The sequence below is a fragment of the Nannobrachium achirus genome (genome assembly GCF_963921795.1).
Source record: "Nannobrachium achirus genome assembly, chromosome: 9".
Lineage (NCBI taxonomy): Eukaryota > Metazoa > Chordata > Actinopteri > Myctophiformes > Myctophidae > Nannobrachium > Nannobrachium achirus.
The window spans coordinates 17,376,863-17,521,041 of NC_137818.1; the positions used below are offsets into that span (position 1 = coordinate 17,376,863).

General features: G+C 42.4%; 9 protein-coding genes across 11 annotated transcripts; 4 read left to right on the top strand and 5 right to left on the bottom strand.

Moving 5' to 3' along the window:
- Positions 1-3,805: 3,805 nt before the first annotated feature.
- On the bottom strand, positions 3,806-5,518 carry LOC308291487 (60 kDa heat shock protein, mitochondrial-like; the record flags this gene model as incomplete). Its single annotated transcript, XM_080733507.1, has 1 exon — positions 3,806-5,518. One exon carries the CDS (start codon positions 5,516-5,518, stop codon positions 3,806-3,808), a length of 1,713 nt encoding a protein of 570 aa, XP_080589633.1.
- Positions 5,519-23,198: 17,680 nt separating this feature from the next.
- Positions 23,199-24,512, top strand: LOC308290680 (equilibrative nucleoside transporter 1-like; the record flags this gene model as incomplete). The annotated part of the gene is made up of 1 exon (XM_080732591.1): positions 23,199-24,512. The coding sequence occupies one exon, from the start codon at positions 23,199-23,201 to the stop codon at positions 24,510-24,512; it is 1,314 nt and encodes a 437-aa protein (XP_080588717.1).
- A 419-nt stretch (positions 24,513-24,931) lies between these two features.
- LOC308291193 (solute carrier family 52, riboflavin transporter, member 3-A-like) lies at positions 24,932-33,718 on the bottom strand. 2 transcript variants are annotated; one of them, XM_080733151.1, is made up of 8 exons: positions 33,639-33,718; positions 32,091-32,188; positions 30,261-30,504; positions 29,340-29,655; positions 28,548-28,743; positions 27,559-27,847; positions 26,793-26,916; positions 24,932-25,801 (listed from the first exon to the last, which is right to left on the bottom strand). In XM_080733151.1, the coding sequence occupies exons 3-8, from the start codon at positions 30,488-30,490 to the stop codon at positions 25,589-25,591; spliced, it is 1,368 nt and encodes a 455-aa protein (XP_080589277.1). In that variant the 5' UTR covers positions 30,491-30,504; positions 32,091-32,188; positions 33,639-33,718; the 3' UTR covers positions 24,932-25,588. The 2 variants fall into 2 exon arrangements, with proteins under 2 accessions (XP_080589277.1, XP_080589278.1); XM_080733152.1 differs by lacking the exon at positions 32,091-32,188 and having other exon boundaries at positions 33,639-33,717.
- A 26,805-nt stretch (positions 33,719-60,523) lies between these two features.
- Positions 60,524-63,665, top strand: LOC308291566 (uncharacterized protein). The gene is made up of 5 exons (XM_080733598.1): positions 60,524-60,649; positions 61,187-61,468; positions 61,922-62,022; positions 63,219-63,285; positions 63,498-63,665. Exons 2-5 carry the CDS (start codon positions 61,285-61,287, stop codon positions 63,569-63,571), a joined length of 426 nt encoding a protein of 141 aa, XP_080589724.1. The 5' UTR covers positions 60,524-60,649; positions 61,187-61,284; the 3' UTR covers positions 63,572-63,665.
- A 4,502-nt stretch (positions 63,666-68,167) lies between these two features.
- On the bottom strand, positions 68,168-69,475 carry LOC308291139 (equilibrative nucleoside transporter 1-like; the record flags this gene model as incomplete). Its single annotated transcript, XM_080733080.1, has 1 exon — positions 68,168-69,475. The coding sequence occupies one exon, from the start codon at positions 69,473-69,475 to the stop codon at positions 68,168-68,170; it is 1,308 nt and encodes a 435-aa protein (XP_080589206.1).
- Positions 69,476-70,198: 723 nt separating this feature from the next.
- On the bottom strand, positions 70,199-71,506 carry LOC308291138 (equilibrative nucleoside transporter 1-like; the record flags this gene model as incomplete). The annotated part of the gene is made up of 1 exon (XM_080733079.1): positions 70,199-71,506. The coding sequence occupies one exon, from the start codon at positions 71,504-71,506 to the stop codon at positions 70,199-70,201; it is 1,308 nt and encodes a 435-aa protein (XP_080589205.1).
- A 3,489-nt stretch (positions 71,507-74,995) lies between these two features.
- Positions 74,996-108,035, bottom strand: peds1 (plasmanylethanolamine desaturase 1). 2 transcript variants are annotated; one of them, XM_080734213.1, is made up of 8 exons: positions 107,860-108,035; positions 105,293-105,412; positions 104,405-104,496; positions 99,426-99,570; positions 93,258-93,470; positions 79,039-79,187; positions 77,767-77,892; positions 74,996-76,180 (listed from the first exon to the last, which is right to left on the bottom strand). In XM_080734213.1, the coding sequence occupies exons 2-8, from the start codon at positions 105,363-105,365 to the stop codon at positions 76,034-76,036; spliced, it is 945 nt and encodes a 314-aa protein (XP_080590339.1). In that variant the 5' UTR covers positions 105,366-105,412; positions 107,860-108,035; the 3' UTR covers positions 74,996-76,033. The 2 variants fall into 2 exon arrangements, with proteins under 2 accessions (XP_080590339.1, XP_080590340.1); XM_080734214.1 differs by lacking the exons at positions 93,258-93,470; positions 99,426-99,570; positions 104,405-104,496; positions 105,293-105,412; positions 107,860-108,035 and adding an exon at positions 83,324-83,389.
- Positions 94,151-96,291, top strand: LOC308291749 (uncharacterized protein; the record flags this gene model as incomplete). Its single annotated transcript, XM_080733877.1, has 2 exons — positions 94,151-94,669; positions 95,248-96,291. 2 exons carry the CDS (start codon positions 94,151-94,153, stop codon positions 95,755-95,757), a joined length of 1,029 nt encoding a protein of 342 aa, XP_080590003.1. The 3' UTR covers positions 95,758-96,291.
- Positions 108,036-109,596: 1,561 nt separating the features above from the next.
- LOC308291373 (uncharacterized protein) lies at positions 109,597-119,403 on the top strand. Its single transcript, XM_080733369.1, has 6 exons — positions 109,597-109,708; positions 114,519-114,740; positions 115,027-115,163; positions 116,200-116,460; positions 117,339-117,427; positions 118,609-119,403. The coding sequence occupies exons 1-6, from the start codon at positions 109,643-109,645 to the stop codon at positions 119,046-119,048; spliced, it is 1,215 nt and encodes a 404-aa protein (XP_080589495.1). The 5' UTR covers positions 109,597-109,642; the 3' UTR covers positions 119,049-119,403.
- Positions 119,404-144,179: the final 24,776 nt, after the last annotated feature.

Sequence of the window (144,179 nt, forward strand, 5' to 3'; positions counted from 1 at the left end):
CGTATTGAAAAAAAGAAGGAAAAAGTAACTAAAATAGTTAATTTTTGGAACCATGAACTTTTAGTTTAAAAAGCTGAATTATGACGAATGACGATGCATTGAACTAGTTCATTTTAAAAATGAACTGAACTTTTAACTAGTTAATTGCGACTGAAGGTCGCAGTATACCATGAGAAATGTCGCAGCTTGTCTCCGTCTGTGTCAGTCAGTACACATTTTTACAGTCTATGGTTCAATGGGTTTGTGTATGGTTCTATGGGTTTGTCGCTCTGACATCATGCTCTGATGTCACTGTTCAGGGGAACCACTCATAACAGAATGGGTTTGCCGCTCTGACATCACGCTCTGGCTTTATGTCCCTTTTATGCCCATACTGTATATTTTATGCCCATATATAGTCGACAATGTGATGTCAGAACATGCCCATATATGGGCATTCCCAGATCACACTTGCAAATTAATTACGTCCTTGTCCGTTTTATGCCCATATATGGAGATCCCTGTCCCGATGTCATCAATATCAAGGTCATATCTGGGAATGCCCATATTTGGTAATGCCCATACTGTATATGGGCATGTTCTGACATCACACTGTTGACTATCATGCAAGAATCTCCATATATGGGTAACTGGTCCGATATACGTACAGTATATCACTGGCCAGATGGTCAAGAATTGGCGCCCTGAGGTGTCTTATTGAAAGTGAACTTTCCCAACACTGCATAGGCCTATTGTCAGTGGTCTCTATCGGGTGGGAACCTCATATGTCCAAAACAGTTTCGCTCGAAAGCATCAAAAGTAGCCTGATCCACACTCGTATCTCCAAGTTTCAAATTTGTAAAATGTTTCGCAAAGTAAAGCCCTGCTTCACCATACAAGGCCGTCACACAAAAGTAGTGAAAACAGCAGATCTACAAGCACACAGTTGTGTAGTTGTAGATCGGCTGTTTTCACTAGTTTAAATCCTTTTTAAAATGATGAATACAAAACGAACGGTTTTGGAGATACAAGATTTCCACCCGACAACGACAATATGATCAAGTAGGGGCGTTAATTTACAAAACACCAACAGTTAAAACAGGGATATCATATAAGATGTTTCAACACCTCCATGCTCCATCCGAGCCCCATCCGGACCGGGCGGCCCCGCTTCAGAATGGCCCCCCCAGGGCCCCCCTCCCCCATCCCCGGGCCAGGAAGATGTCACTGAGGCACAGGAAGAGAAAACATGCATGCATTCTGCTGACCTCGGGGAGGTGGTCTCAGAGCGCAGGGAGGGGGGGGGGTCTCTTCTGGGGTCAGCGGCGCTCCTGACATCATCCCGGAACCAGACACGAGATGAACGGCTCTCTGGTGGTCGTCTGATGGAAGAAGCACTACCATGTTTTCACTTACCCATTTAGTAGGGGTGTAACGATACATTTAATAACGATACGCATCACGATACTTGGTTGACGATACGATACATGGACTATATTGGTTCAATCATGGTGATATGATTCGATTTAAAATTGATTTGATATAGTAACTATTTAGCAAAGAAATTAAATCTGTGTGAAACGTGTCAATAGTACAGTTTTTAAGGGAAAGATACTGTATATTATTATGGCTATCAATAAGTAAACACTGTGATTCTCTAGCAAAATACATGGACATTATATCTCAACACACATGGACAAACCCGCACCTTGACATGAACTCAGAGGTTATACGCATTATCATTAGACCAAGAGTAGCTATATGGAAAGGAAAAGTAATTAGACCCCTCTTTTTCGTTTTCCCTCTTAAAATTGCTAAATACAAGGCACAAATATAGTTTCCATACAATCGATTGTTTGCATTGCAAAACGATTCAATACAGATTATCTGCACTGTAAAATGATACGATACAATACAAAGCCAAACGGTACAATATGTTGCTTTTGCATATCGACACAAATTAAAATCGATTTTTCAATTCAGTTACTATATTGTATTACTATATTGTTTCCTATTTAGTTTAATGATTATACAATTATTACTGTATATATAAAATATATTTTCAAAGATCGGCTATGTTCACTAGTTTGGGTCTTTTGGGTCTTGAGCTAAAAAAGTTTGGAAACCACTGCACTACAGTGTCACACAAAAGCGTCAATAGTTGCAGATCCACAAGCTTTTTTGAGCTTGTAGATCTGCTACTTTTTGGACATAAAAGCGAAAAGAATTTCAGACATGTCAGACAGACATCCAGGGAGGAATGGAGCAGGGGAGAGACACTAAAGATCTGTTCAATGTGCCTGCATGTTCAGGCAAGGACGTGTATGTGTGTGTGTGCGTGCGTGCTTGCTTGCTTGCGTGTGTGCGTGTGTTTGCTACATCTTACGTTTCTCTCTGTCATGTTTATGTCATCTTTTTTCCCCCTTACTTTTGGTTGGATGATGAAGCTGCCTGGAAAATATCTTTAGTGGAAACATTTCCTTTAGTCTGCCAATCATTTACTCCACTGGTTCTCCACCTGCACGTTTCTAAGGTGACAATTTAAGGACTTTTTAATACCTATAAAATAACAAATTAAACATTGGTCAAATTGTCAAATATTATAGGCAGAAATTGTGAAAATAGCAGATCTACATGCTCACAACGCCACGCAACGTGAGGCGTTGTGAGCATGTAGATTGGCTATTTTCATAATAGAACCGTGTAATACAAAATGTAATGCCTCAACTCTTAGTGCTCGTCAGGTTAAAATATGATTATTTTGGGGTTCGCAGCCTGAAAAGGTTGAGGACCACTGCTCTTTATGTAGCCTATCTATATATAAATATATAACAATAAATAAACATGAGGCCCACTATATAAAGACTGATTTATACTTTCTACAACCACAACAAGCTCACAACAACACACTGTGAAATTAATGAATTTGTGAAATGAATGATATATGTCGCGAATCAACGCATTGTGAGCTTGTAGATCTGCTAGATTCAAAAGATTTTTATATATTAGAAAAAGTGTGAAATGGGGACATTTTGCACGATGTGTATTTCTACTTATGGTATTTTAAGTACATTTTGATACCAATACTTTTGTACTTTTACTCAAGTATATTTTGAATTCCAGACTTCTACTTGCAGTGGATTATTTCTATTATCATCAGTCACATGTTTTAGTAAGTAAAACATGTGAATACTTTTTCCCCACCTCTGCCCCCATGTGCCTAATTAGTCTACAGTGCTTCAGGATGCAGAATAAAATTCCATTTAGTTGTAGTCCTATTTTAGTCATCTGAATTGTTTTAGTTTTAGTCTAGTTTTGGTCGACTAACCACTAAATCTACAGTTCATTTTGTTGACAAAAAAAACATTTTGTCAGGCCTTGATGGCATCGTAATGGCTGATTTTACACTTGGTTGCATGCTGAAGATATTCGATCTACAAGCTCACAGCGCTTCGTGCTGCAACTCGCCTTGATGGCATCGTAATGGCTGATTTTACACTTGGTTGCATGCTGAAGATATTCGATCTACAAGCTCACAGCGCTTCGTGCTGCAACTCGTTGTGAGCTTGAAGATCAGCTATTTTCAGAGCGCAACACCCGAGTGCAACCAAACATACAGTAAAACGACTTGTCTATAGCTGCTCTCTTCTCCACTAGTCCCTCCCTAACATTTTAGTCTAGTCTTGTTGACGAAATTGTCAACATATTTAGTCTTAGTTTTAGTCATCATAGTTTTTATGTAGTTCTTATATCGTTTTTGTCAGTGAAAGAAGGTAGTCGACTGAAACTGTTTCTGTCCCAGCTTCAGTCGACGAAATCAACAATATCAGAAACCCATGCCCCCCATGTTGCCCATGCCGCCATTAACTGCAACGTCCTTCTCCTCCTTGGGCATCTCTGTGACCACAGCTTCGGCCGTGGACAGCAGCGAGGCCACTCCCGCAGCGTCCACCAGCGCCGTCCTCACCACCTTGGTGGGATCCACGATGCCCTTCTCCACCATGTTGACGTACTCTCCCAGCATGGCGTCGTAGCCCAGCTCGGCGTCCCCCCGCAGGATCCTGTCCACCACCAGAGAGCCCTCCTCGCCCGCGTTCTCCGCGATGGTCATGGCGGGGACTCGCAGTGCCCGCCTGATGATGTCCACGCCGATTCTCTGGTCGGAGTTGGCCGTCTTGACGCCGTCAAGGGCGGGGATGCAGCGGAGCAGCGCGCAGCCGCCGCCGGGCACGATGCCCTCCTCCACCGCCGCCCGCGTGGCGTTCAGGGCATCCGTCACGCGGTCCTTCTTCTCGTTCACCTCCACATCGCTCGTGCCGCCGATCTTGAGCACGGCCACGCCGTCCGACAGCTTGGCCAGCCTCTCTCTGAGCTTCTCCTTCTCGTACTCGCTGGCGGAGCTCTCCAGCAGCTCGGCGATCTCCGCTGCCCGCTTCTCGATGGCGGCGGCGTTGCCCGCTCCCTTCAGCAGCATGGTGTCGTCTTTGGTCACTTGCACCTCGCCCACCTTGCCGAAGTCGTTAGCCTGGATGTCCTCCAAGGCGAGGCCCAGTGCCTCGTCGCCGAACACGGTGCCCCCGGTGGCGATGGCCATGTCCTTCAGCTGGTTCCTCCTGTTGTCTCCAAAGCCTGGGGCCTTGACCGCCACCACCTGGAGCCCGATCTTCAGCCTGTTGAGAACCAGGGTGGTGAGGGCCTCTCCGTCCACGTCCTCGGCCACTATGACCAAAGGCTTGCGGTTCTGGTTGGCGATCTCCAGGGCAGGCACAATGCTCTGAATGCTGGAGATCCTCTTCTCGCTCAACAGCAGGTACGCGTCCTGGAACTCACACTTCTGACCTTTGGCCGTGTTGATGAAGTACGGGGAGATGTAACCACGGTCAAACTTAAGACCTTCGATGATCTCCAGCTCGTCATGAAGGGTCTTGCCATCCTTGACGGTGATCACTCCCTTGCGGCCCACTTTCTTCATGGCGCGAGAGATGATGTCGCCGATCTCGACGTCGCCGTTGGCCGAGATCGTGGCGACTTGTGCGATCTCCTCGGGGGTCGTGACCGGCTTGGACATCCTCTTCAGCTCGCCGATGACGGCGTCCACGGCCATCATGACGCCGCGGCGGATCTCCACCGGGTTGGACCCTCTGCTGATGCTTTCGAAGCCATCCTTGGCAATGGCACGTGCTAGGACCGTGGCGGCGGTGGTGCCATCGCCGGCCTCCTCGTTGGTGTTGTTGGCCACGTCCTGCACCAGCCTGGCGCCGATGTTATGGTACTTGTCCTTCAGCTCGATGGCCTTGGCCACCGTCACGCCGTCCTTGGTCACCTTGGGGCTGCCCCAGGTCTGCTCGATGATCACCATGCGACCCTTGGGCCCCATGGTGACAGCGACGGCGTCAGCCAGCAGATTCACTCCCTGCAGCATCCGGTCACGGGCATCGGCGCCAAACTTAACATCCTTGGCGTAGCCTCGTGTGAGGTGGGGGGCCAGAGCTCTGCACACCGGCCTGACTTGCCTCATGATTGTTGGCAAACGAAACATTTTATGTGAACCAAGGGGTGTTTTTGAGGGACTATGAGTATGAACATGTACAGTATGTGTCGAGAGATTACTCTGGAATACCTAGAAATGAAGAGTCTGTGTTTTTATTTGCTCATGGCATCATGTTCAGGTCACAATGAGTCATAAATGTCCAAATACAGAGTTCCATGTCGATTTTGCCCAAATATGGAGTCCATGATGTCAGACTTAAGTCTCAGAGTATTCTGACTAGCAACATTCATACCCACATATGGAGTCTTGCTCAAGAATGGAGATGCCCAAATATGGAGTTCCCTGGTTATGTCATCATTGTACCATATCATCACTATGATGTCAGCTATGCCCAAATATGGAGTTCCATGTCAATCTTGCCCAAGTATGAAGGTGTCCAAATATAGAAATCAATATTTACATGCACGTTACGTTATGCCACATAATCATTTCCACTGTGCCAGCCTAATTTAATCTACCGCTATACTCTTGGCTCTAAAACAAAGCCAAGAGCTCTAGAGAAAACCGGTTCACGAATGGGAAAGTGGGCACAGTAAATGGGCAGTTTTGGGCCCGGAAAGCCGGAAGCATTAATCTTAATCATTTTAATTAAGCATCCTTAAAGTGCAATGACATGGGCAAACAAATCAGATTCTTCCAACATACAGGTGCAAGAGGTTTAGGCCGCTACCCGTCTGTCTACATATGTCCCTTTTGTGCCCATATCTTGATATCTTGTATCCATTTTATGCCCTTACATGGAGATATATTTGCCCTGTCCCTTTTATGCCCATATATGGAGATCCCTGATACCATATAGGCTATATGCCCATATATTGGCATGCCCTTAAATGGGTACATCGCTTGGATAGATCACCAATCAGAGTCACATGATATACGGTAGGACTTTAGGGTTTAGGCCCACATATGGAGATCTCTGTATCTGTCAGTCCTTGTCCATTGTCACCAGTATATGCCCATATTTGGCAAGACTGCATATATGGGCATATCTCTTGGATCAGGACAACTCGATATCCATATGCCTATATATGGACATATTGGTCGGATCGTCCGTAAAAACAGTTGGCTCAGGACAACGCTCCACACGTCCTCCCTTCCCTAAGACACCCTGGACAACACTCTACGTGTCTGGACAACCTCTTGACTCTGCTAAATCCCCCCTGTCAGACAGAGGATCCAGAAGAAGGAAGGAAGTAGTATGTTTTTCCACCATCATGTGGGATTACTTCCTCTCCTCGCGGTTGGGTGCTTCTCATCCAGACGTCCCATGAGCCCTGCTGCGGTTCTGCTTGGATTTCAACCAGCATCCTCTCTCCTGGCTCGACCCAAACACACTATTTCACCACATTTCAAACGCTCGGGGGGTCGGGGAGTGTGTGCGTGTGTGTGTGTGTGTGTGGGGAGGGGGGGGGGGGGTCTTGCTGTCAGGCAGAAACCTTGTATCTCCATCTCCAAATGAGTGCCCTATATCTCTGTATGAGAGTGCCACACAAATAATATTGAAAATTGCAGATCTATCAAGTTGACAGCAAAGTTTGATAAATATAAATGTAAATATTGAATCAATCAATGCCTCACCCATGAAGCCTTGAATACATGATCCAATAATTCAATATTTCATCAACTGAAGTTAATAGGAGACCAATCTTAACAAGAGCAAAATCATGATTTAACCCTCTAAGGCCCAAATATAGAAATACTTGAAATAAAAAATTGAAAAAAATCAGATGGTGTTGTAGGAGTCCTAACATTCCCTTTGAACCTGGATCATCAGTGATTAACACTGTGACAGTTGTTATGGAGTCAAATAATGTTTTCAGGAATCAAATAAAAAAAGTAGCAAAAGAAGCAGATCTACAACCTTGTGGATCTGCTACTTTTGAAGTCTTGAGTGACGCTGTATGAGCAAGTAGGGAGTTATTTAATGGAAATACACAAAAAGTTAAATATGGAGATAAGAGGTTTCTGCCCGACAACAACAATATAGTGTTGTTGTGTTCCAATTCGCCCGTTTAATGGAAAAAAAAATACAGTTTTTTGGACACATACGTGGTTTCTCCCTGACAGCGGGCATACATCACGTTAACGACGGCGCTGGGACACGGCCCGGCCCGGCCCGGCCCGGCCCGTCTCGCAGAGCTTTTGCTTCCCGATCTTCCATGACATCTTTTCCAGAGACGGAAGCCAGCCGTCTGGTGCTGGTGGTCATCAGCTGAACAGGTTGCGTGCATGTGTGTGCGTGCGTGTGTGCGTGCGTGCGTGCGTGCGTGCGTGCGTGTCATACCGGATCCATTATGCTCCGGGACAGAGGCCTGCAGACAACAGAACATGATGGAGGGCTGTTGAACAGACGGTGTGTGTGTGTGTGTGTGTGTGTGTGTGTGTGTGTGTGTGTGCGTGTGCGTGTGCGTGTGTGTGTGTGTGTGTGTGTGCGACCGTGCGTGCGTGCGTGCGTGCGTGTGTGTGTGTGTGTGTGTGTGTGGGGGGGGGGGGGGGGGGGTCAGAGAATAGAGGAAGTCCCAGAGAAGGAACTATGGATCAACACACGTACACACACACACACACACACACACACACACACACACACACACACACACACACACACACACACACACACACACACACACACACACACACCGTCTGTTCAGCAGCACTCCATCATGTTCTGCTGTCTGCAGGCCACACTAATCATTCGGTATTGAACCGGTAACCTTTCTGATTGGCCGCTCATCCTATCCTGACTATCCTGACCGGCACTTGTAGATCGGCTATACAAGTGTTAGTAATTAGTATATGCAGTGGAGTTTTATGTCAGTGTACCGGTATGTGTGGGATTGTGCATGCGTGTTCACTTCCAGGTGCTCTCGTTCAGAACAACAATTGATGTACTCTTGATCTTAATTATGCAGTATTACTTTATTTTGTTTATTTGTTTTTGTGTCAGCTTGTTGGCACTGGGAAAAGGAAAAAAAAAAAAAAAAAAAAAAAAAAAAAAAAAGGTATGTGAAAAAGAAAATGTTATGTAATTGTGTCTGAATAATCCCGTAAGGGATGGGCTGCGAAAGGCAGCCAGACACGGAAATAAAATTATTCATTCATTCATTCATTCATTCATTCATTCATTCCAGGTGCTGAACATCATCTGATTGCTTGCTGCCAATCACCGGCAGCGAGGTTCCCGGTTCGATCCCTGGCTCCCCCAGAGGTAGTGACGAAGAGTGCTTGACCAAGACTCTGAACCCTTAATTGCTCCTGGCGAGCAGGTTGGTGCATGGTTTCCTCCACCATCGATGGGTGAATGTATTCACAATCCATGTAAAGTGCTTTGGAATAGTGCACTATATAAATGCACCCTTTATCACCATTGCTTCATGGTGATTGGATGGAAAAGACTATTTAAGACCTTGAGCACCTGTGGTCTCTGGCAGCATTTGCAGTAATGATGTTATTTTGTGTTTGTCAGGTTAGTGGTTAAACTCAAGGTTAGTCTTAATATAGACTACTGGTATATTTATTCCTTGCTCCGTGTGTCATTATGATTTTGTTAAAGGGAAACTATAGGTAACTTTAAGACTATTTTAAATATAGATGTATATACATTTGTTAGTCATTTCCCTAAATCAGTCACTATATTATTGTGCTGGGGTGTTTCCTTGCTGAAAGACACATCCCCCTGGCTGTATTTTGTTTCTGTTATACTGTTTATGTTGACATTCATCCATTGGAGGGACGTTTGTGTCTGTGAGGGGAGGGGCAGCTCAGCCGGAGCTCTTAATAAACCCTTTTGCAAATCCCGCCCCATTCTGCCCTGTTACTATGATGGGACATTAACCCTGGGCAGATTGTTTTTATAGTGGAAGTGGATGGGATTTTTTTTCCCTTCATAGCCTCATTACAGCTATATAAAGTACCAAAGGAAAAACACCTAGGTGATATTAATAAAAAGGGAAGACAAAGGTACAGTAGTTACATTGCAAAACAGGGGGTTTACCCGAAAATATATGTTTTAATTTGTTTAATCCCAGTGGGACAGAATCCTCTTTGCAGATTCTTTTATAGTGGTAGTGGATGGGATTTTTTTTCCCTTCATAGCCTCATTACAGCTATATAAAGTACCACAAAAAACACATCTACGTGATATTAATAAAAAGGGAAGAAAAAGGTACAGTAATTACATAGCAAAACAGTAGTTTTCCCCCGAAAAATAAATGTTTTAATTAGTTTAATCCTCTGGATCAGAGATAGAAAGAGAAGCGCATTGCATCTTGGGTACTAGGAAGAGGACAGAGAGAATGTTTCTCCTCACATAATAGGCTGGCTTTTCGTAATTCTGCCCATTTAAATTATATGTACCCAATCGTGACTCTTAGACCATTGATAAGGTACATGTGAACTAGTTTGTTGAAGCTTATTCGTTATGATGAGCGAGATCGCTTGACGCTTGCCGTCGCTATCACCGTACCGGCCGATCTCCGTGTCGCGCACTGCGGACAGTTGTTGAAAGCCACATTCAATATTCTCCACTGCACAAACTCCACCCCCGATAGCAAAAAGTTAATGTTTTTTTCTGGTTGGCCAGTCAGGGAGTCTCAGGGACCAATCAGAAGGCTGACAAACGGTCTATTGCTGCCTTTGAACTTCAAAGCGGTTGTGCACTGAGGTAATTGATTGGGCCCTAAAAGTGTCAAGTGCTCATAAGTGATCTCTCTGATCAATGAAAGCATCCAAGACAGCTGTTTGATGCTGTTTAAATTTCCATTAATGTAAATATTTTAAGTAATGCAGGTTTCACTCCCAATTTATGTTGCATCCCCCTTTGTCCCCTAGACGGGGAGGTAACAAGTACAGAAAATTACGAGGCTATAGAAAAATGGGTCTTAACACGTGACTTTGCTTCCTGGAAACCAAAACAATTGAACAATGCGATACTGGGCCGACCACATGCACGACCATGTGCACGTTCAAAGGCAGAAATTATTGTGGGCAAGTTATGCAGTAACAATATGTGGTTAAAAACTCAAAATCAATTAAGTCTATATTATCAAGTGAATAGGTTGGACAAATATCAAAATGAAACATTATTGTCTAAAAACAGACCTGAACTCTGTGTGTGCGTGTGCGCGTGTGTGCGTGTGTGTGTGTGTGTGTGTGTGTTTCATGGGAAAGTCTCCGCACACAGGGCCTAAGGGAGACATTGAGGAACTATTGGGCTGTGTCATTGGACTAGCAGAGCGAGCACACACACACACACACACACACACACACACACACACAGTGGGAGGATATCCTCAATCACAATGAACAAGCTAGCTGACAGACACACGCACACACAGCTTGGACGCACTAACAACCTGTGGGATTACTGTAGTGTTTAACACCCCGTAACCACACACACACACACACACACACACACACACACACACACACACACACCTTTGCACAAGTGGCGGGCGATGCATTTTATACCCAGGCCTTCAATAGATATCAATCATTCCTCCCACAAGCTCAGCGGTTAGAATTGCGCACAAATTCACGTGATTATAGTGTCATTCGACAACCAGGCAACAACAGACAACACCGATATCCAAACCAAGCTGATGAGATCAGAGACTGACTGAGTTACACTGCACGAGCGCACGCTGCACATACGCACGCTCACGCTCACAGCCACACACACACACACACACACACACACACACACACACACACACACACACTTGCAGCTTAGCGCATAGTCAGACAGAGCCAACTTGCAACACAGGCACCAACAACAATATAGCCTATAAAACGATCAATCATCATCGCAAGTACAAAATAATAGCATATAAAGATCGATTAAACTCACCATGGCTGGTAATGTGTCCATCAATGCCAAGCTTTTCTTTAAAGCCATACTGTGTAAGATGCCCAACTAGTGGTCATTAGCCCTATAGCAAACCGCGGTCGCGTCCGCGTCTTTCGGACGTTTTTCGTACCTTCAGACCCCCGCGTCTGCCTCCACCTCGCTGAGATCTATCTTTTAAGGGGTCCCTTGTTCCTGTGCGTTCAGTAATTCCAGAGATACGGACTCCTTCACCCTGCCTGGTAGGCGAAATTACCTAGAGAAGGGATGGTACAAACGGGCGACAACAAATATGGCTGCCATAGCGACCCCACTTCAAGATGCGCTGTGATTGGCCGGCAGTTGTATAACCCTCGCTGTGATTGGCCGGTAGTGTGATGGCGCAATTTTGGCGCGAGATCCGGTCCACGGCAAGGATCTCAGTTTACATACAGAGAAGGCTTTACAGGCTGAAATTCACGGCGCGGATCTTCTAAAACTTTTGTGATTTAATAGTTAGGAGAATTTTAAGATTTGTTTTATAAAAAAAGTTACATAGTACAACTTTAAGTCCTACTCGAAAAAGGTTTCCCAAATTGTCCAGTAAATCCACACCAAATCAGTTTATTCTCCTCCTTCAGCCATGTTTTGTTATTTGTGCATTTGTTTGTGAGTTAATTTAGCGAACTGAACTCATCATCATCAGCTCAGAGTAAAGAGAAGAACATGAAGGAGGAAGTGGTTCCCGTTTCTCATTGGACAGTTCTTTGAAAGAACTGTCCAATGAGAAATGGGAACCACTTCCAGGGGTGGGATCTATAGACTGTAGGGCTATGGGAAGCTAGCAACGCCAAAATAAAAGCCTTAGGTTTCTGAGGCAAGCAAGCAACCTCATCAGGGCCAGCTAGAAGGCCCTAGCCTGATTTCAGACTCTACGCTGCAGCTTGAGTCTGGAACTTCATTCTATTTGATTGAAAAGGGGAGGGGATTTACAATTTGAAATTCCCAATCACAAGAGATCTGGTGGGAGGGGTTGTGTTTGACTTTTGCACACAAAACATTCCCTCCTCCCCCTCCCCTCTGTGACATGCACCAAACAGGTCATTGTCTTTGATGTTTCATTGATTAGAGAGAATCACTAACGAGCTATCGACACTTGTAGCTGTAGCTCTTTTGAAGTTCAAAGGAGGCAATCAAGAACTCTGGTGAGCCACCCCTCCCTCCACTGTTTCTGTTGATTTTCAAAGGTTAGACGCACCCCTCCTCCGTATTGCATTGATTTCATTGGTCGGTAGGCCAAGATACCGTATCAAGAGACGCGTCATATGACACATCCAGACCAAGAGAAGTAGTTCACTCAGAGAGTGGGCGGGTCTATTGGCTGGAGCCAGGCTAAGAAGGCCCTGCTATCTGAAAGAATATGCCCAGCAAGGCAAACTCGAGATCTGATTGGTTGGAAGAAGCTGACAATCTAAATGTCTGCCCCATTCTCTGCGGCTGGATTCAATGGACATGTTCATTTTGAAGGCTCAGGGTGGAGATTTCTACCCTGAGACAACACAACAAAAATTCTGATTGGTTAAAAAAATAACAGGCTGTGTTTTTAGACCTGCAGGGAGTGGAAGCAGAGACCAGCCCAACTGAGTGAATGAGAGACAATGATGGCAGTGAAATAAATACAATATGTTTGTGGGAAAATAATTATTTATTATGAAATATAAATTTCGTTATCAGGTAAGTGCAGGGCCAGCAGAGACGGTCCACCACTGCTTATGCCAAAAAAAAAAAAACACACACGCACACAACAAAATAAAACATGGACTCATACACAGCAACCATGAATCGTCCGTCTGTTCCGTCCATCCGTCCGTCTGTCCGTCCGTCAAGGGGTCAGGTGGGTCCACATGTCAATGATGACATCACCATTTTGGTCATCATCATCATCATCATCATCATCATCATCAGTTAAAGCTCTCATTGTTTTATCACCCAGCTGCCTGAAGACCCAGACACCTATTAATAACCTACAGTTGGGATCCGCTATGAATAACATACAATAACCTGCAATGTATCTGGACCTCCTGTCCACACAAACAGACCATGGTTCCCTCGCATTAAAATAACAGGATGAGAGACAAAACGGCTCAACCCGTTTGATGTCAGGGTGGCACCCTTACGGTACTATACTCTGACACTCAATCTGTTTTGGCACAGGTCTCCCCTGTAAATAAGCACCTTGCGTTTCATGTCCTATTACGGTACTAAAATGTGGAACGCCCTACCAAAGGCCTTAAAGGAGTGTACTGTAAATCACTACCTTCCTTTAAAAACGGAACTGAAAAGCCACTTAGAGGCGGTAAATGAAAACAAAGCCTATCCTTACCTGCCCCTGACCATTCTATTGTAAATACAATTTATTTTGCATTGTGTTTTAATTTTTTTAATTTTTTTTCTGATCATATCTTCTGCATAGTACTGTGTTCTACAGTATCTGTCTGTCATTCAATGTTATGAGTTTAAAAAAAAGGATCTCAATTGAACAAAGCAATAGGCTTCTTTTTTGTCCGTATCCTTTTAGTTTACCTCGTACCAGTGAACTGTACCGTCATGAAACCTTTTCCTATGAAAACTCGAATAAAGTCTTCAATCAATTGATCTCGATCGATCAATCAATCAATCAATCAATCAATCAATCAATAAATCAATCAATCAACAGGACAGAATATCTGTTTCCATTTTAATCAGATTGAAAATAACTTGACATTTAAAGACAGGGTGAAATCAAAAACATGTTTTTCACACTTTTAGAGCATATCTGTAGTGATAATATGGCCATACCTAACAACACTATAGATGCCAAAAACAATTTTTGTGTTTATTTATATCAAAGGTCCCTAAATAGGCCATTCTTAATTACTTCCTGTGAACAGAAATTCAAAAAGTGATGACATAGATAGACTTTTTGAATATAAATGAACCTTTGATTACATTCACCTGTTTGTTTCCCATTGCTGGCTCCCATTACTCCCATTACTCAGATTTTAAATCCCATCGCCTGAAGGGCTGGTCCCCTCGGATTGGTTTAGAAACACACAGGCTTCCTTTTCAAACTGAAACTTCAAAATAAAATACCCAAAATAGTCATTTCATTGGGTCTTTAACACCTTTAACCCGGTCATCCCTATTCCGGGGGGAGCATTCACCAAAAATAGCAGATCTACACGAGGTGAGCTTGTAGATCGGCTATTTTTGGTGAAGTTAGTAGTAGATTGAAAAAGAACGCACCAAGGAAAGTGCAACTCAAGTCCGTTTTACTCAGTATAGAGGACGTAGTTAAACCGAAGTGATAGCCGATCATCATTTTTGGGAGCTGATCTACAAGCTCACATCGCATTGTGACGTATGAACTTGTACAGTAGCCTATATCGGCTATTGTCGGCAAAGATGTTTGGTGTACTAAATGATGGAGAGTTGGTAACCAAATGGACCCTTATAGAGCTTTAACTCTTGAGAGTGTAAAATGAAACCAAGAAGAAGAAGAAGAAGAAGAAGAAGAAGAAGAAGAAGAGTAAAAGTAATAATAACAATAATAAACTTTGTTTGCATAGCACCTTTCATGACATGAAATGCAGTGCATAGTGCTTTACAGAGCAATAATAAAGCATGGGTGCTTTATGGAAAATGCTAAAATAATTTAACAAGAAAGAAAAAAGAAAAGCAAAAGCATAAAACAATACTAAAATGATAGCAAAAAAAGGCAGTGAATCAGGAAAAAACAGTGAAGCTATATTAATAACAACACACCACATTTGAATAACAACTAGCTGGGCTACTAGGGTAGCCCAGCCCTACCCTCCCCTGCCCCTTATACGGTACTTTCTGTTTGTTTAGACTTACTGTTTTCTTTTTTTTTGTTCTTTTATTTTATTTTATTTACATACTGCATATTACTGTGTTCTATTTGTCTGTCATTCAATGTTATATGAGATACTTTAATGGTTTCCAGTGGAAATAAGCTTAGTCTTTTCATGGATCTCCTTTTAGTAGACCTTGTACCAGTGAACTGTACCGTCATGAAACTGTACCTTTTCCTATGCAAACTTCTAATAAAGTCTTCAATCAATCAATCAATCAACACACCACATGGGGGCGGTATGCCTCAACACTGGTGCACAGATACTGTATGTAGGCCTACTGTATGTAGGCCACATATACTGTAGACGGTGTTGACAGGAAATCCTCTCTGATTTATAGCGGTGAAAGGTAAAGCTGACACTTAGTCCAGCAACAGAGGATGCGAAAAAAGATGCTTCTGCTCTTGATACTTCTCGAGGTGAGTAATAGACTTCATAATAGAGCCATTAGGATGTACTTAAATAACTATGTTTTATCTGGATTATTTTTTTTAGCAGAACATGAAAAGGGTTCATGAAGTAATCATAATATAGGGAGAACGGGGTAAGATGAACCACTTTTCGTTTAAGTAAAAAAGAAGAAAGAAAAAAGTGAGATGGCAGTAATATCTATTTCAGGTAGTCTTCTATCATTTCAAATTAAGAGTAAGCATCTATGACAAAGGGCCATACAAATATGACTTAGTATGGCCGATAAATGAAATGTGAAAAAAGTGGTCATGTGGCTCAACTTGCCCGAGGTTAGGGGTAAGTTGATCCAAGTCAATGTGTAAGTTGACAACCACATGATATTCTAAACTTTAACTTGAATAATGTATTTATTTACTTACAAAAGTAACATAATAATTTCTGCAAATAGTTGTATTTATTTTCTTACGGTTATTTAAACAATATAAAACCAATTAAAGTTTTTATTCAGAACCTTTTAATATTTGCAATTATTAATACAATATTAAAAGCTTCTCTTAAATGAGTGTATTCATACAAAATGAAAGATAATTTCCGCTCAAGTGAAACTCTTCTGTGGTTGTGTTCAGTTGCTGGTGTGTTCGGGTGCAGTAGATGTCTCACAGATCCAAGCTGAGTGCAAAGAGGATGTCGCTCTGCAGTGTGAAGGAAACCCATACCCCACACCACGCTCTGTCACATGGTACAAGGTTAGAAACCTGCTCATTTCGAAAGAAACACATACTGTATTCTAGCCAATGTGTTCTCTTTTTTCATTAAAGCAGTGGTTTTCCACCAGTGGTCTAGGGTCCACCAGTTGTCCTTGAGGGGATACCACGTGGTCCCCCCTTATACAACAGTACTGTATATAGGCCTATATGCACAAAAAGAAAGGAAACTTGACTTCGGTCCATTATATCTTCCCTTTAATAATACCAATTTGTATTGTGTTTTATATCACATTTATCGTTGATTTGTCACCTTTACAACAAGGTACAGTTTGAAGGCATCAGGAATTTGTGGAATGAGCACCACAGCCAAACGTGTGGGTAGCGCTGACCCAAAATTTGCCAACATTCGGTCCATTATATCCCCCCTTTAATTATGCCAAATGGTATTGTGTTTGATATCATTGTCATCGTTGATTTGTCACCTTTACAACGAGGTACAGCTTGTAAGGAATCTGGCATTCGTGGAATGGGCAACACAGCCAAAAGTGTGGGTAGCACTAGCGCCCCTCCAAAAATGGTCAAAATGGCCTGGCAGGCCTGCAATACTGTTCTTTTGGTGTTCACCTTTGTTGCTTGAAGCATTGAATGATTGCACTCTCCCACAGTAAGGAAAAGAAAAAAACAATATTATACTATATACAATATATATATATATATATATATATATATACAGTTTATATAGTAGCCCAATCAGGGACCAGCATTCCTGGTGATGCCAGTGGTGATGTCACTGGCATCGCCAGTGGTGAGCGCACCTCATGGCGCGCTCTGCTGGCACCCAAGTAGGGCATACATGGTCTACTTGTGCACAGGACGCAAGTTGGCACCTCGACAGAGAGCAGTTCTAGTTTGAAATTGCGTGGCAGGGGAGACAGCATATATCCTCCAGTTGTGGGGAAACCCCCGTTATTCTGAAGCATAGGATTCAGGTATAGGCTATAGATGTACAGTATATGTAAATGTCAAACCATGTAAACGACTCTGTGGTGACTCAGAATGTCCCCCACTGGGCGTATAGCGTAGGACGTGGTTTTTCAGGGTTTTTCTTTAATAAAAAGTATATAAAAATATGTGCCAGGGAACTCCAGAAGCTATGATTTTAGTTTTAAGAAGTCTTACCTAAAAAAAAATATCCAGTTTGACATGCATTAAGCTATGGACCCTCCTTTAATTGCATTTCTGTCTCTGAGACCCCGATTTATATTGCAAAATCAATGTTAATTGATTGGGTTCCATTCGTACACTCTCAGAGTTATAGACCCATAAGGGACCTAACTATCATTTAGCCTGGGACCCCCTGGAACTCCCTCAATTAATTTACTTTATTAATTTATTTTACACGTAATTTCCCTTATCACCCACTGGAACAGGTGATGATCTACAGTGGTTCACAACCTACAGGGTTTTAGGGGGGGTCCCCAGATAACAGTGAAGTGTCAATCTAAGCTTCTAATCTAAATGAATCAACAAACTGTACTATAAAAACTGGTCAAACATTGGCCAAATTGTCAAATAAAATAATATGAGAAAGACGCAAACCTTTTGAAAATAGCCAATCTACAAGCTCACAACGCCTCGCCTTAATCTCACAACGTCTCACGAGGCAGTGTGAGCTTGTAGTTCTGCTGCTATTTTCGCAATAATTTAGTCAAAACTAAATGTTATGCCTTATTTTGGGGGGTCATGGCCTGAAAAGGTTGAGAACCAGTGATCTACATCAGTGGTTCTCAAACCTTTTCAGGTCAAGACTGAAAAGAGAGATTAGACGTTTGCCCGGGACCCAAACTAGTGAAAATAGTAGATCTACAAGCATGCAACACACTGCATTACGAGTTTGTAGATCAGCTATTTTCACTACTTCTTAATAAATAAAAATCACTGTTTGGGCAACAGAGATCTAACTGTTTTGTTTTTTTCCATGGTAGTGTGAGGACTTATCCAACTGTCACAATGGCATAGTAAGGAAAACCGGCGTTGACGTCCAGCTGTTTGCGAACTCTTCGCGGGCGCTGATGCACATCGGAGACGACGGCCGTCTGCACCTACCAGCTGTGACCCTGCAGGACTCAGGATTCTATAAGTGCAAAGTTGGTGCAACGATAGGACAACAGAACCACGAGAGCTACACCAACCTGACTGTTCTAAGTACACAACTCGTTTTCCCTTTGTAAAACAAGAATGTTGTATACATATATTATTTTATACATGATTAGAACATGCTTGAACATTTGACAAATAAGGTCTAATATTTCTACAATTGCTACAAATTGCTATATAAAACCTGTACATCCAGTCATTTTGGGACACAAAAAAGAAGTAGATAAGAAGAAGAATAAAATTAAATCTGAAAATGATGTATCGTGCATGTTCGCATCATGTATACATAAGACCATTTTTCTAATATTTAATTTGTTTTAGCATTTTCGACAAAATAGAGTTGCCCAGATGTCCCTAGTGCCCACCTATCCTGTATCCTTCAATTGCACATTTCATTTGTCTGTTTCTGTCCTGTGAATGAATGCATTGCAGTGTGTGCGAGCCCTCCTCCGGTGACATCACAGGTGACAGAGGTGACCGGGGTGACAGAGGTGACAGGCGTCATCAACGTCACCACGGTGCACCCCGCAGCGTCCAGGCGAGACGAGTTGATGATGAGGAGCGACGAAGACGAGGGGGTTCCCGTCACGTGGTGCGTGGTGGGCTTCATAGCACTGCCGATCATCAAGATCATCTTATCTGTCGCCACCGTTGCGGTAAATCATGAACTTTTCATCTGTTTGCATCAGGGGGCTTCGCCGCTTTTCAGGCAACCCCTTATAGTGGTTCTCAGCCTTTTTAGGCTGTGACCCACCAAAAGAATCATATTGAACAAGGGACACGCAAAATCATCATATTTAAACCAACTGGGGACCCCCAAAAACATCAGATTAGACCCCCCAACCTGACAAGCGCTAGGAGTTATAATATCTCAGATTTATATAACGCTTTTCTAAGTAGTTTAAACAAGAGAATACCAGCACTCACGGAATTGTCATTTAAGGCACTTTTATTATAGTCTATATAAGTTGGCGTGGCACGCCGCAGAGTAAACAACGTGCGCGTTTCGGCGTTAAGCCTTCCTCAGCGTTGTATAAAAGTTACAGGAAAGTGTCACATTTTATAGAGTCCGCAGTAAAGACACTTCCCGTGTCTGTGTAGACACTCCCAACCTCAGACCAACTTATACCCAAGTGCAGTCATAAAGCAAATTCAAACAGCTCAAAATTCATTCATTATACATAGAGTATCAGAGTCAATCCATGAATATCAATTACATTAATTGTCGTAAAGCAAATTCATACAGCTCAAAATTCATTCATTATACATAGAGTATCAGAGTAAATCCATAGAATATCAATTACATGAATTATGCATCGAGTATCATAGTAATTCCATAGAAAATCTTTGTGAAAATCCAAAGGTAGGCAACACTTCATGAAACCAGTACTAAAGTTCTAAACAAACTACACTAAGGCCCATCTGGTCGAGTCCTTAAAAAGGAAAGGTACGTTTCGGGACTTAATTTGACAAGTAATTTTCCTAAAAAGAAAAAAGAAAAAAGATTTCTAACGTCGTGTGCTGCCTCTGCTGGGGGAAAGTTTTCTAAGTAGGCCTACCCAAAGACGCTTAAAGGAGTTGAGGTGTTACATTTAGTTGATTGGTTCCACAGAAAAATATTGTCACACAGTTTACTGTTGAATGAGAAAACAAGGTTTGGATATTTTGGGCAAATGTTTCCCCCTAAATATGGACACTGAGGTTCAAGGTTAATGTAAATGATAATATTTTAAAATATGGACACTAGGGTTCAAGTGGTTATTGGTAAATGATAATATTTTCGTTAACGTTTATGAAAGAATCACGGTTACAGTTTTTGAGACATTTAGATTATGTCAAAGGTCATGTCTCACCTATAGACACAGGATCTTAATTTAAACCTGATGGAAAAAAGACACTAAAACAAAATGCAACACTTGCACAGGAAACCGGGTTCAAATCTGGGGTATAAAATAGTGCAACTATGAAAACCAGTCAACAGTGTGTGTGTGTGTGTGTGTGTGTGTGTGTGTGTGTGTGTGTGTGTGTATGTATGTGCGTGTGTGCGTGTGTGTGTGTGTGTGTGTGTGTGTGTGTGTGTGTGTGTGTGTGTGTGTGTGTGTGTGCTTGTGTGTGTGTGTGTGTGTGTGTGTGCTTGTGCGTGTGGGTGTTGCATAAATGAGGTTGTGGGTTTTCACATCTTGCATGTCAGGTGTGAGGCACGTGTGTGTGTGTGTGTGTGTGTGTGTGTGTGTGTGTGTGTGTGTGTGTGTGTGTGTGTGTGTGTGTGTGTGCGTGCGTGCGTGCGTGCGTGCGTGCGTGGTAGGAGGGGATACCGCATTGTATGGGCGTGCTCGGTAACTGTGACTCATGTGTCATTTCCTCTCTAAGTATGGTGCCAAGGTATAGGGATGGGCGGGGGTTCTTTTTCCAAGTAAACAACATATTGTTTTATTTTTATTCCTGCATTTTTTGCATCCCTCCAGATTGTTGGAGCCATTTCTGAGTGGTCCTGGAGGAGAGCATCAGAGGACAGCCTGTCACGTTAATGAGCTGGAGCAGGGTTTCCCAAATTGGGTGCCGTGGCACCCTAGGGTGCCGTGTTTGCCAGTCCAGGGGTAGCCTGAGATCGCTTCCAATTTCGGGATTTTGATTCGGTCGGGAGCGGATGGCATCCTACGTCATTTTTGGCCAGAAAATACTAAAACCGGAATCGGTTTTAACCCAAAACAAACCCCCGTGCTCAATGACATCATTTTAGTACATACCCAATGAAACCCTTGATGCTGCGTAGTTTTGCTTATTTTTTGAAAAGTTTGTTTGGTGTATCCATCTTTTAGTCCAACTCGCAGGGACTGGCAAGACTACACTCATCTAGCATTTAAATAGGGATTGGGGAAACAAACAGGGAACCAAATCAAAGCAACTAGGATGCCATCCGGTCTAGACCGGATCAATCTGGGAAACCATCATCAAAGAAAGGGCGACGCCCACTCGGTCTATCTAGCATCATTGACTCTGTCTCGAGAGATTGAGAACGGATCAAACAACCTGTTTAGCAAACAAATACCAGGCTTTCCCCCGAGACAGCTTGGTGACGCGAGGTTGCCTCAGAATACTTTGATATTTGGAATTCATCAATATCACTTCATCAATATCACTTCCGTAAAACGGACCTGATTTGTTATTTTTCCATATACCCCAACTCTCTTCACCAAAAATAGCAGATCTACAAGCTCACAACGCGTTGTGAGCCTGCAGATCGGCTATTTTTGGTGAACCTTCCCCCAGAATAGGGATGCTGGGGTTCAAGTGGTTAAATGTAGTACAAAGTTATTTTCAGTCAGTTCTGTTGGAAACTGATATTTCTCCGTGGCATAGCCTACCGTATCTCAGGTGGAAAGATGTACATATTTACGTTGTGTAAACGTAAGATTCTAAAAATGTACCGTGTAATTCAGGGGTGCCATGGATGAAAAGGTTATTTACCGGGGTGCCCTGAGTCAAAAAGGTTTGAAAACCCTTGAGCTGGAGAGACATGGAGACACCCTGTCATTGTACCAGTTCTTCTTAAATACCTTTCATCACATTTTTATTTTATTTTCACCAAAAAACTTTTATTGTTTTACCTTTAATGTTTGATTTGATAAAGTGTACATAGGATGATGAGAACCTATCCAAAGCAAGTTGTCAGAGTGTATAGCATAATTCCCTAGAAGCGCTTTTTGTGATATAATATATGTGATATAATATACATTAAAACAAATTTTAATAGTCAATATGTGTCATGTGTTGTAAGGATCTGTAATGGATGCCTTGAGAGTGGGGGTAAAAATCTAATCATACAGAAGCATTCTTGCACCATCTAGTGGTAACATACATGTATAGCAAATAGATGACACTGACACATTGCAACATAATCAATATTATAACTCTCTCTCTCTCTCTCTCTCTCTCTCTCTCTCTCACACACACACACACACACACACACACACACACACACACACACACACACACACACACACAGACACAGACACACACACACACACACACACACACAAGTGAAGTGAGCGTTGGTCGTGCTTGCATAACGTCTTCAGACTAGGATTTGAGCCTAGGATGTACAGGATATGCTACACACACACATTTTACTATGGCAAAACGCTGAGGAAAAAGGCTACAGACACACACACAGCCACTCTATATGGAGCGCTATGCTACACACACACATTTTACTATGGCAAAACGCTGAGGAGAAAGGCTACAGACACACGCACAGCCACTCTATGGAGCGGTTTACCACCGCTCAAAAAGAGTGAGGGAAGCCATGTGAGCTTCATGTAAATATTATGAATCCTAGTGAACAATGACAGGATAAATGGACACATAAATAGACCTGGGGCATGGGGCAGGACTTAGCTGGTAAGAACAGAAGCTCTGTCTTGTCTGGGTTCAGCTTGAGGTGGTGGGCTGACATCCACTATGAGATGTCGGCTAGACAGAATTAGTAATATAAATAACTGATGTCACGGACAAAACAGCCCATACAAGGAGATATAGAAGATGACGTCAGAGGTATTACTTTCTGAATTAGATATTAATACGGTACAAACCTTTATTTAATAACACTGCTGCTCATTGGTATTGAAGCTCTTACAGACCTTTCATCAGACTTTGTGATGGCTACCCACACACCAAGGGATAATTATCATGCAGTGTGGTTCATTTTCTTCATCTTGGGGATAGGAAGTCTGCTGCCATGGAATTTCTTCATGACAGCAACGATGTACTTCACCAGTAGGTTGAAAGACCCGCTCATCGATGGCGTCAACGTGGTCAATGGGACTACGGTTGGCGGGGACACACGGAGCGCTCTGGAATCAATCTTCAGCAACGCGATGACGCTGTCTTCCATGGTGCCCCTGCTCATCTTCAGCTGCCTCAACTCCTTCATCCACCAGAGGATTCCTCAGAAGCTGCGTATCTCAGGCAGTCTGACGGCCATCCTGGTGGTCTTCCTGTTGACGGCCGTGCTGGTGAAGGTGGAGATGGCACCAACAACCTTCTTCTGTCTCACCATCATCAAAATCATCTGCATCAACTCCTTTGGTGCCATCTTCCAGGGCAGCCTGTTTGGACTGGCAGGGTTGCTGCCAGTGTCTTACACCACACCCATCGTGATTGGGCAAGGGCTGGCCGGTATCGTGGCTACCGTCTCCATGATCTGTGCTCTGGCCACTGGCTCAGCTCTGCAGGACAGTGCCTTTGGCTACTTCATGACAGCCTGCGTTGCCATCCTAGTGGCCATCCTCTCCTACCTCGCGCTGCCCAGCATAGAGTTTTTCCGTTTCTATATGGAGAACAACAGACTCAGGAAATCCACTGACCAGGAGAACAAGCAGGACAAGCCAGATGTTGTGGTCAGTATGACCGAAGAGGGGGACAAGCCGGTTGTTTCAGTTTTTGCCATCTTCAAACAGATCTGGGTGATTGCCATGTCCGTGTGTTTCATATTCACCATCACCATTGGTGTGTTCCCAGCAGTCACAGTGGACGTCCAGTCGACTATAGCTGACGGAGGAGCCTGGGACACCTACTTCATCCCCGTCTCATGTTTCCTGCTCTTCAACGTGATGGACACCGTTGGGAAGAGCCTGACGGGCGTCTGTAAGTGGCCGGGTGCAGACAGTATCTGGCTGCCCATCCTGGTGGGTGTGCGGCTGGTCTTCGTACCGCTGTTCATGCTGTGTAACGTGCAGCCTCGTCACTACCTACCTGTGTGGTTTAGCCACGACTCCTGGTACATCCTCTTCATGATCCTGTTTGCTTTCTCCAACGGATACCTGGCCAGTCTGTGCATGTGCTTTGCACCAAAGATGGTTGCACAGCATGAAGCAGAGACAACAGGAGCCATCATGGTCTTCTTCCTCTCCCTGGGACTGGCGCTGGGTGCAGCATTCTCGTTCGCCTTTAGAGCCATGATTGGGCATTAATCAATGAATTAAACTTTAAAAATCCGGGGCACCCGCTGGCCTGGTGGTCAAGGCGCATACCACATACTAGGCTATGATGCCTGCTGGCGTCGCCGGTTCGATTCCCGATCTGGATGACCTTTGCCACATGTCGTTCCCCATCTCTCCCCCCATTTCCTGTCAGTCTACTATCCTATCAAATAAAGGCATAAAAAGCCCCAAAAAAAAAAAAAAAATCTTAAAAAAAAAAAAAAAAAAAGACTTGTGGCTTGTGGCACCCAAGCCGTGACCGACCACAAGGTCACGGCTTGGGTGCCACAAGTCATGCGGCAAGTACTGGGAGCTAATGGTTGGTGTGGCGCTCCACCTCAGCAATCAATCTCCCAGGGGTCTAGCAGCACATTGTAACATGTGATACCGACAATAAGCCACTCCAGACCTACTTTAAGACATTTTAATACCTCTAAAAGAAAAGTAATCAACACAAACATATATACAATAACAACATGACAAACTGGCATACAACATTTTCAGATGGGGGCCTGCCTCCAAGTCAATTTGGGGGTCCTTGGCATGAACATATTTGAGAACTACTGTCATAAGGCAGGGTTTCCCAAAGTGGGTGCCGTGGCACCCTAGGGTGCTGTGATGCCAGTCCAGGGGTGCCGCAGAACACTTTGATAATATTTGGTATTCATCAATATCACTTCACTATGCTTAGTAAAACAGAGCTGATTTGCACTGTACTTGAGTTCCTTTTCCATCTATGGCCAACTATCTTCATCAAAAATAGGTGATCTACAAGCTCACAACGTGTCACAGCTTGTAGATCGCCTATTTCTGGTGAACCTTCCTCCCAGAATAGCGATGATGGGCTTCAAGTGGTTAAATGTCAAGTATAAAGTTATTTTCAGTCAGTTCTGATGGTAACGGATATTCCATTGTGACATACTGTATCTAAGGGAGAAAGATTTTCATATTTACATAGCGTAATATGATATAAGATTCTAAAACAATAACAGTGTAATTCAGGGGTGCCGTGGATGAAAAGGTTATATACAGGGGTGCCCTGAGTCAAATAAGTTTGACAACCCCTGTCATAGGGGACATGCGTTGTTGCAGAGGTCTCCTGATGTGAACAGATCAAATACGTTGACCAGTGGGAACATGGAGACCGAGCCCACCAGCGAGCCCATCTGCGCCGCCGCGCCGCACCACACGAGGGCACTGTGGCTCCTGTCTCTCAGGATGACTCCAACCATCACCTTCACGAAAGACAGACTTCCGGTGAAGGAGACCCACGACACCACCTGGAGACGACACCGCAGTTAGTCAGTCGGTCATTTTTTTTTTTTTTTGCTTTGAACCCTTTTGAACAGCGATGTTGGATAGAAGTTGGGTCTCTTAATTCTCACTTCCTTCACAGGTGTTACCAAAAGGGCTCTGTTCCATTCTGGTCAAACAGAGTCAGGGTGCTGATATTGTGCATGTTGGCTCACTGGAAACACTCTGCTACACTTCTGTTTGAACTTGAAGCACCCGGAAGACTGCCGGAATACCTCGATTGGCACAGAAAATGAGGCCAATTTTGCGTAGCACCGAGCAGGCGTACTGGGGTTCAATGCTCTACCGTGGTTGTCGGAACCACTCCCCACTGTCCTCCTCTGTCAACAGATTTTGTTTGCATGTGTAGTGATGCGCGGAAGCGGGATTGGACCCGGGACTCCCACTCGCCAGACCAACGCACAACCAGTTGTGCTAATAGGGCTGAGCCCGATTAGCAGGGCTGTTATCGTTGGTTCATAACTGTGGGGGCTACAATCACCCCCCCCCCCCCCGATCTTTGGAGCGCATCCTCGCACTTCACACTTCACGCGGCGGTCCGCTGCACACGACGTGGACCTGTCCCTCACGCGAGGATATCACGCTCCTCATCCTGCCGACAACGCCAGATTATAGTGATGCGCGAAGCGGGGATTGAACCCGGGATTCCCACTCGCAAGACCAACGCACAACCAGTCGTGCTAATAGTGCTGAGCCCGATTAGCAGGGCTGTTGTCGCTGGTTCATGGCTGGTACTAACTGTGGGGGCTACACATACATGCGTGTGATTTCAAACGTGGCTCATTCAGGTCATTTGGCAGTTTAAAATATAAATATATACAGCGTGGTAAAGATAGTTAAATGAATATCTGGATATTGGGACTGTGACACACTGTGGCTGCCTGATGACTACAAAATGACAAAAAGACTCAGCTCCTGACCAGATCAGAAACCCCAAAATGGTATTGATTGACTTACAATGAGAGCCTCTCCTATGGTAGAGCTGTGAAGCAGGGGACATGGACTCATGGCTGCCATGGCCATGTTGTAGCCTCCGAACCCAGAGCCCAACGCACTGAGCACACCTAGGAAGACCAGGGACCTGCAAAAACATCACATCACATCACAGCAGAGCACAGCACAGCACAGCACATCACATCACAGCACAGCACAGCACATCACAGCACAGCACAGCACAGCACAGCACAGCACAGCACAGCACAGCAGAGCAAGTTTAGGTGGAAAAAGTACTTAAATGTTTTCCTTAAGTAAACGTATCAACACCGGAATGTAGAAACACTCTGTTATAAGTAAAAGTCTGGCAATCAAAATGTACTTGAGTAAAATTACAAAAGTAATACAATATAAAACATAAAATGTAAATTACAAAATATACTTAAAGTAGACAATAAGAAATATAAAATGTATACAAATCATTTTAACATAGCCGATCTATCTACTTGTACATCTGCTATTTTCAAATAAAGAAAAAGAAAAATCAAGTTGTTTTAGAATATTTTTGAAACATTTTAACAACACTAATCTTGCATGGGAGAGGGTGTCCCTGGCACAAAATATTTTCAGATGGGAGTCTGCGGACAAATCATTTTCATAAACCTGGTTGCTTATTTCAGTGGTTCCCAAACGTTTAAGACCACAAATGGGTCCCCACCCACTGTTTGGGAAACAGTGGCTTAAATGTTCTCTCACAAAAAACACCGGTGACGACCGGCCCCGTATTTACCTGTTGGGAAAGAACATGGCGAGGACGCAGGCCAGCGGGTTGGCCACGGAGGCCAGGGCGGCAGAGAGGTGGTAGGCCAGGTGGCCGTAGGGCATGCAGGAGTAGGTCTGCACCGACGGCAGCAGCCCGTTGGTGGCAGCGTTGATCCACACCACCAGGAAGTAGAGGAAGGCCAGCTGGGGGACGGAGTGCTTGGGCCGGGCCAGAAGAGGTCTAGACTGACCGCTGTCTTCATTCTGTTGTTGCTGCTGCTTCTGCTGCTGCTGCTGTGGGGCCTTCCCGTCCTGGGCTGTTGACGTTGGACAGTGGAGGGAGAAGTAAAAATGACAGCTGTCCATTTCTGATGAAATATTTTAGACACTATTAGCGTTATATTCCGAATATGGCATGTGGTCATATACAGTATCTGGGATGAAATTAACTCCATATTCTAGCAAGAATAAAAGTGGTCCCATGGCTGGAGTTTGACAGCCAATTACTGTTCGGAGAGTATCCCATCCGGATATCATCCTATTTGAATCATATCTGGTATAATATTCAGGCAACGATATCTATGGATTCGTTTTCTTCTTTTTTTTTTGGGCGTAGCTGCTCATATATCGTACATTATTAAGCACAATAGACAGAAGAGAAACATAATTTCCATATATCATTTTGGGTCCACCACACACACACACACACACACACACACACACACACACACACACACACACACACACACAAACACACATATCCCCCCTCCCCTCATTAGGCCTACTGGTTAATGTAAAGGTAGACAAAGTAGCCTAATCCTTTAATTGAAAGGGAGACTTTTCAAGGGTCGCATATAATTTGTCGCAAATCATTTATTCAAATAATTTATTGTAGACTCGTTATCAAATTACTGGCTTAGGAATACGACAAAAACTAAAAAAGTCATTTCGGAGGTGAACTATCCCTTACAGTGGTTAAATGAATACAGTACAATAGTAGTAAGTATACTTAGTTACTTTCCACCACTGCCGCTGGGTTGTCCAGGCCAGAGGGGAGGGAAGCCGCGGCAGCGGGCACCAGGTTGGCAGTGGACAGGTGGTAGGTGCCAGGGAGTCTGTCCAGCGCGCAGAACGCTGCCAGGCTAATGCACATCATAGCCGCCAGGAAGAGGAAGAACACCTCCGTGGAGAAGTGAGGAGGAAGGTACTGCGTCTGCGGGATCAGAGTCAGGTTTATTGTCACTATAGGTTTTTACAGGGGGAAAGAAAAAGTGGTTGAAATTAGTTTATTTGTATTTTTTTGGTGCAAGCTAGATCGTTTGTAGTTTTCAGGGGGGAAAGGAGGGGAGGAGCAAGGAATAGAAGACAGGTATGTGCATGAGGTTAGAGAAGAAGAAGAAAGAGAACCCGCAGAATAATTTGCTTCAACGCAATTTATTGACAACATTTCGAGCCAAGGCTCTATTTTTGTATTTTTCTTCGTGTTACTCTCCCAACCCAGCACTTCAACCAAGTGATATGCGTATTGTATTCTGTTAGTTTTCTACAATAGGTTAGACATATAAGAAGGCCTACTAAAAGTAGCATGTATACTGTATGTAAACGAGGAAAGACATAAGATGCAAAAAGTAGCAGGTATGTTAGACAAAAGGAGAAAAAAGTAGCATGTGGTTACATGAGGTTAGGCATAAGATACAAAAGGTAGAAGGTACAGTATATAACATGAGGTTAGACATTAGATACAAAACGTAGCAGCAGGTATGTACATGAGGTTAGACATACGGTGCAGTTGTGTACTGTACATGATACCTGCAACGAGCTGGAGTTCACGGTGGCGTTGGCAGAAGTGACGTTGACACACTTGGCCATGCCGACGCCCTGGGCCAGCGCCACCAGGCCGGGCAGCAGGCCGCTCAGGCCCTCCCCGATGAAGTAGCTGGTGACGTAGTGGGCCGGAAGTTGCATCATGAACGGCAGGAAGGTGACGGAGGAGGTGCAGTCCACCAGCGCCAGGAAGAAGGTGATGACGAAGAAGGCGGTGCTGCGCTCGGCTCCGCCCACCACCGTGGTTTCATGCCAGAAGAAGGCGAGCAGGAAGCAGGACACCACGCCAATGGACAGGATGCTGTAGATGGATAACCCTGTCACAATTATTACATGAACACCTTATGGGAATTATCTTTGAGATAATCGCAATTATCTTAGCCTCACAATCTTTTCCCCTTTGGGCCGGTTCGATTTTCAACGAAGAAAACCCTGCCTTTCTTATTTAAAAAAGGATTTAAAAAAAAGATTTTTTATCGTGTTTACTGTGCTAAAATGTGGGGCATGCGTACCCATGGGGACATGCGTACAAGTGGCTAAATATGTATTTGGGACACAATAAGCCAGCAGTTTCTTCATTGCTATTTACAGTAACACTTCTAGCCCCCATAAGTCACATCCAACCATGAAAGGTTACGTTGTATCTTGGGAATAGGCTTATTCTATGTAAAATTACATATTAGCCACTTGTACGCATGCCCCCAACCACTGAAATAAGAATCTCTAAAACGATAGAAAGAAGTAAATTAAATACTTTTAACACTCATCTTTTATATTCTTTAATTACAATCTAAAATATGAACCCTTGTTGTAAAAAAACAAAGTTGTCCTTTAAAAACAGCAGGTTCACTTGCGCGACCCATAAAAACGTGGGCCCAAAGATGCGGTCCCGAAACAGTGACGTGCCTGTAGATGACGGCGTTCTCTCTTAGCAGGCCCGGTCGCACCTTGTGCATGACGGTGACCAGCAGGGGGCCCAGGTTGGCCATCTGTATGATGACCGTCAGGTAGGAGGGAAGGTCCCAGCCCTCCGGGAGGGTGTTGACCATGAGCGGGAGCTCCACCCACAGGCCGTTGACCGCCACCCAGGAGCCCAGGCCCAACCCACAGGCTAGGAGGTGGACTAGCAGAGCCATGCTGATGCTGAGGTCTGCAGGGGAAAAAAATATTTTGGGGGTCCGCAGATGATTAACTTAATATGCTACATTGTTTTCTCACTCAACAGTGAACAAACCAACATAAAGTTTAAGTGTATAGAGGGTATATGCACATTTCTAAAGTGACAATTTAGGGAGTTTCTGTATAGTTCCCGTCTTTATATAGCATTCAGGAGGTGTAGTTCCAGACTATATTCAGGAGCTGTAGTTCCAGACTCTATAGCATTCAGGAGGTGTAGTTCCAGACTTTATATAGCATTCAGGAGGTGTAGTTCCAGACTATATTCAGGAGGTGTAGTTCCAGACTCTATAGCATTCAGGAGGTGTAGTTCCAGACTCTACAGCATTCAGGAGGTGTAGTTCCAGACTCAATAAAGCATTCAGGAGGTGTAGTTCCAGACTCAATATAGCATTCAGGAGTTGTAGTTCCAGACTCTATATACTACGTACATACGGCATTCGGAGATTGTGGAATAGTTGTCTGGCTACACACACAAGACTAGCAATACTCCAGCTGTGGCTGAATGACCTAGAGAATAAATTCAGACATTACGTTGCTAAACAGGTTCCAGTTTAAACACCCATCGGCAACACATAAAGTCTTTGCAAAGGAGAGCGTAGCCTATACAAAGTTTTTTTTACTGATCAGTGGAGTTGTAGGTAATAACACAAATTGGCCTGTTGTAGCACCACCATGAGGCTGATTTGAAAAATGTCTTCCTCTGCCATTTCTTCCTCGGCTCATTGGGAAAGTGCATGCACAATTTCACCCAAATTGCACGCTGCGTTCATGATTTGGGCATTTCTTTTTCAAAACGGACCAATTCTGCAAACTTCGGAAGCCAATCTTAGCCTATCAGGATGGAATATGGTCAATCGTACAGATCCATGTTGATCACATGACTGTAGAGTCAGATACTGTCAGAAACTGATTTGCGTGATTTTTGGACAAAATCTGTACTGTCAAAAAATTTGCTTAGCAAAAATCGGCCTCATGGTGGCGCTACAACAGGCCCATGTGAAAAATGGGGCAGAGGTTCTGAATTGTCATCCAGGGAGTGTGTGTGTGCACAGTTTGGCTGCGACCGGGCCAACGGCGCCGGAGATTAGCTGGTAACAGATGGACGGACAGACCGACTGACAGGGGGCAAACCATACTCTCGGCCATGCCTTGGCGGAGACAATAAGTGACCTTTTGGGTGAACTATCCCTTTATAGAAGCACGCGCTCTGAAAGGAACACAGTATGACATGAATTGAAAGTTTGTCCCAGAATGTCCTCATTACAAAGTAGGTCAGTTGCTTAATGTGGATTAATTACAGATTAACATTCCCATTCCTATACCTTTTGCTTTATATATTTGCTACCAGCTAGTACCTATGTCCTTTATTTTAGCATAAGAGAAGTGAGTTACCATGTCGCATACTTTATGTATGTACATTTAATATTTCATAATTGTACTTTAACTTTAACTGTTGATTGCAGTAATAGGCTACTTATGCGATGCCCCACAAGAGTCTGGTTAATTGTTTACACAATTTAGCTATAAAATCATAGGCATCGACCACTTTTTTCATACCTTTGTTGTATGGCGGTGTTGCGAAAACAGCAGACCTACAGTACAAGCTGACAACGTGAAAAACGTCTCCTTTTAATGACGTGCCCACGATAGGGAAACTAAAGCATGAGGGAAGCAGAAAACAGGACAGAAATAGAAACAGCACAAGTCATTGAGTCATTGCTCGTCCATATTGTCGAGTAACTGTTAAACAACATAGGCCTACGTTTTTCAGAAAACACTAGTGATTTAGAACAGTGGTTTTCAACTTTTTTTTAAATGTATTCTGCATTTGAGCCATTGACCACCGTTTGACGAGATTCATCCTCTCAGAGTCAGACCCAAAACGTAGAATATTTCGTTATGGTTGGATAGGATTTTGTCCACAATTCCATGCTGTATAGAAGTGGTACCATACGACTGATAACAGGTCAATCAAAAATAACAATTATTCTACACTTGGGTAGAATTTAGTTGTAAATTAAGTAATTCAGGTGTTTAACAATAATAATAATAAAGTAAAATGTAACGCTCTCAAGAGTTAAAGATCTATAAGGGTCCATTTGGTTACCAACTCTCAATCATTTAGCATGGGGACCACCTGGAACCCCCTCAAGGATTTAAAAGAGTGGTTCTCAAAAATAGCAGATATACGCTCTCAGATATATGTGCTCTGCGAGCTTGTACAAAATCTTGAAAGTGTGTGAGAAAAAATAATTAATACACATTTTGACAAATCTTCTCATTTTCAGATGATCGGTGGCCAGATACATTTTGGGGGGTCCTTGGTGCAAAAAGGTTAGATTTATTTATATGTTTATTTGGACGGACCAGCTCTTATTAAAGAACACAATTTAGGCATTTAGGCATTAAGCAGACGCTCTTAATCCAGGGCAATTTACAGTAAGCAAGGACCGGATTTAGCAAGAATGTTCATTTCCATCCATAGTCCTCATACAGAAAAGAAGCGACAAATTAAGCATTACAAAAAAATTACAAAAAAAGCACATATAAGCCTTACTAAAAGGGAAACAACAATAAAAAAGGCCTAGTTTGACCTAAAATACAAGACACTCAAGACAACTAAAAAAAAACTACATTTTAGCCCATTTAAACATGTTCACTTGTTTGTGAACAGAAAAGTTTGAGAACTCCTGATTTTAAAGGCATTTAGTATAAATCAGTTCTTATTGGGTTAAAGCTGTGCAGCATATGGAGCCATGAGTGTGTCTATGAACAGAACATGTGCGCTAGTGGGACGAAGGTCTCGTGACAAGGAGGACCAAAATATAAACATGTCTCACGTGACGAGCCTAACTCGGTTGGCAAAATCTGGCATAACAGCAGTTTTACAGAGAAACCGTAACAAATTTGTCCTCATTCTTACTCGATATTATTCAGTGTCCTGAATTATTTCACATGTGTAGCCTATTTTTTAGAAGAATAAATACAGTACATAATGTTGTACAATAACTTAATGTAGCATAATGAACACATTGTAAAAAGTTACAAAGGACAGTGTTGAGCAGTACATTCTAACTTCATTCATACTACAGGATGAATACTCACAGGTGTGTTGTTGTAGTTGATATGATGTGCAAGGTTATCTGTCATCTTACGTAGCTGCAGCAGAGTCATTCACAAACACACACACCGGCGAAGCACCGATGCCTTGTGGGTAGTACAGGTCAGAGTCCAGCCTGCTAGTTAACACTACATAATGTGGCCTAATGTGGCTGCAAGGGAACTGTGTGTGTGTGAGTGAGTGCAGGCAGGCAGCCACGCATGTATACATGCCTATAGGCTGCCTGCCTGCCTGCCTGCCAGGGGCATGCTGGGCCTCTGATTCAGCCCGGGAAAAAGAGTTGTAGAGGCCCTAATTGCGCGCTATAGAGAGAGATCTCTCTCTTTAGTGCTGCTGCTACTCAAAGATTTGCCATGTCAGATCATGACAAGTGACAAGCCAGTGGGCCAATTACATGAGTTATATTTTGTCATTGTCGGGTGGAAACCTTGTATCCAAAACCATTTTAAAAATGATTTAAACTAGTGAAAACAGCCGATCTACAAGCATGCGTTGCGAGGCGTTGTGTGCTTGTAGATCTGCTGTTTTCACTACTTTTGTGCGGCGGAGATACGAGTTTTCTGCCCGACAGTGACGATTTACTTTGTTGGCCGCCCAGCCCCCAAAATGGAACGAAGGCCGTCATTTTATTTATATTTTTTCCTAATGGCCGGCCTGGAATGAACCGGCCGTTCGGGAGTTGTTCTGCTTTTCCCAATGGCCTGCACGTCCCTCCTGCCTGGCTGCCTGCCTTCCTGTCTGTTTGTCCATTATGTCATTATGTATGTTCCTACAGCATCCTACTGCATTAGGAACCATTATGCATGTGCTGCACATGTAAATGTTGTACACTGAATGCCAACAATGCACCGCATTGTCCATGAGTGGTGGGGCAGTTTTAAAATGTATAGAACGGGTAATTCATGGACTTCATGGAGTTCGGCCCTAAAGTGCCCCGTTCTCTCGCACAACAGGCCTCTTTCTCTCCGTTCTCCAGTTAGCGACTGGACTGGCTATAGTGTCTTAAGACCATAGACGGACTATGAAAAAATGGGCCCCTGGGCCCCAAAATGCAAAGGGCCCCCCTTCTTACGACTGCACAGCGACATAGCGATGGTGTGTGTTCTGTGTGCGCGAAAAAAAGAGCCCTTGAAATGTATAGAATAGTTATACCGTAACTATAACACACAATATTGTGTAGATAACATAGTAGCTATTCTTGAAAACATTTTGGATGGGTTTATTTTTCCTCTCCTCTGCCCTAAAAACAGTGGTGCCAGGTTCAAAGTTATTCTATGCTGTGTGATAACATTCTTCATCATGCTTATGTTAGCTGCTAAAGCAACTTAAAAGAAAGAAAATAAGAAAATCTAACAATATATATAAAATTGGGTGCTGACTTATTTATTTTAGATATATAATTATCTATATAATACATTATTCATTATACTTCTTGCAAGAGTTTGGCCCCTATACATTTGATAGGGCTTTTTATGTTTATGCAAAGAATCTGACTTGTCCCAGGCAGCCAGGTAAGGCTGGTGGTAAGTGTTACAATATATGATGCTATGGTATGAATGAGGGGGCCCATTTAGATTAATCGGGGTAGATAACATAACAGTTATGTTATCTACCCCTGTTTATCTACTACCACTACATTGTTGTAATGCGTGGACATTAGAAAATGTAATGTTGTTGTTGTTTTGAAGTCTTATAGATAAACTGAGGAGCTAAACACTTACAGTATAATATGTATCATGGTATTTTAGGAATATTTGGGGTTATTTTTTACATGAACTAATAAAATAGTGTCTGGCAAATAGCGCAACGTTAATAACAGGGACGCGGTCACACGGTGGCTCAAGCTGAGGGGCCCCCCTAGCTCAGGGGCCCCTGGGCCTGGGCCCATTGTGCCCGTTGGGTAATCCATCCCTGCTTAAGACTGCGACACCTTCATCAATCTCAGGGGTGTGTAGCGTTGTTCCGACATGCATTACTCCGACGTTGCGTTCGTCCGACTCTCCCCATTACTAAGCCTATCTCTAACCCTAACCCTAACTGCATGCGTAGCCACGTAGTCGGAGTAATGAGGCGTCGGACTGACGTGTTCCTCACTTCCTCCCCAATCTCAACGAACAGCAAGGCTTATTGCTGGTCATAATTAGGGATGGAGCTCGAAACAAGGGTCCGCTACAAACCTGATAACACATTTATTGAGTAGGCCTACCCGGTGCGTACGGTACCAATAAGCTTTGGGCTTATCAAGCTTGTTATCGAGCATAGCGGCCCATGACATGACATGTTTAAACAATCAAAGACGCGATCAAGAAATTATTACAGTAGGCCTACTATTCATAGTATAAAGTAATTTAACAAGTATTGAGTACTACTACAACTGGAATAGGACTTACTTTAAAATCATTTTTGTTCTTCCTGGCTGTGTTGGCTTTGGATGGAATGTGTGAGATCAGAGGGTGGGTGTCCAGTCATCGGTGGTCAGGAAGATAAGGCTGAAACGCAACACATACAACCAATTACAGTAAACACAAATTAAACACAAACAGGAGTCACAGTGCAACACACGCGCCATTTAAAGAAACACACACACACACACACACGCACACACACACACACACACACACACACACACACACACACACACACAGGCGCGGCGGGAACTAATAAATCTCAGGGTGGGCTGGGCTGGGCCGCGCGCGAAAATTTTGCGTTTTTTTTGTCGGATTTGGGTGATTTCTATAGCGGTTTTGGGGGACTTTTATTACGGTTTCGGTCGGTGATTTCCCCCCACGCAATGCAAGGAGCCACAGACAGACAGGCAACACACACACACTGACACTGACACACACACACACACACACACACACACACACACACACACACACAAAATATAAAACCCCCAGCCGCCCATGCAGAATAATAATCAACAGCGCAAAACGCACAATAGCCTGAAAAAAACAACAACTGCACACTTAAGCTTAACAACAATAATTTTTTTTTTTATTACAGGCCAGCCACTACAGACTGAACTGCACAGCGGTATAAGCCGATCAGAAAACAAACTGTACTGGATCTACATCCACACAATCCACTGGTCTATTTTTACAATAGAACTTTACTGAAACAAACACATATTACTGGAAACAAGGCTCGAAATGTATACAGCAATTTTTAACAGCCTAGTGTGACGTTAACCAATCAAGAGAAATCTAAAGTATACAGGCTTTTCTTTTTTTTTTTTTTCTGTGACATAGGCAGCTCAGACAGTAACAGAGAGAGGGAGAGGGAAAAGAGAGGGAGGGGGAGAGAGAGAAAGAGAATGGGAGAGAGAGACACTCCGACTGTCCCAGGCAGCATCTGTGTAGGAGAGAGATAGGGGGAAAGGAAAGATGCTGTCGGTCTGATGTACTAACTGGACAAACAAATAAATGATACAAAGATGAAACAAATATAAAACAGCACAGCATAAAATAAAGTTCTCTTACCTTTACCAAATGGCACCAAACGTAGCCTTGCGTTCCGGTGTGTTTCTAATGAAACTCCTAACAAGGCTCGGTATGTCCAACGTGTCCAACTTCTCCTGGTGCGCATGCATCACAGCTAGATGTGTCAGCCTCTCCTGGCTCATGGTGCTTCTAAGCCAGGTTTTAAGTCGTCGTAGACTGGAGAATGATCTTTCTGATGAGGCTGACACAGGAAGGCACAAACAAAGTTCCACAAGCATCTCAGTCTCTTTAAACAGTGTCCTCGTCTGTGGTTTAAGTGCAGCTATAAATCCGGCAACGTCCAGGGTAGATTCAATTTTTTTCCCCACGGTCAGGTCGCCCATCATGTACAGCTGTCACTCCAGGCGTACTCGATCAATCTCTTTTGGGATTTGAACTTCAACTTGATCCAGTCCTGAAAAGGTTTGTTTGGCTGCAGCAATGAGGATTTCTTCTCTCTGGGCAGCGAGTGTCATCCCCTCTTGGTCGAATCGTCGCTCCACCTGATTGATTGTTTGATTGAATACTTTATTAGCAGTTCGCATAGGAAAAGCACAGCACAATACAGTACAGTACAGTTCAGATACAAGGTCTACTAATATAGGCTTTAAACCCAAGAAAGCAATATGGCTTGTTTACATAGAGGGTATTCAATTAATATATTCATATCTAATATTAATATATTAATACCCCCTATGTAAACAAGCCCTATTGCTTACCGTATATGGTGTACTGCGTATAATTATGTACATTATTAGTCTTGTATCGTATATTTACAATATATATTACTATATATTACTGTAAAACATATTTACAATTAACATTAATACCTCGGCATTGATCAGGTCCAGGGCTTCATAAAACTGACGTTGCTGAATCCCACTGCTCTCTGTTCCACTGTTCCACTTGTTCCACTGTGGCTGGGAGGGCCTGCCGGTTGCAGAGGCGTCCCATTGGCCCATTCCACTTGGATGGGAGGGCTCTGTTCCACTTAACTGCTTATGCGCATGGTCCTAATCCATCCTCTGGCGACGTAGACACAGCTTCAAGTTCAGAGGTGTCACGAAAACGGGAAGGGGTTATGTTTGCCCTGGTTGGTGTGGGCATCTTAAGCGTGTTGCTCTGGGCGAAGGTCTCGACTTTGGTCATGAGATCATTTACTGAAGCATCTTCCCTCAGTCTTTGCATCTTTTGCTTAAGGACCTTAATGCATTCCAGGGCTGCACCAGCAGTGATCTTTGGGCACTGGAGGCCTCTGGCCACTGCCTCAGATGGCTCGAAAAGAGCTTCACTGATCACCAATCCGAAATATGTTTTTGCTTTCTTTGCTTGTTTGTACAGTCCAGCCACTTTAGCGCGAGTCTCACCCCTCATTGACTTATCTTGCTCAAATGTTTTTAGAGTCTCGAGAAGTACTGGATAGGCAGTGATAACTCGTGAGATGGCATTGGCCCGAATGCACCACCGAGTGGGACATAGTCCCAAAATATTACACACCACCTCTTCTGTTCCAAAAAGGGATTGAAACCACCTGAAACAGGGTTTTGCGTTTGGATGATTCTCGGATAATAACAGAAACAGCTTGAACGAAGTTTAATGAGTCAGCGACCAGTGTCACTTCCCTCGAGACCTCCTGCAGAGCCAGGTCCAATGCATGATTATTGCAATGAACATATAAGGATCCTGGGCAATGTGGGCATGCTATTTTCAGTTTTGCCTGGACACCATTGAATCGCCCAGGCATGTTAGCTGCCCCGTCAAAACAGTATCTTTGTAAACGTTCAAGAGGCAAATTGAAACGTAGAAAGATGTCTTTGATGCATAAAAACAGTGTTTCTGCTGTTGAGTCACGAGCATTGTAGAATCCGAGAAACATGTTGTGTGCTGTTAACGTTGAATCCACAAACTGTAAACAACATGAGAATTACTCACTTGTGCTGATGTCTGTCGTTCCATCCGCTGTAAGTCCAAAGAAATGACACTTCTCAGCTTCCGCTGCAATATCACGTTGTATTGCATGTGCAAACAATTTAATCACCTCATTTTGTATCGTGTCTGACATCCAATTATCTCTACGTAAAAGCCATGCTCTTTCTTTAGGTAAATCATGTGTTCTCTCTATCATAAGCTGCCACAGTGCACCATCGCGGTGTTCGTGTCCTCGGAGTGGCATCCCCATACGCCCCAGGTATTTAATGGATCTGAATAAAAGTTGCAACACTGCCCTGGCAGTCTGTTGATCTCTGGCTGCAGCATTCGAAATCAATGCATTGATTGGGGTTTGTTTGAGCAAAGCTATTGCACGGCTAGAATCCGAATGCAAATCTGACAACTCGTGATGATGGAACTTTTCTGTGGCCCTTTTCCAGTTTGTAAAGCCTCCTTTGGCGAATGTACTGTCAGTGTCATCACGCAATAAACGTTTTTTTCACAGCTGTAGTACAAATAAAGCAAAGCACCGAATCGGTTTCTTTAACATAATGGAGCCACGGCCATTTCTCAAATCAGCTTTGTTGAAATGATCGCTCAAATGTCTCCTTTCCACACTTTCTCCCAGGAAACTTCATATGTGGCTGAAAGGGCTCGTCTGCCTCCATACAGTCCGAAGTAGTAGGCCTAGTTAGTGGTTGTTTATGCCCAATAGATGCCTCTAGCTCTGCTGAACTTTCTGGCTGTGGCTCAGGTTCATTTTCCGTTGTGTCGTTGTTGCTAGCTGTTGATATGTTGTTGTTTTCATCCTCCTCCTCCTCCACGTCAATTATGTTATCGGTTGTGTTGTTTGGTTTAGTTTTCTTTTGAGCCGGTGAAAAGAAATCTGCTATGGTTTTTCTGCGTTTCTGCTGCTGGTTATTCTCCATGTTAATTGTTAAAACAAAGGTTGTGAGATGCTGATGCTGCTATCCTATCCGTCACTGTCTTGTCTTGTGATTCATTAACCTTGCCTGCGTGCAGCCTGTGTTTACCGGCATTATGCGTCGCGCCTTCCTTGTTCCGGGAGCAGGTGACCACCCATGTGATTGTGATCATAACACCTTTTTCGACTTATATTTTATTTCCAAAAGTTAAATACATTGTTTTATATTTATATAGGCCTATACTGTATAAAAATTATAATATTAATAATAATATAAAAAAAAAAAAAAAAAAATCCCCCCCCCCCCCCCGGCCCAGGGGGGGCTGGGCTGCTACCAGGGGGGGCGCCAGCCCCCATAGCCCCCCCCTTCCCGCGCTATAGCACACACACACACCGGCCCTACACAGTCAGCATACTCATCAAATGAATTGTCTCAATTCCAGCGCACACACGTCACATAATGTAGTGCCACCTGAATACTAGCACACACTCATCACTCATTAGACTTTGTGGTTAGAGTGTCCGCCCTGAGACAGGGAGGTCAGGGTCCGATCCCTGGCCGGGTCACACCAAAGACACTGAAAATGGCCTGTGACATGATACTAGCATCATGTCCAGGGAGTGTCCTTGTACATCAAGCTGCCTCATGCTACAGAAACATAGGGGCTGTTAAGTATGACATCATTTTGTAGGCAGAGGAGAATTTCTGCCCCCAGTTTCCGTGAATCTTTTTACTATTTTTAATATTTACACATTTTTCTTCTCTTTGTTGTTGAGAGGAAAGTGTTAGAATTATACTTTAGTCGTTATTTTTGTCTCGGATCTGTTGAAATAGCGAGGGACAGAAAATGCTCTGGGGGCAGAGTTCTCCTCTGCCTACAAAATGATGTCACGGCTTAAAAGCCCCGGCACTATACTTTATTGTAAATGGGTGGGTGACGTGACGTAACGTTTTCGCTGTCCTCGGTGTCAAACATGTATAAATAAAAAATATATTTGTCAAAAACCTTCTGAATATTGTGCAGGACATTAAGCTTTATGTGAACTTACTCAAGATTAAAACATTTCATTCCTCATTTCTTCAGAATCTTCAACCAAACATGGCAAAACTCATATGGTGTGACTGTCCTGACCTTGTTTCTCAAAGTGGGAACTTGAATAAAACTAAGAAAAAGAATTGCTAAAAATCATTTGAAAATGAATTTAGGCTAAAAAAAATGTCTATTTTGAGCCTATATCTTTTCAAAGTCAAAGCATAATGTTTTCAGTCATTTCTGATCAAAAACATTTTGTCCCCCAACCCAAAATCATTTGGTGTGACACTAGTTTGGAAAAATTAAACAGGCAATTATTTGGACACCTATTGGCTAGAGAGGTCCTTCTTCTGTAAGGCTATTCAGCACTCCCAGCACAACTGCAAGACAGGTGTCTGAGGTGAGTTATGATTTTAACATTTTCATGAAATGCCATCTTGTTGAAACGTTGACAAACTCACCATTCTGGATGTCTTTTGGTGTGACACCTTTTCTTTAAAAAAAGCTTAAGTTATTTGAAGTTTTGGTCATATTTCCATGTAGATCTAGGCTGCTTTGTTATAGCTAGCATGCTGTTAGCATGCTAATGTGTACATAGTAGCCTCAAGGTAAACCTAAATGGAGAAAACAGTAATATGGTGTGACACTTAATCATATGGTGTGACATGTCTGCTTGTCACACCATATGACTTGACTGTCACACCATATGATTTATACTGTATTTAACTACAGATATAACAACAAATAACAAAGTTCCATGTTTCTTTTGTACATTTAAACATTTGTTTTAAACATTTTTACATAAAATGTAATTTAGCTTCATTCAGTGATACTTCAAATTCATCAGACAGAGCAGAAACCCCTTCACAGAAACCTTAACATATTGTTTCAATCTAAACAATATTTTCTCTTTGTCTTAAACTATACATTCCATTTTCTTTTGTCAGCTGGAAAATGACAAGTGCTGAGAGAACGAGAAAGTACAGGGAGAAACTAAACAATGACCCAGCAAGGAGAGAGGAGCCAAAGGGGCGAGACTGCATTTTCTACGAAGAGCAGGAGGTTGTCTGTGGCATAGCAGAACCGCAACAAGGCAGCCGGTTTGCTACCCTCACCAAATACGACTGGCTGATGTACAATACAGTCTAAATGTATAATCTAATCTGATCTAATACTTTTGTACTTTGACTCACTGGACTGGACAGTGGACAGTGTTAAGGTAGGACCCGAGACAAAACTAGCGAAAATAGCTGATCTACAAGCTCTCAACACGTTGTGCTGCGAGAGCTTGTAGATCAGCTATTTTCAGAGTTGCGCAACCCAGCACTCTTTAGCTAGTGGAGATGTGGTGTAATGTCATGATTCCTAATTACATTTGTTCAACACAAAATGCTGTGTTCAAGTTCAGGAGACTTCGGAAAAAAGCAATTTACCTGAATGCTGAGTTCTGTTTCCACTAATTGGTGTTAATAAAATGTTGCCTTCAATGCCTTGGCTCCAAGTGTGGCTATGCGCCTTATTGTCCCTTTAGGATCCTTCTGCCGTGGGCCGGCAGAAGACTTAGGTGTGCGTAGCATTCCTGTGCACATCCTCATCATCCATCTACTACTACAATTCTTTCTTATCCCATGTTAAAGCCCTACAATAATATCCTGTTCAGAAATATTAAGGCCATGTTATCCTGGGTAATTGTTTAATCAATCAGTAAAGTTCAGTACTCACTAATAGGTAGGTTAAAACACAGTTTGCTTTGACACATGAAGATATGATCATACGGTGTGACACTAAATCATTTGGTGTGACATTCCAAATAGTGAGAAATCATACCTTTATTAATGATTAAACCAAAAAAATGTTTATGGATTACATAGAGAATATTATCAGGAAGAGTCACAAATATTTGTGTAATTTTAGAGAAAGTTTTGACAGAATACATTTAAAATATGTTGTAAGATCATGAACATGGGCCTCACACAGAGTGTTGATTATGAAAAAAATATACAGATATAATTAATTTTCAAAAAACTATAGTGGATCACTGGTTAGTTATGATAAAGGACTTTGATAAAGTGAGTAACTTAAGAAAGATGTACTCCATTTTCATTTTATGAACAATTATTTTCATGTCACACCATATGACGATTTTAGGCACAAGTACAACAAACTGCTGAATAAAGTCTGATTCCAATAAAATATCTAAAAACAAAATGTATTTCCATAAGGTTGAGAGTGAGTAGAACAAAAGTAAATAACTTTTATGCCTGCAATTTAAAGTTTTTTTAAAAACACATTTTTTGGGGCGTCACGTCACTGACCCATATGCAATTACCTCACTCCACCAGCAGAGGGAGACAACAGACATGGAAGGTATGGATTCCTGATGGCTTCATGTCAAATAGGCCTAAATACTATATTCACCCTGGCCTGTATTTCTTTATGGATGGTCTCCAAAACACAATTTTATTTCCTCGAATTATTATAAGTAGACAACCATTCATGTTCACATGCAAATGTGAAGGTATCAAGGCCTATAGCTCCTTCTTGAAAGATGTTTCGGTAACACTTTACCTAAAGGTCACCTCTATTCTACATTATAATCACATTTGTAATGCAATGTAATTGTGATGTGCTTATAGGACAAGCGTTGTTATAAATGTTTATAATCATGTATGACAACTTATAACAATGTTTATAATGTATTATAAGTGCTGGTCATAATGCATTATAAACAGCATGTTACATTACGAATGCCCTCATAATGCATTAAAAATGTGGGCTTCAAAGAAAGTGTTACCTAACTACCTTAACTTAGCTAGTTATAAAGTGTCTTTATTATACGTTGTTATGTACAATTATAAACATTTAGGTGTTATAATGCCCATGTAGTCAAATGCAGTAATGTAGTACTAGTTACAGTAGGCTATTCAATATAAGAATAATATAATAATATAAACAAATAACTGTTCTCACACTCACAGATTCACTCAAAACCCACTCACTCACTCTTTTCTTTTTAGATCAATTTATTAGTCAGAATACAGTGATTGGTTAACAAACCTTTGCTTAAAACACATTTTGCTTGAAATATGCAAATTTGGAAATGGCTATGAAACTAATTCCGATCGGCTCACATGGCAATAACTATGAGGCCTCTTATTATTAGTAGGCCCGCTGTTGTGTTTTTGAGATCTTGGGTTTGATGGTATCCAGAATGGTGATGCGTTTGGGGTCCCAGACGCAATTCTCTTCCAAACCGCTTTTCACCATGGCACAATCGGGGGGAACCCAGGCTGAGTTATAACCATTGTAGTGCCACACCTTCTGCAGCGGATGGCCTTGGCAATTGATGACAGCCACTTTGCCCACGTTGACTTTCACCTTAAAGACAACACCAGGCTGGGACTCTTTGGGATCACAGGCGTAGTGGCTGGCTTTCTCCAGGTCCCGGCTGAGGTACACTCCAGGGCCCAGCATCCCCTCCGTAGACGGGCGGAAGCCCTGGGCCTGGATGGACTTGGCACTTTTTGCAGAGGTTCCATGGTACATGACGTAGGTTCTATCAGATGTTGGAGCTGCCAAGTCAAGGTGGCGTTCTACTCCATAAGGGAGAGGGAAGTCATCTTCGGCCCATGTTAACGTACTGTATAAGTGTCAAAACAGAAATACAATTAGTATAGGTGTATAAAATGAGCTGAAGTGAAATATATACAAAATGAGAATCTCGTTGTATGGACACACACAAACAAATTCCGAACGGCTCACATGGTAATAAGTATTGTTGTGTTGAGATCTGTCAAACCCTGAGGGCTTGTGGCGCTGTGTATTCAATTCTTAGAGACATTTAAAGACATACGATAATAATAATAATAATAATATACCATTGATAACAGACATCATCAACACTAGTAACAATAAAACATAGGTATTCCTATAGTAAACGGTTTCGGGTCGGGGGTGGGGGCATTTTTGGTGATAAGCTGAGACATTAATAGGACCAGTTACCAGGGTGAGATGGTATCCAGAATGGTGATTCGATTGGGGTCCCAGACACAATTCTCTTCCAGACCGCTAGGAACTATGCCACATTTGGGCGGCACCCAGGCTGTGTCATAACCATGGGCGTGCCAATCGTACTGCCTCGGATGGTGTTGGGAATTGATGGCGATCACTTTGCCCACGTTGACTTTCACCTTTAAGACAACACGCTGAGACTCCTCGAGATCGAGATCGAGGGGATAGCGGCTGGCTTTCTGCAGGTCCCGAGTGAGGTACACCCCAGGGCCCAGCATCCCGCCCGTAGACGGGCGGAAGCCATGGGCCCGGATGGACCTGGCACTTTCAATTGAGGTTCCATGGTACATGACGTAGGTTCTACCAGATGTTGGAGCTGCCAAGTCAAGGCGGCGTTCTACTCCATAAGGGAGAGGGAAGTCATCTTCGGCCCATGTTAACGTACTGTATAAGTGTCAAAACAGAAATACAATTAGTATAGGTGTATAAAATGAGCTGAAGTGAAATGTATACAAAATAAGAATCTCTTTGCATGGCCACACAGAAACAAATTCTCAACGGCTCACATGGTAATAAGTACTGTGTTAAGATCTGTCTAGTTTTTTTGTTTTTGTTTGATTGAACAAACCCTGAGGGCTTGTGGTGCTGTGTATTCAATTCATAGAGACATAGACATACAATACTACACAATAATATACCAGACATCATCAACACTGGTAACAATAAAACATGTAGTCATACAGTAAACAGTTTTGGTCCGGAATTTCTGGTGTTAAGCTTAGATTTTAATAGGACCAGTTACCAGGGTGAGATGGTATCCAGAATGGTGATGCGTTTGGGGTCCCAGACACAATTCTCTTCCAATCCACTTGGCACCATGCCACATTTGGGCGGCACCCAGGCTGTGTCATAACCATGGGCGTGCCAGGTCTTCTGCTTTGGATGGGGTTGGTAATTGATGGCGATCACTTCGCCCACGTTGACTTTCACCTTAATGACAACCCGCTGGGACTCATCGAGATCGAGGGGGTAGCGGCTGGCTTTCTGCAGGTCCCGAGTGAGGTACACCCCAGGGCCCAGCATCCCATCCTTAGACGGACGGAAGCCCTGGGCCTGGATGGACCTGGCACTTTCGATTGAGGTTCCATGGTACATGACATAGGTTTTACCACGTGTTGGAGATGACAAGTCATGTTGATGGCGGCGTTCTACTCCATAAGGGAGAGAGTCATCTTCGGCCCATGTGAACTTACTCATGTTGGTGTCACTGTCAAAACAGAGATACAATTAGCAGGTGCATAAAATGAGAGTGAAATGAAGTGAAATGCATACAAAATAAGAATCTCTTTGCATAGAATATACATATATACATAATGGATTTAAATCTCTGCACAATCACATTATAATCGTCCGATGTCTTATAGATGTGAAAATTACATTTGTGTGGCTTTCAAATTTTTCCAATTCTCGTTCCAGTTAAAGAATATACCAGAGATAACTTTAAATTAGCACTATGCAACTTGTATTACTATTTAACTATATAGCATGTCCCAAAAATTATTAATTTACATATTTAAGCAATAACAATCATCCTTCCATAAATAGACTATGGGGTCCCTGCTATGGGCTTGACTGTTACTGCAGTTACTATTTACAGGGGAGACAATGAAAATGATCACCAAGGCAGAACTGCCAGTCAAAGGGAAGACAGGCCAATTAAACTAGATACAACAAAACAGTTCCAACAAAAGAATCATTAACGTACCTCCTGAAGTTGGACTATGTCTGTGTATGCAGGGCTTGCAGGCTGACAATAGAGGCTTTCCAGACTTGCCTGCAGCTTTATACAAGTAGTGTCTCTGAGCTGGGCAAGGTTTATTCCTTTATGTTTCGTTTCACCTGCTTTCTTACCTTTTTCAATCATAGGAAGTCAGTGCGGGCAGAGTCGACTGTTTTGTCAGAAGCTGTAATGTGTAGACTTTGGTCCCCAACAGACACCTGGACCATTAGTCATCATGAATCACTAGAATCTGAATTATTGAACTAAAGTGTTGTGATTGCAATCCTAAAATATCTCTATTAACCCATTAAGATCTGAGGCAGATTCAAAAAAATAAAAAATAAAAGTCTTCTAAATCCTAAAAGTTTGTTTTGCTCAACAAGCGAAAAACCTGTCAAGTGATGTCAGTTACACAGTTCTGTCATACTGGTTGACGCCTGCCGGTCAAAGTTCAACAAATTTTATTTTGTATTAATTATACACCTACAGCTCAAGAATTGTAGGCCAAAACGTTAAGCGACCTGCATAGTTTTTAGATCTGATTTGAAATATTTGGAGTGACTTCCTTGGCCTATACTTGGAGCGTGCATGCAATGTTTGCCTTTGGTGGTCTGTAAGATTAGTAGTGCACAGACACACAGACAGACTGACAAACACGGGCAAAAACAGAATCTCCACCTGTCGGTCTGATGGAGATAGTTAGTCAGTCCGTCCGTCCGTCCGTCCGTCCGTCCGTCCGTCCTTCCTTCTGTCAGTAACGCCTCAATGTCTATAGCTGCTGACCTGTTGTGACATCATATTGTGACATCACATTCCGTACTTGTCCCTTGAATGCCCATTGTATGCCCTTATATGGAGATCCTCGATCTCCATATATGTCTACAGCTGACCTATGACATCACATTGTTGTGACATCACATTCCGTCCTTGTCCCTTGTCTGCCCATATATGGAGATCCCTGATGTCATCAATGTTAAGCCCATGGCTTGGAATGCCCATATATGGACATATTGTGTGAGTCTCATGTGGTCTATAACATAAGACACCTATGATGTCAGACATCAGTCATATCCATATTTGGGAAAATATTTTGTCCACATTTTGTCCAACTTAAACAACCCCAACTTGAATCACATTTGCTAATTAATTCCGTCCTGTGCGAATTCCGTCCTGCGTGACCTCACCTCACCCTTTAGGGCAAGGTCGCTTTTCGCCCTTAGGCGTCTTACTGGTAATAATAATAATAACACATTTTATTTAAATATGCATAGATGCATATACCATTTAAAAGAGTAGTTCCAGAACACAAAAACATACTGATGTCTTCGGTTTCGTTTCACCTCTTTTCTTACCTTTTCAATCACAGGAGGTCAGTGTTTTCTCAGAAGCTGTAATGTGTAGACTTTCAGGACCATTAGTCACGAGTCAGGACAAGATAACACGTGTTCCCCGAGATCACTAGAATCTGAATTATTATAGAGGCCGATCGATGCCATATTTTTTGACCGATGCCGATGTTTGCCGATGGAGAGTGCTAGACCACCGATTGCCAATGTTTTACCGATGTTTTGTAATGATATAAAATAATAATAAATAAATAGCCTAAATTTCAAAAACTTACCTTCAAAACTTTTTTTCCTTTTTTTACCAATGGTTCGGGGACCACCAGTGGTCACTGAGGGGTTTCCAGGTGGTCCCCAGCAAAATGATGGAGATTTGGTAACCAAATTGACCCTTTATAAGATCTTTAACTCATGAGTGTAAAACCCAATGGATCCTTACGGGCAACGACAATATATTCTAATTTTTGGGTCTTGAGTGGCTAAATGTCATCAAACGGTGGTCTAATATTACTTATAAAAACGACCGATACATCGGAGAGATAATGACTGATGTCCGATACAGACATCGGGTTCCAAAAACGACCAATATATAGGTCGGGCTCTAAATTATTATTGAACTAAAGTGTTGTAATTTTGAATGTTGCAATGCTAAAATCTCTCTATTAACCCATACAGTTTCGGGTCTCGCAACATCATACTGTACCCCGCCCTCACTCAGGTGACCCAGCCGGGGTGATCAAGTCCCGACTTTACGTCCCAGTAGCTACCCGAGATCAGTCCCATTAGGGAAAGACATGCAGGGCCACACTCCGCTGCTCCGGAATTACTCTGCCGAGACTGGGAGAGGCAATCATGTTGCGTGGAAGGACCAGGCTCTGTGGGTTGACTCCTGGCTGGGCTCCCCTTACGTCTCACCAGGTCCACATTGATTTCAGGAGCAGTGGATTCCTGACTGGCCCTCCTAAAGGCCTCACCGTGGGTTTGTTGGGCCTCTTCCTCACGGAAGACACAGGCTGAGGAGTATGGAGAGTAATTATAATTAGAAGGGCAGATGTGAGGGGCTAGAGTGGACGTGCATATGTAATTTGGTCTTCCAAAGTCAGTTGGAGTGGATAGATTGTGGATAAATCACCAGATCTTTTGCTTTTAGTTCTCCAAACTATTATAGCACTTCTATTAGAGAGAGAAAAGATCTGATTAGTTGATAAGGAGTTAAAAAAATGCTGCCACTCTGATTTCCTCCAAAATGCTTTTTTTATTATTATACTATCTTTGTTTTATTTCTTTACTTTTCTGTCTACCCTTGACCAACATGAATTGCGTATTCAATTGGAACCTGCCATACTAAATTACCTTCAATAAAAGTATGACAAAAACTTTAATACAGATTGTGTCACTAATTTCAATGCCATCAATGACACGAGGCGTTGTGTGCTTGTAGATCTGCTGTTTTCACTACTTTTGTGCGGTGGAGATACGAGTTTTCTGCCCGACAGTGACGATTTACTTTGTTGGCCGCCCAGCCCCCAAAATGGAACGAAGGCCGTCATTTTATTTTTATTTTTTCCTAATGGCCGGCCTGGACCAACCGGGAATGAACCGGCCGTTCGGGAGTTGTCCCGCTTTTCCCAATGGCCAGCACGTCCCTGCTGCCTGGCTGCCTGCCTGCCTGTCTGTTTGTCCATTATGTCATTATGTATGTTCCTACAGCATCCTACTGCATTAGGAACCATTATGCATGTGCTGCACATGTAAATGTTGTACACTGAATGCCAACAATGCACCGCATTGTCCATGACTGGTGGGGCAGTTTTATCATGGACTCAGTCAGTTCGGCCCTAAAGTGCCCCGTTCTCTCGCACAACAGGCCTCTTTCTCTCCGTTCTCCAGTTAGCGACTGGACTGGCTATAGTGTCTTAAGACTGTGACACCTTCATCAATCTCAGGGGTGTGTAGCGTTGTTCCGACATGCATTACTCCGACGTTGCGTTCGTCCGACTCTCCCCATTACTAAGCCTATCTCTAACCCTAAGCCTAACTGCATGCGTAGCCACGGAGTCGGAGTAATGAGTCGTCGGACTGACGTGTTCCTCCCCAATCTCAGCACACAGCAAGGCTTATTAAATGCCTGCTGACATGTCCCGAAATTATAATAGTATGATACAGTAGGTCACATGGTCTCTCTGAAAACAGTCTGAAATAGTCTGAAACTCATGTCACGGTGTAATCTGCCTCTCGCCCCCCAACAACAGCTGACCAGTACAGTAAGTAGGCTAAGTACAGTCAATTAATTTGATTGGCTTATAATTGCGCATTCTCACAATGACATCATAAACATATTAACTAATATTTTAAGATAACTTTTTAAAGTGACAGTACCCCTTCAGATGACAGTCCTACTTTAAGTATTACAAGTGCTGGTCATAAATAGGGATGGAGCTCGAAACAAGGGTCCTCTACAAACCTGATAAGACATTTATTGAGTACCCGGTATCAATACACTTTGGGCTTATCAAGCTTGTTATAGAGCATAGCGGCCCATGACATCATGTTTAAACAATCAAGACAAGAGGCGATAAAGAAATTATTACAGTACTATTCATAATATAAAGTCATTTAACAATTATTGCACACTAATGAATGATTGTTTTAATGATATTTAATGATAATAATTGTGATAATAATAACGGTCAGCTCGAATGAATAGTCTCAATTCCAGCGCACATACATCACATAGAGTAGTAGCGCCTGAATACCAGTGCCAACACATCAAATAGAGTAGTACTGCCTATATAACAGCCCCAACACATCAAAGTACACACCAGTAGGCTACACCCTCAAACAGAAACGTACCACCTGAATACCAGCACACACTCATCACTCATTAGAGACTCTAAGCACAAGACCAGCTCAGCGGCTTTGTGGTTAGAGTGTCCGCCCTGAGACAAGGAGGTCGGTGTTCGATCCCTGGCCGGGTCATACCAAAGATTCAGAAAAAATGGTACCTGCATGTGCCTCCCTGCGCTTGGCACTCAACATCAAGGGCAAGGCCTGCGACATGTCCAGGGGACCAGGGGGTGACGTGTACTTGTGCGTCAAGCTGCCTCACACAGGCGATGGGCCCCTCTGGCACTAGGTGTGATTTTCCCCCTCCTTTTCACTAATACTTTATTGTAAATGCAATTACCTCTTTCCACCAGCAGAGGGAGACAACAGACATGGAAGGTATGGATTTCATGTCAAATAGGCCTAGTGCCTGAATACTATATTCACCCCTGCATTTCTTCATGGATGGTCTCCAAAACTATTTCATTTCATTTAATTTGTCTATCAGGATTCAGGAGTAGACAACCATCATATTCACATGCAAATGGGAAGGTATCAAGGCCTATAGCTCCTTCTTGAAAGATTTTTTCGGTAACACTTTACTTAAAGGTCACTTCTATAATGCATTATAATCACATTTATAATGCATGCCTTATAGGGCCCTTATGGTGGAACATTCTATGATATATAAACAGGAGTTCCAGTAGGCTATTCAATGAAAATAACAGTTTTTACATTCACAGATTCACTCAAAGCTCACTCTTTTCTTTTTAGATCAATTTATTAGCCAGAATAGTGATCCAGTAACAAAACGGAACAATTTCTTGATCAAAATATGCAAATAAAAAATCGGCTCACATGGTAATAATAATAACTGTGAGGTCTCTTAGTATTGATAGCCCCACTGTTGTGTTGAGATCTTGGGTGAGATGGTATCCAGAATGGTGATGCGTTTGGGGTCCCAGACACAATTCTCTTCCAAACCGCTTGGCACCATGCCAGAACCAGGGGCGGCGGGGGGCACCCAGGCTGAGTTATAACCATTGTAGTGCCACACCTTCTGCAGCGGATGGCCTTGGTAAGTGATGACGGCGACTTTGCCCACGTTGACTTTCACCTTGAAGACAACCCGCTGGGACTCATCGCGAAGGAGGGGGTAGCGGCTGGCTTTCTCCAGGTCCCGGCTCAGGTACACCCCAGGGCCCAGCATCCCGTCCTTAGACGGGCGGAAGCCCTGGGCCCGGATGGAGTTGACATTTTCCACGGAGGTTCCATGGTACATGACGTAGGTTCTATCAGTTGTTGGAGCTGACGAGTCAATGCGACGTTCTACTCCATATGGGAGAGAGAGGTCTTCTTCACTCCATGTGATCTTACTCATGTTGGTGTCACTGTCAAAACAGAGATATAAAATGAGCTGAAGTGAAATGCATACAAAATAAGAATCTCTTTGTGTGTGTGTGTGTATATATATATATATATATATATATATATATATATATATATATATATATATATATATATATTATACATACATACATATACATAAATACATACATACATACATACATACATACATACATACATAGGGTTGGGAAGTAACAGATTACATGTAACGATGTTACGTATGCAGATTACAAAAAACTGGTAACTTTTTAATTTTAACTAGTTACTTTTTAAATTGTAGTATAAATTGTAGTAATCGGATTACGTTACTGACTACATTTTTTTTCCAATTCTCGTTTCAGTTAAGAATAGGCTATACATATAGATCAGAGCTAACTTTAAAGTAGCACTATGTAACTTTTGTCCCACAAAAGTGACATGTTCAAGCAATAATCATCCTTCCATAAATCGACTCCGGGGTCCCTGCTATGGGCTTGACTCTTACTACAGTTACTATGTACAGGGGAGACAATGAAATTGATCAACAAGGCAGAACTGCCAGTCAAAGAGAATATAGGCCAATCACAGCACATCCTCGCTGGATATGCTTTGCAGAGACCTTTGGGAAATGAAGTCAAATACGTGGGCTGCCATGTTATTTGTGTCCAAAGTGGCCACTGATACCCTAAACTATTGTTACAATATACATTGACTGATGCAAACAACAGAAAATACTATTTATTCTTATTTGTTTAAAAATCTTATTGGTTTAAAAATACAGATTATGTTTTAATGTAGATACAACAAATCAGCTCCAACGTAGGATTCATTAACTTACCTCCTGAAGTTGGACTGTGTCGGTATGCAGGACTTGCAGGCTGACAATAGAGGTTGTCCTGACTTGCCAACAGCTTTATACAGTGTCTCTGAGCTGGGCGAGGTTTATGACTTTAAGTTTCGTTTCACCTCTTTTCTTAACTTTTTCAGGAAGTTAATGCAGGCGGAGTCAACTGTTTTTTATCAAAAGCTGTAATGTGGACTTTGGTGCCCAACAAGACACCTGGACCATTCATCATGAATCAGGAAAAATAAATGAATCTGAATTATTTGTGTTGTGATTTTGAATCCCAAGCTGCAATCCTGAAATCTCGCTATTTAACCCACCGACTTAGGCCAATTTTAAAAGAAAAAAAAAAAGAAAAACAAGGAAAAGAAAGAAAAAAGTAATCTAAATCCTAATAGTTTTCATGATGTTGCTCACAAGCAAAAAAACTGTCAAGTGGTGTCAGTTACACAATTCTGTCCTTCTGGTTGATGCCTGCCGGTCAAAGTTCAACACATTTTAATTGTATTATTTGTAAACCTACTGCTCAAGAGTTATAGGCCAAAACATAAAGCGACCTGGTATAGATTTTAGATACAAGTTGAAATATTTGGAGTGGACTGCCTTCCTTGGCTTACTTGGAGCGTGCATACAACATTTGCCTTTGGTAGTTTGTACGATTAGCTACGCAGAAACACAGACAAAAAAACAGGTGCGAAAACAGAATCTCTGGCTGAGATAGGTTAACAATAATTGCGACCATAGGTCCCAGTTAACTATGAAAACCGTCACATCTTGTCTGTACGTCCTTCCTTCCTTCCTTCCTTCCTTCCTTCCTTCCTTCAGTAACGCCTCAATGTCTATAGCTGCTGACCTGTTGTGACATTACATCATTGTTACATCACATTCCGTCCTTGTCCCTTGTATGCCCATGTATGGCGATCCCTGATGTCATCAATATTAAGCCCATTGCTTAGTTGGAATGCCCATATATGGACATATTGTGTGAGCCTCCTGGGGTCTATAACATATACATATTTGGGAAAATATTTTGTCCACCATAATTAAATAACTAACCACAACTCGAATCACACTTGCAAATTAATTCCGTCCTGCGCGACCTCACCCTTTAGGGAGAGGTCGCTTTTCACCCTTAGGTGTCTTACTAGTAATAATAAATAAAATGTATTTAAATATGCATAGATGCACCATTTCAAACAGTTGTTCCAGAAGACAAAAACATACTTGTGACAATACAAGTGGTATGTGGAGAAGCTTGTTGGTTTAGTTAAGGTTGGTGCCTTTCAGTTTCGTTTCACCTCTTTTCTTACCTTTTCAATCATAGGAGGTCAGTGTGGGTGGAGTGTTTTCTCAGAAGCTGTACTGTGTAGACTTTCAGGACCTAGTCACGGGTCAGGACAAGATAACATGTGTACCCAGATCACTAGAATCTGAATTATTATTGAACTAAAGTGTTTATTTTGAATCTTGCAATCCTAAAATATCTCTATTAACCCATACAGTTTCGGGTCTCGCAACATCATACTGTACGCCTCACTCAGGTGACCCAGCCGGGGTGATCAAGTCCCGACTTTACGTCCCAGTAGCTACCCGAGATCAGTCCCATTAGGAAAACACATGCAGGGCCACACTCCGCTGCTCCGGAATTACTCTGCTGAGACTGGGAGAGGCAATCATGGTGCGTGGAAGGACCAGGCTCTGTGGGTTGACTCCTGGCTGGGCTCCCCTTACGTCTCACCAGGTCCACTCCTGCCCTCACCAGGTCCAGGACCTGTGCGTAGCACCAGACTCCCAGTATCAAACATTGAATTCAGGAGTGGCCCTCCTAAAGGGCCTCAGATACAGGTTGCCAACACTGCTCTGGGTGCCGTCTACATTCCGGCTGTCACCCGTCTCTCCGGTGGTCAAAGGTGCTCAAACTTTTACAAGGTGTCAATTTAATTTCTTTTTTTTTCTTTTTTTTTTACTTGTGCTAGGGAATATTTAGTTCTCTCTCAATCACATACTGTATATGGTTGGTTTGCTACAACACTAGGCTCATGAAGCATAAGGGCATGGTCACATTCATGGTGTCAGAAGAGCCAGCTTCCCATGCACTTCCATTCTATGGAAGCTAAGGAGCTTCCTGTGTTGGCGCTTTGTTTTTGTTGTTTTAAGGTTTTGTTTTGTTGCTTTTATTGCGACCGAAGGTCGCATATACTCTGAAGAACCGTGTCGCTTGAGTGTCCTTCCTTCCTTCCGTATCCTCGTGACCGTCCGTATCCTCTGTGATGTCAGTGTGATGTCAGCGAGTTGTGACATCACTTCCTGTACAGGGCGGCTACACGAAATGTGGATAACACTATATATGGAGATAGTCCAGTCCATCATGTCATATGGGACTACCGTCATAGAAAGTAGCCATTGTTAGGCCGGAGTCATTGGCTGTCTAAACATGGAGATGTGGATAACACTATATATGGAGATAGTCTAGTCCAATATGTCATATGGGACTACCGTCATAGACAGTAGCAATTGTTAATCCGGAGTCAATGGCTGACTGTCTGTACAGGAAGTGATGTCACATGACATACTTTTTATGCCCATATATGAGTCCTAACATGGAGATGTGGATAACACTATATATGGAGATAGTCTAGTCCAATATGTCATATGGAACTACCGTCATAGACAGTAGCTATTGTTAGGTCGGAGTCAATGGCTGTCTGTCTGACTGTCTGTACAGGAAGTGATGTCACACATGACATACTTTTTATGCCCATATATGAGTCCTTTTGTACCACATCTCCATGTTTAGGCAAACTCCACACAGAAAGGCCCTATCGCCAACCCAACCTAGGGTGTGAGCGATAGGGCCTTTCTGTGTGGAGTTTGCCTAAACATGGAGATCTGATCCTCTGATCTGATACGGGCGGCTGGACTTAGATCACCTATGAAAGGATGTCCATGAAAGAATGTCCATCCACCTGGAGAAAAGAAAATGTAACAAGGAGGTGGCAACAGGGGGCCAAATAAAGTTATTAGGCCTGGATCAAACTTTAAGTCGACGCACATGATTCCAGAAGTGTAGTGCTTATTCGCTCTTGTATCAAACCGGTACTCGAAACGTACTTAGAATTTAACATATTTTCTAAAGTAAATATGGGGGCTGCTGTGTTAAGAACGTTTCGTTGTCAAGCTCAACGTTGGGCATTTGGACCTATACATGGAGAAATGGAGCGAATCTGTTTGGCCTAAACATGGAGATGTGGATAACACTATATATGGAGATAGTCTAGTACATCATGTCATATGGGACTACCGTCATAGACAGTAGCCATTGTTAGGTCGGAGTCAATGGCTGTCTGTCTGTCTGACTGTCTGTACAGGAAGTGATGTCACATGACATACTTGTTATGCCCATATATGAGTCCTTCTGTACCACATCTCCATGTTTAGGCAAACTCCACACAGAAAGGCCCTATCGCCAACCGAACCTAGGGTGTGAGCGATAGGGCCTTTCTGTGTGGAGTTTGCGTTTTCTCCCCGTGTCTCCTAGGGTTGATACCCTCACAAAAACATGAACAAACTCCCCCCAGAATGACAACAACTAGAATCGTCAGAGAAACGCTGTGGTTGGCCAGATTGTCAAGAATTGGCGCGACCTCGCCCTTTAGGGCGAGGTTGCATGTCACCCTGAGGTCGCATTCCACCCTCGGGTGTCTTACTAGTTGATAGGACAGTAGACTGACAGGAAATGGGGAGAAGGAGGAGGATGGATCGCACACAGTGGCAAGAGTTGTTTTTTCTTTATTGTTGCATTTGCATGGATGAGAAACAAACGTTTCGGCTGTAAGCCTTCTTCAGTGTATCTCAAAATGGGGAGAGACACGCAGCAAAGGTCGTCGGGATCGGGACTTGAACCTGCAAACCCGTCAAGGCATCAGAGCCTATGTGGTACGCACCTGGACCGGTAGGCCAGCGGGCAGCCTGTGTGGTGGCACTTTGCATGGGGCGGCTCCAGGGGGGGCTTGAGGGGCTTTAGCCCCCCCTGGTAAAGGCTTAGCACCCCCACCCCAAACAGCCAATTGTGATGAAACATATTTGAGGAACAAATAAATTAAATATATATGACTATGTGAACGACAATTGACTGACTTCTATGTAAACCATACTATAAAAGTATACTTTTTATGCTGGAAAGCATCTCCATCCTCACAAAAACCCTATCCAATCACCTACAGTACTCAACAGTACTCAGATTTGGAGCTGAAATCTGCCTATGATCTGGTCTGTTCCGTTATCCATACTCTAAGCGAGAGTTTCTCGTTTGTCATATTAGTGCTCTTCATTAATGTTTGTTGCCAAAATTAATTCGCCCCCCGCTATAAAAAAGCCAGCTCCCCCATAGCCCCCCCCCTGTCACAATTCTCTGGAGCCGCCGCTGGCGCTTTGACACATCCCATGGAGTTCAACATTGGTCAACTTTGACCGGATGTCAACCCTATAAGATTTGTGACTGTGAAATAACTTTCTCCCAAGGTTAAGATTAAGACATCATACTTTATAAACCCTATTATATTAAGCCTAAACTGTTCTGCCGCCGTGTAGAACGGGTTTTTTTTTTTTTATTACTTTAAAAATGAATAATTTCCAGTGAAAAAACTTGATGGAGCTGCTCTCTTTACATGATGTCCAAATCACACTAGTTTATTAATAACCACTAGGTGTCAGTAAAGTCCAAGGAACGAAAATTATTAACTAGTTGTTATGATCAGCAGCTTATCAAAAGCCTATAATACAAGGCATAAACCTATTGATTTGGAGTTTTATAATGGTGTTAGAGTGTGTAGGTTATGTTTTCCAACAGTGTCATTCTTGCATACCGGTACATGGAGCAATTGTTACTTGATACAAATGTATCAGTTGCTAACCTAACAATTTCAAGCTTTATTGCCTTAGTTGGCCAGAGTAAACATACGATTATTCATCAGTAATCACGAGTCTCCCCGCCCACACACACGCACACGCACGCACGCGCGCGCGCGCGCACACACACACACACACACACACACACACACACACAGAGTGAAACTATCAAAATCGAAAGTAATAGTAAAAGATAATGAAGCCATGAAGAACGGGAGTAGATGCTTGACGTTTGAGATAATTAATTCGATGTGATTGCATTGCTTTGTTTATAAATTGACTTTTTATTCTTAGTGCATGCGGTTATTATTGTTTGCTGTCTATGAGAACAACGAGGGTCAGAGCGCGGTAGGGTAACAGGAACAGGTTACCCTAGGCTACATTTCCCTCGCTGCGTGGGGGCTGGGTGAATAGGGAGAAAAAGGTAGGCTATAGGCTCACTTCAGTTCAACACGCTTTTATGGATTATGATTTTATGTGTTGAAATATGGCACCAAGTCATATAGCTCTGGTCCATCGCTTTCACCTCCCGCATTGCTCCCGGTGAAGCTCTGACAGACCCGTCGGGAAACGCATGGACTCGAGATTGTTGGCCCCGCCGAGCGCTCAATACTAGTGAAAATAAACAAAACCGTTTCACTACTCACCAAACCAAAGGTCGTTTTGCGCTGTTGAAAGTCTATTCTCCGCGGTGGTGAACCCCTCAGCACCCCACCTACTCTGTAAAATACATTATTTTTGGCATGAAATAAAGTGCATCCAACTCGACCGCCGCTTATTTCCGGGTTGTGAACCATTGTATCTGCGGTGGCCGCTAGGTGGCCTGAGGTGTGTGCGTTTTATTTCATGACAAAAATAATGTATTTTACAGAGTAGGTGGGGTGCTGAGGGGTTCACCACCGCGGAGAATAGACTTTCAACAGCGCAAAACGACCTTTGGTTTGGTGAGTAGTGAAACGGTTTTGTTTATTTTCACTAGTATTGAGCGCTCGGCGGGGCCGACAATCTCGAGTCCATGCGTTTCCCGACGGGTCTGTCAGAGCTTCACCGGGAGCAATGCGGGAGGTGAAAGCGATGGACCAGAGCTACAAGTCATACACCAGATTCATGATTGTTTGGTCATAGTGTTCCCAAAAAATAAATAAACATAAATACATAAATAATATTAATAATAATAATAATATAATAATAATAATAATTCAATTTAAATACAGTTTCAAAGGTTGAAGATGTGGACATTTTGGCTCATCTTTCTTCTCATCCTAGTGTTGTTCTGCTTGACATGTTCAGCAGGTATGTAACATTTTATTTGGGCTTTTAGCTAATGCATTTAAAGGTTCACTATGTAAACATTTTAAATGAATACGGTATTTTATTTGTCCAATCTAGAGTATATTCATACAATATAACTTATACAATCTGTATGGTAGAGTAGGCCTATGTTAATACAATGTCTATAGCTGCTGACTTGTTGTGACATCATTATAATGATGTCAGACATCAGTCATCCATATTTGATATAGTAGTAGAGTATGTTAATACACAACACAATATAACGGTGAGACATGACCTTTGACGAGATCTAAATGTCTCAATAGAAGAAAAAGACAAAATACAACCACCCCAATTGTATAATTGTATATCTAGACACAGGATCTGACACGGCTTTTGACCTGAAGGTCAAAATTCAATTTATCCCCTGAGCAAGCAGGCAGCTCTATTAGCTTGATGGTCAAAATTTCAGCAGTTCAAACCAGGTTCAAATCTGGTTTATAAGACAAGAGGAAAGTTAAATTTTCTCAGAAGTATGGACAGCAAGACATTACCTCCCTCCCCCATTCTAGCCCTAGCTCTACTAATCCTAATCGAGTCATGTGCATAGTTCACAATTTTTCTCACCATACCTTGTTTGCAAAATGTACAGTATCTGCAAAATTATTTTTATTTTGTTTTCAATTTTAATGCGTTTTGAGCTTTTATGAATAGCCCTAAACAGATTAAGATTAAGCCTAACATTTAGAAATAAGGAATCATAATACCACTTAATTCTTGTTCTTATTTGTATTTAATTTTAACATGTTATTATAATATTATTTTGTTTATTATAATTGTAAACTATTTGTTTATTCATGCAGTTCATCAGTATTCTCCTATAACATTTTAGGAAATTCAACGTTGGTTGGCTCATCTGAACCAATTGTTGCGCTGGTGGGCGATGCTGCTGTGTTGCCATGCAAAGTGGATCCTCCTCAACCGATTTGGTTAACAGAGCTAGTGGAGTGGATACGAGTGGATCCACTGCATCATGCCGATGACGAATTTGTCTACGATATCCAAAATGGGAACAAGGTTGTGAACCCAGACTTCAGTGATCGATTTCACTTGTTTCGGAGCCAACTGATAAACGGAAATGTTTCACTGAAGCTGTACAACTTGAAACTATCTGATGTCGGGACGTACGAATGTCACATCCCGACAGTGAGGACGTTGAAAGAAGCTACAGGGTGTAGGGTTGATCTCAAACTCGGTAGGCAGCTGCAGTACAACAAATGTCCACAAATTATCTGAGGGGTGTAACGATACATTTGAACTGCGATATGATACAATTGAGTTGACGATACGATACATGGACGATATTGGTTAATTCATGGCAATACATTACGATTCAATTAAATGATACGGTAATTATTTAGCGTGTGTGTGTGTGTGTGTGTGTGTGTGTGTGTGTGCTGTGTGCGTGCGTGCGTGCGTGCGTGCATGAACACAGATTACATACATTTTTCGTTAGACAATGTGTAGCAATATGGAATGGAAACTCATTAAGCCCCTTTATTTTTTCTTCTTAAATTGGTAAATACAACGCACAAGTACAAGTATCAATGCAATCGATTATTTAAATTGTAAAATGATACGATACAATACAAAGTCAATCGATACGATATTTTTCTACATATCGATACAGATGCTCTATCGTTACACCCCTATGTGATACGATATATATTATGGTTCTTTTGATTATTTAGAAACATTTTACCTTTTATATTTTACATTTTACTCTGTCCAGGCGCTGTGTCTAAACCGAAGTTCAACAACCTCGGGCCGGCCAAAGATGGAGGACTGGACCTGCAATGTGAAGCTGAAGGGTGGTACCCCGAGCCAAAGATGGAGTGGAGGGGGGATGAGGCATACGATGGACGACGCATGGCCCCTCAAGAGGTGAAGTCAAGCCAGGATGGATTCTATTCTGTGACCAGGAACATCACAATTAAGAAGCCTGGATGGATCATCTGTCAAGTTCGACTGCCGGCTCTGAACCTGACACGACAGGAACAATTTCCAGTTCACTGTAAGAATTACCTTCATTTATTGAATTAGAAACATTTTTTCACAGTTTTTGTTTTCTGTAGTTTTTTACCGAGGCCTACTTGTTTTTTTTCTTCTTCTTCTAAAGCACTTGGTAAATTGTCTTTGCATGTATAGCCTATACAGTAATGTAATAGCTATATTAGGGTTTTTTGTGGTCTGCCTTTCTATAAATGGTCTGCGTTTCTTTTGCACATGTATCCAAATGCTTCCTTGTTCGTTCTGTGGTACAGCTCTATCACTGACTGTAAAGAACTGATATGGAACGGTACCTGTTGGTACATGTAGTTGCAATGTGTGTAACTCTGTGAACATATTTATCAATATAACATGTAGGGAAGACCTAAATGCTTTATTTGACATCCACAGCAAAGTGGAGTGAAGTTTACTATATTGTCCTTTAATGTTGACCAAGATTATCTCTCTTGTGTTGCAGCTTTCCTCTTCAATACGCGCACAGATTATGATCTTTGGTGTGTAGGAATCGTTGTGGCAGTTGTGTTCACAGTTGTGTTCGCTGTATCCGAATCTAGAAAAGTAAGTCAACAACTCTTTTATCAGCCCTCTCTGCTGTCTTTATATTGTGAATCATACAGTGTATATTCTAAGTGTGTGTGTGTGTGTGTGTGTGTGTGTGTGTGTGTGTGTGTGTGTGTGTGTGTGTGTGTGTGTGCGCGTGCGTGTGTGTTTCTGACGATGCACATTGCACGCCCTATTATGTTGCCAAATAATTGCAAGATTGTAGTTATGTACAATAGACTCATATACATCAATTAAGCACTGGTTTATAATTTAAATTTGTGTTTTTTTTTTTTGTGTTTTTTTTGAAGAAATTAAAAATGATTTGAATTTTTTGAAAATGTTCGCCTATAATGACATGACCAAAAATTAAAGTGGTTGACACTAAAAAAAAATATTTTAACTGGGGACCCTCCAAAATAATCATATTTGAACTGGGGACCCCCACACTGCACTTGGAATTGTGGAGTTGAGGCATTACATCTCGTTCAAACGCCTGGGTTCCTGAGGCTACATCTAGATTGACAAATAAATATGGTGGAAAAATTGCCCATCCAGCTTACAACGCCTCACTGTGTGATAATGTCTATTTTCTCAATATTTGCTTCTTTCTTAGGTAATATTTGACGTGAAGCGAATAAGCTGGACACTTCCCTAAATAGTATTTGGAGTCCTGTGTTTAAGGATCTCCATGAAGTGGCACATTTTTGGAGATGTGCGGCCCTTAAACATGGAACTACAAACCATGGCAGTCAAACCGGTAGATCAACAAACAAATGAAATGTATGACAGTCTTGATCCAAGGCCAAGTTTCCTTACGCAGAGAAGATTGCCTGTTTACTTTTCTGAATGTTCAAACAAGTTGTGGATTATGTGTGATGCTATGTACAGTATATGCAATTCTGCAATGGCAGGAAAAACACAGCTTGTAAGATCAATGTATTTTGAGAAATTCTGAATTTTATATTTTAGAAACAGAATAGGAGCTATAGACTGGAAGCATACAATTACTCAAATAAAATTCTATACTTTTCCATACGTACTCTCCATACTTTAGTTAGTCTGTCACACACACTGTGTCGTCTGCATTTGTCTGTCTGCATGCACATATGTGTCTGTCTGTCTGTGCACACGCGCGGGTGCGTGCGTGTATATGCGTATGTATCTTTATTCCACTTCCACGTTTAAGATAAATGCTATTTATGTGTACACAGGCAAGAAAAAGATGTGCTAAATGGTGTCCTGTCCTGTTCCATGCAGCAAAGAAGCCTGGGCGGATTAGTAAGTAATACTAAGCAACAGGACTTACAACACAAAGAGTAGCATGATAGTTATGTACCAACTATTAATATTCAGTTATGTCTCAAACAAATACAATAAATAAATATATATATATATATATATATATATATATCCCAGTTTGTTTTAGCTATTCCTTGTTTTAGTTTTTCTATGATAATGTTATATTATATGAGGTATTTATTCCATTCCAGTTCATGTGGACCCGGAGGAGAGGACCAGAGGAGAGGACCCTGGCGGCTGGCATTCTGTTACAATAGACTTATAGAGTTAGCAGAGATGTAAACACAAATTTAATGAATGAATTAATTAATCATTTTCAAATCAGTATGAGGCTGCAGTTCATGGAGTTTATGAATTAATTATGAATGGAGTGTCCTTGCTGTAAGCTTTTATTGCTTTCCCACTGAGCATATTTCGGGCTATTAGATGTCTAAAACGGTTAAGCTAAAACCGTATTATAACTGGTCTAAAAGCGTTTTTTTTTTTTTTTTTTAGACGGTTAAGCTTAGACTATAAGCTGTTTTTTACTAGCCTAGTAAACTGACTCCTCCCATCTTCTGTTCGAATCTTCTCCCTCGCATTCGAATGAAGGCAGGAAGAGAGACTGGTTTACGAGGCTAGTTTTTTACAGCTTCTATATGTAGACTTTCTATACATAGCCATTTTAGACAGACATCCAGGGATGGATTACCCAATGGGCACAATGGGCCCACGCCCTGGGGCCCCTGAGCTTGAACCACCGTTTGACCGCGTGCCTGTTGCACTTTTTGCCAAATACTAATTTATTCGTTCATGTCAATAATATAACCCCAAATATTCCTAATCCACCATGATACATGTTACTGTAAGTGTTTAACTCCTCAGTTTATCTATAAGACTTCAGAGTGAGGAATCCAAAAAGTGCAAAACAACAACAACATTAGATGTTCTAATGTCCACGCATTACATTACAGCAATGAAGGGGCCCATTAACTGGGGTAGATAACATAACTGTTATGTTGTCTACCCCGATTAATCTAAAAGGGCCCCCTCATTTTGTCATTCATAGCATCATATAACTCTTGAATGTATGGTCTTTTAAGTATGTCTTACCACCAGCCTTACCTGGCTGCCTGGGACAAGTGAGATTCTTTGCATAAACATAAAAAGCCCTATCAAATGTATAGGGGCCAAATGTATTATTAAAATATAGATAATAATATATCTAAAATAAATAAGTCAGCACCCAATTTTATATAAAGTATTGTTAGATTTTATTTTTTCTTTAATGTTCAAGAAATATGTATGTCATTGTGGCTTTAACAATAAGTTGAAGTAGCAGGTTCAAATCATGCATACTTTACATTATTTCATACAATTGACTTTTTCTTATTTTGGAAACAATTAAATTGCCAATTTCAAATGGCTAAAAATTATTCTTGGCGCGGCTGCGCCACGCACACGAAACACACACCGTCACTGCATCGCCGTGCGGTCGTAAGAAGGGGGGGGCCCTTTGCATTTTGGTGCCCAGGGGCCCATTTTTTCATAGTCCGTCTATGCAGACATCTAATATCCGATTATGGCTCATTGGGTTGAATTGTATCATTTACCAACTTGTTTGGTGGGATGTATCCTGCATTTGTGATATTGAATTGATATTCAGGGTATGGAAAGCGTTTGATATGCTGTACGTGACTGACAACTGGATGCTCCGTTTTACACTGCAGCTAAATAAGAAGCTGTGTGTTGTCCACATAAAATGTACCTGTGACTTGGGGCAGCAGTGGCTCAGGGGTAGAGTTGCCGTCCTCGAACACGAGGGTTCCCGAAGGGTTCCCAGTTCGATCCTGGGCTCCCCCAGAGTTAGTGTCGAAGTGGCCTTGAGCAAGACTTTGAACCCCTAGTTGCTCCCGGTGAGCAGATTGGTTGGTGCCTTGAATGGTTTCCTCCACCATCAGTGTGTGAATGTGTGTGTGAATGGGTGATTGTAATGCAGTCTCTGTAAAGCACATTGGATAAAGGTGCAATATAAATGCACCATTTACTTGGGAATTGTGTAATCATTAGGCTGGGTGTTAATGAGGGGACCTGAGTTTGAGTGTTGTGGAAAAAAGCCATGAGCAGAAAGTCATGGTGTGAGTCATGCAGGAGTTTTTTTTATTATTTTGTTTTACATTTTTTAAACATAATCTGTATTGACTGTAATTATAATTAGAAGGGCATATGTGAGGGGCTAGAGTGGACGTGCATAATTCGGTCTTCCAAAGTCAGTTGGTGTGGATAAATTGTCCAAAAGCCATAGGAAAAGGAGAAGTATGGGAGGATTCCTCACTTGGATGCTTTTGCTTTCAGTTCTCTCCAAACTATTATAGCACTTCTATTAGAGAGAGAAAACATCTAAATAGGAAATGCTGCCACTCAGATTTTCTCCAAAATGCTTTCTTTTTTTTATTATACCATCTTTGTTTTATTTCTTTACTTTTCTGTCTACCTTTGACCAACATGAATTGCGTATTCAATTGGAACCTGCCATGCTAAATTACCTTCAATAAAAGTATGACAAAAACTTTTAATACAGATTGTGTTACTAATTTCGATGCCATCAATCCTAGGATGACTGTTGATAAAATGTTGGGTTGTGATGTGCTTATGATTCTGAAAGGTTAAATCTATATATTAAAAAAACTAACATTCCCTTAAATGCCTACTTCTAAAAGCAATTCTGACAACCACACCAGCAGAAATCTCATTTAGACAATAGTGAGCCAACGTTAACTGACGTTACTCTAATATGGTACCCATTCTTTAGGTTACAGGGGAGTAAGCAGGGAAGGGATCAAGATGAAGGTTGTTAAATGTCAGGCACCAGCTTAAATATGGCCATATAGCTTTTTGGTAATGTAATAGGTCTACAGTACAGTAGTTCTCAAAAATGTTCAATTCAAGGATGCCCACATTCAAAATATATTTTACTTGGCTGCGGACCCCCATATGAAAAGATTTTGTGCCAAGGACCCCAGGAATTTATGTAAACAATATATAAAATAATCAAAAATATTTTTCAAACATAAACACTGGGGAAGAAGGCCTGAATATTTACTGAGGTATGAGAGATTTTGTGGCTAAATCTGGGGGGGAATTGGGCCAGTGGGTCTGTGAGAGCATAGCTGCAATATAGCAGAGGGATACAGTACAGAGGGTGTGAAGTGTGTGTGGAAATAGCAGGATTGTAATAATAGATAAATAATAATTATTTTTCTATACTACTTGAGAGTCCTGCCTGTTAATCATTAAACATTGAGATCCTGAAATGCCAGGGATCATTAAAGGCTTATATCATTCTGCTGACTCTGATTTTAATTACACAGCATTTTATCTCAAAAGGTCAAAGTTTAACTTGATTTAATAGCCAGTTTACGCATTAACCACCACAAAGGAGCAAGGATGGGGCTTCCGTGGCTGTTTCTGCCAAAGCCACGATCTGAAATTAGGTTTAAATTAAAATGCCTTTCCTTTTTATGAAAAGTACTATATACACTAGCCCAAAGAATATTATAGAAACAACAGGAGACAAGGTTATTAGAAATGTTTATTTGTTTATTTGAAAAGGATCCCCATTAGCTGATGCCGTAGCAATCCGCTAGTCTTCCTGGGGTCCATACAAAGACATATTACAAATACATTTTTAAAAAGCAATAAAATAAAATAAAACACCACAATAAAACTACAACAACATTAAATTGCATTAATTCACATTAGTACATTATGATATAGATTAAATAAATACTAGCAGGAAATAACTTTTACAAATTAATTTATCCTGAAGCTATTCCTAACTGCTTTCCAGTAAATACCTCAGCACTTTTTTTTCTTAAGGGCTGATTTATTTTGAGTTAGACGAATGTTAAGTGGTAATTTGTTCCAATAGTCTATGGCTCTATAAATGACAGTTCTTCTCATTGAATTAGTGTTTGAACTAGGTACATTAATGTGCCCATTAACAGCATATCTAGTATTGCAAGAATGTCTGTTATTACAATAATCTACCTGGTCAAACAGAAACAAGGGAGTCTTTGAATTAATAATACAACAGAGAAATGTAGCCAAGCCCGAAGAAATCCTTTGCTCAATAGTGAGCCATGAGAGGCTGGAGTGCATCTTTTCAATACTAGTTCTCATAGAGATTTGTCTTAGATGCACATCGAAGACAAATCTCGCACAAATGTGAGGTTATTGTAGCAGGAGCACCTACTACAGGTAATGTGTCATTCACGTCTCTGACTGTGCAATCAGTGAATGACTGCTGTTACATGTCAGTTAGCTGATCTACAAGCTGAAAAGCCACTTTATAAACCCTCCCCATGGGGTGCATTGTGCATGAGAGAAAGTGGAATAGGGTTGCATTTTACTGTTGTGTTTAATGATAAAGCACTGGCGACCTTTGTGCGAACCTGCTGGTCTGTACAGTTTAAACTTTAAACCTAATTAAATTGAAACCTGTTTTGAATAGAGAGTAAAACATTTGTAATTATTTGAACACAATTTGGACATAATAATGACTTGGGCTACAAAATATTATGGCCGAAGTTTGGACATAATAATGACTGACTTGAGTAAAATAAATCTGCACCGGAGGCAGAAATGCAACTCTTAAACTCTTTGTTGTACTACACTCTTCAAAAACGGTGGTCATCATTCATTCATAGCATCCTCTAGTTGGGGGTCCCTGCTTCGTTCCCTAAGGAGTCTGTTACGAGTGTGCGTATGTGTATGCAGTTATCCTAAATCACTCCCAATTTATGTTGCATCCCCTTTTTCCCCTAGACGGGGACGTAACAGAGTCCTTGGCCTAAAAACTAAAACACTGAAGATCCCCCTTCTAGATCATGGCTCTGAAGGCGAATGAGAATGCTGAACCCAGTGTCAGTCCCAGGCACAAGAAGAAGACCATGATGGCTCCTGTTGTCTCTGCTTCATGCTGTGCAACCATCTTTGGTGCAAAACAAACGCACAGGCTGACCAGGTATCCGTTGGAGAATGCAAACAGGATCATGAAGAGGATGTACCAGGAGTCGTGGCTAAACCACACAGGTAGGTAGCGACGAGGCTGCACGTTACACAGCATGAACAGCGGTACAAAGACCAGCCGCACACCCACCAGGATGGGCAGCCAGATACTGTCTGCACCCGGCCATTTACAGACGCCCGTCAGGCTCCTCCCAACGGTGTCCATCACGTTGAAGAGCAGGAAACATGAGACTGGGATGAAGTAGGTGTCCCAGGCTCCTCCATCTGCTATAGTGGACTGGACGTCCACTGTGACTGCTGGGAACGTACAAATGGTGATGGTGTAGATGAAACATGCAGACATGGCAATCACCCAGATCTGTTTGAAGATGGCAAAAACAGAAACAACTGGCTTGTCCTCCTCTTCGGCCGTACTGACCACAACATCTGGCGTTTCCTGCTTGTTCTCCTGGTCAGTGGATGTCCTGGGTCTGTTGTTCTCCATGTAGTAATGGAAAAACTCTATGCTGGGCAGTGCGAGGTAGGAGAGGATGGCCAGTAGGATGACAACGCAGGCCGTGATGAAGTAGCCAAAGGCACTGTCCTGCTGAGATGAAGCAGTGGCCAGAGCACAGATCATGGAGACAGCAGCCACGGTGCCGGCCAGACCTTCCCCACTCATGATGGGTGTGGTGTAAGACACAGGCAGCAACCCTCCCAGTCCATACAGGCTGCCCTGGAAGATGGCAGCAAAGGAGTTGATGCAGATGATTTTGATGATGGTGAGACAGAAGAAGGTTGTTGGTGCCATCTCCACCTTCACCAGCACGGCCGACAACAGGAAGACCACCAGGATGGCCGTCAGGCTGCCTAGGATACGCAGCTTCTGAGGAATCCTCTGGTGGATGAAGGAGTTGAGGCAGCTGAAGATGAGCAGGGGCAACATGGAAGACAGAGTCATCGCGTTGCTGAAGATTGATTCCAGAGTGTTCCTTGTGTCTCCACCAACCGTAGTACCATTACCCACGCCACCGCCATCGACGGACGGGTCCTTCAACCTACTGGTGAAGTACGTTGTTGCTGTCACGAAGAAGTTCCATGGCAGCAGACCTCCTAGGCCCAAGATGAAGAGAGCTATCCACACTGCATGATAATTATCCCTAGGTGCGTTGGTGGCCATAACAAAAGGTCTGTGAAAGTTCTTCAATAACACTGAGCAGCAGTGTCATGAAATAAAGGTTTTTACCGCATGGTATCTGACTCTGAAAGTAACGCCTCCAACGCCATATCAGCTGTGATCATAAACAGGTAATATAACCTGAACAAACCTCGTCCAATCACAGATGAGCTCACAGTTTATTACACACACACACACACACACACACACACACACACACACACACACACACACACACAGCATAGCTCAGAGGACGGGAAGGGGTCAGCGAGATCAAGTTCCTTGGAGTACGCATTGAGAAGGAGCGCAAATGGGAGACACACCACACACCACCTTGGAGCTGCATGAAAGAAAGTGGAAGAATGGATTTTGTGTTTAATGATGAAAACATTCCTGATCTGTATACAGTTTAAACCATATTAAAATAAAAATAATAATACAAGCACAAATGTTATTGAAAAGAAAGTAAAGCATTTGCAATTATTTGAACATAATTTGGACATAATAATGAATGGTTTAAGCTACAAAAATATTATGGCCACATTTTAAAATAAATCTGCTCAGGAGGCAGAATTGCAAATCTTAAACTCAATTTCTTTGTAATGTTATATTCTTCAATAAAGGTGGTTATCATTCATTCATATACTGTAGTATCTGCAAGTAGGCTGTCCCTGCATCGTCCCCTTAGGAGTCCTTGGCCTAAAAATAACATTGAAGATCCCTGTTCTAGATCAAGGCTCTGAAGGCGAACGAGAATGCTGAACCCAGCGTCAGTCCCAGGCATAGGAAGAAGACCATGATGGCTCCTGTTGTCTCTGCTTCATGCTGTGCAACCATCTTTGGTGCAAAACAAATGCACAGGCTGACCAGGTATCCGTTGGAGAATGCAAACATGATTATGAAGAGGATGTACCAGGAGTCGTGGCTAAACCACACAGGAAGGTAGTGACGAGGCTGCACATTACACAGCATGAACAGAGGTACGAATACCACCCGCACACCCACCAGGATGGGAAGCCAGATACTGTCTGCACCCGGCCACTTACAGACGCCAGTCAGGCTCTTCCCAACGGTGTCCATCACGTTGAAGAGCAGGAAACATGAGACGGGGATGAAGTAGGTGTCCCAGGCTCCTCCGTCAGCTATCGTGGACTGGACGTCCACTGTGACTGCTGGGAACACACCGATGGTGATGGTGAATATGAAACACACAGAAATGGCTATCACCCAGATCTGTTTGAAGATGGCACAAACAGAAACAACAGGCTTGTTCTCCTCTTCGGTCGTACTGACCACAACATCTGGCTTGTCCTGCTTGTTCTCCTGGTCAGTGGATTTCCTGAGTCTGTTGTTCTCCATGTAGAAACAGAAAAACTCACTGTTGGGCAGCGCGAGGTAGGAGAGGATGGCCAGTAGGATGACAACGCAGGCTGTCATGAAGTAGCCAAAGGCACTGTCCTGCAGAGCTGAGGCAGTGGCCAGAGCACAGATCATGGAGACGGCAGTTATGATGCCGGCCAGACCTTCCCCACTCACAATAGGTGTAGTGTAAGACACAGGCAGCAACCCTGCCAGTCCATACAGGCTGCCGTGGAAAATGGCACCAAAGGAGTTGATGCAGATGATTTTGATGATGGTGAGACAGAAGAAGGTTGTTGGTGCCATCTCCACCTTCACCAGCACGGCCGTCAACAGGAAGACCACCAGGATGGCCGTCAGACTGCCTGAGATACGCAGCTTCTGAGGAATCCTCTGGTGGATGAAGGAGTTGAGGCAGCTGAAGATGAGCTTGGGCACCATGGCAGACAGCGTCATTGCGTTGCTGAAGATTGATTCTAGAGTGTTCTGTGTGTCCCCGCCAACCACAGTACCATTACAACCGCCACCGCCATCGATGGACGGATCCTTCAACCTACTGGTGAAGTACATTGTTGCTGTAATGAAGAAATTCCATGGCAGCAGACCTCCTAGGCCCAAGATGAAGAAAGTTATCCACACTGCATGATAGTTATCCCTCGGTAAGTTGGTGGCCATCACAAAGTCTGATCGAAGGTCTGTGAAAGTTCTTCAATAACACTGAGCAGTAATGAAAGTAATGCCTCCGACGTCATATCAGCTGTGATCATAAACAGATCATATAATCTGGACAAACCTAGTCCAATCACAGATGAGCTCACAGTTTATCACACACACACACACACACACACACACACACACACACACACACACACACACACACACACACACACACACACACACACTATATATTTACATCACTTGTAAGGACATTACATAGACTTCCATTCATTTTTATGCAAGTCCTGTGGCCTTATCCTAACCTCTATCCCTAAACCTAACCGTTGTGGGGACCTACTATTTTGTCCCCACACTGTCAGAGGTCCCCTGCAGGTGACTGTGTGAACATGCATTTAGTCCCCATAAGTATAGCTAGACAAACTCACAACACACACACACACACACACACACACACACACACGCGCGCGCGCACACACACACACACACACACACACACAGCAGGGTTTTTTTTTCTCGCTAATTACTAAGTGCTTCAAATATGATTATTTTGGAGGTCCCATGCAGCCTGAAAATGTCAAGAACCACTGGCCAAAACAATAAGTAGTAACAACATGGAATACTGTCAACTGTCAACATGCTTACCGGTATCCAGTTTACTGGTTCAGACATTAGACTCAATGAGTCACAAGTCTTGCAAATACCAGGACCTGGACAAAATGTGTGCAGGTCCTAATACATCTTCTAATCTTATGTATTAGGGATAGATGCCATTATGTTCCCCTTTTCACCAGCAATTACTTTGCTCCACCAGGAGAGGGAGACAACAGATGCATGGAATATCAACACAACTGCAAAACAAAATGCAGCAGTGCATTTTGCAATTGTCTCTGAGCAGAGCACGCACAACACACATGGTGGTGATTTAAGTGTTTTGTCTTTTGTGTTGAGTTAAGAGCAGTTAAAAGTAACAGACTGGTCAAACTTGACTGGTAACTTTAAAATGTGGCAGAGATCTGAGGACCCTTTCCTGGGCCTCACAAACACTATGTAGCAGAGTGGCTCACAGCCTCAGCCTGATGACCTAAAGTCAAATAGTCGATACAAACAAGCTTTTCTTACTTCTTGTGTTATTGCTCTAGCGAAGTCTTATGTGCCTTGTTTTAACTTCATTGTTTATATTGTTGCCCATTTCATTGTTTATTGTGAGTTTGCGACCAAAGGTCGCAGTTTAGTATGTGAAACGGCACACCATGTCTCCGTCTGAACGTGTACTCTTTCTTACGGTCTATGGGTTTGCCGCTCTGACATCACTGTGATGTTAGGGGAACCACTCTAACAGAATGGGTTTGCCGCTCTGACATCACGCTCTGGCTTCACTGTGATGTCACATTAACAGAATCCCTTATATGCCCATAGGCCTCCCTGATGTCATCAATATTAAGCCCATATCTAACAGGACTTCATATGGGAATGCCCATATATGGAGGCCACTTCGGCCACATACCACACTAACAGAAACCATATATGGCCAAGACAGCCCATTTGTGGCTGGTACTACAGACAGGGATCTTCATGTATGGGCTATGGGCAATTGGGCTTAAAGTTAAAATGGTATGATGTCAGATGTCATAGACACCATAGGACTTTCACATAACCAAATACCGGAGTAAGCATGTTTGGGCCCTCAAAGCATATCTCCATACAGTACATGGAGCTCCATATATGGGTACCAGGGGTCTCCATATATGGGTAACTGGTCCGATATACATCACTGGCCAGATGGCCAAGACATGTCATGATGCGACCTCGAGGTCGCTTAATTGTCACCCTCAGGTGCCTTACTAGTATTGTTGTCCATTGTGCAGCACCGTGTAACATTGTTTAGAAAGGTACTTTATAAATAAAATGTATTTACTTACTATAAGTAGATCTGAAGCAGCTGGTCCTTCTGTCCTTGGCCAGCCAAATAAACCCCAGCACTCATCTGAACTGACAACTCAATGAACAACATGGAACACTTCAACTTGTTCATGCATTTCCAGTTTACAAAGTTCACTGTAAACCAAATATGTTGCAGACTTTTAGACTCAATGAGTCTGGTCTTGCAAATACCAGGACTTGGACAAATATATTATTGCCTATAACCTTTACAATACTTGTTTTCTATGTTGGCCAGGTGGAATCATAGTGATGCCCAACTAAACAATCTCACAAATCAGGGATAGATGCCATTATTATGCCTCAGGTCCGTTTTTCCCCTTTTCACTTCAGAGTAATTGCAATTACCTCGCTACTCCAGGAGAGGGAGACAAAAGATATAAAATGTTCCTGGTGGCTTCATGTCAGATAGACCTACTATACCTACTTTATATTCATTCACCCATACTTAATATTCACTCATGCATTTCTTCATTGATGGTCTCCAAAACACACATAATATATTCCTCATCTAATTATGAGTAGACAACCCACCATCAACACATGCAAATGGCAAAGGTACCAAGCCCTCCTCCTCGCACATGGATGTTTAGGTTTGAATTCAGATCCATTCCCAACTCATTACACTGGACAAAGAGAGATTGCTGGTTTTGCTGGTTTTAGTTCTATTGTCAAGCATCGTTTTCTTTTACATAAATGGGGGTCAACATTTCTACACTAGCCCATTTCTCCATAGATGGTGTATTTGGGGAAAGTAAAGTATCAAAAGAATAAAGGGATCTCAGCCTAGTCCGGTGCATCACAGGAGCAGGGACAGAAGATTGCAGAGGAGACACTGGAGCAGCACGGACAAATGAAGCCTTTTATTTAGGTTTTAGTACAAAAAATATATATACTGACGTTTCGATGCTACTGCATCTTCTTCAGTTATCCCTAATGACCTCATCCTCCAGTCTCTCTCCCCTCTGTAAACCCGAATCATCTAGGGACCAGAAATTTTAAACCCCGAACCAAATAATTCTGTAGCTGGAAATCAGACCCCACACATTTCTTACTTTTTTCTCAATCGAAACCTGCTGTTTGCTTTTGTACAAAAGTATGACATGAGGCTATTACGATTTTATAGTAAATGCAACATATTGCTAGTTTGAATACTACAAATGACAGAAAATATCTACATGTAGACATTGTAGATGGGCTGTTTTTGCTGCGCAACATGCTTCCATAGAAGACATGCTGGCTTCTATAGAATCCAAATGAAAGAAATTACTGAAAAATATCGACAGATACTCTATATTTTCGTGGTGAGCAGCAAACTGAACTACGCAAGAATATCGTCGCTGTCGGGTGGAAAGATTGCACAAGTTATGTTCAAATGGAGCCAATGTAATTATAGCGGTTTGCTTCTTTTGCCCGACAATCTACAACACAGTATGGCATTCATTTACAAGAAAAAATCTGGAGATGCATGGCTTTTGCCCGACGCCCAACGATATAATATTGACATATCGTCAATTTTCAACCAACAAAAAGGCCACACACACGACGTACACTCAATAAGATTATTTATGTTATTGTACAATCTGCATTTATAACAAATAATAAAAAAAGATTAGTTAAGATGTACAGTATTTGAATGATCGCGCCTGGTGTGTGTCTCACACACACACACACACACAACTCCAGTGATGGGAAGGGGTAGAGGGGAGGGGAGTGGGCCTGAGCGCCTGAGAATGAATTCATGGACAGCGTGTGTGTGTGTGTGTGTGTGTGTGTGTGTGTGTGTGTGTGTGTGTGTTAATTTAGGTACATACTTATGTTTGCTTGTGTATATCTGTTCTCTTCATTGTATATATGTGTGTGTGTGTTACTATACTTGTGAGGTACAGAGAAATAGACAATGGGAGGACACCTTTCCTGCCCTCTTTTTTTTTACATTCAGGTTTGATTCATACTCCAAGTTGTGTGCTGCGCTCATGCCCACCCCCCAAAATAGCCGCTCTACAAGCTCACAACACGCAGCGTGAGCTTGTAGATCTGCTGTTCTGAGGTGCATGATACACCGGCCGGCAAATTAAACTCGGGCTTTAGGTTTGGATTTTGAAATGGGCAAAAACGAATGGTAAAGATTAGAATTTAGGGAAACAACCGTCCGAAAATGACGATGTCTTCACAAGTATAGAGTGCAAGTGTGTATGTGTTCGTGTGTGTGTGTGTGTGTGTGACGCCAAGCGTTGGCAGGTGACTGAATGTCACGAGATGAGAAGATGGAGGGATGAAGTCAAACGAAAAAGAGAGGGAGAGCGAGAGAGAAAGGAGGAAAAGGAAGGAGCGGGGAAACAGAAGGAAGTAAATTTGGAAGTTTTCTTTCAGCAGAGAGGAAGAGTGGAAGTGGTGATGGTTTGGATGGTTCTGCTTGCTTCAGATTCGACCCTCTGGTTGGTTCTGATGGGTAAGGTGTTTGGATTCAGTTGGGTGTAGATTCGACCCTCTGGAGGGGGTGGTGGGCGTTCGAATTCAGTTGGTGTAGATTCTTCTGACCCATCTGGTTGGTTTTCTGATGGTGGCTGGATTGGACCGGGGGGTTCAGTTGGTGTAGATTTGACCCTCGGGAGGTTGAGGCAGCTTCATGTTCTCCTTGCACATCATCAGTCGTCTGAGCTCCTGCAGGACCACGCGGATGCTGTACGAGTTCTGCCACTTAGCCAGCGCAGACACCGCCCTGGTATCCACCTGGTGACAAACCAAAGACAGGGCCCGTGAGCAAGCACAGTGTGAGCGCACAAGTCGGGCGTGGTAATTGGGTTGTAATGTAAGATCACTGTTCCGATACCAGAATTGGAAAAGCTGATGATTACAGTGGGGAGATTGTCCCTATTATCTAGTAAGCAAAGTGTTTAGTGACTGACTGTCTTAAAGGGCAGCAGTGTCACGTCACAAGGTTGGACGATATGGCAAATATGTTGGCAATCGGCGATTGGATTCATGTTTTTACGGACGGGTTTTGTCATTTTTATGAGAATTAGGTTTAGCCCAATTAAATGTAAAGCGCAATACAAAGCGTGTGTGAAATGTTAACCAATTTGAGTCATTCTAATAATTATTATAACTAACAATTTTCTTGAAACCCTCTTTGTATTGGGTTTTGTGATTATTTGGCATTATCCATTTCTAAACAATGAAGTAAAGTAAGACTTGTCAAGCCATATGAGCCCATCTCCTGTTTCTTTAGCGTGAGAGTTGATGTATAAGTACCGGTACACCCCCTGGACATGAAGCTAGTATGTCTCAGGGACTTATCCCCCAATCCGACCCTTGATGCTGAGTGCCAATCAGGGAGGCACTTTTTTTTGTCTTTGGTATGACCCAGCCCGGGATCGATCCCCGACATCTCAGGGCAGACACTCTAATGAAGCAATTAAGCGAATGAGCGATACACCCCGCCAATTGGTCTAGTTACATCATGGCAAGGTAAACGCACAACCCAAAACCTCCCACAAAGTGTCATTACACTTTATTTTTGACAAGCAAAATAAAAAAGAACTACTATATAACCCTAGTGTCTTTATTCTGAGGTGAATGCTGGGGGCCAGGCCAACAGTAGATTTACAAGCTCACAACTTGACATGTTGCCATCTTGTAGATCGGCTGTTTTTGGCTTGGATATTTTGTGGAGTGAAAACTGATTGTTATGGAATCATCTGCAAGTTTATACAAAGACACTATAGGGCTGATGCATACTCCACTTTGCTCCACTAATTCCATGGGAACCAAAGCAATCAGTGAAAGAGGTGGAACCCCGTCGCCGACGGCTCTTTGCTTAACAATTTGAACCGCAGCGGCGATTGCGTCATAGCAGCCGTAGTCCCGCCTCACGTTGCGGTGGTAGAAACGGGCTCCTTAAATTCCCCAACGTCTTCCCTGAGATGGGAGGTCGGGGATCGATCCCTGGCCGGGTCATATACCAAAGACTAAAGAGACCCTGCTTGGGAGTCCGCATCAAGGGTTGGATTGGGGGGCAAGTCCCTGCGACATACTAGCTTCATGTCCAGGGGGTGTACACTTATACATCAATGCTCACACTATAGAAACAGGAGAAAGGATCCTGATTCCTGACCTATGGGCCATATGGCTTGACCAGGTTTAACTTTACTTACTGTACCTATTGCTCTATTGATTAGAAATGGATAGTGCCAAATGAAGATAAAGAAGATCTGGGTACTTCTTACACCCCTGTTCTGTAGCAACAAGCTTACATTCTACACGAGCATTGCATTTCATGCATAATTAATATCAAGTTAGACAGGTTTGAAACTCACCACACCATTGGAGTTGTGAACGCCATTCAAGTTTATCTTCGTCACAAATCTGACGAACGGCGGCGTGTCTGGGTATCTGGGCCCGCATTCCACCTTAAGACTGTACATACGATTCTCATAGATTGTCTGTGGATCACTCAAGCACACGCGCACGCACGCACACACACACGCACACACACACACACACACACTATATTAACATTCCACCTTAAGGCACAAATGCGATTCTCATTGATTGTCTGTGGATCACACACAAAACAACCTGCTTTTCATTAAAGGTGCTGTGCATTCTTTTGTGTAAGCAAGTGTTAAAAGATTACTATGTTCCCATAGTAATCTTTGCTATAGAGTTTGTTCAGCAACAGTTAAGTCTGTATCTCTCCAGCTCTTTAGAGAACAGTTCAGGCTGGGATACCAATTTCATTCAATCAGGAGAGCACTCACACAGGACAAACAAGTATAACTGGTGACAAAGAATTGGGCGGAGACCGTTTGAACTGGAACACCATCTGATAAATAATCTTTGTGGGCTTCCCTCTCCTGATTGGTTTAAATTGGCAACCGCCTGAAAATGCGTTTTCTGTTTATATTAAAGAGCTGTGTAGACCCCTGTTACAGAACAATCTGAGTGTACAAATTGAACCAAATGGACCCTTGTGACTGAGTGTAGGCTACAAAAAATTCAACCAAATGGCACCTTACGAATACGATTCTGTAACTCAGTTCTGTAAATGCAACCAAATGAACCGTTACAGGTCTGTAACTCTACAAATGGAACCAAATGAACCATACAAGTCTGTAAGCCTGACCGTGTACAAAACGCAACCAAATGGACCCACTTGTGTATGACATTAAATTACTTTTCACAACCACTGCGATAGCTTATGGCACGGGTCTTCAACAGGGGGTCCGGGACCCCTAGGGGGTCCTTAGAGTATACAGGGGGGCCGCCAAATCCTTGTGTGATAGGATAATTCTTTTAAATTAACAACTTGAACCCTCGCATCCCTATTCCGAGGAGAACTTTAGCCAAAAATAGCAGATCTACAAGCTCTGTGCGAGGCGTTGAGACCTTGTAGATCGGCTATTTTCGGCAAATAGGTTTGGTGTAGAGGTAAAAAAGAGCAGAACAAGTACAGAGTGAAAGGTCAAGTTAACCAAAAACACTAAGAAAATCTGCATCACAAATTTATACAACATGTAGGGGTCCCTGGCCAGAAAACGTTGAAGACCCCTGGCTTATGGTTATGTGGTGGGTGTGGCCTCACTCACCCTCGGGGGTCCTATAATCATGCCTCTCCATCGTGTTAAGGTCATGTCCTCGTCGTCCTCCAGACCCCAGCTGACCGTGCCGTCTCCTACACCTTTCTGACCTTCTTCCAGCTCTTCAAGAAGCCGGAAATTACGAGGAACCTTAACGCCTGTGGAGTAAGAACAAAAAACAAAAAAACAAAAAGCCACACCAAATTAGGGATGCGCCGATATATCGTTGCTGTCGGAGCAGAAAACTCTTATCTCCATATTCTACCTTTTTGTGTTTTTCTTTTGTGAATTAGCGGCCTACTTGATCACACTACTAGGCCTGTCACAATTATTACAAAATCGTCTAATCGCAATTATTTGAGGTAATCGCAATTATTTTTGTCATCATTTCCATGTTGAGAAATGTTCCGATAGTTTCAAACACTTTCAAAAAGTAGTGGAAATAGCCGATCTACAAGCTTGTAGATCGGCCATTTCCACTAAAAATGTAATAAAAAAAGATTAGTTATTAAATATGCCAGTCATTCCTTTGTATATTTAGGTTATTTGTCATATTTGCCTTGTGCAACTTCAAAGCCAAACAGAAATATAGATTTTATTCATAAGCTCCAGTGTTCAGCGACAAAAACAATTAAATTGTTAATCGCAATTATTGACAACATAAAATGTAATCGTGACAGCCCTACATACTACAGCCTCACAAAAACATCAAAATTATAGCAGATCTACAAGCTCGAAACAACGCATTTTTCAGATGGGGTCCGCAGCCTAATATGTATATCAACTTGGGAGTCCTTGTCACAAACATGTTTGAGAACCAGTGTTCTACATGCAGATTATTGTCAACCTAGAACAAAAGGTGTAACAAAATAACAAAACCAAAATAATAAAATCAACCAAATTGTAATTTTTAACCAGCATCTGTCCATAATTTCCATATGGGTGCTGTTCCGATACAGATGCCAGTATCATCATACCGGGAACGTTCTGATTCCCAAGCAGCCGCACTACCACCTGAGCCACTGCCGCCGCTCACAGTTGTTCCAAATGGGAGCGTGTTGATATAGCAACATAACATTTGTTCGACTTCGCATTAGTTTGACGCTGGTGAATGCCAACCTGGTGAAATGTTAACCTGCCGACGCTGGTGAATGCTAACCACCTAGTGAATGTTAACCTGGTAAATGCTACAATGCCTAAACCTAACCGAATCCATGACCTCAGTAAAACGATGCCCTAACCCTTAGTCGAACTAATGGGACGTAGAAATATCGAGATTGTACCCTTCCAAATATATGAAATTATTAAAAGGTGCAGTAAGTGGAATTTTTTTGTTAAAGCAAACCGTTTTACAATTATTTGCTGCAATAGTGTCAAATATCTCTGTTCTGATATTAATTATTGCTATAGTGTTTGTACTGCAACAGTGTTAAATAGCTCAATTGAGTCAATATTGTGATAGTAATCATTGCTAGTGTGTATGTTCTATAACAGTGATAGATCATTTATCAACTTCATTTTTATAATATTCCATGTCCAATTGTGTCTGCTCATTCTTTTCATATAAAATCACTTCCCATTTCACTCGTTTATCCTGTGTGCCTGTAATCTCATGCCTGATTGGATGAAATTGGTGTCCTTCTGAAAATGTGTGTTCCCATGAATATTTGTTCAATCCTCAGAAAATACATGTTCGGGTGGGGTCACACATTTCATCCAATGAGGAGAGTACCTATCTATCTATCAGCTTAAATTGTATGGTGTCACTGTTCCGGTTCCAATTGTGTCTGCTCATTTCTGTGTGTCATCACTTTCAATTTCACATGTATATCCTGCATCACTTCTCTCTCCTAATTGGATCAAATTGGTATCCCAATTCCAACCTGAAAGTGTAGTTTGTTTATAGGAGCTGCAGACAGGGAGACTCTTACTGTTACTGAACAAACTATATATACTATAGCAACTAATCCTATCACAATATAGGGCTATTTAACACTGTTACTAAACAAACACACTATAGCAATGAATCCTATTACAATATAGAGCTATTTAACACTGTTACTGAACAAACACTATAGCAATGATTACTATCACAATATAGAGCCAACACTGTTACTGAACAAACACACTAGAGAAAGTATATACTAAACGCTATAGCAATCCATCACAATATAGAGCTATTTAACACTTAAAATATCACTTCCAGGACCTTTAATTCAACATACTAAGACAGGTGGTCATAAATAACCAACAGCTTTCCCCTCTCCTCATTATTTCCACAAATTGAAGACGGCTCTAGTCAAAGCAAATGTCACTCACAGCTGGCCATGACGAGGCTTTTAGTCAGACATGTTTGTAGACCACTGGTTTTCAATGTGGGGCGCAGGGACCCTTTACGGTCTGTAACTCTGAGAGGGTACAAATGGAACCAAATGGACCCGTGAACATTTGGTTTCATTGTGTACCCTTCTCAGAGTTAAATAAACACTTAACATGGGGATGGAAAAGACTGGTATCAAATAATGCCCAAACTTGGGAGGGTAAAGGTTGAGAAATGTTTAATAATTTTTTTTTTGTTCTAGTTTTAGTTCTAATTAGATAAATGATGCATGGATTCATTCTCGTTGCCACTGCAGTGAAGAACACATTGGGTGTGTGAGATTCATTTAAACCAGTGGTTCGGGGACCACCCGTGGTCCTAGAGGGGGTTCCAGGTGGTCCCCAGCTAAATGATGGAGAGTTGGTGGTGAATGAATGAATGAATTATTTTATTTGAGTGTCATGCCACCTCGTGGCCCATCCCTCATGGGATTATATGACACCTTTTTAAACAAGGTTACAATATTCTTAAGTACATCCCTTTTTTTGGTGGTAACCAAATGGACCCTTTTAGATCTTTAACTCTTGAGTGTGTACAATTAAACCAAATGGACCCTTCCATTTGGTTCCATTTTACACAAAGTTAAATAATTGTTTAACATCTGCATACTTAATTTACAAGAGGTCTACACAATTAGAGATTGTAGACAAATTTGTATTTTGATCAACATTTTGCCTGTCATCTTTACTATATGGTAGGTACCAACATCAATACGGCATGGAAATGTGGAAATCTTATACAACGACAACAAAATATTCAAAGTTTTAGGTCTGAGAGGCTAAATATCATCAAATGGTGGTCCGTGGCTCAAAGGCCCAATAAATAATGGACCCCGATATGAAAAAAGGGTTTAAACCCCCCTAGGGGGTCCTCAGAGTTACTACAGGGGGTCCTCTAAATCCTTGTGTGATAGAAACTGAAACTTTTTTTCTCCTTTTTTATGTGCCTGCACTTGAACCCTAGTGTCCATATCCTGAAAAGAACTTTAACCAAAAATAGCAGATCTACAAGGTCACAACTGTGAGCTTGTATATCGGCTATTTTAGGCAAAGAGGCTTGACAATGAATCCAAAATACACAGAGGATTGTGCTGTCAAACGATGAAACTAACATGGAAATCTATGAAAAGGCTGTGGGGGTCCCTCCCCTGCTTCATCTCTCTCAACTACGGGGTCCGTGGCCTGAAAACGTTGAAGACCCGGGACGTGGTAGACATTATTACAGAATGCGTCACACACATAATTCGGCAAGCGACACCGGCTGGTCTGGACGTTATTGTTACAAACGTCACGGGACAGATGATTTAGTGCTCTATAAAAATACTCCTGCTCCTGGGTTCAAAATGACGCACTTTTTTCAACGCAATAAAAACATAAATGACGCTATAACGCCGAACAACCGCGTGCGTTTTGTGTTTTTTAGACGTGCGATAATGACGTCGTCATTTTGTGTCGTGCGACACTCTTTTTTTTCTGCCGAATAATCGTCGTACGGCGAAGTATAAACGCAACAACGCCTACATGCAGCTAGCAAGCTGAAGGCTAGCTTAAAAAGCTAACCCACACACATACAAGAGACGCCCCTGACGTTAACTAGCGCGATTTACATTAACATAACATATTAGCAATAGTATTAATAATTCATTTAATTGTTATTAAGCGAACTCTGACCCAAAAAAAAACGACACGTTAACGAGTCGGAACGAGAAGCAGCCTTCCTCCTGTGTGTCTCAACAAGAAGCCACATCCAAACTGTTCGGCGTTACCAAAAAATACCTCGTTTTTCATTCTAACGCCGCTAATTATTGTTTTATTAGTATTTTTACTGCGACGGGGCGACGTTACGTGGCGTTATCGGAGCGTTTCGCTGTGAATTTAACGCAATGATAGTGTATTTATCTCGGTGTTGCTTTACCTGATCCGGCGGCGACCGCCATCTTGTCGCTTAATGGCTACGTGCGCGCGCACGCCGGTATTTTTTTACAATAGAACGCTCGTGGTTGGGTGACGCGCCGCGGCCGCGTGAAAAGAGGAAGAACAGCCCTCTGTCAAGTCCTAGTGGCGTGTATCTGTTCTGCATCTAGCTTGAGGCAAGAGCAAGACCCAAATTCAGAGTGAACATCATATTACAGGGGTCTTCAACGTTTTCAGGCCAAGGACCCCTCGTTGAGAGAGAGATGACAACCTTTTCAAAGATTCCATAGTTTAATTGTTTGAAACTTTGAATGACCGCACAATCATCAGTGTATTTTGGATTTATGTCAGTTTGTGTTTTCAGATAGGCCTACCACTTGAAACCTTAATAAACTTGACCTTTCATTATGTACTTAGTCTGCTCTTTTCCCCTCTACACCAAACCTCTTTGCCGAAAATAGACGATCTACAAGCTCACAATATGGACACTAGGGTTCAAGTGGTTAATATAAACAAGAAGAAAAAAGTTTCTATCAGTCAAAGATTTGAAGGACCCCCTGTAGTAACTCTGGGGACCCCCCGGACCCCCTGTTGAAGACTCTTGCCATATTATTTGCTTCTGGGCAGGGACGTGGAGAGAATGTTAGAGAGGCAGGGGCTGAAATTTTTCGAAAAGGGCCTTTTGGTGAAAACATCGAAAATAGCAGACCTCCAAGCTCTGCGAGCTTGGAGGTCTGCTATTTTCGGTGCTTGATACTTGATTGATTGATTGATTGATTGAGGTATTTATTAGAAGTATTGCATAGGAAAAGGTACAGTTACTTTCATGACAGTACCTGACCTCTGGAACCCCCTCCCCCCTGAAATCAGAAATTGTCATTCAGTCAATCCCCACATTTAAAACCCAACTGAAAACTCACCTGTTTAGGCAGGCATTATGCCTGCACCTCATTGAATTATGTTGCTCTGCTGCAAACTGTTCAGCTTCTTCTGCTTTTAATTGTGATTTTGAACTCAAGCGACCTTGAGTGCCTTGAAAGGCGCCTTATAAATAAAATGTATTATTATTATTAGTAGTAGTAGTAGTAGTAGTAGTAGGCTACAGTTCACTGATAAGGTCAACTAAAAGGAAACTCAGGTAAGGCAAAGCTTATTTCCGTCGAGATCCTTCTTTTTAACTCATATAACATTGAATGACAGACGGACAGAACACAGTACTATGCAGTAGATATCTTCAGCAAAAAAGAAAACAGTGCAAAAAAGTATAAAGAAGGGGGAGGGGGCAGTTAGGCTGGTTTATTGGTTTTTCAGCTAGTTTTAAAGGATGTTAGAGATTGGCACTCCTTTAAGGCCTTCGCGTTCCACATTTTGGTGGTATAGCAGGAGAACTTTTTTGACCCTTTGTTTGTTTGAGTTGAATCTGGGTTGAACATGATCTGTGGCGCTGCCTCTGGTGTTGTAATTGTGGACATCCTTGACGTTTTTAAAGTATTTTGTCAGGTACATAGTAGTGTATCTTGTACACCAGGCCCATTGCAAGATGCTGTACTCTGTTATCTACCCTGAGCCACGCCACGCTTGACTGGTGAGTAGTGGCCGGTGAGGTGAGTCTGATTAAGGTTAAACAGGACCCTAATTAGTTTGTTTTGGGCTGTTTGGAGTGTTGCTTTTACCACACTGAACTAAGCATAATCCATTTCTTTCACCATAGTAAAATCTGCATTCATCTGGAAAGGGCACTTTTTACAGACGGATAAAATTGAAGGGGCCGCAGCCAAATACATATCATTTTGGAGGTCCTTTAACCACTGATAGGCTATGGGCCAATTCTACAACTGTCTTCTAAATCCTAACAGTTTTCTGAAAAAAAAAAGAAAAAAAAGAAAAAGAAAGAAAGAAAAGAAACTTGTGCTGCTATAGGCCTATCAGTGGTTCTCAAACTTTGTCATGTCAAGGACCCCAGATATGTATTTGGCAGACCCCCCGTCTCAAATTATGTTGTTCCTGCCTTCCAGGGACCCCCAGAAGCAAAGATTTGAGTTAAAAATGTTCACTCTGAATTTGGGCCTCATGCTAGATGCAGAATAGATACACATGTCCTAGTGTGCTACCTATGTGTCCTTGTCTGCTGCCTCATCTCCTACAAAGTCTCCTACAGTAGCTGGCAGTGATGGAAAAAGTACTCACCTCACATGTTTTACATGTACTTATTTTTTATAAATAAAAAAACAGCAGATCGACAAGCTCACAAGTTAACGTGGCACTGCAACGCGTTGTGAGCTTGTCGATCGGCTATAGGTATATACTGTAGGTATACAAATAGGGCTGAAGTGGTTTATGTAGACATATGTTTTATAATAGGCTATTATAATTTATTTTTTAAGTTTTCAAATACTTGTAGTGGAGTAAAAGTACAATAGAAGTAGAAGAAGTAAAACTAAGTATTGGAAATTGGAAATACTCAAGTAAAGTTCAAATATCTCAAAATTGTTCTTAAGTGTAAATGATCTTAGTTACTTTAGACCACTGCTAACTGGGGTGGTGCTGATGGAGGCGGGGCCACTACATTTCCACACACACACTCCAGGGAGACACATTTGTGTATGGGTAACAGGAAGAGTGGGAACTAAGGAAGAGTGGGCACCAAGGCAGAGTGGGCACCACAATGCAAAACTGGCTCCAATTTGTTCAAAAAAGTAAAAATATGTTCCCCCGTCAATTGAGACTTGAATTCATGTATTGGTTTTTTTGTTTTGTTTTTGTCGCATTCCTAAGCCAATAATTTGATGACGAAAGCAGTCACAAAGGAGACTTTTGTGTCTCCATAGGAAACCACTGCTGGTCACCACATGTTTGCAGAGGAATGCGACAAAACCCCAACAATATCCATGAATACAAGTCTCCATGGGGTCAGTAATCGATAGAAAAAAATACATTTTGGGGGTGAACTATCCCTTTAAGTTATTTAAAGTATAGGCCTACATGAACGCGATCTAATATTTCTGCAATTGCTACAAAACAGGTAGGCCTACATCCAATCATTTTGGACATATGAAGCTGAAGGGTAAATTTAAGTCTGATAATGATGTACTGTGTGCTTTTTCAAATCATGCATAGTACTTTACATTACTTAAGACCATTTTTCAAAACTTTTATATTTGAACCTTTTTGGACAAGATAGTACATTTTACACCAATGTGTCCACTTTTTCTTAGTGCCCAGTTGCCCAACCTTCTTGAATGATGCATTTGAATGATAACTGTTAATAATATTAACAGTCATCATTCAAACATCAAGAGAAAGGGGGGCATGTGGACCCTCGGCCTGCCCTCCAGTTGCTCACGTATTAAGTCAACCAAAGAATACCATTTTTGGACAGGATCTCCTCGCTGGTCATGTAGGAATGCACTCAGGACACTACAGTAGCTGGAGCACTCAAAACAAAATGATCAGGTTACTACTGAACCTCCTCACACCTAGGACTCACCTGACCTATGCTCATTATGGTAGGGTGGGATGGCTCAGAGTAGAGGACACGACAGAGTACAGCAACTGTTCAAAAATACTCAAGGGATCAGTGCTCTCTGACTATACTTCAAAAGGGTGAGTAACACCCACAGGCACAACACCAGATAAGAGGGAGCTCCACTGATCTGATTCCCCACCCATTTGGTACAAGCATATAGGCCGGGAGGGATTCATTCTACCATTATGCTACCAAAGCCATCGAAAAGTGTGACTCCCTACTAATACTTACCCTCCTTCAAAGCCGTCATAAAAGAGTACCTGTCTGCAACTTGAAACCGGAGATAGACAAGACAATATTTATCTGTGGAACCGAACTAAATGTAATGGCTCAATCCTACAATTCTAAGTGCTTGTGAGGGTGTGCTGGTGGGGGTTCCCAAGTATAAATATGATTTTTTTTTTAGAAGAAAAAAAACCCACAATGGATAATTATTGAACCTTTTATTTAGTTTATAAATAGCATCTTATACACATCGTAAGCCTCCTGGATGGAAGACAACATAAAGGCATCAAGGTATTGTTTCATGACATCTAAAAGTCCTTCATAACCACCCACACAAAACCATCACCACCATCATACCAACAACATCCATAACACCTGCCTTTCTAATTAGATGGTTAAGTAATAGGACAATTTAATAAGTCAAATGGTTTCAAAGATTAGCAATAGAATGTAGGAATATGGAGCATATATAAGGCAGTAATAAAAGTTCCAAGGATGACTGCACAGTATGTACAATACACCAACAATTCCGTTTATAATTTGCAGAGTAGGCTCTGTGCATTACTGTAGTCCCAGGCAAAGATGGTTGATTTAGACTAGTAACGATAAGACTAAAGGACAATAGGTTACATGCACAGCAGACATTATGGAGAAATGAAGGCTCTGTTCCATTCTGGTCGAACAGAGTCAAGGTGCTGATATTGTGCATGTTGGCTCACTGGAAAACACTCTGCTACACCAGTGGGTCTCAAAGTGTGGTCTAGGGACCCTCATGGTTCCTTGAGGGGGTTCCAAATAACCCCTTAAAAAGGTCTGTAACTCTGAGTGTACAAATGGAACCAAATGGACCATTTGGTTCCATATGTACGCTCCCAAGAGCTATGGGCTTCCTTGAAATAAAAGGTTTGAGAACCACTGTGCTACATTAAATGGAACAGAGCCTTCATTAGCGCTTCAAATCTGCTGCCAATCAAACACAGCTGGAGGAAAAGCAAAGGAAAGTAACCTTGACTAAGAAACGTTTTGTTTTGCCAGCTGGCAGCGTCAGTTACGCAGTATACGCACAGAGCCTATTATAATGCTGCTGTCGAGGCAGAAACCATTTATCTCCATATTGTGCGTCTAAAGTAGCAGATCTGCTATACTTTCTCCCATTGAATTTGAATCCTGAAAAGTAACAGTTTTGGACATATGAGGTTTCCACCTGACAGAGACTATAAACAAAACACATTTAACTCTTATACATCTAGTTTCATTGGGCAACAAATATCTCTTCTTTATGGAGTGTCAGTTCAATTATACCCTTTAAATTCACTTGTCCCACATTAAAGAAAAAAAAAAAAAACATTGTCTTGAAGCGAGAAAAACTACAACATCCTCTTTCAATAATCAATCTAATAGTTTGTTGCATTACGGCAAAAGTATAGGTCCTATAATTCATTTTAATTAATGGTGTATTGTTAAGATTATCACACAGCCCAACAAAAATCAGGGATGGAGAATGAACAACTTAATCTCTTCTAATCTCTTCAACACAGCAGTAAACAATTCAAAACTCCCTAAAGACGGTAAAAGGAATTATTCTGATAAATATCTACACCAACGTTACTTCTGAAGCTGGTGGTTACCTAGGTATAAAAATGTATTAAATAAACGTGTCAAGTTTTCCAAATTTCCAAGGTATGTCGTATCACAACTTAAACCGTTGTCATGTAAAAAGCGTTATTTAGACCATAAACTGCATCAATCCAACTAACCCAAAGAAAGCATTTTACATAAGCTGGGCATCATAAGGCCATAATAATAAAATAAAATAAAATTAAGTGCTCTCCCCTCCTAAAAGTGCATTTAAGGATTACCAACATTCTTATAACGTAAAACTGGATAAACGGACTGAAAGAAATAGGCAAGCCTCAAATAATCATGTGGGCTGATGACATACATCATCCACTAACCTGCATTAATTTAAACTATAGCACACATTACAAACTAACCATCTTTCACAATACTCTACTTTTCTTAGCAAGCGTGAGGCAAACTTACAAACTAGAATATAAAGTAATTAAAAAATTATATTAATAATAATAAATTCCAACACCAAGTATTTCATCAGTTCAACTCTTAAGAGTTCCTGTCCGTGTAACTTGGATTTAAAACAAAAGTTTGGGCCATTCAAAGCGGAGCGCATTTTGGTCAAATTATGTATATGAGCAATATGACCAAACGTGTGTGAACTTGAGAACTTCACTTCAGTGGCAGTCTCACTCATTTTAAAACGTTATATATACACTCCATCACGCGCCAGTGTCACTTGCCAGCAAGAGAAGTTCTTGTAGGCAAGAGACCCCATTGCAGTGTTGCCAGGTCTGCTTATTATAAGCAACTTTGGGCTTGTTTTCTTCTGTAAAGTTGCTTGTAAATATTGGTGGCTGCAACCACAGATATAAAAAGCTAGATACCTCGTCCACCCACTGCAGTTGATTGGAGCAACCCGTCTCGCCTTGGTGGGCTCAAAAGAGTCAGTGTCGAGGGCAGGCTGCCACTCAAAAACACTACTGGCCAATCACAACGCGTCTTTTCCGGGACTTTTCCATTCAAACCTGCCCACCGACCTTACGCACACAGAAGAATTCCAAGCCTGTCAATCAAAAATGCCCACCAAGGCGAGACGGGTACCAGAGAGCCGGAAGAGGCGTCTACCTTTTTATGTCTGTGGCTGCAACTAGCTATTGGGGGGGGCTCGCTTTCAAAGTGTAGTTGCTTATTCTTTTTTATTTATTTATTTGGATTTAGTTTTTCCAAGATTTCTTTTAGAAAATAGCATAACTATAAGCTCACAGTGAGCTTGTAGATCTGCTATTTACAAAAAGCTGATACTGTGTACTGTACACGTTTAAAGTGCTTTTGGTCTAGGTGGCTTCTCTTGGGCTTGTTGTCACAAACTAGGTTGCTTATTTCTCTTGCAAAATCTGGCAACACTGCCCCATTGCACTACGGAGTATAAATTCTTAAAAATCGCACATGTGCAGGTGAGCGGTGCAAACACAACACACATGCATATCTCCTTGTATGGGCCGTTCTATCCGTGACGCCAGTTACTTTATGTGTATGAGCGCGGATCTCCATACAGTACATGGAGATCCGTACTAATACATTTTGGCTATCCATACATCCGTACTAATAGACACAAAGTGAAAATGTAGGAGCTTGTTTGCACCGCTCAAAAAACATAAGGAAAGCCGGTGAATGTTTTTGCGTAAACAAGCCAACATGCTGTGCGCATGCGTTTTCTAAGCTCATGTTAGTGACATCTTGAGCATTCATAGTTCTGTCATGCGATTGTTTGTCAAGTGATTACGTTTCAAACTGACATTTGCCTCCTTTGCAAATCAAGAGGAAAATACAGAGGAAAAAGGCGCGGCGGCTAATGAGACTTTAACTTTAGATATATAAGACATATTGTTGAGGGCAACTCTTTACATTACATTTACAAATTAATCACTAAAGCGTGAACTAACCTTTAACGTTATGCATCTTTAGCACTCAATAAATCAACTCGTTACTATCAAGCCCTCATTAATAACCAAGTACACTTGTCAAGGCATTAATGTTGCACTCTGGCAACATTACTCAATGTGCTAAAAAAGGTATTCTTAACTTCACAAAAAGCTGTGAATGGCTGTGTAAATGGCACATAACAGATATGATCAATATGTACACAGAGCCTAGCAAGCAACGACTTCCACAAGAACAATACAAAAGTGTGCTGCAGAACAAACGAGCAAACATGAGACGAACGCACAATTACTGCATCTGCGGTACGTAAGGCTGCTGCAAGTCTCCATGGCTACGATAAACACAAACCACCCGTTGACCCAGTAGGAGCAGTGGTTCTCAAGGTGGGGTCGGGGACCCCCAGGGGGTCCTTGAGTGGGTTCCAGGGGGTCCCCAGCTAAATTATTGACAGTTAGGGACCAAATGGATGCCTTACAGGTATGCAACTCCGAAAAAGTGAACCCAATGGACCCGTAAAGGAGTTATTTGGCGGTTCTTGAAATGTTACAGGTTTGAGAAACTTTGCAATAGTGTGAAGGCCAAACCACGTGATAATCTGAGGGCCAGATAATTACATCAGCAAAACATACATACCCATTACATGTAGATATTATTTGGCCAAATCTTTCAAAAATAATAAGCGGTGGCTTCACGTTTTCTGTAGATAAAATGCAAAGAAGCCAGGCACACAAACAATTTGACCTGACTATTATTTTGCCCTTGTAACTAAATTCAAACAGTGAGCAAATGGCACGGGGAAAAAAACCCTGTTATAAACTGCAATTTGCTCATAAATGTATGTAACCTTTATTCTAACCAAGGAGAAATCACATTGAGGTTGGAGACCTCATTTTCAAGTGACTCCTGGCCAAGATGAGGCTTAATTATTCCTCATTCTAAATATAAATATTCTGAATGATAAGCCGAGCCCTACTACTAAATCCACACTTTTTCTTTTGTCCTGTATAAATCCATTAAACCAGTTGCTGGCAAAGAATTATAGGAATGAAAGACAAATTAAGAATGAGAAAGCAGAAGATTATTTGGAACCAAGACGCATTGTCATTGTCTCTGAAAGAAAAAAGTAACTTTGGCTTTGGAGAAAATACAATTAACGCTGCAAAGGAACAGAGTTTTTTTCTTCTCTTTTTCAAGTAAGTTTGTTAAACGGTTTGCGGGTTCTCCAAAAAAAAATCTCTTCTCCAATTAGCAATGGCGTCTGTCTGTCTGTCTGTCCACACATTCTGACAGGATGTCCGCTTTAGGAAGCAGTGAGTTCTTGTTAGGTGTACAACGTTCAAAGTTTCGTAAAACCCGCCGAGGGAATTTAAGAGATACCGCCCATTCAAAACGACGATCCCCCCCCCCCCCCCCCCCCTGTTTGTCACGGAAGATTCCCACCGAAGAACGTGCGATGGCGCTTGCTTGCGAGACGTAAAAAGCTTTGGCAACGTGTCGGTTAAGTTTAGTCTGCCGGTAAGACTAGAAGAGCAGACAGGAGAGAGCCAGTAGTGGTGTGAGGTACTGGGGGGCTGCAGTGCTGAAGGCCTTTGCGGGAGGCTGGACGGTGGAGGGGGGTTACTTGACCTTCTGAGCCCAGTTCAGGTCGTCGGAGCGGGGCTTCTCTCCGCTCACGCTCTGGATCAGGTCCTCCAGGGTCCTCCAGAAGCCCAGCCTCTCCAGGGGGTAGTTCAGCCAACCTGGCAACGCAAAACACACGCACACACACAGTCAATATTATCAGCTCAAGTCACTCCTTTTTTTTATCCCATGATTTTGTAAACATTTTTTCACGCGGAGTCAATTATCTAATGTAATCATGGGTGCTGCTCTCCCTCTGCAAAACCTGGGGAGAGCAACGTACTGACCTCATGCTTCCTTCTATGCATGAGGATTCCAAGCCGCTTCTTTTCACTCAACATGTTATTCCAACCAGTTCCTTTCCCCTCCATCAGGCAGTGCCCCGGCTGGCCAGGGGAGGCATTAGGGAGAACATTCAAACTCCACACAGAAAGGCCCCTTTGCCAACCCCACCTAGGGTATGGGCACTGATGACGTGGAGGAGAGAACACGCCCCCAAAAGGGAATCGAACCCAGGACCTTCTTCTAGCTATGGGGCTGTTAAGTCTGACATCATTTTGTAGGCAGAGGAGAACTTTTGGGGCCAAAAGGCCCCAGCGCCTGTGAATCTTTTTACTAGTTTTACTATTTACAAATTTTTCTTCTCTTTGTTCTTGAAAGGAAAGTGGTAGAATTATACTTTAGTCGTTATTTTTGTCTCGGATCTGTTGAAATAGTGAGGGACAGATATTGATAATAAATCTGCTTGGAGGTCTGACTACAAAATGATGTCACGGCTTAAAAGCCCCATGAGGCGATGATGGCGCAACCGACAGCGGCACCGTGCCCCAAACTCAATCTCCCACGGTCCTTTGGGAGATGACGTCATCAGGAAGTGAATATCCTCTGCTGGCTTCAAGGCAATGCTCGGCAATAAAATAGCTTTATCTCGGAATCTATCTCCAGATCGCGTCGATCGCCGTGAAACGCTTTTTTTCACCGGCCCGTATGTGATGGACAGTCGCGGTAACAATTTTTGAGTGATGCAGGGGAGACGTGGTGGATGTACCTGTAGTGATGCAGAAGTAGGTCTCGTGCGGGGACACGTGGTGCACGCGGTGGTGCTTGCGAGGCAGGATAATGTGGAGGTCCTGGAGCAGGACCACCCAGCGAGGCAGGCCGAAGTAGGTGTGGGACCACTTGTGGATCTGGTTGGTCAGCGTCACGAAGATGGCCAGGGCGAACAGGTAGCAGTACCATGAGTAGTTATGGTAAACCTCCGCTAGAAATGTGCAAAACAGATAAAAGAAAGGTATTTAAACCCAAAAATGAGTCCATGGAGATTTCTGTATTTTTTGTTGCATTCCTGAGCCAATAATTTGATGATCGATCAATAGAAGACTCAGTAGACTCTTTGCGTCTTTGATTCTCCTAGTAGAATCATGAATCTCTCAGTCGAGAGGATTCAGATTTCAGATTTGAGATGCAGCCAGCATCTCATTTTCAAAAGGGACCCATAAAAACATGAAAAACTAAAGAACATGAACAGCAGACATAAACAAATACAAGACAAGAATACAAATACATTCTTACACAGATAGCTTGCTCACCCTCTCCCACCCCATCACCCACCACATTATCAGCTGATGAGCAATAGAAGAGGCACAGGTAAAGTCAATTTAGGCCCTTATTACACGGAGGCGCTGCCGATCTCATTTTGGATTCGTTTTCAAAATGAGATCGCCTTTACACCTCGCATTGGCTCATATTGTCTGCATTTACACGGAACGCACCATGTAATGCAAAATGCTGTAGTTCATATGCCCGGCCTACAGGTGGCACTGGAAAACCAGTAAAAAGAAGAGAATGCGCATGCGCTCAAACCAGTGACTTCCTTCACTTCCTGCCTCTCTCTTCCGTCTCCTCTGATAGCTTTTCATTCACAACGTAAACACCAGAAGAATGGCAGCATCCGCGAGCGCTGGTAAAAAGGCTACATTTGTGTGGACTGACGAGGAGTCAGAGCTACTCCTTCATGTTACACTAGATTATAAAACGAAGAAACTGCAGGAGAATGTCGACTGGGAGTCCTGCCTGACCAAATACAACGACATATTGGTGGACTTTGAGGCGCGGTATTCACAGTTTGTTGACAACAACAAATTTCCCCATGAAGTCGGCGCCATCAACAAGGACAAGTTAACAGCCAAACTAAAGGCCGTCCGAACGAAATTCAGGGGTGCGGTGGACACAGGGAAAAGGAGTGGACATGGGCGTGTGGTGTGCCTATATTTCGAACTGTGTTCCGAGATTTGGGGTGGATCGCCTGCCACGAGCGCTATGGCCGAGGGGTTCGAAACGGAGGACTTGGAATCATCTCCAACGGGACCACCTTCACCACACTCCCAAAACGAACCCAACGAAAGTCAGCCAGCTGATGACACGGCCAACCGCACAAATCATCGCAGGGATATGCTCCAGGTAATAACATGTGTAACCTTAAAGCTAACGTGCTTCCTCTGGGCAACTGACTTTCCCCCTTGGGACAATAATTAGGTATCTATCTATCAACTACAGGCTACAGGCTCAACTCAATGCGACATGCTGTGAGCTTGTAGATCAGCTGTTTTGTACAAAAAGTGTAGCCCACAATATTCCCATAATCGCCTGGTGACATGCTTAAAAGCAGGTTATATAAATGATTAAAAGTAATGGTTTTATGGATTACTATAAGACATAACATGGTTTCATACTTGGCAATAATTCTGTATTGATTTCAAGTTAGATTTTGATTTCTAGTAAGCTGTTCAAATGTATTCTCTATGCAAAACTAGCTGTGTCTGCATGGAATACACATTGCACCCCCCACGCGTGCCTCCCCCACACCCAGGTTAAACAAAAGCAGCCCCTTTCCAGGTGTCATCTGTGATTATAATTTGCATTGTTTCAGAAAGACAGTACAGACAGGAAGGAGACAAGACAGTCATCTTCCTTTTTGTGTGCTAAATCAAAGATCAGGATGACAAAAGTAATAACATTTTTCTGTTTTTATTTTCTAGGCATCGCTGACCGGCCACAGAACCAACAGGTTGAGGAGAAGTCTTCCAGCTGAACATTTCATGGCTGAAGACCTCAAAATGAAGCAGAAGATGTTGGACTTCATGGCGGACTCAGCCAGGCGCAGCGAGGAAGCAGCAGACAGACGCAGTGAGGAAGCATCCAGACGCAGTGCAGCAACCATGGACATTATAGTGGGCAGTATTCAGGAAACTTTAGCCCTGATGAAGCGGTTAATTGACCAACCTCGCACTGTACACCCGCACGGTAACAGCAGTGGATATGGACAGTCCCAGTTCATGCCTGGCCAGTACCCTGGCCAGTACCCTGACCAGTACCCCGACCAGTACGCTACACCCCACAGGCGCTCATTATTCTTTGCCGGCGACCCACATCCCTCCAGATCCCATACACCCTCACCAACATTCATGAGCCCCCATCCACCAGCACCAGCCCAAATCACCCCACAGCGGCGAACCCCCTCCCCATTCGAAGCAATTGAAGATGCTTGAAGCACAGCTTCACCTCACAGCGTTCCCCATTGCTTTTGCACAAGATTGTAGTATAATACACACATTAGCACATTATACCCTTTTTTCCCCTTTTTCTCATGCACAATAACCATGCACAATAACCAATGTCCTTACGCCTGTTGCTATGCTCAGACACTTTATTGTATATTTTACTGTTTTTATTTGATTATTTTTCTTTCTTACGTGCATCTGTCAAAGACAGTTCAGGTGGCAGTGCGTTTATTTTGCACACGTGTTATTTGTGGTGCCTTATTTTTTACATCTAGACCTCAGGACTTTTTGGAGTGTGTAGTATATTGTAACATTTTTATATTGTAACATTTTTTGTATATTTTAACTGACTACATATATTTTAAACTGACTACCTCTTGCTTTTGTTATATTGTTGACGTGCACTGCACTCTGGACATTTTTTTTGTAAGTGATTGATAAATAAAGTTTGATTTGATCAATAACAACTTGTAGATCTGCCCTTTTTCAAGTAATTGTATTTCAACAAATAACAGATGTATATTATTTTGCAAATTTTACTCAAGTTAATCAATGCAGATTTGTATCAATAATTTTACCATTGAGAGTAGTTATAATTGGGGATCTTTGAAATTAAAATGGTTGGGTAATCACTCCTGGAGCCTTAAAAATATATTCTCTTATGGGGGGTCCCTGGCTTATCTTCTCTAATGGGGCTGCATGAGTTTGCGAACCACTGACTTACATGATTTCGATGAACACAATAACTGATCAATAAGAGAACGTTTAGCTGCACTGGTTTGAAGAGCAGCTTATTCCAGCATCAATGCATGCATCAGATGATCTATGGACTATTTTCTTACGATAAACATTAACTAAAGCCTATAACATGATATAATAATAGACCCTTACAAGACTGTAACTGACAGAGTACAAATGGAACCAAATGGACCCGTTTGGGTTCATTCATTTAGTATATTGATGCCAATGCTTGATATGTTTTATTCTTAACATTTCAACAGTGTCAAATTATTTATATTGTGGTTTTGCTACCTATATATATATATATATATATAAAACAAAAACAAAAAATATATATATATATATATATATATATAAAATATATTTTATATATATATATATATATATATATATATATATATATATATATATACTTTTCCCAACACTGCAATCTAGCCATCTGAGTACATTCTATGCACTTTATACACAAATAAAAAAACAAGGTTCAAAGTTCAAGGTGGTACTTTATTTTCACGTTTTGTACAGATACATAAATGGGTTCACTTTTAAGAATGACTTTTTGGCAGCTTTTCCAAAAGTATCAAATCCCTGGACCATTATACTACAGTATCAAAGTATAAAAAATTGAAGATCTACAAGCTTGACATGCAGCGTGAAGTGACACATTTTGAGCAATGAGCATGTAGACATATCAAATCAAAATAAAAAATATTCAGACATTTTCCACACAAAAAAGACGTGAAGGACATAAAGGCTCAGAGCATCTTCAAAGGTACTCGTGCAACAGCGTGGTATATTACAAAAGAAGTTCAGCTTTTCAGTCCTTAAGGGTCAAGGTACTCAGCGAGAACCCTCCTCACTCTCTTGCCCTCGGCCTCATTGGTATCAGTAGTATAACGATTGCACTCTGTGGCAGGCTGTCTGTTCCGTTCTGCTTCCAAGGCTGCCAACGAGACCTCCTCCGTAGCCTCCTTGTTGGCCACACAAAAATTGTGGAGGACAAAGCAGGAGTAAATGACATAGGGCAGGTCATCCATGTTTATGTCCATAGCCCTTCGTAGCGCGCCAAATTTTGCCTTGAGCTGACCAAAAGCGCACTCAATGACCATACGTCCCCGACACAATGATAGTCCAAAGTACTGCTCCCGAGGTGAGCTACCACCTAGTGCATAGTCCTTCATCAGGTAAGGCAGCAGTGGGTAGGCAGGATCACCCAGAAGATAGACTGGTATAGGCAACTCGTCCTCTACAAGCCGTTTTTTCATAGCAGGAATCCTGCCACTCTTCAAGTCTTTGTTTATCTGGGAATTGGCAAAAACACGTGCATCATGCACACTCCCTGGCCACTTTACCACAACATCAATGAATCTGTACTTGTAATCACAGGTGGCTTGTACATTAAGGGAATATCTGCTTTTCCTGTTGATGTAATCCGTCGAGTTGGCTCGAGGCGCCTGCACGTCTATGTGGGTGCCGTCGACAGCTCCCAAACATTGCGGCATGCCATGCGCACGTTCGAAACCAGCAACCAGATCCTCCACCTCGCGCTCAGTACATGGTTTTTTGATGTACTTTGGTCCTAGGTGTGTGGCGATAGCTCTGCAGGTCTCCCGTATAATGACCGATGCAGTCGGTCGGGACACGCCGAAGGAGTTAGCCGTCTTTAGTATCCTTCCCTCATCGTTCAGGTAATACAAAGTCATTGCAACCCTCTTCAGTGGATCAATCGGTGCCCGCATATTTGTAGTTTCCTTTTCGATATGCGGTCGTAGTTCTTCGCACAAGGCGACGAGAGAGGCCCTGGACATGCGGAAATTCACCCTCCATTCACGTTCTCCAACAACACCATTGACAAAATTGTCCCAGAAATCGCTGGTCCTGCCTGGAACCACCCAACACTCCCTTCTCGTTGCTTTTCTCGTTCTTCTCCGGGGTGGGTTTGTCATGTCTAGAAATTTTAGAAATCGTTGGTGACGCAAGTGTCCTTTTCGTCGGTGTTCTTCTTCTTGGAGCAGTCGGTGTCGCTCTTGGAGCAATAATTGTTGGCTTAAAAGTTGTAGCAAAAACTGTAGCTGCTGGCACAAGAACGCTAGCACTCCGACCTCCATTGCTACTGTAGTGTTGCTACTGTAGTGTTGTTGTTGTTGTTGTGGTGTGTGTGAGCAACTAGTGGGCTGGACCCTTCATGGAGCAGGGGAGGAGGAGCAGGGGAGGGGGTGTTATGACATCATCGCACTCTCCCTCGCCGATTTCCTTTATTACACAGCTGCGTATTTGATGCGAAAACGCACTTTTCCACTTTCAGACCCGAATTCAAAAAAGTGTCGGATTAGGTCATAAAAACGCGTCTCCGTGTGTCAAAATGGCCGTTTTACTACTAAAAACTACCTGGTAATAAGAAATTCGTCTCCGTGTAAGAGCCCTCTTAGAAACACATATACAAGTTTATTCAAGATGTGAACATAGGGAAGTCTTGAAGCGACCGAGGGATGAAATGGATCTAAGAGATAGAGGAAGATCATTACAATCAGATGGAGCTTTATAGCAGAATGACCTTCGTCCAACCTCCTTAGTGATTTTTGGTAGATCAAAGTAAGGGTGGATATGATGAGGTAGACTGAACCAAATACTGTTTCAGGTAGGTAGGGCAATTAAAGTGAATGCAGTAAAAATGAAGAGAAGCCAATGTAATTGCCTTCTTGATTTGGGCTGCAGCCAATTGAGCGAGTTGTACTGTACATGAGGCAGTGATGAGTGATTCGACTAAGAAATGGGCAGTCGAATCAGACTCCCTCGAGCGATTAGTCGACTATTCGACTAATCGAGGTCAGGCCTATTACCTTATGCATTTCTATTAACAATGGATACATTGTAAAAGTAATGAAAAATGCAGTGCATTGTGTTTGCGGTCTCACCAGGGGAGAGGACCATGAATTTGAAGGCCATGTGTGCCAGAGGTACGATGGTCAACATGCAGTTGTCGCCGTTGGTCTCGATGAAGTCGTGGCGAGTGATGGCCGTGGGGTCGATGTGATGCTCCCTGAACGGTCTGATGAAGGCCTGGACAGGGGGGACACGTTGCAATGTTTACAACAAGGGTTCATATTTTAGATTGTAATTAGAAAAAAGAAAAGATGAGTGTTTAACTGTTTTCATTTACTGCTTTCTATCGTTTTAGCTATTTTAATTATTTTTATTTCAGTGGGTGGGGGCATGTGTATTGTGTACAATGTTAAATATGTCTTTTTAGACACAATAAGCCCATTCCCAAGATGCAAGTCATTTTTCATGGTCAGATGTGTTAATGTATGAGGCCGCGGAGCCTCATCTGAAAATATGTTCATAGTGCAGCACGAAGTGACATGCTATGAGCTTGTATATCTGCTATTTTTGAATAGCCAAAGTATAAAATAATGGTGGTTAAAATGATTGGGATGCTATATTAACTACTTTTGCTGGAATTACAATGTTTTGGTAGCTGTACAACCAACCAGTTGAAGAAATTGCAGGTTGATAGTAAATTCAGCCATACTCACCTTCACAAAATTACAAATAAAAGGTTAGAGCTTTTATGAATTATCAGAGATCATTAGGATTTTCTAGAAGATTGAACATGCATTCTATTGCTAGTTTGACCACTTCAAATACTCTTTCATCTTAAAAAAATCACACCTGTGTGAAGTGGAGCTGTGTGTGTGTGTGTGTGTGTGTGTGTGTGTGTGTGTGTGTGTGTGTGTGTGTGGATCATGTGTACCGATTTTTGTGACATTTGAAGAAAATATGTAGGAAAAGGAGCAAAAAGTGTGTTTTGGAGAAAATTCAAGATGGCGGAAAATCTATCATGGCGCAAATGGGCGTGGCCTATATGGGGAGATGCGTCATGACCCAAGCAGGGTTCCTGCACCATTTTAAAAGCAAAATTTAAGACTTTTTAAGACCTTTTTAAGACCTCAACAAATGTAATTTAAGACCCAAATCGCCCTCCCGGGCCGTTCGCTCTGCCTTTTTCCGCCGACCTCACACTCACTGCGCTGACGGAGGTGCGCCGTCTCAGGCGACATTGATCCATGTGAGACACAGCCGAGCGAGCTAAAGCGAGCGAGTAGCCGTGTTGAGCGTTTTGAAGGTCGCATGAGACAACTCAGCGCTGTCCGAGTTATGTCACGATAAGACATTAGTCAGGGAATATTAATAAAACCCTGGGAATAAATTCCTTACCAAACAATTTCTTCACCAATGTGTTCGTAAAGGTGTCTAGTAACATCTAACAAAGATTGAAATTCAACATCCCCAGGAAAATCTTTGACAGTTAGGGTAATTCTGGGTCTCATTCACTTACTATACACTATACTATGAGGGGGAAAAATGCTTTAAGTGGGATGTGAGGGGTCTAACTAGGTGTTTTTAATTATTCTGAATCCATTGCAAGCATTTGTTTTGCACGAAAAACATTCATTGGGCTAAAAACAGGTCATAAGAATTATGGTTTAGTGATGAGTCATCACTTTTCAGTGGTATAGGGGTCAGTTTTTAGCCCAAGGAATTTTTAGTGCAAAACAAATGCTTGCAATGGATTCAGAATAATTAAAAACACTTAGTTAGACCCCTCACATCCTACTTAAAGCATATTTTTTGGGAGTTATCTTTTCCTTATACACTTAGTATAGTGTATAGTAAGTGAATGAGACCCAGAATTACCCTAGCTGAAGATTTTCCTAGGGATGTTGAATTTCAATCTTTGTTAGATGTGTTACTAGACACCTTTACCAACACATTGGTGAAGAAATTGTTTGGTAAGGAATTTATTCCCAGATTTGACAGCTATTCTGCAAATTTCCCGGGAAGCGCTCACTATCCCGACTATCCGCTGTTCCGACATGGTCGGCAGGTTAGTTACTTAGCGTCGGCAGGTTAGTTACTTAGCGTAAGGCAGGTTAGTTACTTAGCGTAAGGCAGGTTAGTTACTTAGCGTCGGCAGGTTAGTTACTGAGGTAAGGTTTACTGAGGTTAGGTTTAGGGTTGGGGGTAGAGTTAGGGTTATAGTTTTAGTGTCGGAATACCGGACCGTCGGAACTCTGATGCGGACCCCTTCTAGTCCCTAACTTCGCTATTTGGATCTGTATATCTGTAGGCTGCTTTATATTTTTATTGTAGGCCTATATTTTATTTCTGTAAATACAGCATCTTTTAGTTCACTGCAGAAGCTGGGTTTATGTTTTGTTATTGAAAACTGAATATTCTGTTTCTCACAATAGATGTAGTCAGGGAAATTTGGGTCCAAATAGCGAAGTTAGGGACTAGAAGACGGGCATATCATTATAGTTTAAAATGCCACCCCTCAATGTTAATCTCAGACTCTGATTATATTACTGAGGTTACTGAACGGGACTCCAGTCAGGAGAGGAGGGAAGACGCGGTGTATTGATGAGCGTAGAAAGTAAAAACGCTCGGTAGAACAGCTGTTATAAATCACAGATGATTAGTGGATTCTCCTCTATGAAAACGGACTGACTAATAACTTTATGACTGTCAGCTTCATTCTGTCGCACAGGCAGAAGGAACGGGAGTACGGGACAATAGCCTTAGCATGTAGCTAATTCATCATGGTTGAGAAAAATCAACAACAAACATCGATTATGTCACATCCCCGCATCAATGGAGAATCGCGCACGGCCGCATCGCAAGTGAATTGTTTCATATAAAACTTTTAAGAAGTCCACTCCACAGCCCACGACAACTCCACTACACGCCAAGTATGTTTACTTGTGTTCTCTCGTCTGTGCTCACTCAGTGTTTGTGAGCGCTAAAGTACAGGGAAGGCTGTTGATGTGACGGGAGGCTTGAGAAAAGGAGCGCTTGATTTGTTAAAAAACTAAACTACCCTCTTCCGCATCCACACACATTACCACAGTACTGACAAAACGGGCGGAGCTGAGAACAACAAACAAGCTCCTCTTCTCACTGACTGCTGCTCGCTTCAGCCTGTTCGCAGTTTCTCATCGTCTAATTTTAATAACTCAAATAAACAAATCAAATGAATATGCACAAATGTTTATGGCTTAATTTTCCCATGAGCCTTAAAAACACCATCATCAAATTTAATACCTACGGTCAGATTTGGTCAAATTCAAGGCTTTTTAAGACCTTAAATTCACGATTTTTTATTTAAGACAATTTAAGACTTTTTAAGGACCCGCGGGAACCCTGCCAAGGAATCCAGGGAAAAAATATTTTAAATTTTCCGACCTACGGTTCAAGAGTTACAGGCCAAAACGTAAAGTGGGGTGTTATGGCGCCACCATGCGGCCAAATGACACAATTATTTTTTATTTAATCCTTGAAATCATTATGAACCTCCTCTCCAAGTCTTGAAACTCTAGCCCCTATGGTTTGCGAGAGACAAATAATTGAATGTGAGTTTTTGCAATTCCCATTATAAGTCAATGGGGAAAATTAATTCACTAATAAATTAATATCAATTAAACTATAGAACCTTTCTCTTAGAAAAGTAATAGCCCACGATTCCCGAGTAAGCCGGTCGATTTGACATATGGCGCGAGTGTGTGGTGGCAAAACTGTGGGACTAGTGGCGTGCCGAAGTTTAGGAAGTTCAGGCTACATACACACAGACACACACACAGACAGACAGACAGACAGACACACACACACACACACACACACAGACCCACACGGCCACGTATGGAGCCTGTGTTTCACACAGCTCCAAAAATCAAACCTCAGTTCGAAGTGAAGCGGTGATCTGAAATCTGTGTTCTAGATCTATACATTCTGTGTTCTAGATCTATACTTTCTATGTGCTTTAGTTCTATATTTTTATGAATTCTGAATGAATTAATGTTTTTGTCTGGAGGGCCAAATTGTCATGTGAAGCTTGACCAATCCTCAATTCTGCATGCACGGGACACAGGACAGACAAAGCCACTCCTTGGGAATCTATGGGAATCCTAAAAAAAAACATGTACGGGAACGGGACAGACAAAGCCACTCCTTGGAAGTGGCTTTCACCGCTTCAAATATTACGAATAACTGAAAATAGGCTCTCTAAAAGCTTGTACGTTTTTACAATTTTCAATAGACTATATACACTGTACAAGCTTGTAAGCTTGTAGATAGCCTATTTCCGGTGTAGGTAAAAGATGTGCTCGGGCTACACAATAGGCTTGGGGTCCTGCGCCTTCCAATGACGTCACACAATATACACAATATGATTGACTGTCTGTCTGAACGATGACGTAGCATATTGTGATTGGCTTTTGGCCCCTTTTTCCGTTCAAAACTTCATTGAACACACCGGCTGCACAGAAAATAAACATTGTATAATTGTTATTTTCAATATATGGTTTTTGGGGGGCTTTTATGCCTTTATTGACAGGACAGTAGACTGACAGGAAATGGGGAGAGAGACGGGGAGTGACACGCAGCAAAGGCAGTCAGGATCGGGACTAGAACAAGTGACACACTGTCAGGCTACACTGAACCTATGTGGTATGCGCCTGGACCGGTAGGCCAGCGGGTGCCCCATTTTATAATCTTATTATGTTAGCCAAAAGCCAATCACAGTATACTGTACCTGAGACCTTTTTAATACAAAAGAAATGCATCAAAAGTAATCAACAAACTATACTGTAAAAACTGGTCAAACATTGGCCAAATGATCAAATAAGAAAGAGGTCATTTTTCGGGGAGGGGGGGGGAAATCTACAAATCGCAGCAGCAAATCTACCGCTGCGAGGCATCATGAGCTTGTAGAGCTGCCATTTTCACAATATTTATCTGTGGAACCGAATCAAATTCCAGTGCTTGTCAGGATGGTTCCCAGCCTGAAAGGTTTGAGAACCACTAAAACGGGGTGAGTGGTCTATGTTTGGCGTACCTTTCCAAACACTGGCAGGTCCACGGAACCCCACGAGTCGGCCCCCCAGTGCACCATGCCCGACGCAAAGTCTGCTGTGAGGATTCCTGCCGCTGAAGACGAGAAAGACACAAGAAGAAATGGCATAAACAGCGCCGTCAGGGTCATCATGACATTTAAAAAAGAAATTATTGAAATCAATTGTCTATTGATTGATTGATTGATTGATTGAATACTTTATTAGAAGTTTGCATAGGAAAAGGTACAGTTTCATGATAGTACAGTTCACTGGTACACGGTCAACTAAAAGGAGATCCAAGAAAGCCTTTCGGCTTATTTGCATAGGAAACCTTTATGTATCTCATATAACATTGAATGACAGACGGATAGAACACAACAAAAAGACTATCAAGTATGATATTTAGGTCAGTTTTACCATTTATAGAGGGTTTAAGTGGTACTGGATATGCAGCTCAGAAAAAATAAAAGGTGAATTGATGACGGAGGACAATTTCACGATTTAAATCTCCACAACGATTATCGTGAGTGTTTTTTAATCACGATAATAGCGATTATCGTCCCATCCCTAGTTTGTAGTAGAAGTAGTATACAGTATGAAGGGGTTGACACTAACGGTTGCCTGACTGCCCGTGGCAAGTAAATAAAATGTTTGGGCAAGTGGAGTTTGCTTCCAGGTTGCCCGGCGGGATTTAACAAGCACAAATTTTACCTATTATTTTGTAATGGACGATTTCCTTTCGGGCAAGTAGGCGTTAACCTTTGGGCAAGTAGAAGATTGCCTTTACTTGGCCGAAGGGCAGGTGCCTCTGATACATTAGTGTCAATCCCTGTATATGGATATCAATATGTACAGTATCTGCAGTGTACTGTAGTAGTACTACTACTCACCGATGGCAAGAAGGATGCTGGTCACATGACCCAGGTGGAAGTTGGCGAGGAGGTGGATGAAGTTGAACGCCATGAGAGAGAAACACAGGAGCACACAGATCCACTCCTGACAGCGTTTACCTTCAAATGATAAAGAACACATGAAAAGACACATTAATATACAACTAAGCATAATGTATTGTCACGATCTAATCCGCTAGAGAAGATCGAATCACTGGCGCTCGGGTGGCACTGGCACAGTAGTAAAAGTGCCCGCCCAGTGCCCACCACCGTGGTGGCTGGCGGTTCGAATCTGCCGCGGTGCATCATATATCAGGTGTGTTGAGTGTGTTCAGTGGGAGGTGTGGACAGATTCTCGACATCCTCCTGGTGGGGGCTCCTGAAGATACAACGGCAGTGTCAACACACAAATTGTGTGTGAGGAGGAATGGCATAAAGACTAAACTGGGAGGGTAGGGGTAAGGGAAAAGCAACAAAACAAAAAGAAAAGATTGAATCATAGAATTAAGGGAATTATGTATTAAAGTCACAATTTGCCGTGCTGTTGAATGATCTGGCATCTCAAAGTACGTTGTGTGATGTCGCCATGGCACCGACATGAGAACTGATATAGGGTCGTAGAAGTGTGTCGCACAGTTTTTACTCTAGCCACTTCGATGCATTCTCAAAGTGTTCCGGGGTGCTTGCACTAAGCAATGTCGGACGCACCAAGCGATGTCAGCTCGTTCTGGTTGCATAGGAAAAAAAATATGTATTGTTCTGAGGAATGAGTCTAATCATTTCTATTACCTCACTGGCCAAGGTCTGCCACAGCAGCCTACTACAGCACCTGATCGTGACATAATACCGACCACTCCAAAAGTCAACAATTAAGGCTTTATCAGTTTCTCGCCATGTACAGTTTATCACCCTGCCCGAGTCTATACAAGTCAATCTTTACAGCCGAGACAACGCTACAAGCTACAGTATGATGATAAAGGCCTGATGTAGGATACATTGCCCGTGGGACTGTAGGAAAAACATCGGGACCTGTTAATATAATGCCTGTCTAGTTCTTAAAACTCAAAATAGAGATGTATCGACACTGAATACATATTCTGATACCCACAACCTGCGTATCAATCGATACCGAGTACCGATCCGATATCAGTCCGTAATAATTGTGTTTTTTGTTTTTTAAACAATGATTGCCAGCCAGACAGGTATATAATTGATTAATTAATGCTACCTTTGCTGTATGGCATCTAGAGTTTCAATACCAACCCTTTGACAGCCCATTCATCCAAACTAGTCCTATCTGATTCTATTTACCAAGGTTCAACTCACCAACATTGTAGCTGTACGAAAAGCTTGGATTATCCTCTTTGTATCTGCCAAGTTATTGTTTCGTAAAGAAATCCACCGTAGGCTAGACATGTTATGAGCTACTTTCTGTCAATACATTCCATGCAGGTGATTATTTTTCTAAGTGTTTGATTTTGGAATCGCTCGTTGGAAATCACTCAACGGTCCTGCATACAACAGGACCGTTGGAGGAGGCAGCAGCACGTTGCGTTATTGAAAACGAGCGCTTCCAAACGCCAACATTTAGGGGGGAAAAAATCACCTGCATGGAATTTATTGACAAAAAGTAGCTCACGCATGTCTAGTTGTCTACAGTAGATTTAACAAACACTTTATCGATACAAAGAGGATAATCCAAGCATTTGGTACAGCTGCAATGTTGGTGAGTTTGAGGTTGTTTAACACACTCAAATCAGACTTTTCTGTTTGGATGTATGGGCTGTCAAGGGTTGGTATTGCAACTCTAGAATAGATTTCATCATTAGCTACTACTTATCATGTCCATGAAAAATTAGCACATATGTATGTAATAGCGCACACACACACACACACACACACACACACACACACACACACACACACACACACACACACACACACACACACACACACACACGGCTGGGTGTGCTCTTTCATATTGCTGTCTGCAAAATACCTACATTGAAATGTGTATTGTATACTGTAGTGTAGACTATAGTAATACTAATGTACATTAAAGGGCAGAGTGTGGCAGCTGTTCTCTGTCCAAAATAACTGACATCATAGATCAGTGTGATATAAATACTACTTTACAATTACATAAAGACTAATAACGTTGTAATTAGCCTATATGTATTACACACTACTTTACAATGGCATAAAAGACTAATAACATTGTAATTAGCCGTCTATGCATTACACACTACTTTACAATGACAGACAAGACTAATATAACATTGTAATTACTAATTAGCCTACTATCAATTAGCCTACTATCACTATCACAACAGAATAAGAAACAATTACATTACATCACATTTCCTAAGTGTTACAAAAGAATGTCTAAGCACGAGTTGCACGTCGGTCGTACGGCGGTGCGTGTCGCTCGCTCGTCCCGCCCCCAGGAAAAAAGAAAAAGCTGATCTACAAGCTCACAACGCGTCGCGAGATCGACGCGTTGTGAGCTTGTAGATCTGCTATTTCCTTTCAGGCCGAGCGTTTTATTTGATTTGAGACCCACTCACCTGACGAGTACAGACCGGCCAGCTCCCGGGCCCCGGCGTGCCTCTTGGTCCCCGGCTTCCCCGGGGGTCCCCCGCGCGGACCCCCCTGTTGTGGTGGTGGCTCCGGTGGTCCCTGGGACCCCCGGGGTCCCTGCGGCGGTGGTCCCTGAGGCTCCGAAGGGCCAACAACACCACCACGCCCGTCCGTACTGGCAGCGTCTTCCTCCATTCTTAATTCTTTCCTCTCGCCTGTGTGGTGTGTTGTTTTTTTTTAGTTCCGCTGTCACTGTTTGCTTCTGGGTTCTGGCCCCGCCCCTAGCCCTGAATACATAACGGCCATATACATGACCGTCCGTCATGTTTCCACCTCAATCTGACTTCTCGTGAGGTAGACAAAGAGCAACGAGATGAGCTACAAACGTCAAATTTCAAAAATAAAGTGCTTAACAAAGTCTCACTTTGGTCAAAGATTATGCCGTTCAACCTGAATTACATGCCGCTCCCGGATTGTTTAATAAAAACATTTTTAAGATGTCTGCCTCTGGTAGTGGAGAGTCGCGTCGTGAACGGAGATGACGGTGATGACGCGACTCTCCAAGGGTGAACACCAGGAAATACAGACATCTGTCGGATAAAAATGCTTTTTATTAAACAATCCGTGAGCGGCAAGTAATTCTGGTTAAACGGCATAAATTCTGACAGAAATGGGACTTGGGTAATTACTTTAATTTTGAAATTTGACGTTTGTAGCTCAAACCGTTGCTCTTTGTCCACCTCGCTAGAAGCCAGGTTGAGGTGGAAACATGACGGTCATGTATGGCCGTCATGTGCCTAACGCGTCACGCACCATCCGCTGCCCCCGTGGAAAGGCTGTGCAGTGCAACCTCTCGTCTGTTAATAAAAAATACAGTTTTGCTACTTTGACTTACTTTGACTTACTCCCCAAAGATGGCTTTGGGGAGTTAAAAGCCTACTTTCCTTAGTGGCAATAGTCCAAGCCCCCCACCTCACGTCTAAAATACACTTTTTGGACAGAAAAGAAAATAATTCACCAACACTTGTAGCTACTCCACAGCGCTCTCTGCAGATCTTGTCCATTGACCAGATTTTGCCTTCCAGTGGAATATTTTCTTTTCTGTCTAAAAAAGTGTATTTTAGACGTGGGGTGGGGGGACTCGGAGTAAGGCCACTAAGGAAAGCAGGCATTCAACTCCCAAAAGCCGTTTTTTTTTGGTGAGTAGCGAAAATGTATTTGTTATTTTGGGACCAGACAAGAGTCTGCAGGCTTTCTGCGGGCGCAGCGGATGATTCCTGACATAGCGTTAACGAGAAGAGCTAGGCCCCGCCCCCACCCTAACATTTCTGACAGCAGCCAACCAGCGGATCGGCCCACGGAACGCGTCACGGCGCTTTGACCAATCACGTTCCACGCCCCGACAGCCAAAGGGGCTCTTCTGCTGCTCTGGGAGCTTCCATTCACTTTGGCACATAGGCTTTGGCAGTTTTGCATATCCGGTCTAGAAGAGAAATTAGCGGATCCGGAAACAGTCTGTGCTTCCATATACATTTTGCGTGTGGACAATACCGGATACAGTTTTTTGAGTAGGCGAGATCTCGAGAAAGGACGGACGTTGGACGGCAGTCACGTGACTTTAAAACGCGATCTTTTGTACAGTGAACGGCGGAGGACAAACTTCACTGAACCACAACATTGGATTTGGAGGCGACTTCTTTGAAAAAGTCCACCAACAAAGATAAATATTTAAGACTTTAGAGCAGTTATGTTTGATTAAAGACAAAAAACATGGTGGTCTTAAAGTGTGAGTTCTGCCAAGAAGCGCTGAAAACAGAGGAATTGGACACGTTAAAGGTGAATATTTGTTTGAACGATGATGGCCATTATGATGGAGAAAGCCTTGTTACGTGTAAACTACATTGAAATGAATGGGCTCTATTTGTCATTACGGTAACTCGAAACAGGTAACAATAAACCTAGCCTAACCACCTTCTTAGTAAATACCTTTTATTTGGCTTTGTTTGGTTTACAACTGTTTTTCTGATATCTACTGCATAGTACTGTGTTCAATCTGTCTGCCATTCAATGTTATATCATATAACATTGAATAGAAACCTTTTAGACAGTATCTCATATATAGTAGAGGAGCCTATCAATTTTTGTAATTTTGGAATGATAATTTTTGGAGACATGTATATCTTCATTCTTGGGGTTCTCACAATGCCAAAAAAACATGTCTTCAATTTTTCTTTTTGTGTTTAGCATGTGTAATTTGCATAATTAGCCAATTAATTGCCAAAAACAGTAAATGGCAATAACTTTGCTTCTGGGTAACTTATAAAGGTGATCTAAGAGTCTAAGTCCATGTTTGTGAGGTCCAGAAACTCATCTGTTACCATTGTGAAGTCATACAACCTTTCCTAATTAGCATAATTCGCATAAATTACGCAAAAACAAGGTGAAAATAAGCAAATTGCTGCATTTCTTTGTTTTAGTCAACTTTGAAAGCTTCTCACAGACTCTAAGATGTATGTTTACAAGTCCAGGAATTATTATTATCCTATACATGAATCATGCAACCTTTTGTCTGTGTAATAATTATGTAATAATCACACCGAAACCAGAAATAGCTATATTTATTTATATATCCCTCATATAAAATAAAGAACAATATGAGAAATGGTCACAGAATTATCAGATCGTTTATACTAATACAGTATGTACAGAAAGTTGTGGGTTAGGTACGTGGTCCTGATACCATACCATTGCCTGGTAATGGGCACGGGCAATGGCTTGATGTAATGCTCCTTGTGTAGGTGGCAGCTTCTCTGCTTCCAATTGTTTCTTTGTGAATAACCTCCACCTGAGTTCACCAACATCCACAAGATTTGTACCAGGCTCGTACAGCTGGCAAACAAATGCTTCAATCTTTTTTTCTGTGTCAGAACTGAGCTTTTTTGAAGTACCTAGAGTAGCAAATGCAGATACCACCTCCACAGGACACCGGTTTAGGGCTTGCCAACAGGTTAACTTTCCCTTTCCAGCAAAATGGCCTGTCTGGTCAGCTCCAGTGAAGGCATGGAACCCTGGTAAGGCTGAAGTCCTCGTTTTACCCAGTGCCTGCACTACTGGCTCCAGTGAGATGATACGTTTTTTGTTTCCCACACCGGTGATGAAATAGGTATCCTTGTACAGCTGATTGTACCGTCGGATTGCAAGAACAAAGACATCAGTGTCCGGGGACTCAATGTAGAGCTGTGTTGCCCTCTTCAGACAGCAGGCTGTGCAGGATTATCCTTGTGTCAGCCTCTTCCTGTGAGCTGTGGAGATGTTTTACATCGATAGAGTTTGAGTGGACATCTTGCCTTGACGTGATTATGAAAACGTTGGGTTTCCCCTGGAAGTGTAGGAGGGCTTTCTTAGCAAGATAGACAGTCAGCTCATCTTTGGTGTGGATACCTGACAAGAACTGTTTTTCAGACACCTTCCCTATCGGTGTGTTGTCTTCCACATGATAAGTGGTAGGGGGCTTGCCACCCTGGCGTCGCTTACGCGTGGCCTCCTTCAGTGAAGATGCAATATCATAGCGGTCAAATACTACATGGATCTCACTATGTTCTTTGGTCTTCCTGTCCAGTATGGCTATGAAGTGGTCAGCCCACTGTGGGAACATATCTTGATCCATGATGGCTTTCCCATTGCCTGTACCAATGCCATTCCATCTATGACAGTTACACTCTTAGATGGCAGGGGACAACTGTCAGTGGCAGCACTCTGTAGTTGCTGATCAACACCAACGTCACCAGTCCTCTTCTCATTCTGCAGCTCCTCGAGAATGCTTGCTCTTGTCTGTGCAGGGCCGAAGCTCACCAGTCACTGTGAAGAGAGCACGTGGTTTGGCAGTGAACTCGTGCTGGCCAATGGCTTCTTTGAGGTTGATCTCTGAACGTGATCGAGCAACAATCAGCATTCGAGCAAACAATGACCTGTCATCCTTCAATTCCACCACCTGGTCAGCGATCTTATGTGTTTCACAACTTTTCCTGCACTCTTCCACATCTTCAGTAGAACCTTTTTCATTCTGGCCCAGACACTGACTTCATTTTTGTTATTGCGTGCTTTCACAAAAGCAACATAGTTCTGCTGGCCAATTTCGTCTTGGCTGCATACATCTTTCTCCACGTGGGGTGGCATCACAACTTTTGTGATGATATTGGGTAGGTCTTTGCCATCATATGTTAGAGGATTCAAAGATGACTTGATCACATGCTTCAATCGAAGTACATTCTTTTCCTGCCTTGTCCAGACAGCAATGGACAGGTCATGGTGCTCCTTTTGTGTAGCTGTTTGTGTGCCAGCCATCTGGCATGCTTCTTCAGCAAGTCTACTCAGCTCTGGTGCTGTCAAGAAGAACCTTTCCCTAGCACTAGAATTCTGAGTAATGCCCACAAGGCCTCCAGTGACCTTCATGATGCGAGTGATGTGCTCAAGGGCATGATCCACCCCAATGGTGCAGAATGGTATCTGATTTTTATTGACAGTGAACTGCTCATCCATAAATTCTTGGTATATCTCTGGATCTGTGGTCTGCAGGGCCTTCATTTCTGCTAGGTAGACTGGAACCAACCGGGCATACTTCTGCTTGTCATGAGCAAAGAAGTATTTGCATAGCTCATCCAGGGAAGAAAGATGAAGTTCCCAGAGGCCATCATGGGTAGCACGCATGAAAGTGTATATCAGTAACACCATTTCAATAACTATGATTAGCTTTATCAGCTGTGATCCCTCACAGCTGAAGCACAGTTGCTTGACTCATTATGACAAGAATTAATCTATGGATATACTAACAGAAAAAGAAACAGGTAATTTCCTACTTTCAGACTAATTAATAATTCATGTATGCAGATTGTACTAATGACAAAAGGTTGCATGATTTACTTACATCAGGATAGGAATTTCTGGACATGTAAACATACTCAATTAGTCAATAAGAGTCTCAGATTATCTCTCCAAAGTCAGCTAAATGTGAAAAATGAAGCGATTTCCTGATTTTCAACTCGTTTCTGTATAATTTAAGCTGATTATGCTAATTATGAAAGGTTGTATGACTTCACAATGGTAACATATGAATTTCTGGACCTCACAAACATGGACTTAGACTCTTAGTCACCTTTATAAGTTACCTAGAAGCAAAGTTATTGCCACTAGACCTTACCCGTTCGAAGATATGTGCTCCAAAATATGTCAAACGCACCCGGTGAAAGTGTGAGAGAGAGAGAGAGGACGAGAGAGAGAGAGAGAGAGAGAGAGAGAGAGAGAGAGAGAGAGAGAGAGTAGGGGAGAGAGAGAGAGAGAGAGAGAGAGAGAGAGAGAGAGAGAGAGGAGAGAGAGGAGAGAGAGAGGAGAGAGAGAGAGAGAGAGAGAGAGAGAGAGAGAGAGAGAGAGAGAGAGAGAGAGAGAGAGAGAGAGAGAGAGAGAGAGAGAGAGAGAGAGAGAGAGAGAGAGAGAGAGAGACATTCCTAACTGTGAGAGAAAGGGGTGTGTGTGTGGGGCTACAGATCCCATGGCCTGGAGGAACGGACCGTAACCCTGGCAACAGACAGCAGAGTTCAACAGAAGTGGTTAAGAAAACGCTAATTTAAACTGCTTTAATTTGGGAGAAATGAAATTCGGGCTCCGTCAGTGTTGGTATAATGCTAATGGCCAATACCATGTGAACTTTGGGATCAGTTGCTGAAGCGAGTGAATAGATAAACGTAGATAAGCGTGAGCGTTAGAGCGTGAGCGTTAGAGCGTTAGAGCGTGAGTTTGCTCCTTTATTAGTAGGATTTCCCGTTTTTGGCAATTAATTGGCTAATTATGCTAATTACACATGCTAAACCCAAAAATAAAAATTGAAGACATGTTTTTTTGGCATTGTGAGAACCCCAAGAATGAAGATATACATGTCTCCAACAATTATCATTCCAAAATTACAACCAGCAGAATCACTTGATTGGCTCCCCCACTAATAACTTATATGAGATACTAAAAGGTTTCTTATGTAAATAAGCCGAAAGGCTTTCTTTGATCTCCTTTTAGTTTACCTTATTGTACCAGTGAACTGTACTGTCATGACTGTACCTTTCCCTATGCAATCTTCTAATAAATACAGTAGTTAAATTCAATCAATCAAAAGTTAAAACAGGATAGGTGGGCTCTAGCTCTGGTCCATAGTCATACACACACACACACACACACACACACACACACACACACACACACGCACGCGCGTATTTATATCCAGCCATTTTGGGGCATAAACAAGAAGTTAAAATGATAAATTTAAGTCTGAGAATGATGCACCATGCATCACATCATGTATACTTTACATTACTTAATATATATTTTTTACATTTTGGACAAAATAGACAATTTTACATCAAGGTGCCTAAATGTCCCTAGTGCCGACCTATCCTGTACCAAGGAGGATATAAACCCAGACTATTTTAGATGTGTGCGTTTTCAGATGTTGGAGCTTAGCTCCTTCCAGGAGCACCGCTCAAAAGAACATTTAACTTTGATATGTAGTTACGAATACTTTTCCTTACTTGTAATATCTTAAAACTCCTTGAACCTTTGTCCACCACCACTGAGTGAGTCAATGTTGTTCTTCCTGTAACAGAAAGTGCTTCCAGAGGCCTACAGCCAGGTGGTGTGCTCCTTCCAGTCCCATGGAGAAGATGGAAGTCCAGCCCATTTCAAAGCTGCCATCAAGATGAAGCTCTCCACCGAGGAGGAAGTCCAGAAGTGGCTCCAGGACTTCCAGGAGTCCTCTGGGTCCATTTGGAGAAAATCCAAAACGTTTCCTAATTGTGGCCAAGGCAATTCTAATAATCAATACAGGGTAAGGAAAAACACTTGTTTGCGATAGTCAAGTCTGCCAGTATAATTAGACATTCAGATCGCTGTGGAAGATGTCAGGTCATCAGGAAGTTAGTTTATGACATTTGTTACATTTTGTTTCTGTAAATCTGCTGTTCTCACTACTTTTGTGCGATGGTCTTGTATGATGAAGCAGGGCTTTACTTCGCGAAAAAACATACAAATTTGAAATTTGGAAATACAAGGTTTCTGCCCGACAGTGACGATATATATCATTTTTTTGCCCATGATCACTGACTAACGTCTAGGTGAATTTACGGTGTCAGCATCATACGCGCTGGACCGGCTCGTACAGCAAACGGACAAAGAACACATCCTGCCCTGCCGTGATGTATCTGGTATTGAAGATGCCCTATAGGCCTCTGATGAACGGCAGAGCACCTCGGTTAGTAAATCAACTCACTATACCATACTGATTATAATATCAGGGTTCCCACGGTCATGAAGTTCCTGGAAATATTTTGAAATTAGATTTTTTTTTTTCAGTACTGGAAAAGTTTAGGAATTGATCAAGGGTCCTGGAAGGTCCTGGAAAAAATAGCTATGCATTGTCTTTGTTTATTGATTTTGTTAATAACAAATTAAACATTGGCCAAATTGTCAAATATTAGAGGCAGAAATTGTGTTGCGAGGCGTTGTGAGCATGTAGATCGGCTATTTTCACAATAAAACCGTGTTATACAAAATTCCTCAACTCTTCAAATATGATTATATCGGGGGGTCACAGCCTGAAAAGGTTGAGAACCACTGGCATACACTACCTGTCTTTGGGCATTGCACATAGGAGTAAGCGACTCGTTATTGAGATGAATTATTGTTATATAGTCCTGGACATCGGGTTAAATATTCTGGAAAAGTTTTGGAAATTAATTGGTAAAGATGTGTGGGAACCCTGTAATATATAAATCAAGGGTTTTCAACAGTGGGTCTGGGACCCCTAGGGGGTCCTCAGAGTTACTACAGGGGGTCCTCCAAATCTTTGTATGATAGAAACCTTCTTTCTCCTTTTTTATATTAACCACTTGAACCCTAGTGTCCATATTCTGACAACTTTAGCCAAAAATAGCAGATCTACAAGTGCAAGGCGTTGTGAGCTTGTAGATCGGCTATTTTCGGCAAAGAGCCTTGGTGTAGAGAGGAAAAAAGAGCACACTAAGTACAGAGTGAAAGGTCAAGTTTATTAAGTATTGACTGTTAATCTGAAAACACAAATTGTCATGAATCCAAAACAAACTGATGATTGTGCTGTCAAACGATTAAATTATAATCTATGAAAAGGTTGTGGGGGTCCCTGCTTCATCTCTCTCTCTCAACTAAGGGGTCCTTGGCCCGAAAACGTTGAAGACCCCTGATATAAATATTTGATATCACCAGTAGCATGTTTACCATCACTAATGATGAATAATGGTGTTTCCGTTCAGTCGCAGTAATGAACACATCAAACAGGGCTACATCTTCCACGTCACCATAAGAAGCGAACACAACCACGGCGAGGCGCTGAACTACAGGCCCGTGTCCCAGGCCACTGTCCAGAAGCTCACCGACCTCTTCCAGAGCGGCCACTCCGCCTCGTCTGCTCTCCGCGTCATCAAAGACCAGCTGCGAGAAACGTTCGACGAGGAGAACTACCTCCGCGCTGCCGCCGACCGATCCGTCTGCCCAGAGCCCGACTTCTGCTACAGGTTAGATTATTGTAACTAGGGCTGTCGCGGTTACAAAATGTCTTTTAACTTGCGATTTTTGGCCCACAATGGAAACAAGCCTTTAGGGCTTTATTGTACCCCTGTACTATTTAGCAAACTGTAAAAGTATTCAATCAATGGCATTGGACAATGGAACATTTTTTTGGGCTTCGTAATAAAACATTCTATAGGGCAAAAATACAAATGCATTACATTGTCTCATAGGAGGGCTGTTGTACACGGCTCAGAAACATCATTGATGGGAGAATCCAAGCTAATTGAAACTGTTGGCTTTCTATTCATGAAAAGTTACTAATGCTATAATGGAAGCCATTGTTCTCATGATAATAGAAATCGACTGATTGTACAGATTCTACAAACACACACTCACACACACACACTCTCTCTCTCTCTCTCTCTCTCTCTCTCTCTCTCTCTCTCTCTCTCTCTCTCTCTCTCTCTCTCTCTCTCTCTCTCTCTCTCTCTCTCTCTCACACACACACACATTGATTGATTGAAGACTTTATTAGAAGTTTGCATAGGAAAAGGTACAGTTTCATGACGGTACATTTCACTGGTACAAGGTCTACTAAAAGGAGATCCATGAAAAGACTCGTATAACATTGAATGACAGACGAATAGAACACAGTACTATGCAGTAGATATGTAAATAAAAATAAAATGAAAGATAAAAAGAAGAATGAAAGATAAAAAGAAGAACACACACACACACACACACACACACACACACACACACACACACACACACACACACACACACACACACACACACACACACACACACATCTCTAATAGTCCCTGAATGTGTGTTGGACCAGCAGACAGATGATTGATCCTGTGTTGTCTTTCTTTTGCAGACTGTATTACAAGTTGTTTGAGAAAGCCTGCTCAGGAGTGGAGATGAATGGGGACCCCGGACCCGAATTTGAGAACCCCTGCATACCAGGTATGTGAAATGACTTGGAGATGTGCCGATAAAGAAATGTGCTTCTATATACCGTATTCTGATACCCATAACTTCTATATCTGTCGATACTGAGTACCAATTGCCTTGCACGCACCAAGGCCCGCCCCCACTCGATCATGATTGGAGGAGGGCCCCCCGATCCTGATTAGAGGAATGCCTGTCACCCATAGACAATAGCGACCTTAAGCAACGCTACTGCAACGGCAGATGACAACGGTAACCGGAAATAATCCGCGCTCGATAGATAAACCTGCCGTCGCCGCAGCCGTCTCTACTACGGCAGAAGGTCCCTTCCCACGTAGCGCCTACTCCGTCTGCTGCGTGTACGCGTCGCCATGGGAACCAAAGCGTTCAGTGAAAGGGGTGGGAACCCATCGCCGCCGAGGTTTTGCTTAACCATTTTGATCGCTACGGCGATTATGTCATAGCAGCCGTAGTCCGCCTGGCGTTGCCGTCCTGAAAATCATCTAGCTTAAAGTCGCTATAAAAAGGTAGACGCCTCCTTCGGTTCTGGGGCGTCCGTCTTGGAGGATAGGCAAATTTTCCAAGACTGTATGGATGCAGGCGTGGACGCTTCCGCGTGTGTCACTGAAGGGGACGTTCGGTTGAATTGAAGTCCCAGAAAACATGCGCTGCGATTGGCCAGTAGTCACTTTGAGTGGCAGCGTGCTTTTGGCACTTCCGCACTTCTGCCTATCCAGTTTGACGGGTCGCTCCAATGAACTGCAGCGGTGGAAGAGGTATCTAGCTTTATATATCTGTGCTGTCACCTACATGAAATAGATGTTTTCTCCTCACATGGTGGAAGTCCTTGGACAAAACATTCTATATTAACTACTCTATGTTCAATTCTAGACCCATTTTGTTATTTATTTGAATTAAATGAAATCACTTACCCTACCGTTAACAAAAGTTCCATTTTAAGTTTTGAGTATATTTTCATTATTGCGATATTGTTAATCGCAATAATTTTTTTAATAATCGTGACATGCAATTTTCATATAGTCCCAACCCTATTGTAAACGTGTAGATCACTATTTTTGTGTAGTATAAGTGGTTAATCGCAACAATCAATTTATATGATTATAAAATAAATCTAATTTTATTTGATTAACCTACATTGAGCAATACATCAATCTGATGTTTATTCTTTGTTTAAGACACATCCTCGGCGGAAGAGGTGGAAGCCGAGTTGAAGGAAGTGTTCGAGGACGTCAGAAAGAAGCTGAGAGACGACCAGGGCAGCTTCCGCGCTCCCGTCAAGTCGTTTGTGGACAACTTCAAAAGGCTCCGAACGGACCGTGCCGCTTTGATCTCCGCACTGACGCTGTTCGGCAAGCATGGCGCGGTTCCACAGGGCGCGGTTCCACCCAGGAGCCACAAGGCTCCGAGGGGACGTCCCCGGAAGAACGGGGTCCTCCAATACCCAACTGGGGGCCGGATCAAGTCCGCTCTCGGGGGGAGGGGCGGCCGAGCGGCTGCTGCACGACCCTCGAAGGCTCCGAAAAGAGACCGTCCTTGCGAGACGGCGGAGACAACTACTCAAGTTCTCTGCGATGACCGTTGGGTTACGATAGCGTGCGCTCCCCCGCACCCGTGAGTGATACCAGGACTACAATACCCAGAATGCAGCAGGGAAATGGCGTCATCTGGAACCCCCCCCCCAGTCCGTCTGCCTCCATGTAAGTGGATTTAGAAAAGTCTGTTCATCCTAAAGGATCCTGAACCCTGTTTAAAGCACATGTCCTGCAACTAATTGGAAGAGTGAGCACCTCAACATTGTGGGCACCTCACTTAAATTGACTTTATATTTCCTAAATGTTAAAAAGGGGGGAAAAACTGTAATTTCCGTTTGTTTTGGAACATGCTCTGGAATAATGTATGATTTGAACATGCCTGTCCATTTGACATTTAAGGACTATTAATTAACTATTTCTATAATTTCATTTAAAAGAAGTTGAAGGGTCATTTATTTTAATTTATTTTATTAGTTTGGTAACCTCACCTTGTCTTAACATTACTATGTGCTTTAGCAACACAAACTTAAATAATAACAAAACGAGTTCATTATTATAGGGAAGATGAGAGCATTCCATGATGTGGCACCAAACTGCCCCCTGGTGGTGTAACATCTGGGTGCATGTCTGGTGAATGGAGCTTGGAGTTACTTTAGTGTGGAAGTATTGTGGGAGGTGACCTGGGAAGTTGGCTCTCTCTCTGGAATGTTATTTCATAGATCAGAGGTTCTCAGACGTTTCCATGTCAAGGACCCCCTTATTTGGCTGCGGACCCCATTTCAAAAATATGTTGTGTGTGCCAGGGACCCCCAGAAGCAAAGATTTAGTTAGTTAGTTAGTTAGTTAGTTAGTTAAAAAGAGAGAGAGAGAAAAGAATAAAAAATAAAAGAAACCCATTTTTCAGGGGACCCCACTTTGAGAACCAATGTTGTAGATGAAGACACATATTATGTTAAGTTGAGCCTTACAAATTTAGCTATAATGATGATGATGTATTATTTTATTTTACATTTTGGAAAAGAATGACCAATTTAACATTGAGGTGCCCACAATGTTTAGTTGCCCACTCTTCCTGTATCTCCCAAAATGTCCACCAGAGATCTTACCTATCTAAATCCCATGACTTCTTATTTAGCAGAAGAAGCAGTAAAGTTAGCAGGAGTTCACTTGACTTTATTTCACTTGTACAGCAGTCAGCAAAACTTGTTGGATAGCCCTCTAAAATAGTGTTTCTTTCTCAATCTTTGTAAATGTACTTACAATGCAAAAATTAAAACAACTTTGTGAAATATTCTAATTGTCATCCATGAGTATATGTTAAATGAGATGAGTCTAGTTTCAATAATGGACTACTTCACTAGCCTGATTTCAGACTCAGCTCACGCTTTAGTCTGAAACTGTGCTCCATTCTGAGCGATTTACGGGGGACTTTTTTGCGAGCGTGCACGCGCGTGTCCGCGCGCGAGTGATCGCGACGCACGGTGATCGAGACGCACGCGGACGCGACGCACCGTCGGGGAGTGTGTGTGTGTGTGATTGTGTGTGTGTCTCTGTCTGTGCCAGTGACTGCTTCCACACAGAACTGCGACCAGAAACTTGTAATCAACATTTGCTTGGTGAAATCAGTGCGCTCGTGCGTGTGTGTGTGTGTGTGTGCCTTCCTCAGCCTGCCTGTGTGTGTGTGTGTGTGTGTGTGTGTGTGTGTGTGTGTGTGTGTGTCAACTTCGTTTGAATCGTTTCAACTGCTGCGCGGATTGGATATTCGTTAGACCCACCCCACCCCCACCCCCACCCCGCACGCTCATTGGACAGCCGAAAATAAAAACCGATTCATGTACTAAGCTCCAGACCAGAGAAAGAGTCCACTCTGAGAGTGGGCGGGGTCTCTGGTCTGGAAGCAGGCTACTACTTCACTGTCTTTACCAAAACATACACAAGTGCCTATTTCCAAGTCCTTCGACAAATAAAGAAATTAAGATAGAGGTTTAATAATCTTTGTAGGACATAAATTGCGTGAATAAAAAATAACAAAATCTTACCGGGACATACCGAAAAGTCCAAAAGCGTAGCCCAAAAGCCCGGGGCCCTGATGGGCCCCTGTGTGTCAGTGTCAGTCTGTTTAAGTCTGTCATACACTCACATGTGATCTTACAAATAACAATTTGTGTTTTCCAAATACACAGCCATAGATCGGTCCTATTGCGCGGCGTTGAGCATACAATCTGCGCGGCAATAAAGTGGTTCGCGCTACTTGTGTACTCGCCTAATAAATAATTCCTCAGCCTTGGAGACAGATATTGTCCGCTAATTTCATATTCCTTTGAAAGTTCTGGCAGAAAACATGTATTTAGTCAAATATCTCCACTTTTCCACGAGCCGAACATGGACGACTTTCAGAACGGGTGAGGGGCCCGGAATGACTGCTGGACTGAATGTATCAAAACTTCCTTTGGGAAGCACAAACGTATGGTGTGATTAATTACCCCACGCCAATCGCAAAGCAACTGTCAATTGTGTGCCTCATACATTGTGCCTCCCAAACACACGTATGTTGTCAAAGGAAGTTTTCATACGTTCAGTCCAGCAGTCATTTCAGATCCGACCCCGTCGCTGACAGAATGTCATCTGTGTGGAAAGCTTGTGGAAAAGTGGAGATATTTGACCAAATACACGTTTTTTGCCAGAACTTTCAAAGGGATATGAAACTAGAGAACAATATCTGACTCCAAGGTTGAGGAATTAATTATTGGGTGAGTACACATTCTAGGGCTAAGGCCAACTGTGCAGTGTTTTTTTGTTTAGTTTTTTGTTTCACATGTCAATCCCAAATTGACTGCCTAGGACCCCCTGATTTATACTTGGTCGCACTTTGCGTCTCGCACTGATAATGGAAGAGCTACAAGCTCATAAAAATTGTGAGCCTTGTAGATCGGCTATCTTCATTACAGACATGAGTCACTACAGATCAACAAGAAATAGTTTCAAGTGGTGGTTGGAAGTGTTTTGAAAGTACACCACAAGGTGGTGCTGTAGGTCCTACTTTTTAGAGTCACTGGTCCCTTATGCCAGTGTGGTTCTCAACCTGTGGGTCAGGATCTCCAGGAGGGCCCCCACATGAATTTAATTTGATTTGTATTTATTTATTTTATTTTTTATGGGGTCCCCAGATGACAGTGAAGTGACAATTTTAACACTTCAAAAAAATAATAAAAAAAAGGGCAAAAGACCATTACTGCATCAAAAGTAATCAACAAACAATAAAAACAGGTCAAACATTGCATGCCACATTGTAAAACGATAATATAAGAGAGAGGCAGAACTTGTGAAAATCTAAAAAGGTTGCAACGCCTGCGAGTCGCTGTGAGCTTGTAGATGTGCTATTTTCAACTCCTACATTTCCAAGTGCTTGTCAGGTGAGGGGGTCCCCAGTTCTTCAAATATGATTATTTTGGGCAGCCTGAAAAAGTCAGAACCACTGCCTTATACCAGTTTGTTCTCAAAACCGTTTCATGTCAAGGACCCCCCAAAATCATATGCATGTGTCTGCGGACCCCCATCTAAAAAGATATGTTGTGCCAAGGACCTCCATGCAGAGGCAAAGATTTGTGCACTTTCTCCAGTTTTCATAGAACAAGAGATCTACAAGCTCATAGCGCGACACAAAGTGACGCGCTATGAGCTTGTAGATCTGCTATTTTTGAAGCGACAACGTATAAAACATGGTAGAAGTGGTTGAAATTATTTGGTTGAATTTTGAAAGTGACCCCCTGCTTCCTCCCCCAAAAGGACCCCTGGGTGTCCCCGGACCCCACTTTGAGAACCGATTGCCTCATTGATGCCCTGCAGCGGGTTTGATCAACCCACAAACTTCCTGTGTAGTGTTACTGTACCTACTGTAGATTGGATCATCAGTCACAGTTGTGTTTAACCGTCATAGTTTTCCTCTGACTGTTGGTTTCAGTGGAAAAGCTGTTGGCTGGATTGTGCAACCTATTGTCTTCAGGCACAGAGACGCCGTTTTAAAAGTCATGTGCACATTTCTGTGTGAAGGATTTGTTACAGAAATGTCCTGTTTGGAGAAAAGAAAAAATATAATCTCCTTCCATTGATTGACTGATTTTGAAATCCAAGAAAACACTAGGGATGGGACGATATGAAGATGTCATCTCACGATTATCCTGACCAAAGAAACTGCGATTTAGGATAGTATCGCCATAATCAAAACATAACCCTAACCCATCCATTATCCTGTATTGGGCTGAATTATTTTGTGGGGGAGCTTGTAGATTGCCTATTATTTGCCAAAGAGATTTTGTACAGAGTGAAAAAAAAAGTATTATTATAGTTATTTCCAGGTCCGTATTATCAATTATAGAGGGTTTAATGGTACTGGAAATGCAGCTCGGAATATAAAAGCTGAATTGTTCCCAGTGCATGACGGAAAATTTCACGATAAATTTCAATCTCCACAATACGATTATCGTGAGTGTTTTTTTATCACGATAAACAATAATAAGGATTATCGTCCCATCCCTAGTCAGTGCTGGAAGTATATCCCTAGGCTACTGAGATTGTTTTGAGGAAAAATAAAAATAGCAATACCACAATGTAGAAATACTCTGTTACAGCTTACAAGTTCTTTGGCAGATGTTTTACTTTTGTACAAAATGCCAATACAAAAGTATTGTAATCAAAATGTACCTAAAGTATACCTAAAAGTACTAATGCTGAAAGTGTTTTTCAAACCTCGGTTCGAAGTGGAGCTGTGTGTGTGTGTGTGTGTGTGTGTGTGTGTGTGTGTGTGTGTGTGTGTGTGTGTGTGTGTGTGTGTGTGTGTGTGTGTGTGTGTGTGTGTGTGTGTGTGTGTGTGTGTGTGTGTGTGTGTGTGTGTGTGTGTGTGTGTGTGTGTGCACAACAGCGCCCCTCCTTTAACTTGTGTGGCCACTCAAGGTATTGCCAGGCTACAGACATACCCAGCCAGCCAGCCAGCCACATAGCCAGCCACGGACATACCTGTCTATTGGGAGCGCTTTCACCGCTCCAAAAACACTTAACACTTAATACTTAAAGCACTACTGGTTGCTGACGGCTGGGGGAAAGTCAAGACATGTGCTCAATAAGACCAGATCCAAATGAGTCCATATAGTTGATAATCAATATTTATTATCTGTATAGCCTCCTATACACACAGTGCCGGTATGGTTGCTGGCGGGCTGAAACCTCATATCTAACATATAACCTTTTGTGTTTTTTTAATGAACGTCCCTACTTGATCATAGTTACAGTGTCACACAAAAGTAGCAGATCTACAATCTCGAACGATCTTGTGGATCTTGCTAGTTGCTTTTGAATTTGAATACTAAAAGGTAACAGTTTTTGAGGTTTGCACCCAACAGAAACAACATGCAATGTGGCCCCTCTGGAGAGTGGCCCTATCTCCAATCTCCATCATCAAAGTGTAAGGGAACAGGAGCAGATCAAGTACAGACATAATTCCATATATATAATTGAAATATAAAGTATAAATATGTATATATTATTTTTATTTATAAACAATAATTACACAAAACCCCTCTTTTTGGCATCTGTCACTTGAATGAGCTCCCTTCGTGGCTTCTAAATACCGAAGGCAAACCCTCCAATGCAATGCTTTGTTTTCAAGAGTCATTACAGCATTACAAAGAACCCGAAAACCTACCACTTCCATACAGAATGGGATTAAGACTTTTCCCCCACACTATCACACAATCTTTTCTCTACTATTTAAGTGTGTTTATTATGTAACGCCCAGTGCCACTGTGGAATATTATGACACATACATTAACCACTTCAACCCTATGTACATTTTGGCCATTTGATCTACAAGCTCACAATGTGTTGCGGTGCGATGCATTGTGAGCTGTAGATCTGCTATTTTCAAAAGATTTGTATACGTTTTAAAACTTCAAATGGGACATTCTGCATAATGAGTTTGTTACTTTAAAGCTATACTGTGTAAGATGCTCAACTAGTGGTCAGTAGCCCTATAGCAAACCGCGGTCGCGTTCGCGTCTTTCGCCCGTTTTTCGTACCTTCACACCCCCGCGTCTGCCTCCACAACGCCGAGAGCTATCTTTAGAGGGGTCCCTGGTTCCTGTGCGTTCAGGCATTCCGGAGAAACGGACTACTTCACCCTGCCTGGTAGGCGAGATTACCTTTTGAGTAAAGAGACACACGGGCGACTACAAATATGGCGACCCCACTTCAAGATGCGCTGTGATTGGCCGGTAGTGTACCATGTGTGCATGATCGGCGATGTGATTGGGCAACGTATACACAACGTATACAGATGATGCAGATTACGTCATTTTGGCGCGAAATCCGGTCCACGGCCAGGATCATAGAAAACATATAAAGAGAAGGCTTCAGAAGCTGAAAATAACGGAGTGGGTGTTCTAAAACTTTAGCGATTTAACAGTTAGGACAATTTTAAGATTTGTTTTATAAAAAAAGTTACATGGTACAACTTTAAGTTCATTTTGATACCAAAACGTCTTTTTGCAGAAATCTGCAACTTCCAGCAAACCGCTCCATTCCAATTGAAATGCATTGGCAGAATCCGCCCTCACAGGTAGAATAAAAGTGCTGTGTGTGACCTCGTGCCCTTAAAGCAGGGGTCTTCAACGTTTTCAGGCCAAGGACCCCTTAGTTGAGAGAGAGATGAAGCAGGGACCCCAACAACCTTTTCATAGATTCCATATAGTTTCATTGTTTGACAGCATGATCTTCAGTGTATTTTATATTCATTGTGTTTTCAGATATTTAGCCACTTGAACCGTCAATACTTGACCTTTCACCCTGTACTTAGTCTGCTCTTTTCTATCCTCTACACCAAACCTCTTTGCAGAAGTGAACTTGTAGATCTGCTATTTTGGGCTAAAGTTCTCAGAATATGGACGTTAGGGTTCAAGTGGTTAATATAAAAAAGGAGAAAAAAGTTTCTATCACACAAAGATTTGAAGGACCCTCTGTAGTAACTCTGAGGACCCCCTAGGGGCCCCGGACACCCTGTTGAAGACCCCTGCCTTAAAGAGTATACTTTTCTACATTGCATTATTGGTACTTTTACTTGTTTCCACCACCGGTTGCATGATGATCAGACCAGATCAGCAGATCAGCAGCGTCCGGGGTCACCTCATGCCTTGCTTGAGGGTCCAATGTACGCACTGGCTGTCGGTTACTCATTAACCTGGAACTTCCCAGGAACACTCAGCCTTAAGGGAAGAGGAGGGGGGGGGGGTGAGGGGTGAGGACTGGGTCTTTGGCTGCAGTCCAACCTCATTATTCAGCGGCAGGGAGCCAAGCTGCATGCAGGGCAGGGCAAGGATCAGGAAATTCCTGAATGAGAAACCCTACCGGATGATGACGGAGGACACGCAACACAATGACTCTGCACGTTTTCTCTGACAAGTCTCTCCTCCGGGGTCGAACCAATGGGCACGCTGGGCCTTCAAGAGGTACCGACCGCGTCATGGTACGTGGCAGAAGAACGCCGTGTCATGCTCCCACCTCCCCTGTTCATCTTACAACCTCTTCCCATAAAAAAAATGTACTAATGTTTGTATTCATTTTGCGAGTCTTGAAATGATGAAATGAAATTCTAATCGTACCGGCAGACGTTACTCTTGTAAACAAGCTTAGTCGACAGGCCTAGAAAGCAAGTAACATTGTTTACATACAAACATTATGTAACAAATGTTATCGTTGATGTCAGGAAGAAACCTCTTATCTCTCTATTTGAACTTTTGGGTGTTTTTGTCTTAAATTAAAGCCCTGCTTGATCATACCACAGCGTCAAGCAAGGGTCAAAAATAGCAGAGCTCGTAGGTCTGCTATTTTTTGGGCTATTTTTGAATCCTGAAAAGTCAACAGTTTTGAACATATGAAAACATGTTTTATGTTAAAGCAAGTTTTAAATGTACTACTTATTTGGGGTGTTTGGAGAGTTGTTTAAGTGTGTGTCTGTGGGTTTATAAATCGTCGTTGTCGGGTGGAAACCTTGTATGTCCAAAACCATTCGTTTGGTATAATCCTTTTGAAAATGATTTAAGATAGTGAAAATAACAGATCTACAAGCACACAACGCCTCGCATTGCGAGGCGTTGTGTGCTTGTAGATCTGCTATTTTCTCTAGTCTTGTGCCACAGTCTTGTATAATGAAGCAGGGCCTTTACTTTAGGAAAAAACATACAAATGTGAAACTTGGAGACAGTAACCAAATGTTGAACCAATGAAGAATGTCAATAAGAGAGCTTATAAGACTATTAACTACATTGGATCCATGGGAACTTCCTGAAAAGTAGGTTTAGGACACATTCAGGACATACATAAGGTCTGTATACCGACAGTAACAATACACTGTAATGATGCTTATAATCTCCACCCTAAAAGCCTCATTCACCACCCCGTACAATGAGGCACGGATGTGTCACAAACAAATATCTGATAGCATTATTGGTCCCGTGGGCCCAGCTGAAAGAGAAATATTGTTAATGTTGCATCGCAGTCAGTTTAACCAGTCCGGTTCCGTTTCACCAACTCCTACTGTCTGTGTTTAAAAATAAATATATATATAGCCGATCTGAAAGCCCACAACGCGTCACAGATCTGCTATTTTTTGGGTGGGAAATCTTGAAATAAATAAATAGGCTATGTATCAATTTGGGAGGGAGGGGGGGGGGTCCTTGACCTGATAATGCTGTATTATGGAGCAGTTCTACTGTTTCTTTAAGGTTGACTTCCGGTGGTGACGCTGCGTGCTTGGCCGCTCCTTACTTTTGACAGTACTTTTCCCTCAGAACAGAGCAGAGCAGCAGACATGTACAGACCTACAGAGTACACACTCAGGCTGCATGCTTTGACGTCAGAGAGAGGCAGAGGCCTGGCCCCGTGGTTAGTGAGGAGTGGCGTTGCCACGTCTGCATATTTATAAGCCACTTTGGGCTTGTTTTGACTGTAAAGTCGCTTGCAAATAATATTGGTAGTGGTGGGTTGCGTTTTTTGTGGGGGGCTTGTTTCTGAAGTGTATAGTTGCTTATTTAGGCTTGTTTCTGAAGTGTATGGTATAGTTCAGTGGTTCTCAAACTTGGGGTCAGGACCCCAAGTGGGGTCCCCAAATTATTTTGTGGGGTCCCCTGATGATTAGCTTAATGTAAAAATGTAATAAAAAGTCTCACTTAACGGTAAACAAACCAACTATACAGGGTATCTGCACATTTATAAAGTGACAATTTAAGGATTTTCAAGACCGTTTTAAGACCAAACTGTCAAATATTAAGTAAGCAAAAGGCAGGCAAACATTGTGAAAATAGCAGATCTACATTGCTGCGAGGCGTTGTGAGCATGTAGATCTGCTATTTTCACAATATGTATCTGTGGAACCGAGTCACATTAAATGTAATACCTACAATTCCAAGTGCTTGTCAGGGTGGGGGTCCCCAGTTCATATATGTTTATTTGGGGGGACACAGCCTAAAATAGGTTTGAGAACCCCTGGTATAGTTGCTTTTTTGGGCTTGTTTCTAAAGTATTGTTGCTTATTTGGGCTTTTTTCCTAATGTTGTTTAAACCAGCGGTTCTCAACCATTTTCATTGCATGAACCCCCAAATGAATATGTATGACAAGGTTTGTGTTGTTAAAATATTCAAAAATTATTAGAAAATAGCCGATGTATTATAGGCTATATAGTAGATTTAAAGTGCTCCATGTTGTGTTAGTCGCTTCTGGTGCTTGTTTTCTCAGAAGCTGCTCGTTTATTCCTCTCACCCAGATATGGCAACGCTGGTTAGTAAGCTCACTGGGACTGGGAGTGCTGTGTTGTTGGTGTATTACTCATCACCAGTGGAAGTTAGTTACACATTCCAGTGCACAGTGTACCAGTCGGCTGGATCCTCCCTCCCTCTTCTCCATAAACAGGAAGTCAACCTGTGAGATGAGTACAGTGTACAGTAGGAATACCTGCCGGCTATGCTCCTTGTGTACACCTTGTGTACTGTCTTAACCTCATGTACTGTACACACTGTACCGGATATGGACATGCTATGATGTGTTAAATATGTAGATCAGAGGTTCCCAAACTTTTCAGGCTGCTTTGACTTTATTAGAGGTTTGCTTAGGAAAAGGTAGTACGGCAGTACAGTTCACTGGTACAAGGTCTGCTAAAAGGATACACCCAAGCACATGGCTTATTTAAATTGAGATCCTTTTTTTTATAACTCATATAACATTGAGGGGCGGCTGTAGCTCAGGAGGTAGAGCAGGTTAGCCAATGATCCATGTGTCTGCGGTTGCTCCCGGTGAGCAGGTTGCTGCCTTGCATGGTTTCCTCTGCCATCGGTGTATGAATGTGTGTTTTTTGAATGGGTGAATGTAATGCACAATCTATGTAAAGCGCCTTGGATAAAGGCGCTATACAAATGCACCATTTACCATTTATTGATAGAACACAGTACTACGGGGCGTCCGGTGGCCTACTGGTCAAGGCGCATACCACATGGGCACCGCCACATAGGCATGGTTGCCGCGGCGTCGCCGGTTCGATTCCCGACCCGGATGACCTTTGCCGCATGTCATTCCCCATCTCTCTCCCCATTTCCTGTCAGTCTACTGTCCTAAATCTTTAAAAAAAAAAAAGAACACAGTACTACGCAAAGGATATCATCAGAAAAACACAATGCAACAATAAATGGTATTTACTTTAGAAAGGTCAGGGGCAGGTAAGGTAAGGATAATGCAAAATAGATGGTATTTACAATAGAAATGTCAGGGGGAGGGGGGCGGTAAGGATATGCTATGTTTTCCTTTACCAGTTGCGAGTAGCTGCCGCTTCTAAGTGGCTTTTAGTGCCGTTTAAATCATATTTGAACTGGGGGAACCCCCCACCCCACCCTGACAAGCATGGAATTGTAGACATTACATTTAGGTCGGCTTATGGTCGATAATAACCGGTATAAGCAGCAATGCCTCTTTGACCCAAAAACTAGGGATGCACCGTCACTAAAATGTTGGCCCGTATCCCAACATAAACAGCTTGAATGTAGTATTTTTTTATCCTAAAATGTTTCTACCTGTTGACCCTTTTGAAAGCTTGCCCAGAAAACACTGATAGAATCTGCAGCCTTCATCGATCACTAAATGCCCTTTTCTGCCTTTTTTATATTATTTTTCAACATAATTATTCTAAAATAAAATCACCTATATCCGATATATTATTTTGATATCGGTTCTATAACGATATTGGCAATGATGACTGATTGTCCATCCCAAATTATTATTATTATTATTTGTATTTTTATTTCAATCACTTACACCAGGGATACTCAGACAGCGGGACCTGTGTGCCACATTACAAAAATGGCAAGGGGCCAGGGCAGGGCCAGTTGAACTTTTGCATGAGATGATAAAATGAAAGTGAAAGCAAAGCATCTGTCCATTTTGGGTCAAAGTGCCGGTTCTCTTCATCAACTTTTCTGCACTCATCTTTGCAGCTGCTCTGAATGAGTGCACGCAGTTACCCCTTCATCCTTACTCATGTAATAGTAATGTAATTAGTATGCTTTCTGTATTTTTCCAGAACAGCTGTTTTCATTTGTGCACGTATAAGGGGAAAAGATTAACGTTTGTTGTTGTCCTGGAGACCTGCGGCGGATCATTCTGTGCGACACCGAATGATCAAAATACGCACAGTGCGCGTGTGGTTTGATCCCCGCGGTGGCGGTTGTCAAGGCGACCACCAATGAGGACGGTTGTCCCTTTTCACTTCCTCTTCCTGTCCCCGATTGGCAACAGTTGACTACAGGACACAATGTTTGTTTCACCACTATGGTGGAAAGTAACTACATGTACTCAAGTTACTGCACTTGAGTACAATTTTGGGATAATCTTTACTTTTCTGGAGTATGCAGGCCTATTTCTAGTTTCCGATACTTTATACTTCTATACTCCACTACATCTCAGAGGCAAATATTGTATACTTTTTCACTCCGCCACAATTCTATGACAGCTCTAGTTAGACTAGTTGTAGATCTGCAACATAGTACTTGTTCCATGGTACAACTGTAAGTATATTTTGATGCCAGTACTTTTTTTGGTTTTTACTCAAATCATACTTTGCATACAGGCCTTTTACTTGTAACACATTATTTTTATATTCTGCTATTGCCACTTTTACTTGAGCTTCTAGATCTGCTATTTAACTCATCCGTTTCACTCTAGATTTTAACCACTTTAACCATTATGTTATGCTTTGACTATTAAAAATAGCCACGCTGCAAGCTTGTAGATCTATTTTTGAGAAATTGTGAAAATGTGTGCAAATCTTTGAATAGGCCTATATTTTTTAAAGCGAACATTTGTAACTCAAATCTTTCTTTACTCAGGGTGCCTGGAACGAAATATTTTCAGACGGGGGTCCACGGCCAAATACATATAATTCTAGGGGTCCTCCTTTGAGCACCACAGGTGAAGAAACATACGTTCTTTTTTAGAAACCCATTAGGATTTAGAGATGGGGATCCGCGGTCAAGTACACAATACTGTGGGGCTCCTTGACATGAAAAAGTTTGAGAACCACTGATACATATTAGCAACATATTTACACAACATATAGTTTTTCAGAAGAGGAAAAAAAATGACATTTGTAGAATTTGCGTTAAGTCAGTGGTTCTCAACCAGCTCACAACCACGTTGTGAGGCGATGTGAGCATGTAGATCTGCTCTTTTCACAATTTCTACCTCTAATATTATCCAATTTGGCCAATGTTTAATTTGTCATTTTAGAGGTATTAAAAAGTTCATAAATTGTCACTTTAGAAATGTGTAGATACCCTCTATAGTCTATACACTTAAACATTATGGTTTGTTTACTGTTGAGTGAGAAAACAATGTTGCACATTAAGTTATTCATCTGGGGACCCCCCAAAATAATTTGGGGACACCCCTGGGGGTCCCGACCCACAGGTCGAGAACCACTGTGTTAAGTAACAAACAGGAGTACGTCTTCCAATCACTGCTGACGGTGACATTTGTCAACAGCCTATAGTCTAGTAGGACACATTGTTTGTTGTCACCCTGCTGAACCGGAAGGCCACCATCACACCACAGCGCAGTCCTGTAGCGCTCATGCAATGTAGGTCACGCAAGGTGCTCCCCCCCCTAACCTCAACCTACTTCCTTCCTGCCGTGTGGCGTTGACTTGACGTAGGCGTGCGCGTGATGATGACAGACACGGGGTCGTGCAACATGACATAAACATACACACTGTGTGTGACCGTGTGTACGTATGTTATGTACCTGTACAAAAGACGTAAAAATTAAGTACAACCAACCAACGTATGTCACGTAGCTCACACATAAACAGAACACTGTGTGCACATACTACACGACACGGCACAACTTGACCTCACACACGCAGTTATGCACCTCACACACACAACCTGCACATGCTGTCCTATATGTAGTACAGTAGGTACTCTATGTATGTGTGTATATGTGTTGTTTTGAATTGTATTGAATGGGTTCTGTCTACCTACATTTTAGATGACCATCTGCGTTTGATGTATCAATGTTGATGCATTGATTGATGTATTGCTGCTGGTAAAAGATATAATATAAAAAAAATTCTGCATAGTAGCCTACTGTGTTCTATTTGTCTGTCATTCTATTGAAACAGGCCCAAAAGGCCTTGAGGTATCCTTTTGTACCAGTGAACTGTATTGTCATGAAACTTTAACCTTTCCTATGCAAACTTCTAATAAAGTCTTCAATCAATCAATCAATCAATCAATCAATCAATCAATCAATTAGCATGTGCTGTCCTTACTTATTGTAAATCGCTCTGGATTAAGAGTGTCTGCTAAATGCCTAAATAGAAAATTGTGTGTGTGTGTGTGTGTGTGTGTGTGTGTGTGTGTGTGTGTGTGTGTGTGTGTGTGTGTGTGTGTGTGTGTGTGTGTGTGTGTGTGTGTGTGTGTGTGTGTGTGTGTGTGTGTGTGTGTGTGTGTGTGTGTGTGTGTGTGTGTGTGCAGAGAGAGTGAGTGGTATATTATTATGTTGGGTGTGTGTGTGTGCATGTGTGTGTCTAGAATGCTGTCACCTTCTCCCTCCCACACCGGCAGAAATATGTGACCAAACTCACGTTTACAACCAGGGACTCACCTTTCACCTACTTCCGTTCTTAGAAACTATTAAGGAATGGTGGAGGCGTCACACACACGCCATGTGCATCGCTGAATAGGAGGGCTTGAATGTACTGTAGCGTATAGTGGTTCCCAAAACACTGGGTCGCGGAACCATTTCTATGGGTCGTGAGTGAATGAATGTCTTTATTTTTGGTTTCCTACGTATCGTTCTGAATTATTATTCCATTTTTCATTTCATTTTGTAGGTAATTTCATGAATAAGTAATAAATAAAATCAATGAAAAAATTACATAAATGAGAACAAAAAACCAGAAGAAGAAGTATTGAAAATAGCAGATCTACAAGCTCATAACGCAGCACGTTATGAGCGCATCTTATTTATGACGCACTATACATTTTAACAAATCACATAGTGCTACTGGGTTTAAAAACAATGGCATAAAAATAACAAAGGCAAGACAAAAACTGAAAAATCGATCAACAGGCTCATCAATCAGTCACTCAATCAATCACTCAACATCACTTTGCAGTAAAATCTGTGTGTGAAGAGCTGAAAAACTATTTTAGGAAGCTAGAGGGCACTTTCCTCAAGGCTTCTGTAGTCAGAGAGACCTCAAGACTCTGTCAAAACTGCCAAGTCACTTTGTACGATTGCAGACCAACATATTTTTAGTTTGATGTGGAAATATTGCAAGCTCGTTGCATTCGTTGTAGAGAGGGGTTCACTGGGGGAGGATAGCAAAACATTCCCACTGTGTTAATGATGTCAGAGAAGAGGATTGTCTGTACTTAGAATAAACGTGAAGTCTCTCAGGGACCCGAACAGATGATTGACTTGTTGGAGGGGTCAAGGGTCAAAATGGAGAACAGGTGTACATGTTGGGGACTCCCTCTTTCTTTGAGGAGCCTATAGGTTGCTAAACCCTGACATTTAACTTCACAAAAACTGTGTGCCTAACCCTAACCTTACCCTGCCAGCCAAGTTACGTCATGCTGACGTTATGATGAACGTCCTCCGGTGACTCCGGTGACGTTCAGAACTAGGCCAAATCATGTATGGAGAACCGGAAAGATTGGAGACTCCAATGGAAGCTCGTCTGAGGACGACCGAGAGAGAGAGAAATCACAGCCCATATGGGGATGATCTTGACGTCATTACCAGGACGTCATATGGACATATCGATTATTGTTATTGTTTGTAATGTTTACAGCAGTGATAGCTGAGTGGTTAGTGTCCATACCTAGGATTCCGGAGGTCCCAGAGGTCGCAGGTACAATTCCCCGCTCCAGCTATCACTGCTCCCCTCCCCCGGCGCGTCTTGTGCGAAGCACTGGGGGTCAGCTGGGTTAAGCTGAAAACTGAATTTCCCTTGTGGGATGACGTAGGTAAATTCTTCTTCTTTCTAGTTGAAATATGAGCATGTAAGGTTATATTCTGGGACATATCTGACTAGTAATGATATTTATCTGGCCTCGATCGGACCCTCTCTGATTAATCCAGGATGTCTGTTTTCGTGGGCAGGATTTATGTTGGTTGAAATCAGGTGATATTCTAGGCCAGATCTGACTAGTCATGGTTTGACTTGATCTGGCCCCAATCGAGACGTCACTGATTGGTCCAGGTGCTGACCGTGCTTGCTGGGTAAGCCTAACCTTAACCCTAACCCTAACCCCACAAACACTAAGCCTAACCTTAACCCTAACCCCACAAACACTAAGCCTAACCCTAACCTTAACCCTAACCCCACAAACACTATGCTAACCTGTGCAAAACACCAGGAAAAGATACTCGCTCGTACATGATGCAGGCAGGAGGTTCCGCACACTGGGTTGAACTTGTGATACAGTCAGAGACATACACACTCGGTCAAGCATTGGTGCGCTGAGGCACCGCTCAAATAAACAACGAATAGACGCCATAATATGCTTAAAATCATTTGTTATACCGTACATAAATGCTGAATCAATTGGACTTTGTGGTCGCATCACAGTCACATGCAAAAGTGGGTGTTTTGTTCAGGGCGCTCAGTATGGCATGTTAAAATCAAAGTCATAGTTACACAAAATGACAAAGGAACACAGCGTGCATAAAAGTAGTGGCAGGATTAAAAGTGCAAAGTGCTTCTAAAGGGGCCCATGAAATCCCTTTGGGCTGACTGCATCTCTGTGGGCTTACTGTTCAGCTACACTCTGTATACATATTGCGGCCAGGGGCCGCATGGGCTCGGCGAGCCCACACTTATTTTGCTGCACGCACGCGCGCCTCATATACACACACTAATTAACAATAAAAACAGCGTGCGCGCATGACGTCATGAATTTAGAGGACCCACATTTCTAAAATCAATATCACACCACTGATTGCGGCCCACTGGTTAATATCGGAATACTGATAATCTATTGATTTCAGCTGTTACAATTCCAAATGCTTTTATTACTTCAGTCTGTATTGTAGTTGAATGACTAGTAGCCTAATAGTAGTATTAAAATGTATTTTTTATGTCCAATGTATTGGATATTTTATATTATATTTGTATTTAAGTTCATAAAGTTAACATAAGTATAACTAAAAGCATTTGTAATTAAATCAAAATGTTACATTTCAGAATTCCAATTCAAAAATAGCAAAAGATAATTCAGTGCACGTTACACCGCACTTTTATTCTACCTATGAGGATACTTCCAACGCATTTCAATGGGCATGGAGCGTTTTGCTGCCATTTGCGGATTTCTCCAGAAATCCACTCCATTCCCATTGAAGTGCATGGACAGAAGCTGCCCTCATAGTCAGAATAAAAGTGCAGTGTGACCGTGAAGTGCACTTTTGAGGCATTTTCACTTTACTTGAGTGTTTCCAATTCATTTTCTATATTACTTCTACTACTCCACTACAGCTCAGAGGCAAATATTGTACATTTTTTAAGCCACAGCAATTATTTGAAAATTTAAACCTTAAAATGTATACCAATAGGCTATTTCCAATGCATTGTTACACATTTGGAAACTTGTGACTTAATGTGTAAACAAAGAAACGAAACAAAAACTAAAAAATAATAATAATGTGGTTTTCATTTACATGTTGAGAATGAAACGAGGAACAAGCGGTTCCAATCTGAAACTTCAATGTGTGATTTTCACATGATATAAACACAACATTTTAGGAAGGGAGCCACGAGGCATAGTGTGCTCTTTTTCCCCTCTACACCAAACCTCTTTGCCGAAAATAGCTGATCTATAAGCTCACATCTATAAGCGCAGCACGAGGCGTTGTGAGCTTGTAGATCTACTATTTTTGTCTAAAGTTCTCAGAATATGGACGTTAGGGTGTATTAAGTGATTAATATAAAATAGGGGGGGAAAAGTTTCTATCACACAAAGATTTGGAGGACCCCCTGTAGAAGACCCCTGATAGCCCTTGGTACCCATTATATCAGAGAGAATTTAAATTATTTGCTAAATGAATTGAGGGGTTGTCTTTTAAATAAAGGTACTCGGTTATGTTATCTAATCACGCAGAAATGCTCAGTATGATTTCCTCTTGCTGGACTTTGCACTGAAGTAGGTCAAGCAGGCATGCATGCAGTTGGAAGGATCAGCTGTGAGTGAGTCAGTTTCATTTCTCCACAAAAAGACCCTTGAATACACACAACGGAAGACAGCCAAGGGAAGCAGCCATCACTGTGTGTATGGTATAGCTTTCATTTCATGCCACACACCCACTGTCACTTTCACCAGCTAAATAATAATAATAAAAATATTGTGGTAGTGTTTTTTTTTTACAAGAGATATTGCCACGTTTTAATATCACGATATATTGCGGCATGATAATTGTGCCAGCCCTAGTATTGATAGAAGCTGTGCGGTGTCTACTTCATTGAACATCACACACACACACACACACACACACACACACACACACACACACACACACACACACGCCTGCACATGTCCAGGTTCTTTTATTTAACCCACTGGTTCTCAAAGGGGGGTCCAGTGACCCCCAGTGTGTAATTAATATAAAATAAGGGAACTGCTCCTTTAATGTCTCACAATCATTTTAACCACTTTATCCAGATTAGCTATTCAGAAATAGCAGATATACATTTTTAATGTTTTTTGTTCTTCTGGGGGTCCCTGGCACACACCTCTTGCAGTAAAAACAGAACAGGATTTATAGACTGAACCAAAAACAACCTTCAACTATTTTGGTCGTCCAGGATTTTTTGAGCGGAGTTCCTTTGAGGAACAGTGCAGTGGCCTATAGCCCTATCGAAACTATCAGCCTTTGATGGAATTGTTCCCTGATTTATAGAACTTGGTCTATCAGGGGTAGGCAGCCTATGCACAGGGGAGGGCTAGCACACTGGCATAAGTGTGAGTCTGCAAGAGAGGATTGTTCTTTTAAAATTACATTTTCTAAAAAACATTTAGTCCAGGGGTCTTCAACAGGGGGTCCTCAGAGTTACTACAGGGGGTCCTCCAAATATTTGTGTGATAGAAACCTTTTTTTTCTCCTTTTTTATATTAACCACTTGAACCCTAGACACTCCCATTTTCATATATAGCAGACGAAGTACAGAGTGTAAGGTCAAGTTTTATAAGTATTGATTCAAGTGGTTAAATATCATCTGAAAACTGAAATTGACATGAATCCAAAATACACAGATGATTGTGCTGTCAAAGGATGAAACTATATGGAATCTTTTAGTGGAGGTCCCTGCTTCATCTCCCTCTCCACTAAGGGATCCTTGCTTCATCTCTCTCTCAACTAAGGGGTCCTTGGCCTGAAAACATTAAAGACACCTGATTTAGTCTGTTAAATTACATCTGTATGCAAATTACATCCTGCACACATTCAGACTCTGAACTCTGACTCTGGAGGGAGTCAGGTGATAGGTGGGTTATTGTTCAGTCTTACTTTTCGATTAATTGAGTGCAAAGGACCCCAATGGAAACAAGCCATAGGCTTTCTTGGGTTTTAAATGCTCTTTATAGACCTGGTAAAGAACTGTACTTTCCTGTGCTTTTTTTTTTTTTTTGCAAACTGCTTGCAAAGTTTTCAATCAATCAATCAATCAATCAATCGATGAATCAATCAATCAATCAATTAATTGTGTCTTGCCGTGAAACTATTTCTAAAGAAAAAAAAGGAGTAAAAGAAGGTTGTTATGCATAATGGACAATCCAAATCTATTGGGAATATTACATTTTTGATGTGGATTCTCAATTCAACTTTAAGACCTAAAAGCATCTGTGTAACTTTACATCTTATCCACTTTAACCATTATTTTATGCCGTACTTTAACTATTAGAAAATAGCAGATATACAAGCTCATAGCATGGCACAGAGTCTAAATCCTAACAGAAAACTGTTAGGATTTAGAAGACATGTATACTGAATCGGGTCCGCAGGTCTAAACGGGTACATGTTGACTCGGCACGCTGACTATCGAGAAACTAAAACACATGCAGCACTTCATAAGGTCACCGACCTCTGGACGTCCAAGACAACAGCTCATTGTGAGTTTTGACGTTATCTCTGTCAACCGGCACACAGCTGAACATCTTCTATCTGATAGTTGCTGCTATCTGTCTGCTCACAAAGGAAGTGACCTCTTATCTGACCGTGTGGTTCATTTGCCAATACTAACCACCTTTGTTTATAAAGGAAGAAGTCGTTTCAACAATGCTATATGCCATGGAGCAGTGGTGGTTCAAAAGAGAAATTGAAATTTACCCCAGGACCGCAGTCTCATGTGGCCAGACAGTTGACTCCAGCGATTTGCAAATGCTCCCGTCATACAGTCTGGGGCAACGGAAGTCTGATGATGAGTATGGGATAAAGCGGATGTGACCCCCTCCCTTGGTGCAGTAGCGACAAGTCCTCCTGGAAGCGTTATGTCTTCTTTTGATATTTTTGGGGGCGTTATTTTGTCTCCTCGACATGTAAAACGTTCGAGAACTCAAGTAGGCCTACTGTACTTAAGTACAACATTGAGGTATTTTTTACTCAACTACATCTAAGAAAAATATTGTACTTCTACTCCACAATAATTGTTTGAAAACTTTACGTACTAGTTACTTTTGCAACTTTAACCTATCTATCTCTGATATTAAGTTCTCCTTTTTTATTTTTATTTTTGCAAGGCCAAGGGTGTCCTCTCTATCTCTCTATCTCTCTGGCATGCCTGGGGTTTCACAACCGTCGCCACAGGTTGCCATGTGGGGACCACAAGCGTCAGGGCCTTGCGTCTGCTTGCAGTGCAAGCGTTCCTCTGAGGTAAAATAGCAGAAGTCCTAAGGAGGAAGATGTCGACATCTGGGTTCAGATCATGTCTTGGTCACTCTGGTTAATTTACGGTAGTTCAGCGACGTGGGTTCCCGTTACACCCATGTGAAAAAAGCAGATATCCGGCGTGTTCTCTTTTCACACACACAAGCAAATCCTGTAGCCTTTAGTACAAAGTCCGGGGGTGTGTGAGTGAGATGTGGTTCTCCGTGGGGTTTGACCACTTGACCCCACTATGGTTGACCGGAGTCCCTCAGAGCTCTATGCTGGTGTCTTTTCTGTTATACATTAGATCAGTGTTTCCCAACCTTTTTTCTCCCATGGTGTGTGTGGCTATTTTCAAAATGCACCGCGGTGAAAGAATGAAATGACTTTGTCCCACTGCATAACTCCGCCCCCGGTAGCAAAAGTGAAAAGTTATTACGTTTTGTGATAGCAAAACGTCTTTACCTAGCCCCTGGAAATCACTTTGGCAGTGACGTCAGAATGGAAAGTGGATAAATGTCACTTGATGATAAACGCGGGCGGTTCTCTCGGCTGGCTCCACGTATTCTATTGAAGTCAGTGGGCGCCGCCCCCGCTCAGCGTGCAGATCATGTGGAATCAACTGCTCCTCTATCCGTGGGCTTTGCTAGTTGCTTTTTCGCCCCCCTTCTTTGGTTTGGGAAGGGCGATATACGTGTCGGAAGGTATTTGGCCGGGCGGAGCCAGGCTGTCTGCACGTATTTTAGCGTATTTTAACGAGGCTTTCTCCTCGTTAGATGTGGAATCGAGCGCCACAGCCCACCAGCCCTCCCTCAGTTGTGCCTCGGCAAGTTTCGCCCTTCCTCGTTTGTGCTCGGCTCGTGCGAGCAGAGGCGAGCAATTCATTGCAGCAGAGGAGGAAAAAACGGCGAGTGGTTTAAACATGCTCAAGTTAACATTTCCCATTTGGCAATGCTTTAGATGACAAGTCGATACAGCGTACAGTACACTATCGTTTTACTCACGTTCAGAGCGGACTATAGAGACATTGACAGCCAAGAAAAATCCATCAGAAGGACTTCGCCGTCGGAAAGTTCACTTATTATTAACTCTCCCCACGCTTTGAACGATAACGCTCGCCCCATTTTTTACAGAACCTCGATGCCAATACGGCGCTCGTTCGGTTCGTTCGTCTGATGACTGTAAGCTGATGAGGGGTCGCGCGGCCGTTTACTGTAAACACATTTTCCGCTGTGATGGTGTAAAAAATCCATTATGCGTTAGATCAACGGAGAACAATTCACTTCCTTGTTGATTTCCTCTGGCCCGGAGGCTCTGTAGCCAGTGACTGCTCTGAATGTACGGCAACACATAGCAGGACAATTCACATTCATTCTCGCATGAGGCCGCCCTCTGCTGCCTGGCAGACCAAAGTGCACTATTGCACAATCAAAAAAAATAAAAAAAAATAAAAAAAATGTCTGTCTGTCTGTCTATCTACTATAACGTCGCAAAGGTAAGCCGCTTTTTGATGGCACCAGACCCAATAAATAAATAAATAATCTGGCAGTAGGAGAGTTAAGCACCGATGTGCTCGGATATTTTTAATTTTTCAACGTGTTACACCCATAGAGTTATCTTACACCACGGACAACCGCTTTTCGCTTGCGTCGCGCGTGTGTGTGTGTGTGAGTGAGTGAGTGAGTGAGTGTGCGTTAATGCCTCGGAGATAGATACAGACAGCGTCTATAAAAACTGCGTGTGTATGATGTTTTAAGCATTGTTTCCCAAGTACTGGGTGTCGACCCACGGGTGGGTCGCGGAATGGGACTGTGTGTGTGTGCCAATGTTGTGTATTGTAACTGCGTCTTCTATTACAAACAGTGCTAAACTCTTCAATCAATCAATCATGGAATTAGATCATTTGCACCCCTTTTAATGAAACCGTGATATAATCTATCTGTTGGCAATATTCGCTTATTTCGCCTAAAAACGAGGGGTGATATCTGCCTGTAGCCACAGGAGAAAGGAAAGAGAGGAGAGAGGAGACCGGCCGGGGAAACAAATAAAACAATGGAAAACCGGCGCACACAACCCATCACATCATAGAAGAGACAACACTCGTTCACCGTTCCCCCTCCGCCTAAAACGAGGGGGTGATTATCTGTCTCTAGCGCAGGAGAAAGGAGAAGAGAAGAGAGAGTAGAACGGAGACAGCTAGGGTCCCGACTCCAGTGAATCAAATAGTACACGCGCTCCCTGTTTGGGAGACAGTGCGCTCTCACATTAAACTAGAATTGAAATATTTCAATAATAAGTTTTGTGGCTTGTCGCCGTATCTATCTATCTATCTACAGAGAGGGAGAGAGAGGAAAGTAGGCTACAGTTGAATACTGTAGTTAAGTGAAAGAGATTTTTTTTTCAACTAACATGGGCATGGTGATTCAGCAGTGATTCATGGTGGTCATTGGCTAATACGTCTCAATTTAGGGGTCCTTGACATAAAAAGTGGTGTAACTTGGAGGGCGCTGGTTTAAGCTTCGCTTGTTTAGCCTTGGATCAAGACAGTCATAGGTCAGTCTTGTTAACTCAAATATTTACTTCTGGGGGTCCCTGGAACAAAATATTTTGGGATGGGCAGGCCATGGAGCCGCTCCGTGGACCAAATACATATCATTTGTGCATTTCCAGGGGTTAGCTGACATTTGGTGGGTGAACACTAGGCACAATCATTGTCATTTTGTGCCATACATTTTAGGCAGATTACCCCCCCGGACCCCCTGCGGCTTAACACATTAACTCACTCAATGCCAATGACGTCTTTTTTTCAATGGGCCTCAGTGCCAATGACGTCTTTTGTGTTTTTTGTATAGAATCTTTTTTTTTTTTTTTTTTTTTAAAGATGTCAAAATGACCTGAGATCAGACAGATGGTTTTCTCTGTTTGTGTGTTGGCTCCCTCGCTTAGCTGATTGAGAAAATGTGTGTCCATTCTAGTGGATGGACACTTTTTTTCATTCAAACAGCTCTATCTCTGGAACCATTTGTCTGATTGACAAAATTCTTTTTGCCACTGAATCACAACAACTGTGTCTGTTTATGTGGGGAAAAAATTATAAAAAAAAAAATCATTTTTTTTCATTGCATGGCAAAGAAAAACATACAAAATCAGGGCACAGATACCTTGGAGCCATTTGGGCATTTGGCATTGAGTGAGGTTAAGAAAACAACAAGCAACAAAACGTTATTATTGAAATATTCAATTCTAGTTTTTCTGGTTGGCCAGTCAGGGACCAATCAGAAGGCTGACAAAGGGTGAATTTGGCCAATGTCTTACCAGTTTTTATATAGTTTGTTGATTACTTTTGATGCAGTAATGGTCTTTTTTCTTTTCTTTCTTGAGGTATTAAAAAGGTTTTAAAAGTCCTTAAATTGTGACTTCACTGTCAAATTTCAAAGGGAGACCAATCGAACCCGTTCAAGTCCTGAAGTTTGTCACGTTTGTTCCTGGACGTGGACGCGGCGGCCAACGGCTCTTGCTGCCTTGTTTACTGTTCATACGTGGACTGGTATATTTAATGTGTGTCTGTGAAACGTGTTGAATGTCCAGTAGCCTAACATTTGGTGTTAAAAGAGGGAATAGATACAAAGGAAGCTTGCCGCACAGGCTCACAAGCGCTGTGAGCTTGTAGATCGGCTATTTTCCACAAAACATTTCCCCCGTTTGCTGGGGTTTAAGTATAGGTTAATCTCTTGTAATCATTAGTCAAAAACTAGCCGATCCACAAGCTCACAACGCATTATGCTGACCTTGTAGATCAAAATCTTTGGTGAAGGAATATTGGCACGGAGAGAAAAACACTGTCCTAGTGCAACTCAGGTCCGTTTGACTAAGAATATAGAGGGTTTCAGTGGTTGACCCCTCAAGGCTTGAGCCATAGGCGGGCCTATATAGCTACTTTGCCATACAGTGTATGGCGAAAATTGAGCAGTGGTGGCTGAGTGGTTAGTGTCCACACCTAGGACACTGGAGGCCCCAGAGGTCGCAGGTACGATTCCCCACTCCAGCTACTACTGCTCCCCTTCCCCCTTGCGCTCCTTGTGGGCATCACTGGGTTGAGTTCAGCTGGGTTAAAACTGATAAAAAAAAGCAGCTGGGTTGGGCTGCGATATCTGAATTTCCCCCGCGGGAGGAGTAGGTATTCATTATTATCATTATCATTAAAATAGATGATCTACAAGGTCACAACGTAACCGTTGCGATGCATTGTGAAGCTTGTGTATCGGCTATTTCTGCTTGTCTTTCTTTTTAGAAACTCTTGGTGGGAACAAATTTACCTATAACGACATGCCCAAACGAATGGACAAATGGAACCAAACAGACCCTTGAGGGTCCATTTGGTTCCATTCTTACACTCTCAGAGTTACAGACCTGTAATGGTCATTTGGGGCTAGCTAATGTGTTTGTTTTGTATGTCCGTGGCAAAAAAATATTTGTGACAAAAATGACCCCATGGTGTTGCGATGCGACACACTTTGAGCTTTAGATCTGCTATTTTTGCTACTGTTGTGTGACACTATGGTATGGCAAAGTAGGGTGTTTATTCACAAAAAAAATGGAAAACAGGCTCTCCAACCGTGCATTTATTGAGCACTACTCCACTGTCTCATCAAACAAAGAAATCAGCTGCGTTTGTCACGAAAGAGAGCAAGCGCGCCTCTCTCCCCACACTATGCTAGGCGGCTAGGCTAGGCTAGCGGTTTTCATGTGAAGTTCAGGGACA

What these genes read in the sequence shown, in the direction of transcription:
- LOC308291566 (XM_080733598.1), top strand. Translation starts at nt 61,285, where the DNA reads ATGGAGTGGAGGGGGGATGAGGCATACGATGGACGACGCATGGCCCCT. An exon ending in GGAACAATTTCCAGTTCACT is followed by an intron (nt 61,469 to 61,921) that starts GTAAGAATTACC and finishes CTTGTGTTGCAG; the next exon opens with CTTTCCTCTTCAATACGCGC. An exon ending in CTGTATCCGAATCTAGAAAA is followed by an intron (nt 62,023 to 63,218) that starts GTAAGTCAACAA and finishes ATGTGTACACAG; the next exon opens with GCAAGAAAAAGATGTGCTAA.
- peds1 (XM_080734213.1), bottom strand. Translation starts at nt 105,365, where the DNA reads ATGGCGTTCAACTTCATCCACCTCCTCGCCAACTTCCACCTGGGTCAT. An exon ending in ACCTGCCAGTGTTTGGAAAG is followed by an intron (nt 99,571 to 104,404) that starts GTACGCCAAACA and finishes CCCCCTGTCCAG; the next exon opens with GCCTTCATCAGACCGTTCAG. An exon ending in TTCACAACTCCAATGGTGTG is followed by an intron (nt 76,181 to 77,766) that starts GTGAGTTTCAAA and finishes GTTTGTCACCAG; the next exon opens with GTGGATACCAGGGCGGTGTC.
- LOC308291373 (XM_080733369.1), top strand. Translation starts at nt 109,643, where the DNA reads ATGGTGGTCTTAAAGTGTGAGTTCTGCCAAGAAGCGCTGAAAACAGAG. An exon ending in ATGAACGGCAGAGCACCTCG is followed by an intron (nt 115,164 to 116,199) that starts GTTAGTAAATCA and finishes GTTTCCGTTCAG; the next exon opens with TCGCAGTAATGAACACATCA. An exon ending in TGAGAACCCCTGCATACCAG is followed by an intron (nt 117,428 to 118,608) that starts GTATGTGAAATG and finishes TCTTTGTTTAAG; the next exon opens with ACACATCCTCGGCGGAAGAG.
- LOC308291193 (XM_080733151.1), bottom strand. Translation starts at nt 30,490, where the DNA reads ATGGCTCTGCTAGTCCACCTCCTAGCCTGTGGGTTGGGCCTGGGCTCC. An exon ending in CCCAGCGGCAGTGGTGGAAA is followed by an intron (nt 27,848 to 28,547) that starts GTAACTAAGTAT and finishes CAACGTCAACAG; the next exon opens with CCCAGGACGGGAAGGCCCCA. An exon ending in CCATAGGAGAGGCTCTCATT is followed by an intron (nt 25,802 to 26,792) that starts GTAAGTCAATCA and finishes TGTCGTCTCCAG; the next exon opens with GTGGTGTCGTGGGTCTCCTT.